Consider the following 144179-nt stretch of genomic DNA (forward strand, 5'->3'; position numbering starts at 1 on the left):
GAGACACTAGTAATAATAATTGATATTGCGAGTGAAGTCACAGAAAAAACTAGTATCGATGTACTGTGAACAATGACGAATCATATATTTTTCCAAGAGCCTACACATAGGTATAGGTATTTTTACCTATACATAGGTACAGATAGATTACTGAAACACAAATATTATTTAAGTAATCCGTGTCACATACAGCCTTCAATAGACTTAGGATAGACAATGAAGTCGGTTATCGTTTTTAGGTAAGTGTATTCAGTTGGAAAGTATATATACCAAAGTTATTATACATACCATCAAAATAAACATACAACTAGATGTAACTTGCGGTAGTGATTTAAATAATTTTAGTGATTTAATTAATTTTAAACTTAAAAAACGTCGGCACAGAAAAGAGAAATAAATTACTTCTCTGTTCCTCTTACTTATCTCTCTCCGTCTCTTCTAAATCCAGAGATATCAACAATAGAGGGTTTTCATACAAAAGCTATATTTTTGACTCTCAGTACAAGGATATTTTCATCCTCTTTGAAGTTTGTACCTGATCTTGACCTACGAAAAACCGGCAAAACTCGGTAAAGTACCAGGTCAGTCAGCCAGATTCAGATAATATAGAGGCATATTCAGATTAATTTTTGAAATCGGTTCAGTAATTTTTGGGTTTATTAGTTACAACAGTAGACAAATATTAAAATAAAAAAAACTATAAGTTATTTTCTATTCCAGTTTAGCAGTGGTGAGCTGCTGCGCGCTGCCGTCAAAGCAAGATAGAAAGTTTCCAGATGACTTTATTTTCGGAACCGCCACCGCGTCCTACCAAATAGAGGGAGGATGGAATGCAGATGGTAATTTCATTTTTCTTTTCCCCTTCACTTTTTTCTTAATATTTATGAACCTTTATATAGCTAATTAGGTACGTAGGTATATTAGGCGCATTAAAGGTTACCAGTGTTAGGTGCCTATCTAGTATATTTTTAATGAATGATAATGGAATGGTGCTCACGACTGCGCTAATGGTTTACACTGGCTGGGCAACAATGGAGGATGATAAGATGAATATGAGGTCAGGTCTGTTAGTCCATCGTGACAAATTAATCAGGAATTTCCCCTTCTCTCCAAGGTACTAGGACCTTTATGAGTTACGTAGATATTGTATATTCAAATTGATATACAAAGAAATATAGTCATATTACGAAATTCGTTTTATTTCAGGCAAAGGCGAAAATATTTGGGACTATATGACTCATAACACTCCCGAAGTAATAAAAGACCAATCCAATGGAGACATCGCAGCTGACAGCTATACCAACTATAAGCGAGATGTCGAAATGATGAGAGAACTGGGTTTGGACGCTTACCGTTTCTCTTTATCTTGGTCTAGAATCTTACCTAATGGCTTCTCAAACCAGATTAGTGAAGCTGGTATTGCCTTCTATAATAACTACATCAATGAAATGCTGAAATATAATATTACGCCCATGATTACACTATATCATTGGGATTTGCCGCAAAGGCTCTCAGAGTTGGGTGGATTTACGAATCCACTATTTACAGATTGGTTCGAGGACTATGCCCGTGTTGCATATGAAGAGTTCGGTGACAGAGTTAAACATTGGATTACATTCAATGAACCGAGGGAAATTTGCTATGAAGGCTATGGTAGTACTACAAAAGCACCTCGAGCGAACGTCACTGATATTGCAACTTACATCTGTGCTAAGAATCTAGTTATTGCTCATGCAAAAGCATATTATGCGTATGTTAACGATTTCAAAGATAGTCAAGGTGGTGAATGTGGTATTACTATCAGTGTCAATTGGTTTGGTCCACTAACAGATTCAGAGGAAGATGAAGCGGCTGCCGAAATTAAACGCCAAGCCGAAGTTAGTACGGTATCTCACAAGTTTCTTATGACTTTTTAAGTAAATTTCTTAATAGTTAATTTTAAACTTTCGTGTTTAATATACATTATTTAAATTATTAACCGGGTCTTAACACGAATAATTTTATGACAAATAAAGGTATTTACCTCTCTCGACGTTTCGACTAGGTTGCACTAGCCGTGGTCACGAGCTGACTGGAGTAACAGCGATGTCAATGTAGATAGGTGACAGCAGTTTTTTCTTCATCTACCGTCACTACCTTTATTTTATTATATTTTATACCGTAATACCTTTATTTGCCATAAAATTATTCGTGTTTAGACCCGGTTAATAATTTAAATAATGTAAATTTCTTAATATATATCATACATTGATATATACAATTTTATTTTCAGTGGGGTCTGTATGCAGAACCAATATATTCACAACAAGGTGGTTTTCCCAAAGAATTTTCCGAATTAGTAGCCAAAAAAAGTGACGAACAGGGATACCCACGTTCGCGAATGCCGGAATTTACAGAAGAAGAAAAGTCGTATGTCAATGGTGCTTATGATTTTTTTGGTGTAAATCACTACACTTCCTATTTAATTTCGGCAACCGAATATTTGGATGACTCTACTGCGCCATCGTTGTACAGTGACGCTGGCGTCGGGTCATACACTCCGCCTGAGTGGCCTCTTTCAGCGTCTTCTTGGCTAAGGGTCAGTGTCATTAAATTCTAGCAAAAATAAATTTATTTGAGGACAACGTTCTAATTTATTTTTCTTTCTGCTTTCATGAATAGGTGCTAATAATTTCTTAAAGTATGATAGCGTAGCGGTTTGTATTGATTGCCGCATGCATTCTTATGTACTATAACTACCATAGGATAATTTTTAGTAGCTATGACGTGGTCGAGTGGATTGAGTAATCAATAGTAGGCGGCGTGGTAGTTTCTTGGTCATTCTTCTTGTGATAAGACAGCTTTCCGAATGAGCGGTATATTAACAGAAAACTATGACTAATCAAACGTGCCTAAATTAAGTTTGTTTGAATAAATGATTTTCTATTAGAATGTTCACAGTCGAAAAAAAATGTTTCTTTCAACTGATGTCAGTATATCTCTTTCAGCTGGCTCCTAATAGTATTTATAATGCACTTACACATTTAAAAGAGAAATATGGTGACATCAAATTTTATATAACTGAGAATGGATGGTCGGAAACCAGTGGTGGTGATGATTACAACAGAATTAAATATCAGAGGGCTGCATTGGAAAGTGTCTTGGATAGTATAGATGCTGGCGTTAATCTTAGAGGGTACATGTTTTGGAGTTTGATGGATAACTTTGAATGGATGGAGGGTTACACGTAAGTTAAGAAATATTTTCAATACGAACTAATTTATATCTTTCTGTATATTTATCGAATCTAATGTTACAGAGGGAGGATTGTATATGCTTATTTTACGTTGATAGAGTGCTTTGGTTTTTTATGAAATTGTGCACTGGTTTACGCAGGCACCAGGTAGGGATGATACTGTAGAATAAGAATGAAGTCAGATCAATTAACCCCTCGCGACGAATTCACCAAGAACGAATCATCCTTCATAATGGTTTCCAGAAGGAACTGCGTGGAGGTCACCCTAGCATGATACATTGCTAGCAATGGGGTCACTGGTCCACGTTACTAACAATTCAAACCCACTTAGAGTGATTTGTTTTTAAAATAAATACTATTGCTTCATCAAAATGTACATTTGACGAAACGTAGTATATAAATACATTTTTTACATGTTACTCATTTCTTACAGAGAACGATTTGGTCTCTATTCCGTTGATTTCGAAGACCCAGCCCGCACCCGAACACCGAACAAATCGGCCTTTGTTTACAAGCAAATAATAAAAACACGTGTCATTGATCATGATTATGAACCAGATTCAACAACGATGACCATTGACCAAGGTAGATAAATCATTGATTCTCCTCTGAGTCAACTGAATTAAATAAAATAACTGTAAGCAATGCAAATATTATTATGTATTGTAGGTACCTACATATTATAATTATTAAACGAAATTATAATTGTTTTTATTTATATATGTACCTAACTTACCTACTGTTAAAGACAACAACACATTTATGTGTTAAATCTCACTCAAAGGAGAATATGAGGGGTCATTAGTGAACCTTACTAATATTATAAACGCGAAAGTTTCGGAGTATGCATAGATAGATGGATGTTTATTACTCTTTCACGCAATAATTACTGAATGGATATTAATGAAAGTTTAAATTTACGAACATTATTACTAACTTATACCTCAGAATAACACACATGCTACAAATTTTATGCGAATTAAACCGCGTGCATAGCTAATAATGCAAATATCACTGTTATATTGGTTGTACTGATCTATGTACCTAATTACAACTGTAAAATCGTCCGTACATATCTAAGTAATTTCAAAAGAGAAATGTTAATAATAGCGATACTTTTTAATTGGTAAATTATATGCTTTTATACGGAGGTACGCTTTTTCTCGAGGGAAAGAATGTTATTACATGTAAGAGTAGACAAAGGTGATCAAAACATCAGAAGAAACACATCCACGCCGATTATGCGATATTATAGAAAACGATGTGAATACATCGATAATATTGCACTAAAACATCGATTAATATCGAGATCCTTATTGATTTGAGGTAGTCTTAATAGTATTAGACATTTATTTAGTCTGTGGAAGTTGAGAATATAATTACCTAAGTAGTCTGTGACATTAACAATGTGTAGTTCAGTTATAGCTGAATGTATGAAGAACTAATTACTAAACGAAGTGGTTACTCGTTACTACGGTATCGTTCGTTACTAAGATTTTTATTACAACAAGAATTAAAATTTTGAATGTATCAACGTATTGTTACGTCACTATTTAGTTTAAATACATTGAATCTCTATACCACAGAGTACAAATTTATATCGACTAGATCGGTCGGTACTGAAAAATGTATACTGACTAATTCAATAAATTAATATATATAAGGCACAAGTACCACATATTCCGGTCATCTTAATTTGATGCTAGGTTTTAATATAAATACATAATTACAATGTTTTTTTCTTGTAAGTTTATATATAAATAGAGTACATGCATATAATTATATACACTGTACACCCGCAAGAAATTATAGTAGGTACTCCATTAAACACAGGCCAACAACAGACATCGTATAATAAAATTATACGATGTCTGTTGTTGGCCTGTGTATATATATTATTATTCACATAAATTTTTTGTAAAGAAAAATGTACTAAGAGAATCAAATAAATGTGTGTAATGTAACGTTAATAAAAACGGTAAGTAACTAGAAGAATTCCGAAGTACCTAAGTTATAGTTACTTTGTGCTCGGTACGTTTCATTTCATTTGTAACAGAAAGAACAGTTGATTTAATAATTTCTTCCGTTTAGTTTGTGTTGATTATTATAAATGTAGAAATAGCCTTTGCTGAATATTATATCAATATTTATTAAAAATTGTATTTCTACTCTGCAGTTGTAATGATTTTAAGTATTATTTTGTCTACATATTTGTTAGTAACTACATCAGAATCAAATAAAGAATTTGCTTTAATACAACCACATCAAGAAGCAATAGATGGTAAGTGCACATCATTTAATTTTTTAAGTAACTGTCTATTAAATAATTTACTGTTATGGTAGTACATAATAAGTCATATATTTTTATTTCAGAATTAATTCTATGTCGTAATTGTGGTAACGATGTCACAGCCGCTAATTTCATAATTAATAAAATCAGCCCTGAATCTGATTACACTTTCAATGACACTTTATTCAATAGGCCTGAGGTTATGGTTCAGATGATATTTAGTGATTTTTTCATCCATTTCCCTATAGTAACAACTGACCAGTCAACTTGTATGCCTGTAGGAGAGGTAATAATATAAATTAAATAATTGTCTATTGGGTAGAGTTTGTATAAAAATTATAAGTATTATGTACATTTACAGTGGAATGACATTGACTCTTGGTTTCCTGACTATATTTGGAAGCCATGTGTGTGCCCTGAGTGTGGTGCATATTTAGGCCGGGTGTTTAAACACACCAATCCTAGTAACGTAAATACATCAGATCCATTTTATGGTCTCATATTGGAGAGCCTGATTGGTGAAACTTGTAAATACAATTTTATATAATAGGGTTTTGGCAAACTTTTTGTTGTTTTATGTATTTGATAACTATCTTATTTGATTAGGTTTATTAGCATTTACTATTGTAAAGTTAAGTGTCTTTGTATGTTTTGGCCAATGTGTTTGTTGTGTTTATTTCCATCATGTGATGTTACATTTAGTCTAAATTCCTTGTTAGGAATATCCTGTGGTACATTACATTCGTTCTATATTTATAGTTGCAGTAATCATGCACTGTTGTACCTTGTTCTTTTAGCTAACCAAAGCAAAACACTATTATTTAGTTTGTGGTGTTGCTACTTATTAATAAACTGGAAAATAACTCTCCCGATGTCAATGACAAAGTAATATTTTTATATATGTTACACATACTAATATAATCAGTTTATTTATCAATCCCTTTATTGATTACATGAATTATGATTAGTTAAGATAAATATTTAAAAAACTACATATACCTATGTGCTGTAATACATTTATCTTAACTATTAAGCATTTTAGATATAAAAATAAGTTAATTACTTGTATAGAGTAATTTATTAACTCTATTTGATCTTAACAACTGTTTTTTTAAACACTACATATATTACAAAATAAAAATAATCTGTTTTTGTATTCTTGGTTCCTTCTCTACTATAGTAGTATATAACTAAATAGCACCATATACAGAAATTTAATATTGTCATGTCTATTTTTGTAAAAATACTGTTGCTGCTTCTTTTGTTTTGTTTGTGTTTTGGGAACTTATGACATATTGGCTGGTAATTCTAAATTCAGTAACAAGCATCACTAGTCTGATGTTGAATAATTTGTGATCATTTTGTTCATTTATGTGTATATATTATGTCAAAGTCCTTGAATTCTAATAAATACAATTTCTATCTAATATTGACATGCAACTGTTTTCTTAGTTACAGATTCTATAATTGAATATCCAACTATTTTGGTTAACTAATAATGGCTGCAACTGACAGCCTTACTGATGAGGATAAGGAGTTTTTAGCTAAATGTGAAGAAGAACTGAAAGACAGATATACAGATAAAGATGAAGAGTTCATGAAGGTGTTTAATGCAGATGCCCCTAAGCCTCCAATTATACCATCATGGTGGGTACCACAGGGTGGTGGTAGAAGACATGATAGACGTAATAATAGACGTGATCATCACTATGATAGGTATAGCCCCAGAGACGACAGGAGAGGACACCACCCATACAGGGATAACCACAGTCGGAGGCCTTATCATGACAACAATTATGGTGGCAGAGGTTATGGACACTGGAATTAATAACTCATAACATGAATATTGTATTTGGTTATTATGGATGTGTTGTTATAAAAAAATAAAATCATCTATTTTTCAAAAGAATATATTCTCAATTATTATGGCTTGATTCACATTTTAACAACTTAGATTACACAATAAATCACCAATAAAATAATGTGGCTACAGTAATCGTAAGGTGAAAATCATAACACAATAAATAAATATTAAATTTTTTCACTGCTACTCAACAAGTCTAATGATTATAAATTTGTAACAATAATTATGCCGATATAATTTTTATTTAAACCTAAGATTCATAACTATTATGTTTCTTATGTGTGCAAACAATTAACAATGTCAAAATAGAATTTATGGATACACACACGCGCATAATCAGATTTTTCTAATAGTCAATAGGATACCTTTATTTATAATGGTGACAATTAATATTGTTTAATTTTCGATGCTTGTACTTTCTACCATCAACACAACCTTGAACGCGTGGCTTTTCACAAAAATATATCTCTTTACTAATCTCACATAGCAATAAATTGTTATATACACGAAAACAAGCCCTTGCCCGCATAGGAGCAACAGAAGCGCGATGTGCGACGAGCCTGCTCCCACATCTGACAAATAAATAATTTTATAGGACCAGATAAATCTGAGTAACATCATGCTAAGTGACACGATTCTAAGCACAATGACGATTACATTCATCAAGCTCTCTAAGATAACTATTTAAAATATCTTCACTATTTAATTAATTTTACATACCGGCTACTAATTTTCTGTACTGAAGCATATCATAAAAATAATGTTATACAATTTACGGAATACAAATCACTCATTAGTGTTGCTATTCAGGCGTAACATGTAATGAACATTCACTGCAGACTAAAACGTATGACATTAACTAAATCTACACATGAAATGAGAATGCTTCAATATTATAATAAAATGCAACCATTAATCAAATCACAGTGAAAGTGTACATAATAACCAGAATTATGCTCACTAACTTAATATTATGACTCAACACAAACAATCGATACATATACATAGCTACATAACAACATAACAATCATTTACACAAATAAAAAAACTACTAATTCATGATCATTCCTAATTTATACTTTTATTCTATCTCAGTCCAGGTCGGCCATAACAAGCCTGAGACGACCACCGGACTAGCCTCATTTCATTTCACACAAATCAATAGATATTTCGATGCGTAACACTGGAGAAATAAAAAAAAATTGCATCTAAATACAATGATGAATACTTCGTTAGTTATAAACTTCTACATAACATTATACAATGATTTTTTGATTGTTACAAATATCTTTTAATCCTTAACACCGATGCACAATATTATTTGTATGAATTGACACGTAATCATTATCGAATTGCTCGCGTACGACACGAGCGGTGCGGCGGCGTTATCCAAGCCCACCGCGTACAGTCAGTTTCGTAGAGACCAGAGCGTCGTTGACGATCAAAATTTTCCATAGACACATTCAATTTCATATAAGGATATATCCTTTGATTAGTTTGATTTACAGAGCAGAGTACATTTGATAACTTTTGTTTCCTACACATTAATGTCCGTCGCGCGATTAATATCTTTATGAAGCCGACTGTACCGTAGCGCGACAGTGCAGCAAGACGATCTACTCATCTACCATAGAGTTCCTCATAATGAGCTCTTTCTATTCCATCACTTTCAACTTAATACAAACGACAATTGACTAGGATTAATGCACTTGCTCATCGAGGTGGCGCGAGCGGCGACAGTGCGCGCTTCGCCGGCACTCCATCCGAACGCCTCTAAATTCGGGGAGGGTGAAAACATTGGTCGGGTTCAGTACATTTGACTAGAAATGCGCGTAGACGTTTCGATATCGTCCTCATTGCGGCCGATCGTCACGACGCGCCCTTACGTTTCAAGTCATAATGCGAGTACAAAATCGTTTTCAGACTCATCAGTACTAAAGTCGAATGATTGACTTGTAAAAGTGTCAAATCTTCGTCGCTAATTTCATAAGATAATCTAAAGCTTAATTTGATTTGAAAGTAGAAACGTGGAGCGCTTCAGCCCCTGCGGGCGGTGGCGGCGTCGCGCGAGACGGCGAGGAGGCGTGGTGGACGCTCGCCGCTCAGATGAAGGTCCAGCACTCCATGATCTTGACTATGAAGTCCTCGCGAGTGGTGAGCGGATCGTTGCCGTACGTGGTGCAGCGCTGTGTGCGCCCCAAGTACAAGTCGCCGTCTAGCCACAGGCCGAATTTGCCGCTGTAACATCATTTGAAAATTAATATCTTACTAATTTTACTTAAATTAATAAACGCGGAAGTTTATGAGCGTGAATTACTCAATGGATTTTAATGAAACTTTACAACAATATATAGCAGATTTAACACATAGGGCTATGAATTACACGCGAGTGAAAACGCGGGCACTTCTAGTTAATTTTATATACCTTCACGACGGTATATAGTCGGTCAATATCAACTAACAACATCCTTGAGAACACAACATTTCTTACTAATATTATAGAAGCGAAATATTGTGATTATGGATGGATGGATGGATGGATGTTTGTTACTCTTTCACACTAAAACTACGGAACTATACCTACATCAGAATAATAACATAGGCATAATTTAAAAATATATGTAAACTGGGCGAAATATAATGATAAATATCAAGTAAAGTGTCCAGTAGTGTGACGTAGTCGAAGTTACGCGGGTTAGCTAGTTAGTCACATAAGTATATTTACATCCAAATGGTACCGCAAGGGCAAGCCTACTGTCGTCTCTCGGATTACCTTTAGGATCTTAGTTGGCGCAGTAATACGCTAACTGACGCTATATGCCATTAATTTGGTCTTTCATTCAATACCATTAAAACTAACCATGTTATATGTAGTCAAGTAAAAATAACTTTATACTCACTCGCCAGCGCCAATAGATATGTTGTCTGTGCTTCCTCGAATAAAGTACATGTTGTCACCAGTCCAACCCCAATATTTGAATTTCGTTTTAACTGGCGTGGGTTGATCTGAAAAAGAGTTTATTTTTTATTTCTGACGACCTCGGTGGTCCAGCGGTCTAGTACACCGCTTTACGACCGATGGTCGCGGGTTCGATTCCTCGCACGGCACAAACATTTGTATTCATGAGTATGATTGTTTGTATCGGTCTGGGTGTTTTCTATATATAATATGTATGTATTTACAAAAAAAAATATCTATGTATTTGTATCAGTTATCTAGTACCCATAACACAAGCTTTAGCTAGCTTAACTTGGGTCTAGATGGCGCTGTGTGAATTGTCCTGAGATTATTATTATATATTATTATTATTATTATTTTTACGGATGATAATGGAATCTTGCCAGCGTAAACCGCCAGCACAGGCACCCGCCGGGGCACCAGTGGAGCGTAATAAAAATTAGCATGAAAGTCAGGCCAGTTACCTCATATTGTACACCACCAAGGTATATATATGTATTAAATATATTATATATTATATATATGTATTAAAAAAAAAACATAACAGACGATTGCTTTAAACTCGCCCCAATACGGATATGTTAATATCTCTACTAATTAAAGCTTGATAAAACAATCTCTGTCACAGCAATCTGCAAATCTCGCTCTATCGTTTATTTCTTCACCGACCCATGCAACAATAACATATCCTATTGCAAATTTTGTCAAACGTTGTTGGTTGTTTACGTCTCGCTTTGGGTGTGAGTAACAAACACCTAATATCGGTAAAGAACATTAGGCTTACATCAATTAATCTTTTATTAACACTTACCCCCTTTTTCTTCTGTGTGTTCTTCATCTTTGACTTCGGAGTCCTTGTCCTTATTTGGCTCTATCGTAGGCTGTGAGTGCCGTCGAGTCTCCTCTAGAACTCGCTGGAATGAGAACAACAATGATTCTCCGGTGCCGTAGAAATGTTCGGACGGGTGTAGAGCGCACGATGTCAAAGCTCCAAACACCTGAAAGAACAAAGACAATAAATAAACCACAAATATATCACATGGTAAAACCTTCATAAAGCTAACTAAAGCTCTGTCTTATAGCACAATCCAAATTGAATCTTCCAGCTAGAACAGATTAACCAAAGAAATAATGTAAATTTTTTAATAAATTTAAAAATTGCCTGTAATTTTATTCGCAATTTTGCATTTTTGCGCACCTTCGGCCGCTTTGACCTCTCGTAGGATAGACGTAATCTGACATAAAAGGGACGTTTATAGCAATATGTTTGTTCCTAGTCTAGTATAAAATATAACTTCAGTTTCCTGTTAAGATAGGCATTATTAACTATCCTAATTGTGCCTGAAGATAGAAATAGGATGTCACTTGGAACATGTAACATGCTTGGTTTCGTTGCGGTATTTGAAAAATTCAAGTGACGTAATATCTGATAATATTACGATGACCTTACCTGGCCTTGCCAAGCACACACTAAAAAACACTACAAGTAAATAAAAACTTACATTGTTGTCTGTGTCCTGTATGACGAGTAGAACCGGGGTGTCTACCCGTTGCATTTTCCGGTACATAGACGCGAGCGAGAATCCATGCTGGCTGGTACTAAAGGCCAGCGACCACATGTAGCCTTGAGCACGCGCAGGTAACACGGTGCATATCTTCTCTCTGAAATTAATAGTATGAAAAGTAAAGTTTTGTGTCGTATACCACTTAGATGTTGTTCTCATTAAGTAAACCCCGGTTTACTTGCTATTTCTAAGTCTGGGAGCTTTTGTAGTTACTAGGCAGATAACTGCTGTTAAAGTAAACAAATGTTCTTAGAACATTCTAATGATTTAATTACGGACTATCTGTGTATCAAATACATTTCGCCATTTAAGCGTAATTGAATAACAAACATCTAAACATTTGTATGGCGAAAGATGTAACTGTAGCCGACTACTTTACATTGTTGTTTCAGGGAATTTGCTCATTGTTTTTACATTCTATATGTAATTACATAAGTCTATCTCACAACGACCATCAGTGAACGCTGTTGTGACTATATAACGTGTAAGCATGTTGATCACATTAAACATACTTGATGAAAATTCACAAATTTTATGCAGAGTTTGATAATCTATTGAAATCTAAATACTTAGTCATATTAGAAGTGTGTTTAAAGAAGTATTAATTTGTATTAATACTGTACCTGTGTTCCATTGTGAATATTTCGGATGTGCCAATGAGGTCGGGTGGGGAGAACTCCATATCAACGGAGGCGCCCGATGAGTACAACGCCCGGCGAAGCTCATCGCTCATTGACAATACCTACACGCACAAAACAACCACATCAGTATAGTATCTTTTTGACCTGCGTTCAAACACAACCATTCCGCCCAAACTCGGATTGATAGGTTACCTACTGTTTAAAACTGGCTATACAAAATTCTGTACGGGTGCGATATTCTATAAATTCTCCGTGTAGGCATCTTTGGTTTTTCAATTTACATGCAACCGGCATAAATCATGCAAAAACAGTTGTACATCTGTATTGAACAGTCATTTATATGCGACGGATATAGGGTAGAGCAGGAATATGCAATACCATGCTCGGAATATTATAATTTAATGAATTTGTGAACGAACATGGTGAGGAATAAATTAAAATCGATGATAACGTGATGGAAATGATGTTATGATAGATATGAAACAATCAGGATGCACTAAATGCTATGATAGCCAGGGATGCCAACCGTTCGAGGATCTTCGTACAAATATGATATTTTCACTTATGTCAATAGGTCATAGAGAGTCAAATTGAGCTAATTACGCGAGATTGTATTTTTTTTGTGCTAGTTTATGGTTGGCAAGCCTGATGATAACATTCCTGAACACTACAGTTCACATTCAACATTCAGGGTGATCGTTGCGTGCGTGTGCGCATAACTCTAAACACTAAAGATGAAAATTTAGGGTGAGTTAGGTATTTTGCATATTACAAATACGGATATTCAGTGCTTACTATTTCTCTCCATCCGTCAATGAAATAACTTCCTAATTAAAGTATGATTAAAGATAATTACAATAATGTATTACTACAATCATAATTTCGAATAGCATTCACTCAATAATTTATCAAAGTTGGTATGTACATTCATCTTGACATTTGCATTGTCTTTTAAGTCAAAAACAACGTTCAAATAATTCATTAAAACGTTATTTTAACAGAGGTTACAATGGCCGAATACCTACTGGCAGGTATGGATTCACAGGTAATCAACAACTTTACAACAATACCTAGCCTTCTAAAATAGGTAGCATTGATAGCATATTCATTTCTCGCTAGGTAATGTATACATCGTATATAACTATCTAAAGAACAATATTTATAAAAACACAATCTAATAAATAAATATCTGTACCTTCCTATGTAAGTAAGTAGTAGAATATATATTCAATATTAGTAGACTAATTAATAATGACCTAGCGTTCTTAATTAATACCTAAAAAAGTTCTAGCTAATTTTCAGTCAGTTGCTAGTAAGAGGAAGTTCTCAGTCGACACATTTTTTTACATACTTTAGCAAAGATATCACGTAACGTGATCTTTGCTAAAACTAAACAGATATAGTAACACAGTAGATATAGATATACGAATTATATTAATATGTAATTAGTATTATTAATTTATTGGTGTTTACTCGCGTTTCGATCCTATATGTAATATTTTACATGAGCGATAATCGGTTTCTTAGTTTTGTGTAAGGAGTATGAATATAAGGTTCAGACTTCTCTCGTTGCACACGTCCTTAGTACGGATTAAAACACAGGCAAATAATGACTTTTTATAAATACAAAATATACCTACATAGAAAATACCCAGATCAATTTCAACGATCATATATCTTGAATACAATTGTTTATACCGTAGAATCGAATTTGAAACTATCGGAAGCGAAGTGGACTGCTTAACCACTAAACCATAGAGATCGTCAATATTGCATGAGCTACGACGATAACGATATGGATAACGTGGCCTAATGTAGATAGTGCCTGTTGATTTTGCAATACAATAAGTAAGTACCTACACACATTTAATCGATCGGTGTAGGAAGTGTTAAAGGTATGGTTAATCAAGTACTACGTCCCTAGTATGATGAGGTTGGCAATTATTACATTAGAATAACTTAATATTACAATACTTTAACATAGTTATATTTTATACTACCACCACGACAAGAACTAGATTTCAAAACTTGGCTCATACTCTTTTATACTGAATATTGATTATCTTTTAAGATATTTTTTATTAAGGTCTATAACTAACATAAAAAAATTACAGGAATCTTTGCTAAAATCAAACATATATTATGTACAAGATTACACAATGCAGTGTCTAATATAAGATTCAAGATTTCGATAAAATGCAAGTACTTTTTTGTCAAACACTAAAATATTGTTTGAGATTAACTAGGTCAAAATTTACTAATGTATTAATTGTAAGAAAAATTTAACACAAGTCAATATTATAAAGGATCTTGACCTCACACGTCATCTTATTAGTTATATCTGTGCCTTCTAATATGTTTAGTTAAAATACTTATACATAAAAATTTATTATGTTAACGTCTACCTGCATGGCAGCATTAAGTCTAAGAGGAAGGTCAAATATAATCACTGCTACTACCAGTTTATTATAATTTAGCTTTGTATAGACATTTTGAAACGCTATTGTCTTAATTTAATCCGAAAAATATTTTTGACACTAATGAAATAACAACAACCAATGTACATTCAGCTTTAAACTCAATATTAGGAGATCAACAAATATTCAACTAAATAAATATGATATGAACCAGTGACGACTTCATACAAAATCATCAGCAGTTGTGTTGTGCAATTTATTGTTAGTTTGAAAATAATTACCCATTTAATTTCAATTATTTATAAATTATTATTAGTTGAATTATTTAATTTATTTATTACTCATATTTCATTAACTTTAGCATACCTACTGATATTGTGATGGCGAAACAGATATAGCCAATATTTATTCCACTCAATCAATATATCATCTAGAAGAATATTTTGATGCATAAAGACCCCACTTTAATGCATTGCTATTGTGGTATAGTGATGCAAATCAGCACGTTCAGTAAAAGATTGTGCGAGTGTACGTTTTGACGTAACGCAGTACCTCATATATATAGTTTATGTAATTAGTGTTAGAGTATTCAAGATGTAACAGTTAAATATACAAGTTACAGTTGTGTGTGTGTTTACTCTTTGTCATCACATGGCGAGTGACAAAGAAGCTGCATAAATGGATCAAGATCAGACTATACTCTGAAGATCTTCGGGCAGCAAAGAGGTATAAGTTATTTATCCTCAATATATTGTACGGTGGAAATTAATGTTCCTAGGCCATCGGTGTCCAATATCCTCAAATTGAGGTTCACCGCATACCTGTGCCTAAAATTTGAAGCATCCATAGATGGAAGTATGAAGATTGAATAAAAGGGTGCTAGCGGTCTACAAATGTTGTAGTGATTATCAAACGTGATTAGTGTCATTTCTGAAGACAATATTTGGTGCAGTGAAAATATAATTAAGGACAACCATTTTGAACGACTTCTGTGACACTTACACAATGAAAGAATTTTATATTAGTCTGTATATTTTAAAAATGGCCGCATTTGATTTAAAAACAGCTTTATTACTATTACCTATAGTGAATCGGGATGAGAAAATTATAAAAAGCCTTTTAGACGGCATTGAATTTTACAAAACCATCCTCAGGCCTGATGACCACCCCTTACTAATAAATTTTATATTAAAGACGAGACTTTCTAGTTGTGCCAAATTAAAATTAAAATCAAACTACGATAATATTAATAATTTAACGGAGGATATAAGAAAAATTTTATTACCAAGTAAATCGTATACAATTTTAACGCAACTACAAAAATGTAGACAGGGTAACAGAACAATTTTAGAGTTTGGGGATGAAATTGAAAGGTTGTTTGTTGAATTAACAATTGCCCAAGCGGGGGGTTTGAACACCGCGTATGATATTCTATTGCCCATAAATGAAAATATTGCAATTAGGCAATTTGCATACGGGCTAAACGATAGTAGGTTGACAATGTATATAATATTAGAAATATATATTTACAAGAAGCTGTCAGATCAGCAATAGAAGAGGAGGAATTCATTTAAGAACTTCCAAACGTGTTTAATAAATAAAATAAATTATGACGCACGAGAATTTATAGAACAAATCAATGTCAAGTGAAGCGTAATAATACTAAGGCGCGTAGTCAGCAAAATACAAAAATGCATAGTAAGAAGGTCGCGCAGTTTGTTATATATATGAATTTCAAAGCGTCAGCTGATAGTATAGCGATAGAAAGACATCGTTAGATTTTGGTCTTGGAAATAAGAATACCGAAATTTTAGCTTTTAACACAAATAATGTAGTTAAATTTAATTGTTTTAATAATGATATAATTTTGATAGCAGACTCAGGAGCGTCAATGTCAGTTTTAAAGTATGATTGGTTAAAAAATTTGCCTTCAATTAAGATCCATAAAGATAACGCTATAATAAAAGTAATCTAGAGGCAATGGGATTTGTAAATCAGAAACTGCAATTTGACAAAAGTTTTATGTATTTAAAGAATACATTTCCCATGGTATATTAGGAGAAGATTTTTTAATACAATTTAAAGGTATTATAAATTTTGAATTGGGCTGTTTAAGTGTAAAGCCCCACGGATCACTTGATAGGGTCCGAATACCTTTTCAAAAAAGAGAAAATGGTATAAAATATGTTAATTTTCCTAATAAAAGGAAAACTGATTATATTGTTGAAAATGGAACAACGGACCAATTATCGAAAATAATTGTAACGTCCGATAAGTTAAAAAAATTAAACTCATGCTGTTCAAGCGTTATTACGCAAGGTCCAATTAAGAAAGTTAATAAATGTTCTCATGTTTATAGATGGCAGAAATTTACAAAATCACAGTTTCGTGTGAAATTAAATATTTGTAATAAGGAGACATTAGGAAAAGTGTTAGGTATAAAATATGATACAATGTAATCTGGAATAATATATTTAATCAAACATCTCTATTAACAAAGGTGGGCGTAGATAAATCATTAAGAGAACTTGTGATATGCAAGGATCATAATATTATCGAAGTTATAATTATTAAAACTATGTACAATAAGTCTCAAGTGAATAAGTTCTGTCGGTATATACAGAAGTTGAAGTTTTTACGATATTAATTGTAAAATGTATAGATAAGTATAGTAAGTCAATAATATTTCATTGTCACATTGGCCAATAATGTAAAGCATAAAATTTCTTAAAATTGTTATAGAGTAAAAGGCCTAATTTTAATTTTTGGTTACTACTTGATATTGTGATGATGACAAATATGTATTAACAATACAATGTAATTATAAAAGTTTGTATTTTTTTTGTACTCAGGTATGATATATATTTATTCCTTAGTGCTGTTTTTTTTTGTCTTTTTGTATGTTTAAATAATAAAATTGTCCTTGTAATGTTAAATATATCATACTTTTCAGGGGAGGTGTGGAAGAATCAGCACGTTATTTTGATGCGTTTTGTATAACGAACGTAGGTCACGCAGTACCTCATATATATAGTTTATGTAATTAGTGTAAGCTAGAGTATTCAAGATGTAACAGTTAAATATACAAGTTACACCCTACTGTGTGTGTTTACTCTCACCACCGCTCCTGTCATCACACTATAAAACAACCGTAGTTAAACGTAGGTAACTCCTAGACCTTGCAGAAACACAGCGGTCATTCACCTCTCTATTTATAGAGGGTCCAATTCCTCCTATAGCCAGTTTATTTGTATAGCTATATTACCAAGGAACATATTGCAGCAACAAATACGTAACAATCATAAATCATTTCAAATCAATCAATCAATTGATTGAAACAATACAATTAATCAATTATTTAATCAGAGGTCGACCTTATCTGGAAGAGATCCCTCAGCGGGATAAGTCCGCCATTTATATTGTTACTTTTTCATGTATTTCTTACAATATATTTATTTATATCTATATACATATAATAAAAATCTATCTGATTGCTATCTATCTGTACATGAAAGATATATGTAATAACCCTTTTTTGTGTTGATTTACTAAAACCGGTGTACAAATAAAAAAAAGTAAGGAATTTTGTTGTTTTGTATACCACGTGCAGGAAGTCGCGGCTCAGCTAGCTTCAATAAAGATTTTACAACAACAAATTTCAATTTACCATTTTTGAAGCTATTAATCTATTTTTAATAATTTTCGTTACTATATTTATGTCTCTGTGTAAAATACATACTCATTTAGATTGTGTAGAGAAACTAGGAAATATGCATTTACATGACCCAAATATTGACTGGGGCTGGGCTGGGCTTGTTTTAAAATAACTACAGGAACGCTGCATATTGCATTTGGCGCAGACTGAAGCATGATTTATTTATCTATATACAGTAAAAGAAGAGTTCTCGTTTCGGTATAATGCGAGAATTTAATATAGCTAACTAAGAGGACTCTACACTGAGCAAGTTTTATCTTAAAAAAAGATGTAGGAGGCCTTCACCCACAGAGCGATCGTTATCACCAAATAATTAATTGAATAATGCTAAGAAATAGTTTATTAAGAAGAAAAATACTAACCACGTTTTCATCTTTAAGTAAATGTTGATAGTTACGGAAATAAAAATGCTTTATTATTATCATAACTCCGAATATTCTACAGTGAACAAGCTTTATCTTTAGACGGAGTTAGGCCATGAACGAGTATTTGTTGTCATACTGAGCTTAGGTTAGATTAGAACAGAAGCAGTGCTTTTGTTCTATACGCTTATATGCTCCATAGCTACCTATGAATACCCACGAATACCGTGCCTCAATTTATACGGAAACCAAGCAATTACTATAAAACTACTTAAGTATAATAGAGTGGTGCTACAAAATACATTTATTACCGACCTAATATCCTACGCCCGCCTGCATTACATATAGGATCATCTGTAATGATTTTTTATTATACATTTTATGTAAAAACTTCGAATTAAGATTGGGTAATCAGTTAGCTACAGTACCTAATTCAGGGTCAAATATTAACACGTAGTTGGTCAAACATTAATACATATCTTCTTTTATATTTATACATATTATACTATAATTCTGTGATTTGGTAGCTTCACTTTTGTATGTCCACTAAAATTTTAATTGAATGAATAAAAATATTATTATTATATTATTCTAAGTTAGAATAAACAAAACATTTCTAGAACAAGAATAATTTTAAAAATTATACCTAAAAATCAGTATAAAAGATATTATTTTTGTAGCAAATATTTAATATATGGTTTCAATATTCGTAGTCAATTAATGTAGTTTCAACTCAAACACTCCGTATATCCAGTCGTTAATCATCCATGACGTGCGTGTACAGCGTATAAAATGTTTCATTGAAAAAGCTGACGTTTTCGTTCGGTATTCCGCACAGAAAGAATGTGACATGTTGCACGTACCTACTATATATTAGGTATAAACGCATATAGCAGAGATAAACGGGTTGTCAATTAAATTTTATCGAACTATGTGACCGAAAGCTGACCGCATTATAGTTAACGGCAATCGTGCACGCAGTCTCACCTTATCGTTCTCGAAAGTTGAAGACCTTTCGGTCTCCGTTGGACCGAGCCGTACCATCTCTATCCATTTCACAGTCTGCATTTATCCAATTGAGAAAATGCACATAAATAAAGACCAAAATATCACAGTAGCTAGACACAATGCAGCACAAAAAACAACATCCACATCACAATTGCCAGCGCTTAATTTAGAAATCACCCACGCGATTACAAGGTTTCGTAACCAAACACTGAATGCCCGCGTCGTACGTGTCCGTTTATAAACAAGAAACGTATGTTTTCGGTGCCGAGTACCAGTTCAATTTAATGAGTATATTTTAATTGCCGTAACACAATTTTTTGTAGCAGTAATAACTAATATCGATGTATTATTTTCACGTTTCCAAATAGACACACAAGTTCGGTATGAGCGAGCACGACGGAACACCGTCGCTTGGAAACTAGATGCGAAAAGAAAGGCGCGACAGGCGGACTCTACTGTCGACCCCGCCATGCTGACAGCATGAGAACTGCATAGCTGTGTATAATTGCATGCATAGTTACACTAGTATGGCCGGTTATCTATCCAAATTAAACGGAATTTACCATCTACACTAGCTTATAACTTCTGTTTGTGGACAACATGCAAAATTTACTTTTGTCCCTAATATACATTTAATTGCAGTATATTAACACAACTATTTATTACTTGATTTTGACCTTAGATTTTATACAAACGATACCTGTTAATACTACATTTGTGTTTATTTCTAAATAAGCTTAAACAGCACTTTTCGTTATGTCTATCTGATATTACGTCACCTATTTCTTATTCATATATTTATAATAATATAACCTCCATGATAGCCTACAGAGAGTCATATAGCGTGAACAAATTTTGATACAACACTCGTTAATTATATTGGGTTTAGTATTATAAATGCAAAAATATATTTGTTTGTTACACTTTCACACCGTAACCGCTTAACCATCATCTGAAAGTTTAACCTAAACATAAGTTCTAGAATAGAAAAGACCAGGCTTCTAATCAAGCTGATTGAACACAGGATGCTGGTGGCATAAACTAATATTATAATAGTTGAAGGAAACTTCTAAGTAATATTATTGTATATAGTTATATACTTCTTAAGTTTCAGACTGAATCTGGCGGATGTTTATTATTAAGGATAATATTTAAACAAATGTTTCTTTTTGTATCACTGATTGTTTATTTGTAGCGAATATACTTGACCCGTTTTAAAAATTATTTCTTTTGATAGCAACATTATCAGCGAATAATATGGGCTGAAACATAGTATGCAATGGCCGATCATTGAGAGCGACCTAGGCCTACTTATTACTTATTGACAATGTATACCTAAGTACACAAGCTTTTACTATCTGGTGCCTAACCATAATTATATTAATGAAGTGAATAAAAAAATCAATTATATGTACTATTTAATCTAGTTAAGATTACATTAACATTGACTTATTTAATTCACAGACTCAATTAATTTATATTGAATGTATTAAAAATAAAAAGATATTTTTATTTAAATATATATACTTCAGAGGCATTATTATTAGTCCTACTAGTAATAAAAAAAATAACCATAAATTGTATTACAAGGGCCTCAATAGAATTAAAGGTAGAGTTTTAAAGTGGTAACGTTTGACAGATATTATTGTCCAAGAGAAAAAAATAAATATTGCAGAGTAGTTTAAAAGCCTTCGGTTGTATTACGTTAACATCCATTCTACAAATCTTTGTGATTTAATAGATAAATATTTATTATGTACATAATACGAATTAATTGTAAATTTATTTACCTGTTTAAATTGTTAACACTATAGGCTTACACTGTAACTTCTTTCCAAATTTAGACATCTATTCAAATAATACTTTTTAATGCGACTTTACGAATATATAACGAATATAAAATTGCGTACAATAGTTTGTAGAGTCCGAGTTAAGGATGGAGACTATGGCGTGAGTATGCATTCATCTTGCAATACCGCTATTTAAAGATATAAATCATCATTCATGAGTGGCCATGTCGTCGTAAGCATCAGCATCATGTCCACAATCAAGCGATTAACATCCAGACGAGCTGATTAAGGAGGAGAGGCATAAAGTTTAATTGAAACGCTTTATTCGCGCCAACGTGACATGCAAATTAATTTGGCCGCAGATAATACTGCGCCAGAGTCTTGTCTTACAATAAGTACGTTTAGTAGTGATTAATGGTGTTTATATGTCACTATAAATGCATTTAATATATCTAAATGTAGTAGAAACTATAAAAAAATAGAGCTAGATCTTAAATAATAAGTCTGCTTTTTAATGCAACTTGGTTGTCTTGCGCTGACCAATATGTATTAGGAATTTAGGACTGTATATGAATATCACTCGATTTCATGGGTGTTTTCCATCAACGAACGTCGTTCACTATTGTATACCATATTTAAACTATATAATAAAATCGACAATAAAATGACGACATTTTGAGTCAATTACGAAACCAAACCCTTGGAGTGGAAATGAGAAGGATGTTTCCTCTCCATATCTTATATATTTAATTTATTAATAGAACAGCTATGATATATGAATCAATTCAACATTAAATAAAAGGCATTACGTCACACCAATTTCATGATATTTCGACATCTCCCATGTCTCTAGGGTGTAGTCACATATGTGATACAATTTTACACCTAAAAATTACTAAATTAAAACTCAGCTAGAACTTGGAATAGATACTTTGAAATGGTACTTCACGAAATTTTGGAGCCCTCGTTTGTCACTCACTGTTACATTTTCTCGGCTACCTATAGAGGTAGGATAGCCTTAATGTGCGATGTAATTTATAGATGAAAAAAATACTCGTAGGCAATTTACGTAATCAACTATCAACTAAGTAAATACTTAAACTTATAGTATTTCTTCTCGTAATCCATAGAGAAAATTATCAAGTTTTACTATTACCTATTGCTGATCATTTTCATCTTATATATAAAATTCTCGTGTCACAGTTTTCGTTCCCATACTCCTAAATTGACCGATTATATATATATATATATATAATAGTCCAACCCTACATTTTTTATTTTTTAGACATAATTTTTAGTATCTATTTTTTTATGATACAACATACAAAAATACATATAATCCTAAATTTTCACCCTTCTATCATCAACCCCTATTTTTTTATAGCGTTATTAATTTATATGGCAAAACAACGTTTGCCGGGACAGCTAGTATTGTTATAATATAACCTCTCACATACTATATATATAATCTATGATTATATAAATCGTTTTTATTAACAGGCCATTCTGGTGTAGGTACAGAGCCAACGAAGCATGCATAGTGTACGGAGGCTACAATGCACATAAACGAATTGAGCGGATACATCCAATAATGGCATAATTTTAATGTCATATTAATGTCTATCAGTAATTTGTCAAATTAATGTGCTATCCACGACTAAATACGTAGGTACTGTTAGTAAAACGACCAACACTTAGTTATATAATTCTACATTTTCTCATTGTGTATTCCTCTCTTTAAAACAATATTTATTCTTAAATTTATTATTCTAATTTAAATGTTACAAAACCACTAATAATCTTCAAATTTATTTGCAAGAAAATAATTTGGGTATACTATACAGATTCTGATTCAGGATAGTACAGTCTAAAGTCCACCTAATTTTTATAATAAATTAGATACCGTTGGATATCTTCAATATCATTTACTATTATTTAACTATAAATATGTTAATTGTTAATTATATGTTGATAGGTATAAACATAGATGTGAGTTGTATTATGTGTCGTCTTTCTAACTAACAACAGCGCGCCCGGAAGTGTCCCCAACACAATCACTGTCCAATAATTGGATAACACTCTGCGATCCCATTAAGAATACAAAATCAGGACCCAGTTCTATTCAAATTCATTGGATGGAAACTAAATTATAAGTGTAACAATGTTGACTTATTTATCTAGTTCGGTATTTAGGAGTACCTAATATAGACAAGGGACTTTACTAAATCTTATTAATATTATAAACGCGAAAGTTTGTCAGTATGGATGTCTCAGAATAACACATATTATGTATAACAACACATATGTATTTTATATTAAAATTTAGCGCGGGTGAAACTGCGGGCACTGCTAGTATGAATATAATATAATATAATAAATGGATTTTCGCAAAATAATCTAATTCGGTAAAATATTTTTTTTTCTAATATATTTGTATCATGAATTTTATTGCGTACTAAATTTATGCGTCGAAACAATTGTCGCGAAAAGTCCATGAAATTTCCGTAAATAACTATAAAATGGAGATAATTGCAATAGGTAAAAATATGCTGATATCGTCGCCTACTATACAAACAGCACTCAACATATCAGTCTTACGAATGATCGTTGGTTTAAAAATAGAAAAAAATATATAACACACAACGCTAAATATTCTCAAACTGAGCAGAATTTGTGCTGTACGGTACGGTACTAAACATTAAAAAGAAATACTTAAATATATATTTTTATAACCAAAATAATAAGATCGTGTTTTTATTAATTGGTTTAGCATCCGTGTCAGAAATTTCTTCTCAATGAATAAAATAGATTTCATAAACATTTTCAGCCTATTATTATCTACAATAACTATAACTGTCAGTAATTTATTTACAATTATGGTACACGTGATCAATTTGACTGTAATCGGAACAAATCGCCGCTGAAATACATAATCTACGCGACCGACTGTAACTAAATACAAGTCCCTGAATATTCTTTTGTGGCAGTAGATTTATTTGCTTGTAATATCTGTGAAGACGAGTGTCGACTTAATTTTTCTTGTTTTTTTGTTTATGGTGAAGTCAACCTTACCGCCTATTTGCATAGATCTTGCGCAATGTGCCTCAATAATATTATCTAAAGTTATAAACATGAAATATAATTTCGTTTCGTTTGTAATGGATAAATAAAAATATTTAAAAAATTCCACATTTACTGGTAAAAATGTAGCTTTAAAGCTTTAAATGTATCGTGGGCAGGGTTATACGTGATACGGGTTCTTACTGAGCTGAGCCCGCGTCATAACACCGCATAACATTTTTGCTTATAAACTGAGTAAACTGCACCCAAATCGATTAAGCTGTTTCTAATATTAGCACGCAGAGACATACAGATAAAAATTCTAGAAATATTTTTCTTAATGTTCCATTAGTATGATAAAGAGTTCTAATAATAGTTTTTCTCGAATATCTTCCATAGACAGACACCAAGCATTAAATTATTATATTTATAGATTAACTCATTAACAATCGTTAGTGGAAAATTATATTAATATCCTAACCATTAAAAAATTCCGTACAATGTATTAATTACAAAATATGCGTTAGATACATATGTTAATTTAGAACGATGTATTACAATTACAATACATCCAAAATTGAGAACTAGAAATAATATTAGCAGTAAGTTAATTAACAACTTAGACTTCGAACTTCTGATGTTGAAGAACAATATAAGTAGTATGGGTTTAAGGTCATTTGTTTTTAATAATAAAAATAAGATAACACATATCTAACTAACAATACCTTTCAAGTATAATGTGAAACTCCTTTATCATAATTTACACATTGGGTGTGAAAAGCTGCATCTTATAGTTTGAATCCTAGATATTCTGGCAATCATTGTTTTGTATTCTCTTATGTTGATTAAGATCCGAAATAATAGTTTTTCTCATATATCGTACATGACATGTATATATAATTATAGATACATTTTTGTTCTATGTATGTAGATATTAAGGTGTAAAATATACAACCCACGATGCCTTTATAATATGGAATATTATAAAATGGATAATAAAAATATATATTTCATTTTTAATACACATTACACATTAGAAAAGGTATATGGCGTACTTATTAACTCCCTGCCATTTCTACAACATAACTCTAACTAATGAAATAAGGTAACAACAGTAATGGTGTGATGTAAACAATTTTACAAACCGAAAGTAAAATATAACTTGTTTCGAAAAGAGTAATACTGAAATTCGTTTCGGTTAATAATATTCCAAATTTTGCTTTGCATTCAAAATATACCACAAGGTGTATTTCAATAATTTAAATTAAAATAAATAAATTTTTATACGCGCAAAGTTATACAATTTTTAATATACACTAAGCTTTAGCATATACTCCAATAATATCAAATTGAAAATAAATTATTAATATGAACTTTAACACTGTTACATAAGATAGGTAGTTAGAAATATGTCAACATGAGATAATTACGCGGTAAGCAGAGATCGTGAAGCACCGGCATTTAGGGGGCGGTGCTCGCTACTCACCATTGTTCAGTCGTTCGCCACTGTCATCTATTCTATTGTCACATCATCTCACCATTCACACAGTTTGTTGTTGACATTCAATAACACATTGTCAAGATCTCTATAGATATTACTTTTATTACGCAATTTAATATTGTTAATTTAGATGTAATACTTTCATATAATTACATGTATTATATTATAGTTAGGTACTTCTATAAAAATACGCTTCTTCGCATAACCAGACTAAGTTTATACATTACATTCAATTGTCACATGAAAATAATATATACAGTAATACTCCAACTTACGCCATACCACCTTACGCTAATTCGGAGATACGTTAGTCCTTCTTCAGTACCGAGCGCCTGTCGCCGCGGATCTCCGAGGTGCTTTTATTGATAAAACTCTTAATATGTCGTCCAAAGGAACGAAAAATAAACGAGAATTAGACCGCAACGCGAATTCGACTAATACTTAATACTGGGTCCTACCTATGACGTACCCACTCAGACAGAGCATTACTATTTATATATTATAGATGTTTCACCACATATAATATTAGGGGAGCATTTACTCTAAAACATGTATAATATAAAATATAATATTGATATTAAGGTGACGTAAACTAGACTGTTCATTAAATTAATTAATTCACATCCGTTGGTGTACATTATTATATATATAAAAACTAATTGGTAAAGAGTAAAAATAATTTCCTGAAGCGGACACTACCTGGCATACACATTCTCACTAATAGACAATCTACGTAAACGATATAAGAACGTCAACTATACATATTCACATAAAACGTTTAGCACTCGCTAACATTAACAACTCTAAGAGTGCTAACGGCTTGCAGTGCCAAGAACATCTAACCTAGCTTATTATTAAACAACCGCATACATAATCTAGGAGAGTGCATCTTGCAATTCACTAAAGGTGCATAATCGCTCGCTCTCATGGTTTCAATACAACAGAATATGACACGGCCCCACTTAACAATAATTTCAGTCTCATATCAAATTGTCTTTAGGAAAATGATACTGTTGTTAATAAAGGCACGGGGTATTCCATACAAATTTGAGGAGTAAACAACAAACGAAGTAGTTAAGGCGCCTTGCAGACACTAATTGTTTCAATTACATACAAGACAAGACAAATGAGTGTTGTTCGTGACCAACATTATCTATTTCAATTATATTATATACTGTGTATTGTCATTAATTTGTATAGATTAAAAATTATTTTTACGATCAATTATTTATTTAATCAATTTTATTTTACTATTACAGACTGTTTTAATTTACCTTTGACAAATACGTGCTCAGTATTATAAAAGTTATTTACTATTTAATATATAATTTTTCTGCAAATTACATATTTTTATACTCAATTTTAAATGACTTTTATCTTAACGTATATATTTGTTATCATCACTACTGAATGTACAGTTAAAAGTAAAATGAAAATATTAATAGTGGTCCGTTGGTCATATTCTGGTGCGTATCTGCGCGCGTGTTCGGTAGGTACCTCGGGGCGCGGCTCTTCGCCGAGAGAGTCACCCAACGCCTCAGCCTGGCTCTTCATTATCGAGTAAAATTTCACGTACGGCGCCTTCAGCAGCTATGCGCAAGTGTGTTTACTCATATTAGTACAGACAACAACAAAAATAGATCATTAATATAATAACTCGTAGTAGTGCTTCAAATTGTAATCTATTTTCGTTGCTTATCTTACTAAAATAAACATGAAAAATGTTTTAAATTATAAAACCATATCTAAGATTAAGATCGTTTTGTTGATGTCAATTATGTAAATTATTTGTATATTGGAAAGCATGTTCTAGATACATAAGGATACATAGACATGTAATAGTTTCGGAATAAAATAAAATGTGAACGAGCATGTTTTGTTGTTTCCGGCAATCGAGTAAAGATTATGAGAAATTAAAATATAATTTTGATTTGTTTGATTGACTTTATCTGCGCTGTTTACGAATAATTCCAAGTAATTGCTACCAACGAATGTAGCGTTGGAACATAATGTAGTTAAGATTATTAGTAAACTAACGTGTGGATAATCCTTGATTGCTACGACTTTTATAGTCGTATTAAAGTATTCAATATTATTATTGAAACGCATCTATTAAGGGCCCCTCTATACTAAGAAATGCAATGTCAGGCAGGTAATGAATTAACTCATAATAACGTCTTTGTTGTGTGCCCTGGTCAATTTTTGTATTTTATTGTTCTAATAAATTAAATTTATACAATTACTAAATATATTAAGTATTCGAGCTACAGTGATATTGCGGCCAGCTTCGACCATTCGATTTGTTTGAAAGATGCAATTGCTTATCGTTTTAATATTTTTCAGCTGTCTATTTGCGGTATTTCTGTCATACCTGCAATATCTGATAACTATTAATAACGAATATACACAAAACTTGACAGACGGTCGCGTGCGACCTTGCAAATCTTAGTTAGTAGGCTCTTAACAAATTTATCTTCTATCTTCATTAGGTATGCTAATATATGTTATACTTTGTATGATATCATTCACAACGGCATCACTATTGATAACAAAATAAGTAAAATCGAATACACAAAACAAACCAAAACCAAATGCCCCAAACACCCTATATATGGTGATGGATAATCATTCTGTTTGTATCGCCTCCGTGCTAATGCAGTGACGTAAATGTTGAACAAATGTAAATATATTTGTATAATATGGTGCGACCAAAAACAGCTCGACGGATCATTATCAGAAACATCTATGTCAAATGTGTACTGTAATGTCAGATGTGAGATGCATTGTAATCGATAAAGTGTTGAAGCGTTGTTAGTAACGAAACGAACGTGTTAGAAAGTCATGTAAGTAATAATAAAAAAAAAAATAACTAACTACAGCAGAACTTACCTCCCAAGATTCTCTGGTAATGTCCGAAACATCGCCGGAACTGCCCGTTCTCTCGCCCTGCGACAAAAAACGAAGGCATTTTTATATTATTAATTAACATCGCCCGATAGGTCATAAATTTAGACAGCGGCTTCTTATCTTGATTCGAGATAATAGAGGATGCGATGAGTACAACGGTGACATTGAGTGTGATTTTATGTACATGTTCTATGTGTTCATGGTTAGTGGTTTATATATTATTATATATTAAAGTAATACTTTAAAGTATAGTCTACCCGCTACATATGCTTATATTAATCACATAAACAGCCTGTCCTTGGTCATGTGAAATACAGGATATAAGCTAATTAGCTCAATCGTCAATATATGAGGTTACAACAACTAGAAATAGTAAGGTGTTTTGCGTGCGACAAATTTTAAAAGCTAGAAAACCCACACATTTTTCTAATTCTGAAAAGATTTAAATTTAGTACAATAATAGCAAGAAAAATATGCCTATTCATTCGGAGATAATGAACATTTTTTTAAATAATTAATTTATAGTAGATATAATAAAACTTTCTCGGCGTTTAGATAACTGCTTCTTTCAGGCGCGATTAGCGCGGTAAAATGCGCGCGCGCAATAGTAGTACGCTTTTGACAGACAGAACTAAGATAAGTATATAATGTACAAAATAAGTTTACTAAATAAAGTAGGTATTAGAATGGGTGACACACCTTGTGTCCGGGTTTAGGGTCGTCATCTTCCCATTCGGTGTCGCTGTCGATGAGCTCGTAGCCCTGCGCGGTCACGTCGCCCAATGGCCCGTACCGGTCTGGTACCCAGTGGGTCAGGAACTTGAATAGATCGTCCACCCTGAGTAAATACGAATATAAAACAAAATTAGGTAAAGAAATATAAAATAAACTTATACATATTTAAAACAGAAAATTCACTACAGCAATTTTATTCAAAGTGCACAAAAGACAAATGATGAAAATACATAGATTTTTCTTCTTTTTCTTTCCGCGACCATATATTACATAGAAAACACCCAAACCGATACAAAACATATACAAATGTTTACACCGAGCGAGGTCGGAAGTAAAGCGGTATGCTAAACCGCTAGACCACCGAGACCATAAGAAGATTGCAAACATAAAGTTTATAGCATAAAATCAAATAAATTAGAGTTATTACCTGTTTCTAGGTATTCCGAACCAGTACTCCGGCTTCATGCGCTTGCGGCCGTAGGACATGAGCGGCGTGGTGCGCGGCAGCGGCCGGCCGGCGGGCTTGCCCATGCGCAGCCGCAAGTACAGCGGCGGGTCGTCGCTAGCACGCGCCGGACGCGGGATCAACTCTGTACACACGCACCGTGGTGAACCATACAAAATCACATCAGGAAAATAATATACAACCGGGCATATCATACAATGTCGTCTTGTCCAAAGCTAAACAGAACATGTGTTATGGGACAAGTTTTAGAAATACTTAAATAGATATTATACAGAGAAAACACCCAGATCAACACAAACAATTATGCTCAAGAACACAAATATTTGTATCTTCTGCAACGCGGCCGGGCACTTTATTCGATAATATCTATAGATTAGTTAGTATAATACTTAGATCCAAACGATCGTCCCCTCTCCGTTCGATCTACCGTCAATTCAAATTGGGATCAAAATTACAACGGCCGAGCCCAGATTCGAACACCTAGTGGTGCCTCCAACTAAAATCGTATCCTTCAGGAGTTGGCCTTCAGTAGTCCACTCCATAAGTCGTTCCGCACTCACCGTCCGGTAACGGCCCGTAAAGGCTAGCTACGGCCAACAACATTAGAGTAGTAAAAAAAATACTGACTGTCAAAAGAGACGAAGAGATCAGGCATATCGTCGACGGAGACCATGCTGCGGTAGTCGAGACGGGGCTGTGCCGAGGTGGGCGCCGACTTAGTCTGCGACCGCCCGAATCCACCCAATGAGCTGCGCCTGCGCACATTTGCATTCTTTATTATCATCGAAACAATTAGGGTAACAACAAAAAAATAATCACCTGGACTTTTCAATACAGATTTTGATACAGTCTACTTCAAGACTCTGAATCTTTGAATGAAATTATACATTATTATTATAATTTAATTTACACATGTTAGTTATTAAATAACTTTATAAGACAAATTATTATGTTGCTCTATCTGCAAAAACTACAATAGATGCCAAAAATGAAATACATGTCGTAAATATGTAGATCGTACCTATCACTACTTTATTCGATTTGTTAGTAGATTGTTATTCATAAATTAAATTGTTATTATTAACAAAACCACAACATGATAGTAATTACTAGACATATTAAACAAAGTATTCTGATATATTGTTTAAAAATTGAAATAAAATTAATAACGACTGTTTTTACACACTGCACCTGTGAAAAAAAGTATTTTTTACAATAAAGATAAACCTGCTAAAATTTCTTTCATTTACAATAAGATAGATATAAAACTTTGTCACACTCAGGTTCAGGTTCTATATATAAATAAATATTTTAATCCAATGCAATGAAATCACTCCAAACAGTAGCGAAATCTCTGCTCTTAAAATATATAAGTATTTTTATCATTTCCTTCATTGAGTTCAAGAAGACTAAATGCGACAGAGTTCCAATCGCTTCTGGTAATAGTCTAGTAGTAACATAATTATAATTCCTTAAATATAACACACAAGGCAATTTTAAGAAGACATATAGACATATCGAAGCTAAACATGCTGAAATATTTTTAAACATAAATGACATATTAAAATGTAAGGTGCCAATAAGACAAAACGCTCGTGTTTGATGATTGCGATGAATTTGGAAGGTATGAACAACATTCATTTCAATGTTTACCTATTTTTACCTATGATGATAATTCTATGCGGGTAAATTAACTAAATTTAAATAGGACATCTATAAATGTACATAAAGTAGAGCATTCTAAACTGGAATTATTGGTAATAATTTTATAACTCCTGTTGCAAATCATTCTACGTAGATATATTGCCGTGGATATGGTATCATGTTAATTCAGGATAAATATTACCATATTTTATTCATAAATGCTCTACATTATATGCATACAATAAGACTTCCTAACACATATACACCATGCCAATAAACACTTATAATTATTTATAAAGTAAGCGAATGAACTTTAACATTATTACGTGGATATTCTAAGTCGTCAAAGGAAATTTACGACCTCTTACACAAGACAATAAGATAACAAATATAGATATGTTGGTGAATAAAATATGCCTAATAATAGAAGAGTGAAAGAGAAGTCTACATTAAATAAACCGCGACGACATTTTGTATTATAAACATATGAATAAACCTTTATACTTTGGTAACACCTACCTAGAACCTGCATATGAACGCATTATTTGCGGATTGATCGCAAACTGCTATAATATTTGTAGTCTCTTTTGTAACATCACACATAGCTGATATTAGTTTTATGACGTTGTTAATAAGTAAAGAAAAACTATAAATCTATTTCCATGTTTAGTCAATGTATGAACCAATACACATTCTAAATTATTCTAAATAATTTAGAATTGTGTGTTTGTTGCAAGATTATACACAAATACTTATATTTACAAGTCCGCATTTACGTTCTGCTGTGAAGTTGGATTGTCTTAGCATGATAATTAAAATCAAGATCTATTAAATTATTATTATTAAAAAATATTAATCTATTAAACTAAAAATAAAAGCAGTTACACCTGACATTGTACACTTTAAATTATTTATACAATAATGGAACTCAGCATCAAAGCATTAAGGTTTACAATTGACAGACAAGTCGTCACAGCGAGCGGTCCCGTATGCAACACAACGAAGTGGGCACATCGACAGAGGCTTCATGGCACGTACCCCGACGACGAGAGCACATCCTGTGGCGTCTCCTCCGATGGTGTTTTACTCAGGAACAGGCCCGTACCGAACTCGACTAAATTCATTGGCGAGCTTTACGCACCAACGAACGTAAATTCGGTACGTGCAGTTAGCATCCATGGTAGCAAAGAAAAAATTTACGATTGCAACATTAAACTTTTTGAGGGATCTTGTGTACAAATGGGTAGTTATTGTTGGCAAGTAATTTAATTTGGATCGTGTGAGTTTCTTTCTTGGACAGTGAGAGCAGCGCAGATTGAGTTTATAACATGGGAAAGTGCTTCCAAACTAGTGTCAAGCGCAGTTGTCGGTCAACGTTCGACGTTTCAAATATGACCAGCATAATGTTCATATATGTTTATAACATATAAATATAACATACTTGGCACGGATAATGAGACGCGGAATGCTGACGGATATATTTTGCACCCTACATGGTTGACACTCTGGTAAGTGATATATGAGCATAATAATATAAATGATGATGTGTAAGGTGGTTTGAGATGTAATGGACGCTCCATTACATCTCAAACCACCTTAAACAGGCTATCATTAAATATGTACACGTATGTTTGGATACAACTGTATTCTGGTAAACCTATTAATTATTACATTAATATAAGACAATTTGAAATATTTAAACATTGTTCAAGTGTCTTTATAGATGCCTTAATAATTTCTATTTAGCCATTGAGATCATGTGTGTATAAAATAATTACATAATAATGATTTACATTATAAACCTATCATGTATAAGAATGAAACTAGTAGCATTTCAGGCACTGCACCTGTTGAGTTTTAATATGACAATGTCAATATTGACTACATTATAAAAGTAAACCAAATATTGATTTAAAAAAGTTGTTAATGAGTGATTATGTAAAATATATGATAAACATTATAGTATGTGGAATACAAGGTATTATATCTATTTAGCATGTTACATAGTTTCATTTTCTTTTGTTTCACAGTTTATCTATTTAGTATAATTATACATTTCTCACCATAAATACATCTAATCTTGATCTTTTTAAATACAAGATTGATAACGATTAGCGTATTTTACATGTGTGCGTGGAGCAAATGTCATGTGAAATGAAACACAAGTGTGAGACTCAAAAAAACTATTCAATGCTTTGTTTTATGTGTTTAGATAATTAAGCAAAATATGCCTTTAATTGCATCATATAATTATTTTGATGAATATTTCGTGATAATGAATTTAACCAATTCATATAACAATTGAAGTCTTCCTAGGAATTTATAACAAGTTATTTGTAGTACGGTATATTTCACACTGCGATTCTAATTAATAGTAAATAGTTTGTAAATCACATAATTACCTGTTGAAAACCTTGGAGAATACGCTTGTTGAGTTATGGCTGTCTGCGGAACTGGGTAGTGACTCTGTCTGCGAGCCCTGTGGACCCGCCGTACCTTCGCCAGTCAGCCCCTCCACCCATGACAACGGGTACGACAACCGCTTCAGCATCTATCACAAACATAAAATATTATATTACTAGCTGACAAGCGCAACTTTGTCTGCATTCTACTTGATTCTACTTGACATTTAACATTATATTACGCATCATTTACATAATACCTTTTTTAATTATAGGCTACGTGTTATTTTGATGCATAGCTAGTTTTTATTGTAAAGTATCATTAAAATCCACTCAGTAGTTTTTACTTAAAAGTAAAAGAGTAACAAACACCTATACATCCATACTCGCAAACTTCCGCGCTTATAATATTAGAACGGTATTACATGTATAAAACATTTTGAAAATAATTAAAGAGTTCATCCCAAATATCTGTATTATATTTTACAGAGCCGCTTACTTTTTATAATTAATATTTTCCCTTACCGTATCAATTATCATAAAAACAACGGCATATACCTCGTTCAACTTGCAATACGGTGAAGCATGTAAATTTGTGCCTACACCTGTGATATTTATGTTAACACTCGTCGTTTTACGTCTCCTCATAAGCAATGTAAGTAATGTAATGTAAGCATTTAAGTTCAGTGTAAAGTCAGTCCACGATACAACACCGCTTTGCTAATAAACCATGTAGTACAGTCTCAAAACGCACTCATCTAGTTCCATTACTACTCTACTACCACTACCTGTATACTCACTACTTAGATACAGACAACAAATAAATTGAGTAGCGACACTTCATCACTGTAGTGTTAGTTCCATAAAACACATTGTACCTTATTTTTCTTATCGGGCTTGGAGGCGTCATCCTTTTGTTGTTGCTGCTGCTGCTGCTGCTGCTGCTGTTGTTGTTGTTGATGATGTTGTTGGCCGCCATCGAGTGAGAAGGAGACGGCAGCCGGTTTGCGCGGGGCCCGCTCGGCCTCGCCCAGCGGCGGCGCCGACAGCGGCGGCTCCCCGCGCGACACCACCACCGGCGGCACCCACTCCGCAGACAGCACGATGTCCGCGTCACTGTACACCTGCACACCACACACCATTACCACATACATTACAGATTATCATCATCAGTGCCGTGACCACACAGACTATTTATATTATATTTTTATATTAAATTTAATATCTTTCACATGTATGTTAGTGTGTAGGGTATTTATAATATGGGCCATTAGAAGCCTGAATTGAATATATAATAATAAATACTCAGATAGAGAACAATCCTCATATTGATTCAGTGATTATAACAACATTTTAAGTCTGTCACTGAAATGAAATTACCTATTTGATATTACAATAATCTGATAAATTACGGTCCGATATAAACTAAAATATTAACTAAAATATGTCAATTGATCATGAAATTTAGTTTATTATGATTCATAAAATATTAGATTAGTAAATTATAACATAACATTTATTATTAGGGACAAAATAAACAAAATACAAGAAAAACAAGTGTCAGTAAACACTTGTTTCTTTTTCGAAGAATCGAATACAATTTCGTATTCAACAATATTCTTAATAATTTAGATTTTATTTAATTAAAAAGGAATTCCTATTAAATAGAAAATTAAAAGTAATAAATAAAAATCTAGCAATTTCACACACCATTAAATTGCAACAACTTATCGTAAAAGAAATAATAAAACGTAACGATAACACATTTCGTATTTCGTCACACTACGCCACCTTAAGATATATGAACAAATATGAAACACAATAAACCGTCATAATCCTGAAATAAGAATACTTGTAACGATAACAAGACAATTGTAAAGAAAACGAACAAATAAAAACTCCACATAAGAATAAAGAAAAAAAAACATTTACACAAATGTAGATCCCACAAGAGAGAATTGAATCAGGAACACAAAACATCTAGATAAATTACAAATGAATCGTATTCGTAGACAGTATTACGCTACTTATGAGACATCCGTAGAACCTTCTCATTTGTACCGTAGCATCAATGTATATATAAGTTGATTCATTGTAATTTTATAAAGGAAAGAATACCAAACGCCAGATTAGAAATTATCCACATTAGAATACCGTGGATAACGAGAGCTCCCATAACCTCGCTCTCACCTCGTCGCGGGAGGAGCTCGATAACATTTCAATATCATGATGCTCCAAGGCAAAACGACTAAGAAACTTTGTCTCGTATGTGACGTCACAGTCCCAGTTGTCGTACATAGAGACATCCGCGTCCGGCTCCATACTCTCGTATATCGTTTCAATATCATGATGGTAATCATCATGCTCTATGTCTGTGTGATAGTCCTAGAAAACCATTCATTTATTTAACCTTAAAGTAGAATGCACACCGTTTCTTTACAACTTGATATGCACGTGGCTTCAGTCCGTTGAAATTTATAACCTATTCTGAACTATAAGGTAAAGTTTTTCCGTGAAAGAGTAACAAACATCCATCCATACATTCATTACACTCACAAACTTCCACGTTTATAATATTATTAAGATATTAAAATAATATAAATTCAATTCGACGATTCCTTTGGAGAATCTAGGGATGCAGTTATACAAATTACAGACTTCTATAATGAAATCACTGTATTCCTGTATGATGCTTGACTAGAGCAAAATAATTAGTGTAGAAATAACATAGTATTTTCACTTTCGACGAACTAACTCATGACCACCAAAGCGCTATCGCTCAACCTTAATACTATTTAAAAGTCGAGCATACCTTCTTAGTGTTGATCGGCGTGACGTGCAGGAGCGGCTCGCGTATGTCGATCCCGGAGTCGTGGTACGAGAGTTTGACGAGGTGCTGCGCGTCATGCCGTCCCAAGCGTTCACCCCCCTCCTCAGCCCCGGATCCCTCCCCCGTCTCCACGCTGTCACCTCCTTCTGCGCCCTCGGCAGCATCATCTTTATGATCGGTGCTCGAAGACACCTGTAATATCATGCACACGTGTACAGTTAACTATAAAAAGAGAACATCATAGAAAATGGCGCAAGTACGGAACCAGTAAACCTATTTGTAAACTGAAGAACAGTGGTAACGTGGGTTTTTAGTCATGTATGAAGTAATATAGTTCTGAATTTGGTTCCCTCATTATATTATATTGGTTAGACTTAAAACCTAAATAATTAATACGGTACGCGTTGTACGGCACTTAATTAATACGGTAATACTTCTTCTTCTGCTTAGCTAAACAGTTAAAATAACAGGTTCATTTTTAATGGCAGTATCGAAACTTTTTTCATTCAATGTCTATTAATATAACATTTATAATAAATTAATGAGTAAGGCATATTCTTTTTCTAATATTAGGAATGTTTACATTAGTTTCACTTTTAAGCTAAATATTACTATATAATATTATAACGATAATACATATGTATACTATATATAAGATTAAAAATAATAACTCGCAGCGAGATAAATAAATGCCACAGTGTTACATTGCCAACTCCTACCTCGCTTCCTTGATCAATCGACATTCTATCTTTGCTTGGTATTGCCCAGTGGTGGTCCAGCAAAGACCTCCGCCTTTCTTCTATTGTTTGTTGCTGAAAACACAAAAGCGTTTACTTGCACTTAAAGCGGGGAAATAAAAATATAAAGCACAAAACAAAATTTTATGCAAAAGCGAATTGCAATTATGAAGCCAATAAATATAGACTATGCAAACATTGACAGGGACACTCGTTGACTCTACTATACTATGATCTATTTATAATTATTATACTAATCAATCTTTCTAAATTTCTATTAAGTGATCATTCGTTCGTGTGCTATTTATATATTGATAATTTATGTAAATGTATATTGACTACAAATTACAAAAAACAATTTAAATAATTCTATATCATAGACAATGGGCGGCAGTCATTATTTGATATCGCATAGATCAACCGCAAACATTCTTCAATACAATATTGCTATTCATTTTAATTTTAAATAATGCATCATATACGCAATTAAAATATGTACCAATTACTGTCATGTAATTAAAAAATTCAGTAAGTAAATATTTTGAAATTACGAAACCCACATGGTTTCGTAAACGTAAACAGGTTTTGAGGTAAACAGTAATGAGCAAAACCTTGTACATAGACCTTTAATGTCATAGATGACTGTAATCTCTCCTTTTAAATAGTAGTTGAATGGAAATTCTAGGAGAGCACAAATGGTATGCTTCATAGTAAACATTAGTAATAAAAAAATCGAGACGTCCACATTTATAATTACTAAATACATTACTATTAACTATAGAGTATTTCATTATAACCTTCTCTTTTGAGCGTGAGGACGAATCGTAAATTCTTCTACAAGATTTTTTTATACTGCAAAGAGTACGTCAAAAAAGTCGATATTTGAATCTTTATTATAATCCATACATATAAAGGAAATGTAGCTTAACTTTGCCTGTATATGGAAGATATATGCGAAAATTTATTATTGGGGGAATATATCCTTTTTTTTCAGAATACAAGGATTTATGGTTTATTTTTATCCTATTTGTCAGTGCGTTTGTGCGTTTGTGCGGGCTATCTAAAATCGCTTAACTGATTTGGGTGGCATATTTTTAATATGGTATGCTTCACATAAAATTTAGTGCATGTTTTATTCCAATCTGTCTACAAACAAAAAAGTTATAAGGACTAAAACGCTGCCTCAGCTATTCATGAAAAAATTTGTTACATGTTCTAAATGAGTGTTGCTCTATAAACTAATATGGTACTATTTTTTGTGTCTAAAGTGTACAGGGGTGAAACCAGATATAGTACCTGCAAAGCGGTGGGTGTGACTAGTTCCCTCTCGAAGGCTTTCGGGAAGGCGGCCCCACCACGTTCATCTCCGGAGCCTGGCCTATCTTCACCGCTGCACAACTCTTCGCCATCACCACCCTCAGCGCTCGCAGCCTGCAGCTCGGGGAATGTTTCATCCTGAAAATATTAGACGTATCATATGTACATATACCTCCAGTTGCTACTGACGTGCTAGACTCGAGTCTTCCGACTTGTTAGTAATGTGGACTAATAATGTCATTGCTAGCAATGTACCATGTCAGGTTGACCTCTACCTGAAAACCATCGTAATAAATTTATGGTGAATTTACTATGATGGGATAACTGACCTGACCTCATGCTCATCTTATCATCCTCAGGTGGTGCCCTGCTCCATAAAAAAAACTCTAGCTTATCCGATAAATGTTTTTTAACATGGGCGATGTCGCAAGATATACATAGTCATTAATAATTCTCAATGTAATTGTATTAATTATTAATATAACGCAAAGAAAACAATTTACTTGAATGTATTACAAAAACTATTTTTATATTGCAATAGAGTTCATAACAAAGCATATCGTATACAACTATTGTTTTAACATATGTTAGGAACGCAATTACATTTATCATAACCCTAATGATATCGATTTCAAATTGTGCATGAACTACATATTTCTGCGCAATAACAAAAAAAAAGTACATATTAAATTATATTTGATAACATTAAACAAAACAGTTGTATTTGTACACAGTCGCCTATAATTCTGTTTATTCTGTAAAGGGTGTGACATGTGGCACTAATATGTACTAAGTGATAACCTTGACACTAAGGAATGGGAATTTATGATATGTACCACAGATGACACAAAGTAGGTTTACAGTGTTGTTTAAGTTTGTAGGCGACCGTCCGTTCAATCGAAATGCAAGTTACTACTTTTCATCAACTCTTTAGTAACTCTAATCATTTAAAAGCTTATACATTTATTAAACATAAATACTCACTTTGACTAGAAGCGAATCCTTTCCTGGCGAATGCTCAGACTTATTCATATAGTAGATCTCTGCTTGCTCTGCCCTGTAATAAGAAATAATCTAATGTGACACACAGAAATATATATTACACAAAATTATTAAACAATAAAGATTAGAACTAATTGAATGATAGTTCTGTGCAAATTAGTTTGCCATGAGAGATTTAATCAGTTAGAAGAATTTTTTAATTACTTTTTTACTGAATGTTGTTTTTTCATCAACTCTTTAGACATACTTTGATTTTTATCATTTCCAGATATAAAGCTTAACGGACAACGTTTCCATTAAAACATAAAACTGTTATAACAATTGACTGAAGACGAAATATATTTCTTGTCATGATTCGACATGCTCAGACATATTATTTTTATTAATATAGTATTTATTATTCTGTTTGCTCTGCCCTGTAATAAGAATATAATCTAATGTGACACACATTGTTTATTTGAATATATATTACACAAAATTATTAAACAATAAAGATTAGAACTAATTGAATGATAGTTCTGTGCAAATTAGTTTTGTTTCGCATGAGAGATTTAATCAGTTAGAAGAATTTTTTAATTACTTTTTACTGGATTCATGAATGTTGTTTTTGCTGTTGAACTGTTGCTATACTACGTAGAGGACATATTTGATTTTTATTCATTCATCCAGATATAGAATGCTTAACGGACAACGTTTCCATTAAGAATCACTTAAAACTGTTATAACAATAGCCTGAGTACCGACGAAATATATTTCTTGTCATGATTCATTGACACATTGCTTCCGTTTTGGCGACATATTATTTTTATTAATATAAAGTAATTTATTATTGGCTTGTTGTGACGAGTCTGCGTTCCGAATGAGTGGTAGAATAAAAAAAATATATGTCAAATTTTAAGTAACCACTTGGTTACATTGTTTATTTGAATAACGATTATTTATATTCCAATTAGTTTCCAAACAAAGCCTACTAGCGGAATAGACAATTTAAAACATATTTCCTAATAGTCTTGCCCGTTACACAAAAGCCGTATAACTTAATGCATTGTGTTGATGCTTATTAAACCTATTAATTTTGTGCGATGATTGTATGTCTAGGTATCACATTAGATTGGGTACGCATGTGCGCAATGTCATAGAATATGGCTGCGTTAACCACGTACTCCATGGGCGCAATGACACCATAAGACTCCGGACCGTGCTCCATCACCAGCACGTCCGACACGTTCGGGTCGAACATCACCGCGTTATAAATACAATATTTATTTTACAACATTCGCCATTTATAGCACCACGTCCCTGTAACCGAATCAATAATACATATATTTATTTATTATTAAGAATAGGACAGTTTCAAAAGAGTTACGTGATTCATAATGTTAGTAACAATAACAAACTGATTTTCTAAATGTCTTGAAAGAGTTGTGACAGACGTTTTATGGCAATTGCGTAATAACTAAAATACCAGAGTCTGTTATAAATCTGCCAGAAAAAAGATTTAAATGTCGTAAAACACAAATATACACCTATTAAATTGAAGAATTCGTTAACGATAATAATGTTTTTGTAGAAAAATTTTAAATACATAGCACTGACAATATTATCTGATTACACTAATAATATACGATTTCTATGTTGATTGTCGCATGCCTCTTACTTGTTACACTGTAATTATTTATATAAAAAAAAAACATCTATTGAAAAGACACACACAAGTTTCTTGCTCATTCTTCTTGTGATGAATCTGCATTCCGAATGAGTGGTAGAATCAAAATATGACTATTCAAAAGTGCTTGTAATGAGTTTATTTGAATAAAGATTAACTATTTCTATTATTTCTATTTCTATCATTCCCCACTGGTGCCCCTCTAGAGTAAACCGTTAGCGCAGGCGGGTGTACCATTCCATGATCACAAAAAGAAACCCCATATATACCCATGCCCTTCATTCTTTTATTTTTGTTCTACACACATAGGAAAAAACAATAATAAGAGCGAGATTATCTCTTTAAAGGGATTTTTTCCGTTTTGGCTTCGCCTGAATGCAATATAAATCTTTGAATTTCTCGGCTCGTTCTATACTATAACAAGCTATTGCTGAAAAATGCATTAAAATCCGTTAAATATATTAATATAATTTAAAAAATATAAGCGACCAGATGGATGCGATTTTATTTTTTACTATGTAAAAGATTATATTATCAGCTAATAACAAAGTATGCACAACTATTAAAAAATGAGATAGCTACAATAATTATACCCAGCGAAGGAAGAGCGCGTCAGTATATATCGTCCGACATGCATATTATTTTCAATTAGATTTCCCTATGATGATTATTCTATTATACTCTAGATATAATGGACAATCATTTTATAACTCACACGCACGCCTTTGTATTCGTAAATAGTCAATGCATTATATCATATTCAACTAATAATAATACATCGGCGCGACTGTTACCCAGATGTGATCTTTAAGAGCAATTCTCAATTATTGACGTCTTGTCAACATTTGAAATATCCACATTTTGTTTAATATATTCAGATCTAACGTTATATCTATACCTGCGTTTCTTGGATTAATAAGAATTTACATACAAATACTTTTTGGTGTCGGCCACTTTCGGGAACTCACGACTTTGCGATTTATGTCGAGATCGTAAGCCAAAAAAATCAATATTTAAAATGGATTAGATATTGTTTCGTCTAACTACGATTTATAATTGGTACCGAATATGAAATTAAATTTAATCTGGAAATTTTTAATTTCATATATTAAGTGAAACCCAAAATGACCGGTATACCTCCATATCTATAAAATTAACAAATAAGAAGCGGTAACATTTAGTTACATTGTTATTTGGCGCAACTGTTCCACCTGTGTTCATACAAAATATTATTCATCACTGTTTATTATTGCTAGCCTCCCAGTTTCATTGTTAAATTGAAATAAGTACTAACATCGCTGTCTCACTCTGTGAAAATTGCGTTAAGCGTTAATTGCGTTAACTATCAGCTTAGTAAGTATTTTGCTATACTATTAATATACCATGAAAGAATAAAAATAGAAACTAAAATTAAATTATCAAACTTTGCACTTTTTTAGCTTGTTATCACTAGATTGATAATTCATTATGTATATATAAGAAACAATGTAATTGTTATATATGTGTAAAAATAATAGCAAAATATAGTTCTATTGTGTTTTATATACAGAAACTGATGAATAAAACTGCATTTGGTACAGTGTCAAACGTTAAACGTAAATAAATGTCATCAAGCGATAATACATATATTTAATTAAGAAGTTTCGTTTTGAGAGACGACATAAGTACGAAATGAATCAGTATAAGGTATAGGGGAAAAATATTTATACAAAGAAACTTGATGTATATAAGGAACTAAAATGTAAATGAAGTAATGTTTTTGATTTGATTTCACTCACCTGTCCATCCGTGATATGTCTGACATTGATTTTGAGGAATCTCTGTGGTGCGCTACTGCTGGTCGGGGCCTCTGGCGACACCGGCCGCAAGCTATCCAGGATCTCTGTAAAGAAATGGAGCCATAAATATCCATAATATATATAATATGATAAAGTGATATGAGAGCCTTTATTATTGCACAAAAGTTTTAGAATTTGTCTTTCAGTCTGTCACTATGCTTGTACACGCAGAACGCAATAGATAATGCTTAAAATTGAATGCCATCAGAGTAATTTAAAATATAGGCTCCATTTTAACGCAGGAAAATATGTTATTCTTTGCGAAACAGAGGCTTGTCATTAGTAATATACAAATAAGAACATTTGTTTAAACATATTTGGATGTTCTGAATTAAATACGACTTAAAGGATGTTATTGAAATTCTTAACACTGAGTTACTTAAAATACTTTGTACTCTTGCCTAAATCTCGCAGCCATTAACACAGTTTAAAGCTAATCCCAGAAATGCAAAAAAACCTCATTTCAAATGTAATGGAAAAATTCTTACATCGCTGTTTCGGTATGCAAATTGGTAAACATCAAAGAACCTTTTGATGTTTAAGAATTTGCATACAGAAACATCTACTGCGGGTAAGGTTCATTATATATAGGATGGAAACCCTTGGCACTCGTTATTTGCCTGTCTACCCATTAAATATTGTCTGAATTATAGACCGTTTATTACTTCTATTATATAATTTTATAAAAAGCAGAAATTGTAATCATTTATTATTTGAGACAAATAAAGATGATTATTGTTATTAATTATCCTCGTATGAAGAAGTACATATATATATTTGATGATACCCAATGAGTAATATTATTTCAAATGTTACAACTGAAGTTGTAATAACCAAATGTCTATTTTCAATTGCTAGTACTAATAAAAAATGTGAATATTCATAGATGTCACCTTGACATCTCACCATACTTCGACGCTATCTCATTATGTGACAAACTCATTTACTGAATGCATAAAACGACAGACAAATTTTTGTATTAAAGAGTGTAATAATAGGTAATTGTTAACATTGTTCGTAAATTTCAGACCACAAAAAGGAGGCATTCTCAATGTCAGTGTCACATATATAATAAATTCTATACATATACTGATATTCTTTTTCAATCTATAATTTTACCCGTTGCCTTAGTTATTTATATGTAATAGATATTATGAGTATGTTCTATTTTAAGGTTACATTTAAGCAAATATTGCTTTCCCCACCTTTTTCTTGAGCTGGCTCGCTAGGCGGACCCTGTGTTGATTCTGAGGTGTTATCACCGCTCTCGGACGGCCCATCAGAGTCCTTGTCTCCATCTGGAAAAATCGAGCAAGTTCGATGCAGTCATTACAGCTCATCATTGTTTACGTAGCAGTGGCGACGCGATTTCACTTATGTCGCAACAACAAAACAAATAGGAGGTCACGAAAATCATAACGCACCATGATACCAGCGTTTCAGGAATTCAAAACTGAACATTCTTGAGTTGAAATACCGCAACGTACATTATATCGGTACATGCACTTATCGCGCGCGATAAATCGTCACATTATCACGACATGGACTGTTTCGCCGGCTGTGGCGTACTACGAATTGATTTCAGTGCGGTGTAATTAATTAAACGATATAGGCCGGGAGTGTTGTTTGTTGGTGATAATTTGAAACAGACAGCTGTGATATCGCGTGGTGTCTGCACGCCGGCGCAGCTGACTCTGTCCCCCGCCGCTCGCGACTGTCGTGTCGCAACACTGTTTGAAGTTGTTTGCGGTGTAAATAGGAGAAAAATTCGTTCCATGTCTACGTCACGCGAGAATGAATAACACAATGGCAGATTGTGCAGTTGTTTTATCAAATGGACAATGCCGAATCGTGTGCGTGTAATTCAGGTTGATAACAGCGCGGTATTGTTATGTTTACACTTTTCCTCTTAGCCATTTTGCTACTATTGTGACATTAGTTGTGTTACCAACAACAAATAAATTATGTTGTACTTCCAATGTTGTAAGTGCCAAGACAGAAGCATCTATAAATACTTACAAACTATTAATGTAAACAACGCATGAAATCCGTAACTACAACTGAAATCTTTTAGCAATTGAATTAGGCAAGACTTTAGTTTTCTGTATGATGAATGAACGTCGCAAATAAACATATAGTCTCAGCGATCATCATATTTAGATACTATTTAGAAATGAAGGTTCAAACGCTCCGGACAAGTATTTATGCTGACCACTTTGAAAAAAGTCACATAGTGCTTGAGCGTATAAATAATAACTTTGCATACTTTTTACACAGTCTCTATTTCATTGGCAGAGGAATAGAGAAGACCGAAACAACACACGATTCTCGGACTTTCAGTGTCAGTGTCAACAACAAGAACATTAATTGTCTTGTTTACCAATGGCTCTCATTCCTGATTGTATATAAAGAACCATGATGTCATTGTACATACAGTATCGTGCATTTGCATTGCACGTTGATTGTTTCGATTCGGTATGAAAATTCAGGAAAATATAGTGCCAATTATTCGATAATAGTTCATTACTGGGAGGCAATTAGTATTCTAGCCTATCAGTAAATCATTGGAAACCGAAGGCCGAGCTATATAACTATAGTTTCTCGTTCGATTGATTGGTTACGGTTGAAATTTAACAGTACAGTCTTGTAACGACATCTAATTGAGCATGAAGAGGTTTTTATGCCGTAAAATTCTACAAATCAATGTAACAAAGCCGATAGGATGTACTTGGTATAAGTGTATTTCCTTCTGCAATACCCTACAATAAATAGAAATATACAAATAAGTAAGTAAATTCTAAGCTGTTCCACAACTCGATTAGGTCTCCAACAAGGTTATTGGCCTAACGCGATCCACTGTGTACTACTTAAATTTTATTGTATAAACACCCACCTCTTCATACTCTTGAAAATAAGTAACTTTTCGTTGGTTGACTCGTCGTGATCCAACCAAATTAATAGGAGCAATGCCGATAGACTAGGGCCCTTACCAATTCCATTCAAAAGTACAAAACGCAATACCATGTGTTGCGGTCATCGCGGTGTCGGTAGGTGACAATGCCTCTGATTACCCCATCTACGATACTAGTCGTGACAGTATATTATAATTAAATTCAATTGTCAAAGCGTTTGTGGCACGGATTCCCACCAACATGCTGGCCACCTTCATGAAGCAGGACTACTGGCCGAAGGATGTGGTGTATCGTCACTACTTTTATATTTACATAATTATTACACATTATATATATAAGTATATAAGGTATTTTCAATATGGACCATTAGGAGCCTGAAGTAAATAAATAAAATGCTATATTTCATGCGTCTCACCTTTTTTTTTGTCAGGTACGAGAAGTGTCTGCCCGGGAAATATGAACTGTGTGGCGAGCCTGTTCAGCTTGGTCAGCTCCGACGGTGTGGTGTCGAACCGAGCCGCTAACGAAGTTAATGTGTCACGGTCCCGTACCTGAACATACGTTAAAAACATATATCATTACATAGTATGAAATAAAGTTGCTGGCGCTGTCCGTTCCTATGTATGCTTAAATCTTTAAAACTACGCAACGGATTTTGCAGCGGTTTTTTTTTATAAATAGAGTGATTTAGAGGAAGGTTTATATATACATATAATACATGTACACCCGTGTGAAGCCGGGGGAGTAGCTAGTTTATCATAAATATATGCATCCGACGACCGACCTGGTCGTCGGTTAAAGCAGCTGTAACTGCCTGGTAGTTCCGATTGTACTTCCAAACCATCAAAGTAAATTTCATCTAAATCGGATCAGTATTTAGGACCTGATAGGTGACAATACATGTGTAATAATGTCATTACACAAAATTCGTTTTATTATTAAACATTATTATAATATATAATAAGTAATATAATTATTTTTAAAAATAGGAGAAATGTTTTCAAAGTTATTTTGCAGAATTATTTTCACATTTCATAATCATTCTACAATTAGCGTCAAAATTAATTTTAATTGCACTTGTGTACAACAATTATTTTATTCGCTTTTACTGCTTATATAGTATAATAGATAGATAAGACTGAGGTACATACGTAGACGTTTTTTACAGTAAGCTAAAAATAAAAAAATTACACTCACAGTGTAAGTAATGGTCTTGATGGGTGGCGGTGGCGGCAGCCTCTTCGCATGCTCGTCCTCGTCTGAAATAATATTCACACACTTTAGTTATTATAATGCGAATATGTTGGGACTTTTTTAAAGAACACATCATAAAGTCATAATGTAATAATTATACTACGAAATATAATAATAATAGTATTGCTAATAATCTTACTGTAGAGTGTAATGCGTTATTTTGATGTTATAAATTTGATTTGATTGGGCATTAGCATTAAAGTGTATTAACACTTTAATGTTAATACACTTTAATGCTAATGTCCGGAATCGTTTAATATTATCTGACTACCATAAGATTCTAGCGTCGTAGTTAAGTTACATATGACAATGTTTACTCATAGGTAGGGTATACCAAGTCAAAAGCCAGGCGCCAGCCACTCATGAGTTTCATCTACTTCCAAAAAACAAAGTAGAAATCTGAATATTATATAAATAACCTTTTCATATTAAATTGATCACATTACCACAAAGTGTATATGAAGGTTTTAATAATAATAATAATTTATCCAGCATCATAATACAGAGTTAAAATATACAAAACTTTTAACAATTAAAAAATATTTTTTTTACTTTCCACTTTACTTCTTTGTGAAATTTGTTCCATTTCATTAATACCATCACTCGCTTCGACTTCGTATACCCTATACGACTCAACCTGTTTATTTTTACGGGCGTATTCAAATTATTCTAACCAAACACGTACTACTACATACGAAAAAACTTGACATGTGACGGCGACTTATTTATATTATAACATTACGTATGTAGTGGAATTTTACTGTTCTAATTGTAAAAAAACAGAAGTACATTAATGCAATATCTACATTTTTTCTTCAATGCAGTATATGTCGGCCTGATGTCAGTCCAGACAACATGAAAATAAATATTCATCGTTGCAATATACTGATTGAACAAAGGAAATTATTGTTTCTTATTATCTCATGAAGTATCAAACAATAACTATGATAAGAACAAATTGATTTTGTTTACTATTATCGTTCTGTACATTAGGTACCGGATAATATATTCACAAATAAATTTGCTCACATATAATTTTGCTAACGACATAGTAACAGGCGCAAGTCACCTGTGTCGGCAATATATTTCACCAAACAATAATCAACTTCGAGAAAAATATTAACATTTAATAATGTCTTATAAGATTAGTACACAAAGACTTGATGTTGTTGCGAGGGTTTTAGGAAATGGGCTGGAAAATACTCTTCACTGAACGTTTTGTTCCTAACACAACAATTAGGCGGCTTGTCAGTTAACTTTATTATAACCCTAGTGGATAAGGAATAAGTTTACATATATAGTGTACATATAGATTTATATATGTACTAGCTGTGTCCGCGGTTTCACCCGTGTGACAATTATAGCCAGTATGTTATTCTGATGTATTAATTTTGTGATAAATTTATTTTCTTTTGGTATTTCAATTATTATCTAGTTTTACGCAAAAACTACTGAACGGATTTTGATGAAACTTTATCGTAATATAGCTTATATTACGATAAAGTTTTTGCGTGAAAGAGTAACAAACATCCTTCCATATTCACGAACTTTCGCGTTTATAATATTAATAAGATGTAGAGTTTTTAACGATGTTTGTGGTGGACTATAGTTCCACTATTTTCTATGAAAATTATCAGGTCCCTATTAGTAGAGTCTCTACAAAATAATAATAATAATAATAATAAACTAGATATTAATTGAAATACCAAAAGAAAATAAATTTATCACAAAATTAATATAAAAACAAGCTTAGCTCTTAGACAAGTCACAAGTTTATAATATGTAATTACACGTTTAGTTTTAGATTTAGAATACGCAGCGGGATTGGTTCTACATAAACATTGTATGTAAACAAAAACTATCATAACAGTATAATATTTTTAGACAAAATAACATTTGTTTTTTATCTTTAATTGTAATGATTTATTATTATGATAGTTTAATAATTGTAAACAAGTTATCGGTAAGTTTATTATTACACTACAATATTATCACGGTACAAATGTTAAAGTACCTATCTACCTAATAAAACAAATATATACTTATGTATTTATTTATAATCAGTTAACATCATCATAGTTCCGTACATATTGCTATTATTCTAATTAATACTGTTGACTAGAGATGAATATTTGTTCCTTATTGACACTTACGTGCCTACTTTGTTACGTAGTAGATGTGCCTGAGACGTGCGTGGTGTCGGAATAATAGGTAAAGTTTTCTATGGTACAGTTAACTTTTTTGTTTGTTAACTGTGAAAGACTTGAGATACTACGGTTTCATAGAGAACATCAATATCTTCAAAAAAGTCCGGAACACCGTATGTTTTACTATTACAGTTATGCCACAATAATTACTTTTTATGTTAAAATATGCAGTGGTAACAAATAATTAGAAATTTTTAAAATTTTTGAAATTTTTAATAAATACCTATGTGTAGTCAATTTGACCGCTAGTGTATGATAAGTAGAGGTAATAGTAACATTAACAGCCTACATACTCGTACATATAGTTTATAATAAATGAAGGCCAACCATCTAATATTGGCCTTAATAAAACTCTAAAATAATATTTGCCAACATTTGCTGAGCAAATATCAAGAGTGTCTGCGTGTGAAATTATATTTAAATTACATAGAATAACAACCAATCATTTTATTGTAGGCAAGGTCCTAGCAGTGCCCAATAAGCCATAATGGGGCCTTTATAAATTCTCTTGATTCTATTCTTGTCTTTCATTTTTTTTCAAACTATTCCATTGTTGTTGGCCTCAGCTGGACTTTACAACTTTATGGGGCCAGTACAGATGGCTTTATCGTGGAAGGACTTATCAGAGTAGCTGAAGGCTAACTCTCGCCTGAAGGATAAACCTCTTCTTCGCTCGGGCCATCGTATTTCGATATCCCTTTTCAATAGAAATAATTAGGTTGATTCTGGTCTGAATTGTAGTTAGTCATTGTTGTGGCCCTAGATTTGGTACTCTTACTAGGCTAATCCAGTACCATCAGTAGAGCCAGTGGGCTCTCAGGTATATAAATCATCGTTAGTTACTGCGAGTGATTGCGACAGACAATTTAAATAAACAGACTTTTATGAGTTTACCGGATTAATTATAGCTTACATTAGCCAGTTATGTATCTTCTATATATAACTGACTTGTTTATTTGTCCAAGTGACGTTAGTGCCAAGCAGTAATTTGCGGTCATAGGAGTAAATCTTAGTTTAACAGGTGGAAAGAAAATATAACCAAACAAATAAATCAATATGCTTGTTATTTGAATGTAAATTGACTTTTGTTAGACACATTGCACATTGAAAAATAAACAGAAATTGAAAATCATTCATCGATCATTTGCGTCATTAATTGATTTTTTTCGAGACCAGGGTAACCGTTTTGGGTTTGATACAAATTAGTTTATGGTTTAGTCTATCTATAATATATTCCAAATATTTTTTATTCTCAATGGCAAATTGCATGAAAATTAATTGAGGCAATTAATCAATCAATCAACCACCAAAATTTTTAAGAGTAGTTTATTACAAATATGCATATAATAAAAATGAATATACGAGAAAATTTCTATGGAGAAACTTTATTAACGTTATAGACCCCAAAACAATGAATATTCTAATTTGGGTGTAGTTTTCACTAATGCATGGCAAGTTTCACTCAAAGTTAGTTCAGTTCCGTACAGTTATTTTTTCAAGAGATTTGCAAACAAAAATATTATAAAACATTGTTATTCTCAATAGCACGGATAGGCATGAAGTCGCAGGTTCTATTATTATAGTTGTTTACTCATTACAGTATGGAATGAATAAAATTTTGTACTAAAATAAGGTATCTGCAGGCGGATTACTGAATAATGAAGCTGTCAATAAAAGGTATTTGCATAGTCATGAAAGTGAGTTTAATTAAATTTGCCATGCGTAAAATTTTATTCCCCGCGTTACGTTAAGTAAACCTTGAGCTCTAATTTTTAATTCTAATATAATAAAGCAAACGAATAGTCACTAAGGTAAGTTTAAGGGTAATCGTAATATTTTTCTTATATTTCTTTATAACAATTTTCTACGAGCAGAGTTAAAGGCACAACTTTAGGGAAACAGTAGTAAAAATTGCTATAGCTTTCTCTACATAGATACAAGCATTGTAATATTTACATTCGATTGTTACGTTAAAGACATTTAAATGAATCTTCTGGAGATTATAGTCGTAAGCATATTTATTTAGTCCAAACCCCTCAAACAAAAAATATATATTTTAGACAGCTGCTCTGTTCGAATAATTTTTTATATATTATGCCCGTTACTAAATATGTAAATAGGTATATTTTTTTGTGTTAGGCCTTAAAGTAATCATTTATTATTAACATTTTACTACAAAGTGTTGATAATAAAAGTAATTTATAAATAAAAGAAGAGTCCCTAAAGACCCAATCAGGTTTCTTACAATTAGGACTAGCAATAGGCGATTAAGATTACTTTAACGCCTTCATCAGGCTTATCTATATATCTTATATATTCTATCTGAACATTTCGAAAATGCAAGATTTTGACATGAAGCAACACCAACACATGATGTTGTATTGATACAATATCGATTTTGATTCAGCAACCGTACCCATTCGTAAAAACTTGGTATAGAATTGAATACAATCACATATTCGTTGATGCTGAAAATATTAGTGTGTGTTATGCCTTAATGCATACAAAACTACCTAAGAAATGTTTGTTTTCATCCGTAACGAGTTATGAATGTATAACCAACCGGTTTGGTAATGTTCTTAGGCGATGATATATATAATTTTACCTCTGTGTACAGCGTCGAACCTGCCCTCGACCTTGGAGCGCAACGCCTCCAGGTCAAACGGCGCACCGAACCCATGGTCCACCGAGCGACTTTTCGACCTGTAAATACGTAAAAAATAATTTAGCATATCATAACCACCGATATTACATTTATAATCTATGACAAGGAGAATTATTTATATACTACTTAACTACTAAATTTTCGTTTCTTATTTACTTTAATAATTTAAATTAAGCATATCCCTGAACAGTATTTCGAACATTCGATAATAAAAAACATCACGCTAAGTGTGAAGTCACGCTGAGGTCAGTGGTCTAGTAATGTACAACAGGATTCTAAAAAACAGCGTTCTAAATAAGTCGTGGGTCTGTCTGTTGTCGGTTATGTTACAAATTGATGCGAAGATAGAAATAGCACGAGCCTTGCCGATCTACGGCCGCACATCACACTAACACATTCGTTGAATATTAATGGGCTTCTACTATAATAAATTAAAAAAATGAGACCACTTATTGATGTGTCCTAGAATATTTCGCTCTGCGCAAACATTAATGACTGTCTACGACTATAAGCGCTATGACAGATGATTGCTGACTATTGGGTTTACACTTCGACGATCTACGTTTGACCCTAAGTGCAGAGGAAAATATTTGACGCACAATTTTATTGTTATGGTTTTATTTCAATAATTATTGTCTAATTAGTAATTTCAATAAAAAATGTCATGATCACACTAATTATACAATAGTTAGTGTGATCATGACATTTTTCTGTAATATTCTGAATTCCTTTATTTTATGTAATAATTTCAAATTATATTTCAAACTACGGAGACAATAAGATGAGGAATTGATGCACTAATTACTCGTATAAATGATAGGATAGAGAGTGCAACACAAATGCTACGTTTTGAAATTTTAAGGCACCACCCCTTAAATCAAACACATATTGACTATGTTACTAAAAGGACATAGTTATAGATAATATGCTTCATACAAAGTAAAAGAACTAATACAATTTGTAAAACACACGTGTCTATGTATATTATGTATATATACCTACATAATACGACTGCTGTATATATTGCTGGAAGCAATCTTTTCAAGGCAAGTTTAGGATAATGGATTTGATTGACAGAGATTGTTTAGACAGGACTGTAAGTATATTATACTGTTGCCTGATTTACATTTTGAATGTTTTAAAATATTTATACGTGCGTTTGTCTATGTAGATCAAGAGTGGTGATAATAATCAGCAGGGGTGTATCTGGCCTCATGGTGGATTACATAAGTGGGTCAATGCTTATCAGAACGCCTCAATGATAAAATACTATGAACAGTATTCTGGAGATAATAAATATTTACATACATAGATATTATTTAATATGCATGTTTGACCCAGGTAGACTGTATAAAGTCGTTATCACATATTTCTGCCACACAAGTAGCTTGCCAAATTAGAGTACGGAAGCATTGCAATGTACCTTGGTATAAAAATATTATGTGATATCTATAGCCCCGTTCATGTGTATACCCTGTACCAGTTACCATTTACCATCAGGTGAGCCATCAGCTTGTTTGCTATTCCAATTACAATAAAATTTAAAACAAAACTCTGACAACAAAATATAAACCCGATATTATAAGTAAATAGGTACCAAAAATAACGCGACCACAGAATCTGTCATAATAATAACATAATTAGTTAATGAAATAAAAATAACTAACATGTGAACTAACAGTGTGCTAAATATACTAAGCAAACGACATTTCAATACTACATTATGCATGTGCAAGATCAAATAATATGGCGGAAATAAACATGTGCCTACAAAGTATTTTGCGAGAGAACTTTTTTACCTTGTGGTCAATGTCATTACATTTCCATGGGTCGTTCTGTGTCAATCTTTAAAGTTGTCTTACAATATAATGTCTTGACGAGTTTTGTAAATATTCTCGCTTTCCACCAGGAGTGTCGCCATTTTGTTCAATAAATTTCGATATCGTAAAAGGTCTAATTTACTATAATTAAAACAAATTACATTTATTTACCTTTTGAATGATTGGTCTATGCTTTCTGCACTCCTGGACAGCTGCTGTGATGCGCGTCTAGACCTGCATGCAACAGAGATCACGCGCTAGATACAGGCAACATGCAAAACAGCTGCAGGCACTATATTCAGACAACTCAAAATAGAGGTAAACTCATTTTAATTTTCATAATAAAATTATCAAAAATTGTCTGAATATAACATTTACACATTTCTAATCTTCTTGTTTAACAAATAGTAATTTATTTTAAAATTCATTAGTTTAGAAATATGTAAGAGTGCATTGGCAACTAAATTTTGATACTAAAACAAAAAAGAAATTTTATAAACATAATATAAAAAAAATGCCACATCGATTCATGCGATGGGTAATCTATTTCATGCAATGCGTAAATAATGAAGGACACGACAAAAACATTATTATTAAATTAACTTAAAAAGGAAAGTTGTTTGGAGTGTTGGCTTTTAAAACTTAAATTGTTTTTTTATCCTCATAAATAGATACAGTACGGTAACAGTAGCAGTGACGCTTGCGACCTTTAACTTTGAGTTATTAAATGTAAAATTTAATCTTACTAAGAGGTTGTTTTTGTTCATCGGCTCCATTAATTAATTTAAATGTGACAATATTTCAAAATGTATTTTGGGATATAATTTCTAAAATTTTATCAGATTAGTAAATTAGTTTTTAGCTTTTTTATTTTGTTTTACTTAACATATTTTTTCTAGTGAAGAATGTTTAATATTATAACGAAAATAAATATACTTGCGGAGTATGAAGAATTACATTATGTAGAGAATCCATTATTGAATAATAGTTAATTTTAGATGAACATATGTATATCAATTGTATTAACAATTAGGTATCACCATTTTCATATATTTGCTCGTTTGATTTAATTTGCATAGTATGCTTTAGGATGTTTATTTATGCATAATATGTTTATCTGTGCATGTAAATATATGTTAATTTACATGCATTACGAAGGAGTAACTAATGACATAATTACAAGTAATTTTAAATAAATGTATTTAAATTATTATGATTAAACATTTTATTAAAAATATTTTACATATTTGGTTGTATAAAGTATTATTAAACATCAAGCGCTATGCCGAGAATATGAACGCAGCGCAGTGAAACTTCTAGCTAAGTTAAAACGAATCTATTTCTAAATTAGAATGAGGGTATTCCTAGTTACCGATGTCGTTCGAATAATCGGTAAGCTGGTGAATGGGCGCAAAGCTTGAAAAATTGACAACCGATAGTCATAAAATCGGAGTGGCGGCAGCGTGCTACTCAGTCCAGATTTATGGACAAATACATATTATTTCGAACTATTCTAATGCTGATGGCCGTTATTTAGTTACAGCTTCACCGGACAAAAATGGGGGCGAGTACAGTTAGCACTCCAAACCCGCGGAAGGACTTATAAAGGAGGATCTGATAGCAAACTGTTGCCTGACGGATACGACTAATCCGAGAGCACCGCTAGGGGTTCGAACCATAGCTTAGGTCGCCATGATTTCCATCCCCGTTTGAAACAAGGTATTCATAGGAAGAAAATTTCTTTATAGTTCGACTACGAATCGGGTAAATGAGGAGTTAATAAAGGTATACGATGTAGTGCACTGTCTTCCTTTATGATTAAATTATCTATAGTAGTCCTACAACAACATCTGGACAATGTAAAAGAAAATTATTGTTCTTGAAACGATTATGATAATGAGTAATGACATATCAAATTATTTTTATAAACAAAAGTAGGTATTATCGATTAGATAAATGATCGTATCTACTTTCTATAACTCGTATTCCGGTTTCTTTTGTGGAACAAAACGTACTTGTATGTAAATTCACTATGAAGCAGGCGTTTGTGTGTTACATGATATCATCGCTAAATAGATTATCTTTAAGATCTATAAGGTATGCTCCCGTATTCATTTGTCATATTTAGTTATTACTAACGAGTTAGGTACTGAAACTATATCACAGCTATATAATTGTATTTTGAAGAGTATGTAGGTCACACCGATGAGTTTTAATTAAAGAACCGTGTAATTCTCAACCTTCCGAGTTCTACGACAAACATTTCAAATTACGTAAATTATGATTATTAATTTAAAGAAGCCGGACAAGTTCACCGTTTTAAGTTACATAAAGTGGAGAGTTCCCCGAGCGGGACTCGGGGCGTAGTCGGGTAACTCAGCCATTTACAAACGAGCTGCAAGGTTTTCTCCTTACTATACGTATACACGTGTAAGTGTAGGGGTGTCTTGCTCTGGCGGTCGCTTTTCACTAGCTGTAGTCGCCCAGAAACGTGGGGGGATGGCGGTTGGCCTTGACACTGGGCGGCTAGGCGGGCTGGATGCCCGTCGCAGGGCGAGCAGACACTCTCGTATCTTTTACCGAGATTACATCAGTCTAGAGTCTACTACGTATATATTTTGTACGATAACAATATACATAAAGTATTAATTAGGTTCATTGTGTACATTTTTAAATAATGTGTCATTTATCACATTCTTTTTTATAGAAAAATTAATTGTCTTTAATATTCAATATTTGGTATAAGGTACTTGTAATACATTGTACATAAGAACAATCTAAGGCTAAATGTAATGTTCATCATAATTTTTTGTATGAAAGATTACGATATTAATTTTTTTTGTAATAATACTAAAAATTAGTATTCAACAACACTACGAAATTAAAATCTAAGATGTCACCAATAGAAAGCTAGACAAGTATATACTATATTTTAAGCGTATATTAATAATTCTAATACCAGTTGTATTCCACAATAATGCCTATGTTAATTATAAAAGTATAAAATAATAAATTAAATATTCATTTTATGTATGTTTATTTTGGAAATTTCACACAATTCCATATAGCTGTTGAAGCTAAAGAATTTTGAAACATATATCCTTTACAAGTTTTAAAATTTGTTATATTCATAGGATTATAAAACTTTCTGTAATTCATCCTTATGATATCAGAAAACTAAGCCTATATCTGACACATAGCCCGATAGATAGCTATATTAATGGTCGTGATTCATTAGTTTATACAAAATAATACATTTTCCTTATATTTTTATGTCAAACTTGTGTTAGAGATTAGCGATCGGTGTGATAACATTACTAGGTCGAACATACTTTAGATGACCAATATGCGTAATCAGTGTAGTAGTCATAATTGTTATTTACTTATCAAACTTTATAAATTTTACATATAAACAATATTTAGTAATCGTCGCGGGCTTGTCACTACACCCAAGAGGTCGAAAGGTCAATTATATTATAAAATACTTTGTGTCAATTCATGGGAAACAGCGATATCAAACCATAGGTTATTCAAATATATCAAATATAATATAGCGAAATGTGGACACGTATTGCGTTCACCACAACATCGACATTTGACAATATCTCTGATCACATTATTGGGGATAATAGGCATTATAGTCACGTATATTTGCTTGTGTTTAAATAAAATTAACCGAGTTATCGAGTTCGACTCGAACTAGTCAATTTATCTTTATGAATGACGATATTCAAGACTAGTAGTGTAATCAACATTGAATACATAAATGTATGTTTACATCATTCAGCTCTCAGCTGTGACAGATGATGAATTGTAAACTTCGCACTGCACGTAAGTATCTAATAAAATTGTAACTCAACCTTAATGATTATTTGTTACCATATAAATGCCATGCACATGATTCAATTCCGCATTCTGAAATACATCCAAGGCGAAACATATTGGCGGATATAATTTAAATAGAAATTAAACTTGATCCATTAAATGCACGTGATTAGATATCAAAAGCAAATAAATGCACTGTGCTTATGAATCATTATACCCCAGAAATAAATATAATCACATTAATAATTAATTAATAATAAATTATGTTGCACATATAGGTATTTATTTGTAATATAATCTTCTATATAAACATAAAATTACTGTAAACATTAGATCCGGTTCTAATAGGATATACCTAATCTAGTTTTTACTGAGCAGTGTAAAACATTTATCAGATTCTAATCTCTAATTTAAACTCGATATACGACTATATATAAGTTGCTGCAGTACTATTTATAACAAAGATAAAATAATATTAGACTGGTATTTTAAATGTTATGTTAGAATGAATCCTACAATTATATGTATAGGTGACATTTAAGGCAACGAAACAATTTAGTTGTTTTACGAATTACTTCTACTTTTAGATGCTACGATAGAATTGAACCTACTATTAACTAACATACTCTTGACCACTCTGCCATTTAAAATATATGAAACCGAGTCTGTGCTCATCACTCAATCTTAATAACTCGTTATGTTTTTAAAAGGGGAATTTTTATCCGACTTCTAAATAGAAAGAGTATGTATTGGATCACTGTTCTTTTTTTTATATATTTTAGTTAAGTTGTATCTTATTTGATGTTTGTTTTTTATGTATGCTCATCTCACATCTTCGTCAGTTATAGACCAACTTTCAAAATTCTTTTATGTTAATGTTAGCTGTTAACATTTCATAAAGCACTAAGAGATGTAAGCAATCTATTTTCTCTGTACTTTGTAAGTTTAATCAGAGACATATCATTTTGATCAGTTAGAGCATTCAATTTCCTATTTGTAAAGTCATGACCATTGCAGATCCGATCTACCAGCATTTAATAATAATGACCTCACTTTCTGACGTCCTGCCCTTTTAAGACGTGGGCGTTATCAATGTCATAGTAAATTGACATTAAGTCTTCCGCCAGCAATCCTAATTTGATATAGGTATCCTACTCATGAGAATTATATCTATGATCTAACAAACAGTGATTAATTAATACGACCTATCGACATTTTTTGTACAATGCAAATAAAAAATGATCACACATGATCTCAAATCATACTTTTTTATTTAGATATAATATAATTATAATAAAGCGTTTTTATTAATATAAAAATATAATAGCATTGAAATTTATTTACAACATTTTATTTCTTTGTATATACAGCTAATCGTCATCATCATTTCAATTTCAACATAACTTTATCAAAACATTATTTACAACAACGCCCGTAATCTGCTTTATTTCCATTGCTCTTAAACGGAAGAAACAATTGACATATTGTCATTACAGATTCTATGTATGAAATTTATAGTAATTAGGAAAACAGTACAAACTTTGTAAGGGCATTGTTATCATTACTGAACCATATTAAACTTCTTATGAAAGGAGTTTCAATATCCGTTATGTCACTTTTATGTATGTTTGTTAGGATGTATCTTCTTTATACTGAACTGATTTTGATGTTTTGCAATCAATATTATATGGTCAAAATTCTATTTTTTTATTTAGATAACACAATTGTTAGTAAATTCTATACAATTGTTGAATTTGTGTTGATCGTATCTTATGATATAAAAAAATTAAATAACAGTTAATAGCAAAATATATATTGTGGACAAGTTTATTTTTGGATAGTATAGTATATATAGATAGTATACTATACTTAGTATACATTATACATAGGTTTTAGAAATAAATATATATATATATATATAGAATATCAACAATAACAAAAACTAATATAAAAATCTAAAAATGCGGTCAAGTGCAAGTGTTACATGAGTTGTTGAGCAATTACTCGTAGTGCTTCTAGTCATCAGTCACTTTAATTGTGTTTATATCTTGTTATTTTAACAAAATTTATATTATACTTGGTAAATAATTATTTACCAAGTTACGCAATTTATGTTATTCCATAACATAATAATTATGTTATTATTTACTATACTTTTACCAACACCGGATAACCTTGAAATTATTTTTAATTCACAAGAATAATTATACATGAACCCAAATAAATAATATTTTTAACATTACGTGGCAAGTCGTTAATTGTAGAGCGAATGCAGCGTCTATTTGCGAGACGATTAAATGTAACAAAATAAAGTATTACATTAAATATTATAGTTGAATTATATCGAAAATAAATTCTCATAGATGTTCTTACTCATTTATGAGCGTTTATTTTCGATATAATACATGACTCTTTCATCATTATCTTAAATAAAATATATATATATGTATATAGGCAGCTTCTAAATTAGACATTTAAGTTTTATTGTTTACACAACACAGAAAGGTAAAACAAAATGCCAAAATGTCAAGAAGCTCAAATAGTAGGAATTAGGACAAATTTGTATATATGACTACTGGAAGTCCAATATTTTATAAGTAACTTCAAAAGGTCACAGTGCTCAAATATTGGAAACTAGGTTTTACACGCGACTTCATTGTTCATCAACTTCTTTTCAAGAACCCTCCCTCCGTTCTTATCTATCTAAAATATGACGTGTATGCCAAACAAGACGATGGGTTGAACCATAATGGTCGCAGGAGGCAATATAGAAACAAATAAGCAATCCCACTATCATGGGGGTAGGAAATTATTAGTAATGAGAGCTTGTGGCCCCTTTGATAGTAATGTTATCAGGTCGAACTCCATACGGTACCCCCTATAATTACTGGTGAATACGCTAAAGTGGCCTGACAGACGTTAGGACAGGTAGGCACTGGAATTATGTGCCTACCTGTGCTAACGTCTGTCAGCCCACATATCATTATCATACATAATAATTTAATAACCTTACTGCGCATCAAAATTGCAATTATTTACCTTTTAAAGGGGCATTAATTTAAGCTGTTACAACGGCGGATTATAATAGATATATAATTATTATAGGAGAGAGGAAGTACCTATAAACGGGCAGTTAATCAGTCGCGAGGTCGTTGGACTATTGCTGCAGTTGTGAAACAGTGAAGTAACTACGTACTTACTCGTACTACGAGCGCACGCGCACGTACGTCGAGATAAACCATTTTACTATTGTGCTATGCTAGTATCTTCTAACTACGGTTTTGCTGTCCTACTAATTAGCCATACTGACATTATAAGTTGGAAAGTGAGTATGTGTCCGTCTGTTTACTACTGAACGGCTGAAAGGATTTTAATACTATTTAATATTATTTTTTTCCAAATGTATCTGCGCTATTATGTATATGTATATTATTATTTTATTAGATTTATATATATTACTTTTTTTATAATAAATTAAATTTATTTCCCTTACATTTATAGATTATCAGATTTTCATTGTAATGTCAAGTTCATCAAGATTTAATTGTGAAACTATATTAAATAAATTAAAATTAATAAGTATAATTATGTAGATCATTTCATTCAGATTTAAAATGCCAAACCATTAACTGTTAACTTAAACACTTGCTTTGCGTTTTTTTTAATAATTATAAACACTCTTTTCACCTTTTTCACGCCATGTGTTTATAATTTTATATCTATCTAATCTTGTTTAAATATATTAATAATGAGAAGTTAACATAGACATTTTTTTATTCAATGGCGTCACACTCAATTGGAGGTGTGGTTGTACATTCGTACAAGAATTATTTATACTGTTTACGTGTCTGTGCCAAAACAACTTAAAAACTGGTATTAGGAAACGACGCGTTGTATTCTATTTTAGGAATCATATATATATATATATATAGTAGAGGCATGTAGAGAAATAAAAAACAGATATGGTTATAAAATTAGATAAATAATTCAATGTATGTTATTTTCAACTGACTTAAAAAAGGAAGTTCTCAATTCAACTGCATATCTTTAATGTGCGTTACCTCAGATCTTTCTTCTACGGGAACTGAATTTGATCATTATTGTATTATTTCACACTTCATAATAACTTATAGTTTTTTTGATATTAGTGACTTTCCAACATATGTTTATGAAAACAATTTCGTTCACATTTTATCTTTTAATAAAAATAGAATATTAGAACTAAAGAAAACGAAAAAAAAAATTACTTGCACAAATAGATACTAGTAAATGGAAAGCTTTGCACAAGTTGGCATTCCAGTTAAATATAAAAACAATTAAGGCCGATGAATATTTGTCTTGCATGTCATTTGAAAAAGGAATAAACTGTTTTATATCGCAAATACTGTCGGCGCACAACACTAGCGATCGGCTTGCTGTAGGTCCAATCCGGTTAAGGTTGGCTCGCCTGTACCCTTTTCGACGTCCACTACGTATGACGTGCGCATAAAATTTACTTGTAACTTTTTAAAATATAATAATTAAAATTGGAGTCAGATTATTATTCATATCCACCACGGAACAAATACCATTGTATTTCTAAGTATGTCTATATGCCAGTATGCAGTATGCTACTAGGTCCTCCTTGACTTTTAAAATCATATTTTTTTATAAAAAAAAATACTTTTCCAGTAACGAGGGCAGTTCATATGTACTTACTATGTTAAGTCTCCATATATTCTTTTTGCTTTTTAACAACCACGCGATGCAAGAATTTCGTATTAAGAACAGTTCAGTAACATACGTACATTGCTAAACGTGAAATAAAGTAATAATTACATTATTAGCGAATAACTGTAATTGTAGAGCGTCGTAATACGGCACAACCTCGGTATCAGTGACTTTAAGCCCAGGGTTGCCAACCTTAAAATAAGTATTTTAAGGTTGGTTATCGTTGTACTAAGAAATAAAAATTCCAACAAAATATCGTACATTTGTTCAATTTGGCTCTCTAATCTAGTACATCATGGTATTTTGATGAATTTTCGTAAGTCAAAGACTCGTACAAACCTGTATGGGGTTGAAAAAATGTCCTGTTACCGAAGGATAAAAATCTTATATTTGTATGAGGATCGTGTTACGATTGGCATCCCTGTTTAAGCGGCAACGCAATGCGTCATGGATCCGCACACCACTGAGTAATACAAACTTAACAAATTACGAAACACACACGAGGTGACCGTCTAATTATTATAATAGCACCTTTAAAATACAGCAATTAACATGTTTATCAAGTTATTTAATAGCAGAGGAAAGAATGATTAAATATCTCGTTTCGCCAATCTAATTACCCTTGTTGTGAATAAAATCATTGGAGTTTAAATGAAGCAAAATGATCATAATTACACTTACTTAAAAATATTTTAAAATCATCTATTAAGACAATATTCAGATGGATGTTATGCTCTAGAATCTTGTAATGACCTTCTGAATTCTGAATAAGGATGTCATCATACATCCTGATAAACTATTTATAAAAACCAAATTCAATTAGGTTTTACCGAAATAGACTTTGTAAAAAGTCTGCGTACCTTTGCATACATTTATTTGCTTTCTAAGCACAGCGTACAAAGCAAGTTGACGGTTGAAGTTGAAACACATTTCAATGAAAGGGGCAGATAAATTAAAGGATAACAGGCTTCTTAATCCTCCGGAATAGGAACGCGTGAGCTGTATCACCAGTATCACATGATAACGTGATGTCGCGCTGCTGTTCACGTACACTATTGACGGTTACCACTTACCGTCAACTCACATTGTTTGCCATTTAAAACTTCTTAAATAAATATACTTATAACAAAGGTTTCTACGACCATGCTGTTTAGAAAGCTAGAGTTTCATTATCAAACCAGTGAAATAGTCAAATTTCATCACCATTACATTGATTTCATTTCACGTATGTCATAAAGTGCTTGAAAAACAGATTACATACTTCAAACCGAAAAGATATAATACTGAAACAGTTAAATAAAAAAATATTGACAGTGCATACAATAAATTGAAATAGGAGTGCACTGTCGCCTCTAGTGTTATGTGCTAGTTGACCCTAATGACTACAACGGCCTTGTCATACGACAAATAAACATAGGAATATACAAATGTAATTCGACACACCTTGCTGTGATCTCAGTGTACAAAATGTACTTAATGCATTTATGCGTCACATATCACTATCTGTATCGAATCGTAACATAAGAACGGGAAATAATTACATTGAATAGTAGCGAGCGACTAGTTTGCTTACTTAAGTTTATAATGTCGAATAATATAAAATAAATAAATAATCTCAGGACAATTCACAAAGTGCCATCTAGATCCGAGTTGAGCTAAGTAAAGCTAAAGGTATCTGAATCAAATACATATATTTTTTCGTAAATATATACATATTATACATAGAAAACACCCAGCCCGATACAATTAATTATTACCTATATATTTACTTAATGCTAGATTTTTCTACGAAGAATATCATTTCATATATCTTTCCCAACGATACTACAAAATTACTAATATATTAATTAATATCATACACGTAACCTGATAAGATTTCGGATAACAGTAATATTATCTGTCATATTAGTGATGGATATCGTGTGACAAAGCATACTATGACCTTTATGTCTCTCTCTGATTTTAATATTAATTACAGGGTACATAGTAAATTGCAGTCATTCAATCCACTTGCAGTGAGTAAGGTGAGATCCTGATCATATAGTTGAACAATATACATAAGACATAGCCTTTTGAAATAACGTATCATTCAAATCAATCAATCATCATCACCAATCTGCAAATTTTGCCATTCACTTTGAATAAGGGCGTGCACAATAAATCTATACAGGTTGCTGTGTTATAGGTCTTAGCACCTGACAATAGCCCAAACCCCCCCAATAAAAAAAAGTACCATTCAAATGGTATTTTCAAATAGGTGACTAGTTTCGCGGTTTATGTACACGAACAAACAACGTATCGTATCTTTGTAATATTAGTACAGGACCCCATCAATTCATTCGTATTACAGTCGAAGACACAGAAACCCTATCTATTCTTAGCTAACATTTCCATCAACGAGTATTTGTTTGGTCTTGGAAATGTCAAACCGTCATCAGGGAATGATGTAGGCCAGTCCGAGCGGGCTGCTTGTCACTAAACACAAAATATATTACGTTATTTCATTGCCACCGGATATAACTCGTATGTTTTCTTAACATTTACAGAGATATGAATTGAACCGACCAGATAAATCAGTCTAAAATTGATAGTCACCGGAACCTTCGTATGATTTATCTGATTGTTACCAGGATAGATCTATTTGCTATTTATCTATGTCTATCATGTCTTACCAATTTATCTTTAAATCCTTGAGTAGTCATAGAAAAATAATGTAGTGTATTACTAATAAAAAACAAATAAATATTATTTAGATTAATTAATAAAAATATATTAGTGTTAAAGACTAATTGATCTTCAAGTCCAGCTTAAAAAGCTCCACGGAGATTGTCCAAAGTAGATCTCTAGGATGTTTAACAAAAACGATTCTTATTTTAGACAATCTATTAATATGACTTGACTCCATACATTTGATTGAGTTGATAATGAAATGATAATTTACAATCATCTGATTGAAATTTATTTAGTTACATACGCACATAATAAAAATATTACTCTGAAATGAAAACCACTATATATGAAAATAATATGGTATATATGTATCACTATTATTCGGGAACAACAACGTCAACGTTATACGAAAACAAACCAATGTTAAAACTTTTGTCTGTTTCTGCGAAATAATGTAGGTATCGATTTGGGTGAGGCTTTCACTAATGTACTATGGTTAGCATCGCTTAAAAATTTGTGATAGACATATTCCATCCGTTTAATAATATATACGCATGTGAATTCGCAAACTCATCTACTGTGTTAATACACAGTATTATTATATATTGCCTTGACTTTACAGGATTAGGTAACCCTAATCCTGTGAAGTAATGGCAATATCTTATCATCACATGACGTTCTCCATACATCTGCGTGGGGATATCCTGCATGTAAGTACAATGTTGTGAGGTGCGCACTTGTCCATCAACTAGATGAAGCGTTCTCTAATTGCGGAGTCTACAATTAGTTGAGTGTCGTCTGCAAACGAGCGCAATTGGCGCAATGGGGAGGAAGTAGTCATATTTACATCCTCGACAACCCACACTACATACATAAAATTGTAACTAAATGCTTCATATATTTATCTAGTCTGAATTATAATAAAACGCACGTCACCGGGGTAATCTTTGAAAAAAGTTATCTGCGTGTATAGCCCAGTCAAGTTGCATCACGAGGACGAACATACACCAACTTTTATCTAAATAAAAAACAGATGCGCGAAATAGCAGTTACAAACAAAATGTATTACAAACGTAAAGACAGCGGTTGTAGGCAATGAGAGAAACGAATAAGTTACAACATAATAAATAACAAGAATGTATCTACAATATGAATCCCATAAGTCGTAAATAGCGCTTGAATGCGACCGTCCTTGTGAAAATCAACATTGCCACCGCTCTGCGCCTACACATCTGGGTCACCCTTTTCCGCGGTCCATTCGGAAGTGACTATACAAAGCATTGATATGTCCATCTAACAGATCGTAACAGCGATTTATGTCCTAGTGCCTAGAAAAGATAAATGTACAGTATGCACGCCTGATGTGAATTAATAAACATAACGCATCTGTGGGAAATTATTGCATACAAAACGCAAATGGTAGTCGTATATTGTCTACATAAATATTTACTGTTATGACGGATTTTCCTATTAAAAAGTTAATCATGTACGGAATATTATTCATAAACTTTACATTAATCGTTATAGACTTTAGACAAATTTTTCGAACGTCAAATAGTGTTTCCTAACTTTAGTAACACAAAATTGTTCAGTGCAGTCCGTTTATGAATAAACCAGTACTTTCACTAGTAGTAGTCGTAGTTCATTTCGTCTGCTTTTTAAGGGTATTTATCTGTATTCATAGTGGAATCTATTTTCATGTCTAATTTCGTTAAGATCCAAAGACACATTAAATAATTTTGTGCCTCTGAGTTACTAACATACTTAAAAACAAATGTTGCTAGCACAGACGCTCGTCTGTGCTAGCTAGCTAACTGTGAACAATACTTGTGCCAAGTTTCATGCAATTCCACATGGAGGACATGGATGAATTGCACACTCTGAACACATACAACAGAATTTTAGTACAACTACTATAAATAAACCATTTTGCATATAATTTCATTTAAAATACTATTCATATCAACATGGGATACATTGTTGATTATATTATTATTTAACATAGACTAAGCTTTTAGTGGAAGATCCTAGAGGTGTATTTTTATAAATTACAATAAGTAATTTATATATTTTTAATGGATGATAAGAAAATGGTACATCCGCCTATGCTAACGGTTTACGCTGGAGGGTCACCAGTGGATGATGAGCATGATGTCAGGTTAGTGAGATGGTAAATTCACCACGAATGAACCATCATTATAATTTCCAAGGAGAACCACATGGAGGTTATTAGTCTACATTTCATTCTTACCATACATTATGCTAGACAAATATCGCCGCCCGCATGAATTATTATGTCAATATATCTAGTAAGTACATTACTATCATTCATAGAAAACGTAACATATACCATCCATCCATTCATTATATACGACTATACTAGAAAACGCGTTTATAATATAATGTATACTTTTTAGTTTAGTAATACACCTAAATAAATTTCTGTTATAATGCTAACTCAGAACTGTTAAATACTTTTCTTTAGTGAAATCTACGAAATCACTAAAATTATGATCCCCATCATCCAAGCTCTGGCGACACTGGCAATTCATATGATGAAATTAGTTGCATGGCACAGGTGTTAGTAAAATGCCTCGGCGTGCAAAAATAATGCATATACTAAATCACGCTGCCTTAACATGCCAAAGTAATAATTAAAATATTATTATATTAGTTATGAAACTAGTGTCATGATATAGAATAAACTGAAATATGAATATAAGTAAAACTTGAGCAAATGTTTGTTTGAATCATTCTCAAGCTTAATACGACAACCTCTTGCCGTGAATAGAACTTTAGGGGAACGTTCTAATTTTGGTCGTCTTAGTATAATGCAATCTACCGGGTCCCACAAGACGCACCTATGTATTTAGGTACGGATATTGTTAGTATTGATCTCTGTGAGAACATTCTAATACCTACTGTATTCCCATTATCTAAGGTTGCTATTGTTACGAAGTGTTGTCTGGTGACCCTGTATTATACAATAGGTAACACGGGTGTGGGTTTTCAGACCCACCTATCATCGAGCACAATGGAGGCTTCGACGTAGATGGTACTTAAAGTGGATTTATAATCGCGATCTCGCCCCAAACGAGACTTTTTAGACATTTAATTTTTTAGATGAAAATAGCCTTCATTCATATAAAAAAAAAGTATTAAAATTAGTGCTGTGGAAAGTTCACCAATTTTATTTTTAACTGAATTGGCATGTCAATAAGATGTAGGTCCACCTGATGGTTAGTGGTAACCTTCGCCTATATAGGTACATGAACAGCACCATGGACATCACATTATCTTATGGCACTCGTAATAACACTACGATAGATAAAATTATTAAAAATAAATTAATTTGGAGGGCCCGCGTACTGCGCGTAGGCGTAATATAATAGATGGATCTAGCAAAGACTTATGAAATATAAAATAAATTACTACGATGTAGCGCTGAACTGAACATCTCACATACACCATTTCCAACCCAATGTACTCAACTACGACTTTAGTTTATAGATCGTAGTTATATGATGACATCAGAACGAAAAGATAAAATATAATAATTATACCATTATACATAACATTATTAGGGAGAAAGAGGATTGTTAAAAGAAAGTATTGGGGACTAATGTGTAATTACTAGTAATATATCACCAGAGAATATAGGCTGGAAAACATCATTGTTAATTACAGATTAATTCTCTACGATAGGCTAACTACCTGACTTTATATTCAGTGAATTATGAATAAATAGAAAGCATGTATCCGCTAGATCAAATGCGCTACTTCATAATCATCCATTCGATAAAAAATATATAACTATTCATTACTTATAATTAATAGTGAAGTTAATGCTGCTAATTAAATAATAAAGAATTATTAGACAAACTATAACCTTATTAGTGGGCCAGACAAAACAAACCCTTACGAGACAGACCGATTGTTAGTAAACATGATGAAATATGAAACTTAAAGGAGAGAATGGGACTCCTGGAGCAATGCCAGCCACAGACATTAAATCATATTATAGTTCGCCAAGGGCAACACTATTTGGAAATTTACAAAACTGTATCAAAACATTTGCGTAAGAATTGCAATTCAATGAGAATAAGGTTACAATCCAGTTAATTAATAAAGAAATAATAATATTTTATAAGTATATCTCTTCCTTAATATAATTCTATATAAACTGAAAAATTACAATTTGGAAATATAATATAAATTTTAATTTAAAGTCTAGTCAATTTTTTTTTTAATTAATGCAATATTGTATTAAGATTCAACAAATATACTAAAAAATAATAACTGATTTCTTTGTATGTATATATACGTGAATAACATGATAATAATATAAACAGTGTGGGAGTATTGGCTAAGCTCCAGGATTTGGGATAAAACTGTTAATAAGATAAATATCAACATGTTTGCTTTATTGATCGTCTTAAACGATAATAAATATGAATTAAAATAATATATTACATACCCATATTTCCCATGTTTTCGTTTTTATAACAGAAAAAGTTTACACGGCTTGGTGTGTATACAGAGAATATTTATATTATTGGTTAAAACATTATATAAATAATATAAATTTTATGTGTCTGATCAATACAATTTGCTTCTATAATATATACAAACAGTAAAAATCATAAATCAGCAATAAATATATTATATATAGAAATCTGGAAATTAGAATTGGACGTCTAAAAATTTTAAAGTAAGTACATATATAATTAAAACATTATAATGATAAGGATAAGGTTTTCTTAGCAATGCATATTAAGGGGGTCTTCCTATGTGACGGCCTGTTTTTTAGGGATATTTTAGGATTTTTTTTCTACGACCAGTAAATATTTAGAGCTTCAAGTTTTTTATCATTTATTAACACATATTTGGACAGTATAAATATAAAATTTCAGCTAAAAATATTCAGTCAAACTAGAGTTACAGCGCTCTGAACACCCCCGCCTCGAAAAAAAGAGCTCCCACTTCCTCCACGATTCCGGCTGATCGGCTTATCTGAAAAAAAAAAAAAACGGCGTTTTAATTTGTAGGCTTAAAAGCACGGAATGACCTATAATCAAATGAATATAAAAAAAATTGGATTTTTGATAGACATTTGAAATAAAAGTTGCAAATTAGGCGTTTTTTTTTTGTTTTTTGCTATAAAAAAATCGAAGTTTTGAAAATTTTCGATTGATAATAGTTCATTCCATGCGTTTACATATATTGAGTGTGCCCTGTAAATTTCAAGTAATTCGGTCCAGCCGTTTCTGAGATACAATGGAGGAAAGTTTGAAAAACACAGTTTTGAGAAAAACGCGTTTAAAGTTTCAAGTCCGTTAAAAACTATTAAAATATCAACTTACTCTCAATCGGCGATGCCTGGTCCATGGAGTATTCCTTCCTCTTCCTCGTGAAACTCTTTTAAAGCAGATTGTTCAGCTCTTGAGTCAATCCTGGCTTGTTTAACGACATCACTTACGCGCCGCTCAGAGCGTAAGATTCGCTTTTCATCCCGTTTCTCAACATACGCTTGGGCTTCACGACCAACAGGGCATCCCATAATCGACATAACTTTTAAAATACCTTGAAAACCTTCATTAAAGATAATAACTGCTAAGTAGCTAGCAATTTCAACAACTTTGGGACCAGAATGAAGATGTTTAGGAGCGAAAGTCCAAATCAAAGAATTCAAAGATTCGTTATTGTTTTGTGTCTCTGCTCCTAAACAACGAATTAATAATTCGTCTTTCGATAAATCTTCGAAAACCGGTTTGATAGCTTCTTGGACTTGCGGAATTAGAGGTGGTTTATCGTGATGAAATTGGTCCAGTTCATTATTAGCTTCAGCCTTACGCCATTTACACCAACTGTCTTCGCCTTCTGGACAAAATTGATGCTGAGGGTTTTCATCAGAAGAACATTTGTGATAGTACGTTGCCCAAACTTCCTTTCTCATATCTTCAAGCGAATCTGGATGGCGTCGAATTGCTAATCCGTAGAATTTTGTAATTTCTTGGATAACTTTATCAGTAAGTTTACCTGCTCCTTTTCTGTTTAAGTCTGTAGAAACGTGTCTAAACTTGTATAAACAAATATATTAATAAAAGGGAGGCCAGGTATAAAGCCGACGGTACACAATAGGCCCGGTCTCTAACTGCCAACTCACCGCTCCGAACCGCTCTTTCTTTTACCTGCTGTATCTTTAAAACGACTTCGAATTTTCTAAAATCGCTTTACTACCGTATTCTAGACATGTTAAGGGAGCAATTTATGAAAAAAAAAATCGATTTTTTCAACCCTCGTCTCTCATCACATAGGAAGACCCCCTTAAATACGTTTTACGTTTAATTGTTTCAATGGTAACTGAACGTCAAAAATTATCCTTTTGACATATACCTTTCTCCATTGGATAATGAGAAGAAAGGTTTTTGAGAACAAGAGCTAGTGCAGGACGATATGTCAATGACGGGATGAGGTTCGGAAATTAGTCTTGTAGGCAAGTAATCACTGAAATGACTATGGTGATAATATTGGAAAGGGTTAATCTTAATCTAGTATTATATTAATCATAACAAAGGCACAAAAAACCGATTGTCAAATTAGTTTCTATAGCTTATAGGCGCCACGTTTATTTTATGATGTCGCCATGTAGCCCACTTTATGAATGCGTCACAAAACACTATAGGTATATATGTATGTGATAATCCTTTCCTACTTTATAAGACATAAAGAAAATGGCTATGGATAATGTGTATGTTTTTCAATACAGGGTAATTAACTGGAAACCTACAGCTATATAATTGAATAGAAAAATCATTCAATTAATTTAGATTGCGCTTAATATTTTCACACACATGCATGTCTAATAAAATATAAAACAATTGAAAACTATTCATTTCTTCATTCTGGAGATGTAGATTGTTCCCAATGTTCCACTAGATTTTATTTTAACCGTCGAATAGTAAAGTCTGGGCAGATTGCGAATTTATCGTGGCTTTTATTACTAGAATCCTCTTGCGAATATTGCAAGTGTTGGCATGTTTATGGAGTTGACTGATTCCAATGTCACACTGTCACGAAGTATTGAAATATACATATCCTGCACCAGTTACATTATCTTACTTTTATGTATGTAGCAAGTACATGTAGAGTGCTCTAAGTAGGTAGATATACGACTGAATTGTCTATTTCTAATACGACTGACGGAAAATAAGTAGTCACAGAATATACGATGACTCCTATGGTTCATGTGTTGTCCTTGTCATTTACAGACCTACCTTAAACGGTTATTCAGTTCAACTATATTATATGTTGCGCTGTTTACGTACATATGTAATAGTGAATATTGAATAGCTTCACAGACCTCTAGAGGCGCGGTTACCATTAACCATAACATAACGCGTCAGCTTAATTGCCATTCCATTTACACAAAAAAGCCTGACTATCTTCTTGTACATATAAATGGTGGTCTTGATGGTCTAGCGGTTTAGCACACCGCCTTACTTCGGATGGTCGCGGGTTTAATTCCTCGCACGGTACAAATATTTGTATTCAAGAGCACGATAGTTTGTATCGGTCTGGGTGTTTTCTATGTATAATATGTCTATGTATTTATTTTAAAAAATCTATGTCCTCTAGTACCTATATAACACAAGCTCTAGCTAGCTTAACTCGGGTCTAGATGGCGCTGTGGGAATTGTCCTGAGATGATGAATATTTTTATTTATTCTTATATAAATTGCTCGATTGCATCAGTCAATTCTATATGAGTAATATACATGTCGCTCACGTAGTACTAGTGGGAAATCCGATACACACACGATAATATACGGTCGTACTAGGCTTTTTACAAGGTCTTCGTCTTAGGCCATAGTGATTTCATTAAACATTTTATTTTTAATTAATCTGCGAGTCGGCGGTAGGTACGCCTCTTGTCAAGTTGCATTCCATTCATCCATTACACAAAAAGTATGTTCAATGATATGTGAAAAGTGAAGTTGTGACACATGTTTCAACATAACGGCAACTGTCCATTACCAGATGGCGTCCACTTCATCTGGGATCATGGTAGTCAACATACATATGTAATTACTACCTGACCCCGCAAGCGATAGAAAATTAAAATTGTACAAATATATAATACCAAAAACATTGTAAATCCACATTATCACATTAGTTTTATAATTAATTTGGTGTAAAGGTAACAAGATTTTGATTACAGCAAAAAGATACTTCGAAATCAGCTTACTTTTAACTAATGAAGACATCGCATAACATAGACACAAAAAATATACAAAGAACATTCCTCCTTGATAATAACTTAAAACGAGAATCATCAAAATAAAATTCGATTGACAACTGATGAAAACAATTAGTTTCATAACCTATCCGCAACAAATCATCAAAGCGGATGATAGATTAAATATTGATAATTTATGATCCTTCAATTACCTTTAATAACAAGACTTAATAACATAAATATTTAGCCATTTCCAGTCCTAGTAAAATGGAAGGTGAACGTACGATTACGGAAACAGACAGAGGTCGCACTGTGTATGACGAAATAGTTTTACACTATGACGTGGCAGAATGTCGTCCATGTCCCGGTATTTAAATATAACATGTCGCAGCTTTCCGCATCAACCAACACGATAGTCTATAATGTATACCGCCTACCTTATTATTACTTTGTTTACAATTACAACCTCTCTTTATAAGAGTCTCTTTATTCTTGCTAATCATAATGTTTGCGGAAGTAACTACATAGTATTCAATGCAAATACAAATTATAGTAATTATTGGTTCTTTTTCTTCATGTGAATTAAATTCAATGAAGTAAAAAATAGAAACTGTGAGTAGTCGTCCGGGTTCTGTGCGTAATTCAAGAAAACCATTTAAATTAACATTACTATTATAAAAGGTGCTAAGGTAAAGTATTTCTTAAAACAAACTAGCAATTATCTTTTTTTATCTGGCTAAATTGAGTAAATAATCATTTTTTATAAGCTAGTTAGGTCGCAACTAGTATTAACAAAGTGATCAAAAATATCAAATAAATAATGATTACAAATATAATTGAAACAGTAAACGCATTGTATTTTCAATTAGATTTTGAAATTTTTGAAGGTAAATTAGCAAAAGTGTAATAATTACTTCATCCAGCTATAAAGAGAGAGAGCAAGTGTCAAGGTGAAAATAATTTTACACATTATACACTGATAAATAAGCTATACACGCCTTTATGGCGATGATCTAAAGAAATCGTGAACAAAATATAAGTAAGTGCTAATGAAAATGTTAAATTTATAAAACTTGAATAGATTACTCAACTGCAACTAACTCGTTTAAGTGAATAAGCAAATAACTTCTTTTAAATCTCTCTTATAAACGTCCTTACAGATATACATATTTTATAGCTAGCTGACCCACGTAACTTCGTCTTTTTTATGTTTTGCTCCATCGATATTAGAAAAACATCCATTTATCATTAATACTGATATCGACCTATGAATATATCGATGTACAGTAAATATCGAATAAGAAATATTTTGGATAAGAAAATATAAGGCTTTTGTTTTTTCGCCCACTAAAACTAGACTTGTTTTTTTAGAACGTAAGTATTGTTACGCCGTTCCAATATTCCGGTCTTGTTTTTAGACCGATACGACTGATAACTTGCCATGGATATGCAAATGTTATCGTAGATGTAACATCAATGAACATCGATATATTCCACTAGTTCACCAAGGTTTTTCAACTTCCATTAATATAGATAATCCCTATATCAGGATAGTTAATTTATGTCAGGATAGGTAATTTATTTTACAGATTATCAACTTTCATTTATGTTCTGTGGACACGGTCATGGAAATATAGACATGACGTGACGAGTAGTTACGTGTATGTTTATTGCAAAAGCGGTAAGTTTTATGGTGTGTACATAGTATTATGTACATTTATCAAGTAACAAATACGGGATCTCAGCGTGGTTTAATACCGCTACTGGTATCTTTGAAGTTAGCACACTAATTATGCGGCAATGTCAATGCAAGTTTCGGCTCGAGATATTGAACAATTTCATGCTCAGAAATTGTTTGGGCGCTTTCGGGTTGCGAACTATTTAGCTATTATATCTTTGGTGGAATTTAGTATTTTGGCAACGTAATGCTCTTTCTCTTCTGACATTGAATTTAATAACTACTAAATTAAGATAATTTTAATTACGCTATTGTTGGAATCATATGAGAATACATCACTTTTCATGTTTGTATACTCTTTAATAATCAAATGTATGTTATATAATCAATTGTAATTGTAACTTCATAGTATAATCCTATTGATAGAATTAGCAGCAGTATAGTTAAAAAAGTTTGTGTTAATCAGATTGAAAATTTCCATTACGTATATAATATTTATTAATAAACGTTTTTGGGACAATTTGCATAATACTTTATGTCTTAGTTTTAACATTGAGATGGAGTTAGTGGTGTTAAAGACTTTGTTATAAATAATATTTGCATTGATTTTAATCACATAGTAGGCGGCGTTTCGATAAGAGTCGTGCTCACGTAAATATGATAGCGACGCTAGATTTATCAAGATGACAAAAATCGTAATATATTTGTCGCTTGCCTAGTTAGCCTCTATAAATTATTAACATTATCTGTACATGGAATTTTTATGAAGTTAATGTAATATTTTGTCACGCCACAGCTAAAGATTTATACAGTCTAGGAATAAAATTGACACAAAGGCGGTACTACTTCGACAAAAAGAAATAGAAGATAATGACTTAAATATTTAGAAATCCAGGTGTAACAACGAAATCAGTGAACTCGAAACAGGGCGAGCACAATAGATGTTCGAAGGTCGCAGTGCCACCGCTTCTTAACACCTAACAATAGCCCAATTACTTCAATAAAAAAAAAACAACGAAATCTGATATTTTAAGGAAAATTTCCTCTCTGAATAAACGATTGCATTATACAATACAGTCATCCCGTCCCAGATTCGGTTTTATTACAAATCTTTAAATCTTTATGTTATACATACAAATCAATCAATCAATATAAATACAAATCTTTAAATTACTATGCTTTTCTATTTTATATATTGTATATATATACAAGTTTTCTTTAATCACTCTATCTATTGCTGAAAACTGCATTAAAAACCGTTGCGTAATTCAATTAAAGTTCTAAGCCGTAGAGACAGCCGCAGAGACTTTGTTTTATACTACGTTATACAGTATAAAAATCGCAATTGATAATTTGATAAGTTTCTCCGCTCTTATATCTTTTGATAACAGATTTTTATTAAAATTTTACCAGGAGTAAGTTTTTACGAGCACATCGAAGTAATAAAAGTTGTGCCGCCATTTCATGTTTATAAACTCTGTATTATTTAAAGACTTTCCAGTACTTGTAAGCCAACAACTGTTTCATTCAGTAACTGTTCTTAGTTACTGTTATATTCGTTGTATTCGATATAATATAATATTATATACTAATTTTGAATGAAGAATGAATAGATGCGCCATAGATACATCAAACACTGACTCATGACAAGTAACAATACAATGTTATAGTTTTATAACTGTACTTAACCCTGAAGACTGTGTGCCCAGTTCACAAACAGTAACAGTCAATCATAGAACTATAGGTCAAGGTAAACAGGTCTTATGGTGTACCATATTCGTACTTCCATTCTAATTCCCTACAAAGAATGTGAGGTGGACAACATTATTCTTGCATTGCAATCATTACAATTTAAAATGACAATTGTGTTACATAGTTTGAATTTATTAATAAGTAAACAATGAATAAAATAAACATTAGTCAAATAAAATTTACACATAATAGAAAAATACAACAAAATATGGAGATTGAAAACGAGCAGATGTACATCTACATACCTGTGTTTTAGCATATTATCTGGAACAAATACATTCCACCAGGACAATCGCTTTTGACGAACGTACGCTGGGGGAGTATCGCTCTCTTCATCTGTATCGTTACCACCTGATTTTCGTCGTTTCTTACGTTCGAGCTGAAGCCGAGCGGCCCAAGAACGTCGCCGTCCCTTATCATTACGACCGTACAAATCACCTTCTACCGGGACGGCAAGTGACGCCCGACGTGGTAACTCCGGCGGTGGTTCATCGAATTCCGTCAACTTTCTGTATCTTTCAGCAAATGTGGCATCTGATGCTCTTCGGCCATTTGAAGTGGACCGCGGCGGTTGGCTCACGTCTACTAGCTCAGTGAATATCTCGTCATCGTCAGTATCGGGGAAAGCTTCTTCACTGAACCGGCGCGGCGTTTCGTCAGCTGCCTCTTGCAGGCTAGCTAGCGGCAGGCTGGGGCGGTGGGCTCGGAGGCCGCGCGGCAGACGACCGGGCCGGCCCTGCAGCCGCGCCAGGGCCAACGGTACCGGCGATTCCGTCAAGGTCGGCTCACTACCACTCATCATTGTAATTTCACTGTACCAATATACTTTCACTATACTCACTATGCTGAACAAACAACACTATCACGGCTCCACCATTGTAGCATATTGTTCGCAAATTTCATGAACATCAAAAATACTATCAGAGTATTTAAATTGTTCTGCAGTTTCGTTCACTAAATAACAAAAAATATATAAGTATATACGTGTTTTAAACCATTCCACAAAACTTACAATTATACTATTATGTATGTGGCATTATCAGTAAGTTGATAAGTACAAATGAACAGATGAAACGTATAATTTCTTTGTAAAGTACATACATTACAAACTCATTTAGGGTTTAAATTAACTCCAGAAATGTTATAACAGCAACAAAACTACGCCTGTATTAATAAAGAGGATTAATCATTTTGGACTGTTAACATTATTACAGTGTAAATAAAAATCTTTACTAAGAGACAATAAAATTTATTTAAGGATAAAAAACTGGTATTATCTCAATTGACTTAATCTGGCATATCTTCCGCAAAGAGCTTACGGCCGCGCAGTATATGGCGCTTTCATTCACAGTGAACGATAAATGTGTTCACATTAACTACAATGCGCCACACAATTTGGTTAATCGTAACCAATCAACATAAAATATCGAAATGAACACTACGTTACGGCTATGTCATACGGCGGGTCTTAATAATTTTCATGCCTTTTATCGACTAATTGCTTTACTAAGTGAAGATATTGTAATAATTATTTTATATCTTGGAATCGGGAGTGAAAGATATACCTATACTCAAATTAAAAAAAAAGTGAATTTTAAAAACCATGAACAAATATCGAGAGATGTAATTTTCGTGAAAAATCAAGCGTATCTGTAGGTGAAATTTTAAAAGTATGTACAAAAGTGTAATAATAAATATATAATAATAAATAAATAGGATATGGTTTGTACTAAAAAGTTGCTAAAATTAAAGAAATGTTTATATTTCAAATACCATAATAATATTCTATGTACATAACTAGTGAGCAATATAAAGCAAAATTCAAATTATTATCTGTAACTAAACACAATTTCTGTTTAAATTACGTAGGTATTTCGCTTGTACTTGCAGTTCCATACAATCAAGTCGCTATAAGAAATCATTGCAGTAACAAGTGACGGCGCTACGCCATATAAGCAGGTGACTGCAGCTTTCGTAACAGCCTGACTGTAGTCTTATGCAGTTAACGAACGAACTAGTTGGAAACAGTGCTCCACCGACGAACTACACAAATTAATTCTAAGATCTTTTTTTTTGTAAAATACTAATAAAAGAAGTCTAGCTAAAAAAACAAGAATACATTTTTTATGTGACCCAAAATAGCAAACTCACGATCCGCCTGATTTCTTTTTCTGACTACAGTAAGTAGTAATCAACAGTATCACGGATATCACGTCCATGATCCATGATGTAGCTGCATGTGTATCCTGTAATTTCATTACCTTTTCTCATCCTTTAACGGACACAAAACTTACAAATTAGTCTGCTTGCGGTTGATATAAGTGAGACAGAATCCTCACGCAGACAACTTTTTGCAAAGTCTACGTGGGTTAACCATACTTCCGGCTAAGATACAATACACCATATTTACTACCTAAAACACCAAGAACACATATGGGTCTAGAGGTTGACTACTATCTCTGGCTCTAGTCCACCAAAAGAACTAGTTAGTAAGAGATATGCGAACTAAATGGAGCGCTGCAAGCCGCAAACTAATTATGCGCAAGACTACCTGTCTGACGTGACATCGCACCGGGCGGTCAGCCGAGAGTACGACGCTGCGCTTTACGGCCAAAGTTACCTACGAATTGCATAAAAAAGCCAAACCACTTCATATTATTTCCACAGTTACTTTTAGTACCAATTATATTCATTTTGTTACACAAAGGTTGCGAGAGCATCTTCAAAGATTTAATGGGCTTGAATCTCGTGCCAATTTTCGACATCATTATCTTCGTGTATGAAGCTAAAATAAAATGTGAATCTCTCATAACAATGTTTCTGAGCCTAGTAAAATGTATTTTAACAACAAATTTCATAAACCCTTTCATTTATTATTATTGTTGGAATTTCTTTGTAAATAATGTTATTATCGAATTCATCAAGCACGTGAACTATAAGAATACTTTTAACTAAAACATTTTTTTCATCACAACGGTACCAGCCAAGCCAGATAATGGCTCTAACTATTGCCTCCACGTGAGCATGAAGTGCTAAATGTTATGAAAATACCGGTTTGAGTAAATGAGTTCAGGTGACCTGAATACGTCAATCAAATGAGAGCTGTCCGCCCAAATGTCACTGTTGAGATTAACCTAACATCGGTGGATCCGACGACCGACATAGCTCCTATCTCCATCTCTAATTAGTAGGTACCTGATCATATGTAATATAATAACCTGTTAGATTTATATATAGAATATTATGTAAGTACATTTATAAAAAGATTCAATGAGGAACACAAATACAATAGATATATTCACCGCTATGTGTTGTATCTAATTCAACACAAAATGTATTTAGTCAATAAAAAAGACGCTTATATAAATTGCCTAAACTGAACTAAAGAACTTAACATTTTATGTTTTGCTTATAATGGATGAACTCAAAATCTATTGAAAGCTACATTTATTAGCATGTAACAGAACGGTATTATTTTTTATTAGAGAACGTCAGTATAATTGCTCCATTGCTCCGGGGTCACTAGTATTTATATATTTACACAACTTGCTAAATCATTAAGTAATTTGACACGTGACACCTATCATATTTACGTGAATATTAAATATGTATAATTGAAGTAATTATTTTAATAATAATTGGTAACGTTAGTAATTATATATATAATATTACGTATGTAATACATATAATGGTAATAAAAAAATATTATAATTCTATATATATTTTTTTCAATTATTATTTTACGGTTTCAAAGATCTCGTTTATCAGGCGTCCCTGCTTAGTATAAATAGTACATTATACTATGCACCTAAACCTTTACTCTGTTAATAGATGAAAATTGCATTAAAATCCGTTCGGTAATTTTCGAGATTATCTCGGACATACGCGACGCGACGGTATTTTGTTTTTTAAGAAGTATAGATATTACACTAGTCATTAAGTCACTGGCGCCATCAACGCTTAGTTTGCATGCATAAGTACGAAGTGGGAGTTATCAATGACTACAAAAAATCATTCAGACTCATTTTACGGACCATTTATCAGATCATAGTAAATTGTCACTCATCTATATTTTTGAATTTTCAATATAGTAATAGTGACTATATTAGACCATCATAAAATATGACGTAGGTATGCGTTGTTTGAAGACAAGATAAAAGAACCAATAGCGAAGTATGTAATAAAACATCAATCATCAATAAGTATCGATTCTACTATTTGTTAGGAAATATCGTTTAGACAATGCCTTTGATGTTTAACAATGTTTACATTCAGTTCGAAGTATATGGTACGAGTACGTACGCTGGAATAATGTTTCTTTAATTAACACTATTTTATTACAAACATACATCGCAAAAATATTTTATGAGACAATTTATTTATATTCTAAATGACTATCCGGTAACGGAACCTGCGATATACAATCAACAATTAAGGCGGGAAACGACCTGCCACGTTGCATTCGAAAAATGTAGACACACCAAGTGTTGCGTTTAGTACCTATAGTGTCGACGGTTGACAATGACTTTGGCTACACTCTGGAGTAACAGTCATAACGGAAAGTTAGTTTATATAACGCACAATCAATTTGCAAACTACCTCATTTAGAGGCGAAACACGTCGCAATATGGGTATGGATCCAATAACGGTTGGAATTTATTCATTAATAGGGAAAGTCATAACGCTTCAGCCGTGGTCAGGTTTCCAGACTGAATATACGTAGTCTCACACATACTAATGGTAGTGGAATTATACAAAATAATATAAATCCATTAAATAATGAAATGCATATTCATTGAAACACCCAGAGCAATACAAACAAAAGTTTGTGCCTTGCGGTGAGGTGGCATCCATCGGATACTTCCGCCTTACTAGGCGGTGTGCTAAAATGTTTTTCAAGTTATTGTAATGTTCTCAAAGTATACATGTATAAATGTAAGGGGATATGTCTTCGACCACAATTAAGATTTACAACCGAATCATAACCCAAAAGAAGCGAATTTTGGAGTCTGCCTCGACTGAAACTAAAACTTTCTTTTGAGATCCCTTATGTAGTTTATAAGTAATAAGTATTAGTTACATCACATGTTAAACAACCTTGAGTTAAATCCCAAAACTGTTAATTTACGATATATTTTCACTGCGCAGAAATATTATTAAATCGGAATCAAGTCCCCAACTGTGTTTGTTCGTCTGTACAGGATAATCTCAACAACTACTGAACGAATTTATATGCGGTATTCATATATCAATAGAATGATTTCTGAGGAAAGTTTAGATATACATATAATTTGTTAAGAATTTGTGTACATTAACTGAAATAGTCTATTAGAATATTTCAGGTAGTATGCTAGTAAGTATTAGTTAAATTAACTTAACGTACTTTACAAGGTAACATGTGGTCAGAGTACATCACGTCATAAAAATCTATAATCTTATATTATACACTAAGTTAATAATCTGTTACATAGTATCAGACGTTATAGCACTTGTTTTAAAATCACTATACGGTTTTATGGTAGAATAACGTAAAAGATGATAAAGCACGCACCGACGTTCATAGTATATGTGTTGGCACCTCTACTCAGTTTACATTTCATAGTTACAGCACGTCCCAAACATACTGAGCTCAATTTTACAGTAGGTATAACGCAAACAAACTAGGTTTTCACTCGCTTCAATAGCTGTATGTGTATTCTACAGACATATCTATGTATTTCTATCTAACAACAATGCTTAGAATTAAGGATGTTACGGAGGTGTTCCGGAACTTGAGAGGATGCCGGATGTAATAAATTTGATTTCTCAAAGAAGAGTACAGAGATTTATATTAAGGTCAACCTAATGAAATAATAGATATTAGAAACGTAACTCGGTAGTCTCTGAAATAATATTACATGTAACCTGAGATTCAAAATAACCGGAGCGAAAAATCGAGCAGTAAAATAAAAACAATTAGATGCCCCAATCCAAAACTACAAATTATATGCCGACATAAGTCGCAAGAGAGTTCATTCTATCACGAATGGGTACAAAAACCTTAATACAAATATAGCATACCATAATGATAGGCCTCTATCTATAGGCTACCGCCTATAGATAGTAAGAACTTTCCAATAGGCGGACCGTGTACCATTTCCGGTAGCATAAAAAATAACTAACCGATATACAATTGCATTGTAGACCAAAAATAACAGTACATTCAATGTTCACAATATTTACCAATGTCAGTTTTTTCTATATAAATTTTGTCACTATTTTTATTATTTATGACAATTTCCTATCATCTATTTCTGCACACAAGGCCTCTTTCTGTGTTCACTTCTGTTTCACACTTACTCGTTTATATTATATTTTCTCACACATCTTTTATACAATCTATCCATCCTGTCTTATATGAATCATCTTTTTCTGGACTACGGACGTCCGAAATACAAACTTATGATTGAAAAATATTTATGATTAGAACTAACTAGAAATTTTTAAGAATCGAAGATCTAAAAAAGTTCTAGTCAATTCTAATTATAAATATTTTTCTTGAAATAATATTAAAACTTCTAGCCCAATTACAAGGTAATAGAAAATAGTTTGCTACCCTTAAAGCCTAGCAAGATTTATTAGTAAAGTTTATTAATTTATTGCTATAACTCCAAGAAGGCTAATGTGATAAGAATCTAATTTTTAATGCGAACTATTCTACCATCTTGATAACCAGCACTGATAAATATTATTTCAAGATATGGTCCAATAATAACAGAAAGTAGATTCACTTCGACATCTAGGAGTCCTGTCACTTTATATGTATATAAAAGTACTAACTATTCTATATAGTACTGTTACTAAATTTATTTTATGATTCATTGGTTATTAATTACTATAATAAATTTTATAGCTTTATTATTTACTAGCGATATAACCCAAATGTGTATTTCGGAAGCCTTATTAGTAATCTCATTAATATAATGCGGAAGTAAGAATTAAACGTGTACATTATCTAAATGAGTTTATTAAAATATTCTTAGCACTTAAAATTCTTTTGGAATGGTGTATTCACACTTCTATACATTTAAACTTTTAATTAGGATAGTCATCTTTGTAATACTGAATATTCATGACATGAATACTTACGTACATATTAAACATTAAATGAACTGAATAAAAACTCCATTTAGAAATTTTAAATTGAAAGTTCATAATAGAAAACATTCAAAGTTTTGCTCAAAACTTTGGGTTATTCCTATCCTTAGATATTGGCTTACCAACACGGCTAAAGGTAATAAAATAAATAATATTTTTATGGAAAATACTATTTTGGTTAGGATTGAATCTAACAATAATAGATACCAAACGAGTCTTAAGTAGACGGATATGTGAAAATTACCTTATCACGATCACCCGAACAAATAAACTGTTTAGAAGGATGTCACTAACATTGTACAAAATATAAAATAAATTATAGACAACGCTGTAATACATATATAACCAATATAGTACTACACCAAACCACTTTAGTCGTGTATTATTTTATAGCATTAATGCGTAGTATAAAATATAATTGAAATATATTTGTATAAAAATGCGATAAACGACGTGATATATAAATTCTTTCTCAATATAATTATCTTTATACTACATTCTAAAACGCCATAAAAACGACAATAATCTGACAATAGAAGAATAGTCCTTGATTTGAAATTGTAAATGTATTAAAAAAGAAAAAAATACGTATTAATTTCTAGTACACGTTTTATCTTGTAAGGAAAAAAATGTTCTCATTGAATTCTATTAATGGGACCGCCTGTCATGAGACAACTAGCGGTCATTTGTTTACATTATAGGAGGGAATACAGCATCAAAAGCAAAGGGAGATACAATAACAATGGCGGATGGAAGCACACACAGCGCATAGTTAATGAGCAACGAACACACGCGACTCGAGTACCAATTAATCGACTGCTACAAATATTGTGGTCAATTAATCGGAAGATGTTATCATGGTAGGTAATACATTAGCTAGGAACAATGACAATAATTATGTACACGAACTAGAAGCCGAGATTAATGCGGATCAAGTCAGATTAAATATCGTATACATTTCTAAAACGTGAGAATAGGAATAGTATAAACAAAGTGCTTCAGCTGCGGATATAATAAATCTGTTTTGATTAAAAATTTTGGATATAAGGAAATACTAAGTACGCAATATATTTAAATGTTATCTTTCTATTTACATATACAATGAAGATAAAAAAAAGTAATGCGAAAAATTCAGAATACCTACGTTGTTTTGCAGCTGTATATTTTTTCTAACAACTCTTTAATCATTTCTTGCTTCAAACGCCGCAGATGGTCACACTAATTGTTTTCAAGTTATACACAGATAAGAAACAATTCCCAAAAAGATATTATAATAATAACTACAATTTAATACTTTCAATAATAATTATATTTTGAAAATACTTTAAACAATAATAAACTTATATGTATACTTGTACATATATAACAAATAAGTATCATTACAGGTCTGGAGTAGATATTGAAATATCACAAATTCAAAGGGCTTTATTTAAATTACAAGGATCCTTTGACCAACAGCAAGTTCTATTATCACCTGTTTATTAACACATTCAATGTTTTAATTTACGAATATATTAAGTTCGGTAAATACAAGATTCAAATACTTTAAATTTTGTTTTCTAACTATAGAACTGGTAACATACGTTCTATATTAAAAATTAATAAAAATAATTTTAAAAATAGGAAATTAATTCTGTTACAAAGGCTAAAATCTAAATTACGATAGCTACAAGTACTATAAAACAAGGTCATGATTGTTTATAGACACCTAACGTAAGATGAACGGCTTTTCCAAAGATGAAAGAATAATCTAGTTCAACGCTGTATAACACAAAAAATATGTATCCTTGAGTATGAATGTACATATTTATAAAAAAAGAAACCTAACAATTGTTAATTGCCCGTTGTACAAGCTGTGTTTCTTTAGATACCGGAATTATAAATATGAACTGTGTTATATGTGTTAGGCATATTTCTTTATTTATATTTATTGCATTAACTTACAGTTACTTACTTTACGTACTTAAGTACCTAGTGATACTCGCATATCTTTATTATAATAATAATCATCCGTAGAATAATATGACAATGGAACATTTAACCCCATATATAATAGCCGACCTCATAATGATGGAGTAGAAGCATAATAACGTATGACTATTTGTTTATAAATTTATACTCGTCGAGATTCATAAACAATAGACTTTCTTATAACAGCCAAACAGTTATTTCAGTTTCTTAAGAAATGTTACAAGATAATAATATCTCTAATACGTAAAATGACCCAAAACACAGTACGTTATTACTACTTACATAAATCTAAAATAACACAAAAGTAACATTTTCTATTTATACGATCTCAAATATGTATGTCCTACAGCCAAAATTTCTAATAAAAACTTCCGCTGTATCAAATCGCAAAAAAACATATAAATTAATAATCCAAAAATATATTAATTAATTAATATATATATAAATAAAATATTTGGAAACAATTATAAAAAAACCTAGTACTCCCACAACTAGAGAATAATACACAATTTAAGGAATTCGTGTTTATAATATATTATTTATGTCATTTAAGATATTTTAATGAACATAACTACATACCTAATCTTAATTATTACAAGATAAAGCACATATTGTGACATGTAAAACTCAGAAAAATTATATTTTTATTTTGCACCATTTGAATATCACAAATCATAATCAATTACAGTCAATGAAGAATAATTGTCATATTTTCAACGTTACTTCAATTAACGTCCAGTATTTATAACAAACATACTAAATTTTATCAGCTCGTTAAACTAACAGATATCCTTTTACGAATAGTCGCCAGTAAATATCAACTTAAAAAAAACATTTAAATTGGTCTGACCTAAAATTTCATAATATACGCAATCTTAAAGCTTAGTTAGTACTAGTTTCTGTGTAACTTCATTGCATGCAGTATTTCCAAAGTTAAGTTGGTGCCGTTTTATATTCCCACGCTTATGACGTGACTGACGTTTTAATATCAACCCTTTCACATCTGCCTTTAGTAGCTATTGTATTTGTAACAAGAAAAAATAACATTAGGATTTATAAAACAAACAATAACACTTTTTACTCATATTTTTAATTTAATTTCTGTAATAGTAAAATGTAATGTTGTATAATAAAACTGAAAAAAATTAAATAGTTAAAAATTGGAGTGACCGCCATACAATAAGACTTCGACATGTTTACAATTCGCGAATGAACGAGTGTTGACAACGCTGAAAGGGGGAACCGACTGTGTCATGGTTTAATTGCCATTAATAACACCACATTGTAGTTTTTAGAATAATCTTTATGGTTTGTATGTTGACACAGCTAACGAGATGTTATAGAAACAGTTCCGCTACTTTACGAAACATAATATTGTATTATGTCCACACTTCAACAAGATATTATCTCTTTAACATCTTTATATATGAATGTATGTTTTTATTATGTTTAATATAGTAAATATTTATTTCCACAGTAATACAATAATAGATAAATAAATAGTTGTAAAACATTAAAAATTGTGGTACTGTATTGAAGCATCATTTATGCAGAATACCTTTTTATTTTTTTATTACTGAGGGATGTATAATTATACATGTGCCTTTATTTTCTTATACAACTATTAATTTAATGAAGGAAGAAATATAAAATTCACTTCAAAATGAATCAACTAAGCACGAACAATAAATAGAAAAAAGAGTAGCACTATTCCTGTGCATCTACCACCTACTTTATCTTCCGGTGAAGCTGTAAAGGCCAACTGCAGCCGATAGCATTAGAGTAGTCCGAAAAAACAATCAACTTATAAGCACTTAGAAATAGTACCCAACTTCTTCCAGACTATTTTATTTATTATTCTTATTTTAAGCGATTAATGCGCTTGAAGTATCTTAAAAACGTGTTTATGTGTGTCAGATATAAGCTTAAAAAGATGCATACATGACTCATCATTATGAAGGAATTCATCTAAATGCAGAAATTCTTTAAGATGTTATTTGGACATATTCCCAAACTACAGTACCCACAACTAAATATATCATTAATCAGAACTTTTGCACGCGTGCAACCTAATTCTTGGTTATACCAGCGGCTTCATACCTTACTAATAATAATTATTAACGAAATAAGAACTGTGTTAATACGTAAAATAATACATTACGAATGGTTAAAAAGATCCATTGCTAAAAAGAGTAACTCATTTTATAGCTAGAAGCTTACGCTGGCCGGGAAATCATATTTTTTTTTAGTTTCGATACACATATTAACTGAATACATATATGGCCTACACCACTCCGGAATCATTTACATTTGAAACAGGAAAATAATTTTAAAAATTAGACAAGTAGTTTTTGAGGCTATAGACAAACACACAAACAATTAAATTTTATAATATTATATAATATAAAATACATTTAAATACACAAATTATATTTTCCTTATAAAATCTCAAGTCAGAGACTTACATGCAAAATAAATATGGTTATATGTACCTATTCTATATCAATGCCAATATAGACAGTTGGTATTTAAACCAAAACCAGGTTTCTGTGCATAACGTCCTTTGTTATAGTAATTCAGGTTTAAAACAAACAAAATGACGAGTTTCCCGTTAAGAGGTCAGTAACTCAGTCAAGGTACACAAAGCTTTTGTCACCGATGACAAGCTCAACACAATAAAAACGTACAAAATAATTATGCATGATACGTGAATATTATATTTACATTGACCGTGAAAGACATTAAGAAAATATCACGACTAATGAGAGCATTGAACAATAAATATCTAACCTAATTTGCACTTACTGTAAACTGGTTTAGATACCATTATATTTCCTTCTAAAAAGCATTCTGCTAATACGTCACCTCATATTATTTTATTAGTAAGTTACACATAATTAAAAGTGTATAAGTTCTACATCAATTAATAGAATTAATTTTATAAGTACATAAGATTAAAATGTGAATATAAAAAACTAAACTAATTATTTAAGGTCAATCCAAAAGATTAATTTAAGGCCATTCATTAAATATAAATGACTGGAATTATTGTAAATAAATAAATATCATAACTTATGGCAATAGCAACATACCCATGGAATTAAGTAAATGTTAGGCAGCTGCTATTTTTAATCTTAATTTTGATTTTTGGAATTCCTACATAAAGATTATAATATATGAAGAAAAGAATACAGAATAGATAGAATAGATAGAACTTAAAGTATATTATCATTGGTGCGAGATACTATGTATATATGGAATTAAGTAGACGTTACAATTGCTATTTTTGCTCCTATCTTAGTTTTAACAGAATCTAACTGACTAGATTTAAATTTTGATTTTTTTAATAAATAAAATAATATATCGAGAAAAGATTGAAGAATTGATAACAAACTTAAATTATATAACTTATAGTAATGTAACAAATTTCTAGTACCGCAGTGAGATACTCCAGCACTAAAAATTGGCAAATATAAGATTTCCAACATCCTGGCCAGTAGACGAGACAGATATAGAGTTCATATTATTTGAGGTACTTCCATCGTCTATTTCTACGTGTCTGTGGTTAGCACCTTGCACACATTTTATTGAGTCGGCTTCCATGCGGTGCATACCACAATACTCAAGTTACGTCCATTGCTAGAAAAATGTAGGTCGTGTCCGATTTCAAAGCGCAATGGTACTTACACAACACGAACTGTGCCTGCTATTCCGTTAATCAACAGAATGCGAATTTTACTATAAAATACTTGTCGGTATATTATGTTGCAAATATCATGTGAAACGTTATAATGAGAAATCTCACGTTGATAAACATAAGCAAAAATCTATTAAAAACAAGCTTTTTATGAGCAGTTATAAGAATCTCTCTCAGATACGATTATAAGAATGATACAATGATTTGTTACACAGAATTTAAGAATTTAATTTGGTGCAATTTTTATTTTCACGTTAACTGGAGTGAAAATTCTGTTACGCCTTTCCAATATTCAGACTTCATCTAATTCCATAAACGGAAATTAGTTCCAGCTTTACATTTGAGATGCTATCCATTTAGTTCAGTTATTATTAATCTATGCTAATAAATATTATAATAGTATAAAACTAATGTCGTTTGTTTACAGACTCTGGAAACTGTCAATATTGAAAACTGACGGTCAGTATTTTTTTGGTTTATTTTATTAATTAAAGCTCCAAATGGGTATGCTATTCGTGAATAATATGAATGTACACCGATATCCAGTCATGACATTTTTTCTTTTATATTAATTAATAATAATAATAACCTCGAACAATTCACATAGGACATCTAGTCCCATTAAGCAGAGCTTGTGTTATGGGTAGACAATTAAGGCATATATGTATATGTATATATATATATATATATATGTATATATTTGTAAATAAGTACATTAGACCACCGGGGCCGTCAATTAAGCAGTATATTTCCTACAGAAATTGGAAGTTAGTTAGAGTACGGGATATAAGTTTCAGAACGACGAAAGCCGCTAGGTTTCCAACTAATGTAACAATAAAAGCTTTATAAAAATCCAAGCACGCACGATTTAAGACATCTCGAACTAGTAAGTAGTAACGATAGAAATTCTACACATTTAGAGTCCCGAAAATTCAAGGTTTAATTTGTTTTTATTCTAAGTGGTATATTTAACAATTTTGATAAATATCTGTTCACCAATATAGTTAATAATAATACTTAGGAACAAGTGCGCTCGATAAGATAATTTTTCAATCCCACAGTGATTGAAATTGAAATATCTACAATGAGATCTACTACTTGCTTACTCACGATCATATCAACAGGAGATTGAGATGGATGTATAAGAATTTGTATCCGAAATTTGGCACGGGATGTAGATTAAAGGATGGATTAAATTATCTGTAAGTACCCATGAGAAATTATTACATGGATTCTAAATATATCATTGACTGTTGTTGTCTGTATATCCGTTGTTTAGCTTATTTATTTAATAAAATTATATTACTGTTTCACTAAAAGTTAAAACCCTCAATTTAATTTACACCGTCTTACTTCCGATGGTCGCGGGTTCGATTCCTCGCACTGTACAAACATTTGTATTCCTGTGTATGATTGTTTAAATCGGTCTGTGTTATGTAAATTATGTATGTATATATATATATATATATATATATATGTATGTATAACATCTAAAATAAAAAAAAATCATCAAATTCGAAACTATTTACGAATTTGTCGGACATTTATAGGAACAATATCAGTATTTAGACAACTTTTAATTAAAGATGTAATAACTGGCAATTATAAAATATATAAACTGACAATCCAAATTGTAAACAAGCAAAATTTTCCTTGAGTAGAAGGCAAGAAACCTAAACATACGTAACTAGTGATACCTAAATCATACATTTTCATGTGTCATAATCGATCAAGCTATAAAGTTTTTATATGCTTTTTTGATGGAACATGTAGAGGGCAATCATTATTACCGTTATAAATTGGATTTATTATCAGATTTCTGAGTGTAAATACGATGACGTTTTATTACGGATGTGAGAAATTAGATGCTGTTTAAGATCACGAGATTGTGGCTCCTGCTTTTCATCCCCACACTAAAAAAATATTAAAACAGTTAACTTTTTTATAATGGTTTGGTAAATGTATAAATTTCTAACGACACGCCCCGCCAACGCACTGATGCATTTGATACAAATATCTCAAATTTATTTGAAAATAACAAACCGCCACGACTGTTATTCTAGATGGAGTAATCCTTTGAAAATAAAATACCAATAAATGGCTTACTATTGGTTTTTCTAATTATTCTAAAGCTGTTGACCGCAACTGGGATTTACAACTTCACGGAACGAAGTTGTACTTGGTGATTTATTTTATTAGAAACAGTTAATATTTCCAAATAAAAAAATAATATTTCCTCTATGTAATATTAGTTCAGATTCGTAAAAAAAGCTTTAATGTAATAGAAGGTAGATCAGAGTTAGAGAAATGGTATGTGGGGTCATGGCCGCACGCTCGATTTCACTTTGTCTGTGCAACACGGTGTGCAGTTTTATAGACCAACTTAAATCCAACTTCGCAGTATATTTGGTGAAATTAGTTGCATATATAATCTGTCGTGGTGGTACATTAATTTAAATTAAACAAATAAAAAATCCATGCCAATTTCGTATTAGAACGAATCACTTGGCATTGTTGTGTATACATTTTTATTGTTACAATGACGGTAGCTCTCAGAAATATCACAGTAAACTACGTCAAAAATTGTATTAAAGAATACCTAATTTTCCTAACCCAAAAGATCACGATAAGAAAATTATATTTAAAAAAATAAGTATAAATACGCAGCTCAAAACATTTGATAATGCCACCGTATATTTCGGGAATGTTTTAAAACGTCACAATCACACAAATCACGTTACTCTTACGGGTTGTGGCCGAGCACCGACCTCCTTTCCCTGTTGCACTGGCGCAACGAACAAACAGAATAACTCTAGACGAAGATGTCGACGCACGAAATCGTAGCGTAACCTGCGCGCGCGACTTTCACTGCGATTGAGCGCGTGCTCATATGCGTGGCGTGCAAAGCGCACGGCGATTCGAATGCTACTGATGAGGGCAGACAAGTAGCCGCTGGTGGGGGCTGGGCTATCGTCATCTGATAATGATAACCTTCTGAAAAGCACCCCGGCTGGTGTTATCATCGACTAAACGCACTACTACCATGGAATAAAGAAAATAAACCAATACGTTAATGTCCTCAATCCGTCATAACAGATGTGCAAGATTAATCTGTGTGTCATATGAATGATAATGTGTGCACTGTTTCTTTTTTATTTTTTAATAAATTTAATGCACTTTCCGCATTATTATAAAAAATATATATTATAATACCCTTCTACACTTCTCCAGATAAACTTTAACTGTGGTTTTCATATTCCTCCTTCTTTGTAAAAAATTTAAAAAGAGTATAGTTTTTGTTTCTCGTATTACTATTATGATATATATTATTAATAACAATAAGATTAAATTGAAATTTATAATATATTTATTCATGTAGGTCCATTACAGACACTTATGACAAGTTTAATCATTTACGGTCAATATATATGATAGTGTGAGTATTCCCTTAGATAAAAAAAATCCCGTAATATATATTACACTATTACTAAGGGAATACTCTATGGCTAATACAACTAGGAAGGAACTTAAGTCTAATCTTACATGACAAAGACAATAAACAAAACAACATAAAATTGTAACAGGCCATACTTCATCATTATCTTTCATATATTGCTCCTTTAGAATTCAATTATAATTCATTTCATTGCACTTCCGGTATCTATTTTATTACAATCGTAAATTATACTTTGAAAATGTATACGTAAACTTAATTATAATCGTGTCAACATTCAACATGCAATCTCACAACCTACACATACGTACAAGCTGCGGTTATTGTATTCAAATTACATCTGGGTACCTACATACTCCTATTACTATTGATTATGTGAGCCGACACAATCGGTGCAGTACCGCTCGTAAAAGATTTCAATACTATTTTGTTTTATGTAATTGGTATAGCTAACAAGCTGACGGACCACCTGATAAGCGGTACCTAACCGTGGTATATAGGGGATTGTTAGTAATGCGGATTTATGATCTTATTACTAGCAATAAATGGTCAGGTTGATCTCCATACGGTTCCCCCTGGATATCATCGTGATAAATTCTTGGTGAAATTGTCATGATGGGCAAAGTGACCTAACCTCATGCTCATCTTATCATCCTCCACTGGTGCCCCGCCAGCGTAAACCGTTAGCATACGAGTGCACCATTCCATTATCATCATTAAAAAAAACCGTCGTCTATATACATGAAAAGGACTACGAACATCACGTTATCATGTGACGCCCTTAATGTCACTCATGCGTCTCATTCCTGGACTAAGATGCCATACATCTAAGTAGACATCCGTAAATTCGTCCCTGGTTAACGGGCGTGTGGAATTGTATAAAAAGAGTTTGAAGGAGTTGCAAAAGCCGAAATTTTAACAATTAAACTGTAACCATCTGTGACAGGGACGAGGTAAAATTTACTACAATTGATGTGACATAAATTACAGATTGCTCCTTAGTCCTTATCCTATAAATTCACTACAAAACAAGCTACTGCTTGACGGTTATTGCATGCCGCAATAATGCGACAATTTTGCTAGCACTTTATTGATTTAATGGTCATTATTGTTCTAGAAATAGAAAGCATCATTGTGTCATGTCACTAGGTCAGTATTTCTTAAACAACACGTATATCATTTGAATTACTCTGGAAAAGAGGTCAGCGATTGCAATTATCAGTAGCAATTTTATTTCCTATTTTGTTATTCCAGTAGCAAGTAGATCGCAAAAAAAGAAACAGATATCGATAAAAACTAACGCGTACACATAATAAGATATCAGACTGAGGAAAATCAATACACAAAAGTAGTACACGAAAATTGATAGATTGTCAGTAGATAGATATAAGACAATGGTACAAAATCTTTCTAATATTTTTACAAACGCGGTTATTAATTGCACAGGCCAGTTGGTATGTGCCTAACCTATGTCAATGACCCCTATGTACAATGTGTAACATACATGAAGTATGTAGAACAGTTTCTTTAGATCGTATTACGCAAACTACCAAGTCGATTCATATTAATGAGGTCGTTAAGTTTGTCTTGATCCGGAATGAGACCTAGACTCTATGGCATTCCACAATGAGCAACCTACATAACAATAACATAGATATTATTATATAGACTGGGTGATTGGGTTGTAACATTTTAACGCCCAATTACCCAACGTCTGCCCTTTCACACGATCTTGACATATTATTCTTATGTAATGGCTCTATACATCACTTATTAATTTATTTCGGGAGATTATCTCGTCAATAACTTGCAAGTAAAAATTCCTGTCAATTCTCATTTAAAAGTAAAATCCAAATATGATATACGGATGTACCTACTAATTATTTATTTTTGACATACAAATAACTAAGGCTAAAATCTATTCAAGGATTAAATTATAAAGCCTAATATTAATAATAATAACAACAATGGACAACACACACAGCGCCGTCTAGTCTCAAGCTAAACAGAACTTGTATTATAAGTACTAAACGATGAATAGAAATATTTAAATGTACTTTTTAATTACAAAATACAGAAAAGTTCTTTCTTTTCTGTATTTTGTATTTAAAAAGAAGAAAACTACAAGTTCAAACAATCATACTCACCAATACAAAAGTATGCATCGTGCAAGGAATCGAATCCGCGACCATCGGAAATAAAGCTGTGTGCTAGCCGCTATACCACCGAGGCCGTAAAATTATAAATAGATGACATTATCAACCTTTTTGAAATGAGAACTAGTGCACAAAAAACCCTAACACGAAAGTGTTGCGTTGATTCGTCCAATGAAACGTTGAAGTCGTGATAGTCTGCAGGTAACGGTTGGCTGATACAAGACGAAGTAGAATGTTTGTAACGGTACACCGAATGTAACAAAACATTGACTAATGAGGCCATGGGTAAAAGAATAGCATTATCACTTGTAGGTTTCGCGGACTCTCGCATTAGACTCGGAATACGCCGGTTCATATGACATTGCCCTAGGTCTCGTTCTCGTGACGTATATGACAATCTTTGTTTTTTGACGATGTAGATGATAGCATTAAAAGAACAACAGAAAAATGACACAGAACCCTAAAACAAGCTCGAAAAATAAACAATATGTCGTATGGGAATAATAAAAACATTATACAAAGGTCATAGCTTCCCATTATACTTAAGATCAATAAAGCACTACCAAAGTTCACTCCCTTCGCGATTAAATTGATTGTAATTGGGGTAATTCAACTAAAAATCGAACTTATCTGATGTACCAACGAGTGCGCGACGTAAATTAGGGCTGCTGTAATTATGTAAAATGTTCCGGCGAGGTAAAGCTCATAATAAAACATGTGAATTTTAATCATGAACTTGGACATTTCCGCGAAAAATGATTTTAAATTTTATCTACACGATGACAAATACACGAATAAATATTATCAACAATCAAAAGTGAAATTTCATTAGCAATATGTATACACAAATAATATTTGTCATTAGTAATAATGTATATAATATTTTTTTACTACGAGTTGCTTTTGCCTGGGTACTTAATAACATCAATATTTCAATACATTGTATTCAGGCAAATAACGTAAAATATAAGGTTCATGTTTCACAAAATAATGTAGATACAATAATTCTATGTTCATATAGGTATAATAATATAGCTATACCAATAATATATCTTTATGTTATTAAAAGTTTGTATGTTTGTTTATTCGGGCTCGGACTCCGGTTCTGCTGAACGAACGTTAAAAATTCTTTCACTGTTAGGAACGTATGTATCTTATCCCCGAATGCTATAAGCTATATACAGTCATGATACGATCAATAAGAGCGGAGCAGCAAAGCAGAAAAATGTGGCAAAAAATATTCATTTTGAGTGCTTCCGCTGTATGCTCTGCGTAAAGGGTTAAAGATACTCACAAAATATGTATAACGTATTTTATAAAATAAAACCAATTTATTCTAATAAGGACATGTTGATAGAAATTAGATTTTTTTTTTATATATAAAAATACAGTAGTTAAATGGCACATCACATAATGTCTGTTGGAAATCAGAAATGATTGTCTGTATTCTGCACATATGTAACCATTATGTAAAACCACAAACCACATTTATTCAATAAATTACATTTCGAAATGGGTTTAGTTTTAGCGAAGTTATCGCATATCGATATCAAGAGTACTCCGCAAGAAAACAGTAGCAGTAAAGTTTTTAATGCTATTGTCAGCATAAAAATTACAACAAACATTAATTTATCTTTATAATATTAGTACAGAGATTTGTATATAACATAATCACATGATTCGTCCATACTTCGCTGAGCTACTAGTTCAGTAATAGTAACAAATAACAATGTAACTTGATGCGCACCAAAAATAGCAAATAGGTACCTAGTAGAGAAATATTTTGTAAGAATGTGCTTTACAAAAAAACAATGATGTAAGTGAAATAGCAAACAAGCTGACTTTATTTGGACTACTCTAACGCTGTTGGCCGCAGTGGGCCTTTACGGACGATAGGCGAGTGCAGATGACATTCCAAACCCGCAGAAGGTCTCATGGAACGGCTGATGGATATGACTTTAGTCTAAGCTCACCGCTAGGGGTTTGAAACTCAGCTCAGATTGTTTTATTCCGATCGTCGTTTGACTACTAACTACGTCTACATGTAGAGCACCATAGACACGAGAGGCACTCATGTGCTAGTATTCATAAAGACTAAGATGCCTTCGTATGCTGTGATTAAACTATCTAGTAGCAAATCAAGTTGCTTGACGACTGAAATGTACGTACATGAGAAAGAGGTACAGATTTTGTACAAAGTCTACCTAAATAAATGTGCTTTCACGAGGAATATCTTATGTCTCAAATAAAGTAAACAAAGACACAAGTAAAAGCTAATGTAAAATAAATAAAAAAATCGTAGGCGACTTGTCTTAATACCGAGGATAAAAAGGTAAATCTGTATACATAGGCCTTTACCCATTATTAATTATGTTAAAATATATTTGGGAAAAAAATAGTAAACCTATAACTACAAGAGGAAGTGGCAACTACATCATTTAAAAAAAGGGGTGACACTGCTCTGTAATGGTTCAAGTAATCATCAAAAGTCACGATGAGTTAAACGTGACTTGGAATAGGTACCTGTTATCCCATTCAGTCACCATATCCCGGTCACGTGGATGTAATCGAAGTGCATTTATATAGAATGCAATAATATTCACGCGCAAAGATGCGGAATTCGGTGTTTATCTACTACTAGGAACCGGAATTAAATACAATAATGTTGACACAAACACTAATAATTTTTTTAATTGAGAATAATCAAATATAAAAAAATGCTAATTATAGGCTAATGCTATATCTATTTTATGCTTTTGAATTCTCAGTAAAGTTTATTTAAAGTGCATCATAGAATTTATAATATTTTATTTCCTATACTAATTTCATTTCGAAGAATTCAAGATAAAGAAATCTACATAAAATAATTCTTATTATATTTCAGATAAGTTGTACAAATAAGTTGAAAGTTTACTAAATTGTCAGATTTGTCCTAACGACAGCGTTTCGTCAAATCTTAACGATGAATTTGGCTAAACGCCAAAAAGTTAATCACCTACAGCTGTCGCTTACTTTTAATAGCTTCAACTTAAAGTAATGTGTTCCATTTAAAATGCGCCAAAAATTGGGTGCAAAAACATACTCATAAATCATTATGAATGATGCAATGAATCGAGGCGAAGATTGCATTCTGCATTCCATTTGACCCTGACAGAGCTTTTAATGTAAATCGATAATGTATGGCGCAAATACATTTGAGTTGGGTCGACGATAAATTAAAAGCTACTCGTACAATGTTACTTCTCAATAAAACTTTGTTTAACCAAATTTGCTGTTTTCATAGGCTAATTAATACAAATAAGCAAATGTTATCCTCTTATAGTCCCAGATTTATTCATTATTTGAATAACTCTATTATGGTAGTCTTGAAATAATAGTAGAGAGAGAGAGAGTAGTAGAGACCTAAATTTCAATCCAATAAAGGAAAATAAAGTAATCTCGAAAGTAGCAATCGAAAATACATCCTAAAATAAACGTAATAAAGTTATAATAGTAAGTTTTTTCGAACACGGGTATGATACTGGATTGGATAGATTTTTGGCCCTCTAAAACATTCTAGTCAAACTGAAATGACTCACTATAATGTAAAGTAAACCGCCAATCTAGTTACTAAACTACATTTTCCACTAAATTTAGTGTAATTCAGTGATTACTTTAGTTTAATTGTAACCGTATTTTATGAACTTAATAATAATGTAAAATATTTTTGCATTGATTTTGTAAAAACTCTATGGCAAGGCAATTTCCAAAATAAAGGTTAAATGTAAGTAAATATTTACTAATAAAGTAACAATCCAGCAAATTCTTATTTTATATAGTCATTGTTGAGACATGATTTAATGTTTATTTTTTGTTTAAGGAAAATCTACAATACAACACCTATCTAGATGATAAAGTACAGCTTCCGGGAAAACGACAGTGAAATTATATCAGTTTACAAATTTCTCTCGGTTTTCTTGCGGCTTGCCTCATTGTATAGCGATAATTTATATGTGATACATCGAGAGGAATTTGTGAATAGGTGGTAAGGATGGTGCGTAAACAATACGTCACCCAGGACGGATATCTCAATTTGCAATTTGCTATCATTTTGCTAGACACTACAGATGCAATTTTGCAATTGAAACCGTATACTTGTAGTTTGACATACGTGTTAACAAATATAATACATATATACATAATAGAAATTCATGAAGACAATATATACTTCATATATTGTTACATATTATATGCACGTATTAATGAGATTCTTGCGCGGGAAATGCCTACAATAAAGTGTAAAAAAATTTCTTTCATCCCGCGCAGTAACTACGTTTATGAAATAGGTTTTGTACATTTGTGTTGATTATGGATTTAAATTATAGAAGAAAAACTCCGTAGGCTAAAGATTTTATCTGAACAACAAAAAATATATAATTAGCAATATTTATATATTTTTTGTTGTGTGTTGTATTTTTTTAAATCCCAATTTATAGCTACAGTTTATTTACATCGCCAGACTACCTGTATTGATGAAATGAAACGATTAGAAGCAAGGTATCTATTTGACAGTGATAAACGCGTCGACCAGAGAATTTAATCCATCAGTGTCAAGTCTCTATAACAGAACCAAATATGACGTAGTACGAAGAGAAATGCGTACAGGAATATTGGAAACCGCGCGCAGTGACATTGTAAATAAAATTTCTCGCCTGAAATTCACTTACAGAGGCCGGAGATTTATGAAGAGTGTATGACTTTTATATTTTTATTCATTGTCGTGAATTGTGTCCCTTACCTATTTGCTGGGAATCTTGTATGAATACTCATGAAAATGCTATTATAAGTGAACGTACACTACGTAAGAGAAGCGACGGACCCAGGCTGGTGACTCCGGTGGTGGCGTAGCCGTGGACGGAGTCGACAGAGCTACGTAGCTGAAATATTAAGAAGCTCCTAACTCATTATGAAACACTACACGAAGTCTACTTACTACTAAGCGAGATACAAGTGATAACTTGTATCTGTCATTGGGTATATTATGGACGTGTATATATTGTAGTTACATATAAAGCAACATTAAAACATGATAAATTAGAATTTTTAGATTGTGTCAAAAAGTCGTTCTAAATCATAGACTTAAAAAGAAATAGTATAATTGAATGGATTCTTATTGCCTATTTTTCTTAGGTAAATTCAAAGAAACAACAGTGAGCTCTAGTAACTTTGCATAATATTTTATTTTAAACTAGTTAGGTCAATTGTTCGATTCGAAATAGTGGTCTAAACTAGTTAAAAATGTTGACCATTCTTAAAATATTAGAGGTACACACGAGTGACTAATTTCTCCAAAACATGTTTACATTTTCAGTTTGTTAAAAGATGAAACTTTTATGATTGATAATGGCTTTGTTATCACGATTAACGAGGTTGTACCAAGTCCGAGAACAATAGCAGCGCGGTTGTCCAAACAGTTTCTTTATCTTGACAGATTTACTCAGTTTACTATGTTTTAACTGTACCTAATTGTAAATAAGGCTTCCGAAAACCTGTTAAAATAATCTCTATCACTTCAACGTCACATCATCACAATATCATGTGAAAATCATCCATAAAAAGAGATAATCGAATAATAAAATAAAGTTGTCTGTTTATCATCGTATGTTTATACGGCTATAGAAACATTGATAGAATTGATATCTCTGTCGTAATATTGTTTCTTGTTATAGTTTGGCATTAGTTCTACTTGTGGTATGTGGCATATCCTCCATTTGGAAGAGAAACAAGACGAAAGTGTCAACAGGTTGTAAAAATAACTTTTTACGACTACGAGCTACGTACGTTTGTACGACTATGTTTTGTAAATGCATTTAGTATAAATTTACATTATTTTAGAAATAAAGTAAAATACACGCCCTTATATTCCACCATATGCCATCCACAACACCGGAGTTATTGTGACTGACAATAACTCCGGTTACAAAATTAACATTGACAATATACAACAATCCAAACGGTCCTCTCACAACTGCATAGGTCGTAATACAAATATTTTGAAACAAATACATAATACATCAAATTTTATAATGATATTCATCCATAGGTCAAGAGAAGAAGAACCATTTTATGGGAGTAGATTTCGCTCAAGTGTTGTGTTTTGTTTCTTTATACTTCTTGGATACTGGCATCAACTATGCCTCACTATTTCAGAAACCAAGCAGGTTGTTTTCAAAATGTGTTTCGGCTGACGGGCGAGACAGTAAAATCTCAAAGTACGAAGACATCGCATCTTAGAACTTGAGAATGGCAATGTATGAGTGGAACCCCGGGTGTCAAATGATAAGTTCGAGTATAATATCAATTACGGTCGAGTACTCACTCGATTTCTGTGCTCCAAACATTCTCTTCGTCCACGTCGTTTATCATATTCTCGGCTTCTTTACATTCTGCCTGAAAACACGAGCCGCTGATCGTCAAGCGCCACGGCGAACGAAAACATTAAAATAAGTATTGAATCAATCTACATATTCACAAGCGCAATATTAAAGTAATGAATAACGATTAATATATTGTAATGTAAATGTACACAGGACTACCTTGTGGTTTTTGGCTATCTTTATTTAAAATTATATTGGTTTAATAGTTATCTGACAAAACAACATGTCTTTAAAATATAAATGTCACTGTATAAAAATTTTGACGGAGAGGATCTATGATTTTAAAAGTATACACATAGCATAGTTGATATACACAAACAGTGCTAGACCTAAAACTTAATAAATTTTATTTCCACAAACATAGCAAATACTTCATTCATATAATAAACATTACTAGTCTTTTGATAGAATCAACCTTTCTTAGACAAATATAGCTTTAAATACAAAGACTACTATCTGACTATCTTAGACTAAAATACAAAGGTGTATTTGTTAACCTTCTGAATTTTATTAGAGCATAATATTACCACCCTATAATGACTAATTGACAGCCAAAGTACATGCTGTTACGGAAATTTTGTTCAAATCTAAGGTGGTTAGATTTGGACTTAGATTTAAATAATAAACAATGATAAAAGTGTACATACCATAACGGAGGAATGAATCTCATTTAAATCACAATTTCATTGTGGATATTATTCCAGAAACACAATTTACTTGCACTGAAAGTATAAAATGCTTCAGTCATTACTATACATTAATTTATCGGATCATGCGCTATTATCGAAAAAGACAGATATAATTTTTATCAGATAATAATTCAATGTTATATTTTGACAGTACTTATTATATTAATTTTGTGACGTTACTTGTTGTTATGCCATTATTTTAAACTATTGCGGGATAAACAAACACCTTATTCGATACAAGTATTATAAATTCAAAAGTGTCTGTCTGATTATCTGTTGCCTTTTCACAGCTAAACAGCAGAATGGATCTTAATAAAATTCAATATAAAGTGATATTCGTATTTATATTTCATACAATCTATCCTATGGGTTGTATCACGAAGAAGAACATTGACATATGTTTTTTATTTTTAAAAAAAAGCAGTTGAAGTCATCTAACAGTTAGTGTTGTATAAATATGTTGTTATTATTTCAGTATAAGTACCTAAAATGAAACTAAAGAAAAGATTTCGTTGCCGTTCCATCAAATGGAATAAATTATCCCCACTGATCACATCGCTAACAAAACTTTGCTATGGTGTGATGGATGGTCTTGAAAAACTTTATATGACCAAGTTTCTGGCAACTTGTAATAGTTATTATTTTTATAGAGAACTAGCTGAACCCTGCGATTCTACCCTTGCGTTGTCTCACTGATAGAATAGAATAGAATAGAATAGAATAGAAAATCATTTATTCAAATAAACTTACATTGAAGCACTTTTGAATAGTCATTACATTTTTTAATCTACCGCTCGTTCGGAAAGCTGTCTCATCACAAGAAGAACGAGCGAGATAATGTAGGCTATCAGTGATATAATATTAAAAATCGTACCAACATTTTATAGTGCTCTATAGAAGGAAAATTTAATTGTTTCTGATGAATATGACTGTAAATATTATATAATTGTAATCAAGTCGTCAAATATTAATGAACAATATTGTTAAAATATTATGAAAGAATATTTTGTTAAAAATATTTGTCAGTGAAAACTCGACTGTCGCTCTCAGACGTTGCTTCTACGGGATTTTAAAATTGCTTAACCCTTTGAAACAAAATATAATTAAAATTGATGTCTGATACAGATTTAAGCACAGTCTGGGGACATTTTATTCATGTTTGGGCCCTGAAGAGCTCAGACGGGACTCCATTAGCGAATCCGTCTAGCCCTCCATTGTGTTCATATTTACTGCATGTATATTTTTCCTAATAAATAAAGTAATTTTGATTTCAAAAGACTACTATAAAACATGATCTTTTATTTATTATTGTGTGAGAAGAATAAATGTTTTATTACTTTTTTTATTACCACGCTGTCATACGTGAAGCTCGAAGCTTTAGAAACCAAATCAAATGAAATCTTATTCCGAGATAACATAGTAACGGTAACCTAAATTCTTAACTTATAAAAGGAGACCAAAACACATTGAAAAGATTATAGTTACTGATGATGATCATATAAAAAAAGTTGAGTAAATAACACTGCCATATAGTTGAATTTGAGTATACTCTTGTAATCAACAGACAGCCACTTTACACATGAAAAGTAAGGAAACCACATTAAACCTAATTTTATTGAATTTTGAAGAGTCCTAAACAAAATCAGCTGACCACCTCCTAAGAATGGGATTTGTTATCTTTCTAAAACTAGAAGTTCAAGAGTGCACCTACAAAAGCCATAACCACATAATCCAATTGAGTATCTGACGCAAACATCCGATCAAGTAGCTACCTACTAGTATATACGAATGTTCTTACAAGTGCTGGAACGGGATGCAATCGCATAAATGGGTAACGATGTGATGCGCTGCAGTTAGGGTTGCCAACTGTCAAAGAACTCCGGGATAAAAGAAAAGGCAATTAGTTTTTAAAATCTCCCTGCACCAGATATGCAGCTAATATCTGCCGGAAATCTGCGTATCAGTCAGCCACGAATGACTTCATGATGTCGCTTATCAGAATACCTATATTTTACTATATCTAATCAAAAAATAAAAAACTTTATCCAGTAAAAAAATATAACGTTCAATGGAAACATTTGATTTATTTAATTATTTTTTAATTAATCTACTGAATTTCTAATCCACAGCAGTTGGCAAGCCTTGTTGCAGTGGGCGGATGTCTGCACAGCATCATCTCGAGTGCTCATGATGTATGGCGCCGGCGGCAATCATTCAATTGCTCACACTTCCAATTTATGTTGCAATTCATATATCAATTACAATACTCGAGCAAAGGGGAAATTATTCGGTTATAGGTACTTACGTAAATTACTGTTTGCATGATAAATCATATAGAATACTTTTAGATGCATCTCCAAACACATTTTACAGTAATAATTTAATTTTCTAAATAAGATATTACAATACACTAACGAATTTGTAATAATCAAACGAATATTTTGTGTATATTCAAGCATCGAACATACCGGAGTCAAAAGGAAATAGCAATATCAAATAATTTTAGTTAATAGTAATAATTACTTATTATTTACTTCAAAATGAGTGAAATCCGCCAGGTAACTATTTAAAAATTAAAAACAATAATTAAAATGTAATAAAGAAAACATTACGTAACATACCGGCTTACTAACTTTATTCCTTTAGAAAGGTGATGTATATATGCAAAAATAATTGTAATATTTTTATTAGGAAAAACATGCATAGGTTATAAAATGTGTATGTTTATTATAATACTGTATAAATAAAATACACATAACATTACGAATGCACCTAATTACGTTATTTCATTGCTAAATATAGATCGTAAACATTCAAAACAGCGTTCAAGAATGTAAAATGTAATTTTCAAATGTTTTGCACATTAACATAACAATAAACGACACGTGAAACAATTTTGTTTCAGTACATACATATATCCTAATTTATTGTGTATATGTTGTAATAAATAATACGTTAATATCTTAATAATATTATAAACGAGACAGTGAGTAAGTACGGATGTTTGTTACTTTTTTACGCAAAAACTACTGAACGGCTTTACTTTTTTTTATATGACCAAGCTACGATAGCACAGACGTACGAACAATATCTACACAAAAATCCCTAAATTAATAAAGAAATAAAAACACGGGAATAAACCATCTTTAAAACAAATTAATTGTTTAAAACAGATCACTGATTAAATTGGCAAAAACATTTTACCGTGTAATAGATAAAATCGTAGTAATTCAAAACCTATCGTCTTAGAAGTCAGTTGGAAAATCATCGCTCCAGGGAGTAGAGATACTCCCCAGAGGATTGTTAAGAACGGGAGCACACTGCGTTGAAAATAAACATAATAATATTGACTACATAGAAGTATATTATCTTATCAACTAGTCTTTACTTTGTAAACAAAAGGGATGAACAAACAAGATGATAGTACAAACAATGAGCTGGGGGCTCGTCTACTAATTATATGTCAGTGTCATCTGTTGACACATGACATGCACCGCACAGAGCTAATTAAATATTATTCTATGAGTGACCTTCAAACACACATTCTATTTGTAGTAATGTGTAACGGCAAGTAGAGACCGGTAGTAAGTAAACAAATACATTTACATCGCTCTTGTCATCCATTATGATAGACAGAAACAATAAAACGCTATACGCTCCGATTATAAGAGGCTTGTTTTGCCTACCTCACTAATACTACTGATGTGAAAGTTAGTAAATATGTTTGAATATGCAACTATACTGAGTAATACATGTCTATACGGAATTGAAAATTTGGTCGTATTGTACATATTGTACATAAAATGCATAAAAAACAATATTTTTTCTCTAATTCACACTTTTACTAATTACTAACTGGAAGTTTTAGATAGAAGAAAAAATATTAGTACAAGTGCGTCAGTTATTAGTATTACTAAGGTCCTTTTTGTACAAAATAGTATGCAAGACCTATCATGGTCTCACCAATTTCACACACTAAGCAACTTGCTTTGAAAAAGTGTTTTTTTATATGTGATTAACTCATAGTGAAATTGCAGGATACGAAATAACAACATCACTCCTTCATTATGGCACCACATGAATGGTTGTACGGGAGACATTTGATGATGTGATGTCCGTGGTGCTGTACATTTAGGTGACCATTACCATTTACAATCAGGTAGAGCAGCAGCCTGTTTTGCATTCAATTAAATAAAAAAAATTAAACTTGGTACTTTGCAGCGTCTATTTAGCCATTATGGTACTGGCCCTTATGGAGTTGAAATCAACTTGTTGAGAAATATTAAAGAAGAAGAAGAAGAGAAGAAAGAGAAATATTAAGAGTTGAAGTGTTAGATATGTAAAATTCTGGACGTATTTCAGTCTACAATATAATAGGTATATTACATATTCATGTAAAAAAATGTTTATTCTTTGTCACAGATTTACAATGAGCGCTCCAAATCAGTCAAGTAGATTATGCCAACGATAAATTGATGTCATCCGCGCGCGGTAACAATATAAGACGAGTAATGATAATAAAAGTTGTGGTTAAAGATCATCTTTGCTTATACTTATATAATTTATTTTATTATGGTATTGTATCTATGTAGATACAATATCATAATAAAATAAATTATTATAAAATCACAACTAACATAATGTTGTTTAGAAATGAATGTAGTTGATAAGTAAGCAATTATATTTACATGTTTTATACGCTATAGAGAGTTAAAATTATTGTTGTCCAAAGATCTCTCTCTCGTATTATCAAATACGACTAAGTCCACAATAGATAGCGTAAAATACGTGAATGTAGTCACATAGCAGGGCACAGCTAACCATCAGAAAAAAATTGTAACTATCACGCAACTACTTACTGTTCACGAAACGTACTGTTCCTACGGGTAACTCCAAAATAATTTTCTCATAATGTTTTATTAGGAATACTTGTACGAGTTTGTATTACATCGTACCTCGAACAGACCATCAGGTGTTTCTTTAATACAAATATGTATAAATAAAGATACTCTTACTGAAATTCCATAGAGGTCTCACACCTCGAATTACAGTATAGAGTATATTACATAAGGCAGGGATAGACATTAGTCACCCGATGGCCTTATAACGAACAAGATACTCGACTGGCTTTACATTTCATCAAGGACATTTCAATCCCAACGTAGCAGGGGTGCGCCCTTTGTCGTCGCTGGAATTGATTATATATTTATCTGTGTTTCTCTTCCACAAATAAGTGTATAGTTTAAAATATTTCAAATTTTAACTATTTGAAGTCATGATCACAGAGCGTCATGGAAGTTATATTGTTACAAATCAGAGTAGTAAATAAATTAGATCATGAATTACGTAGTAACTATTATTTAATCTATATCATGACGCTATCTCTACATATATCAGCAACACGAATTTTTATTATAGAATATTTTCACGAAACATTTTCCCCATTTGACCGATAACTTTGTCAAGAATACAAAATCAATCGGAAAGACGACGCGACGGTGGGTTAGGCCCTTCAACGTGGTATTATAATATACATATTTAGCGTCAGAATTTGACAATTGTACTAACTACGTCACTATATATTTATCCGCATATGACTGAATTATTTTTGTGAGGGTTTTTCAACAGTTACTGTTGAACAACCCTCACAAAAATAATTCAGCGCTAATACGCTGCAAGACGCGGAAAAAAATCGATGAAAGTCCGCAGTGCTAATAAGCTCTAATATTGAATATTATCACTAGTAGTGAGTGGGTAGAATACCAATTTTATACAGGCATTTGTCACAGAGGTAACATATGACAAAACAATGAGCTCACTAATCAGTACCCAACGTCCAATAAACCTGCATTGAGATGTAACACGTAAAGGGAAAATAGATACAACTGTAGCAGACATGTCCGTGTGAAATCAATTTGGACGCTCTATACTCGGAGACAAAGCATACGTCTCCAGCGTGGAAGGAACCGCGTGACAGACACCTCTCAGTGTACAATGCTGTGGCCTCGTACACTTGGGTACGGTCACGACTGCCAAGCATATATATTTGTACCTACATACATACTATAACATTCTGAATATGAGTCCGCTAAGTTAGCAGTGCGGAAGCCCGCTTGGAAAACTAGGTTACACTTATGGTAATAAATACTGACACAGTTAATAAAATACCTATTTGTACAAAAATGTGGGTCAGAATCACTTATAGAAATATATATTTTTTATTAAAATACGTTCATTTCGTCATCTTCGTTCGTAAATAAAAATATTGTTTCATTTTTTTGTTTTTATTTCCCTGATATTTATTACAAGACTATATTATATCTTTTTTTCTTCGACTGGCAACACCGACGACAATTGTCATTTTCAGCTGGCCGTAATAATAAATAAATTTTAATTGTTTATCATACAAATATTATAATTTCAATATTGTTATTAGTGATCTAATAGTGTAATTAGTGTCGATTGTTGTTTGTGTACAGTTTAGTGGTGTATTACTTGCAAAAATCGACATTACAAATAGTGTACCGGCCATCTGTCAAACTGTTCGTGAACAACTAAGTTTTATTCAAAATTATTTTGCAATTGTTTGTTGGATTTATTCCAAGAAACTCATAATCATTGCAAGTTTTACATAAAATATTCATATTAAGTTAAATTAATAATAATTATAGTGAAGTTCGGTTGTTGCATACGTCGAAGGAAAAAAAATACCCACTAATTTAATTGTAAGTCTTTTTATATTTTGTATTATTATAATTTAAAGGGAAAGAGCACAATTTATCTACATTTATTTCGTTATTCAGTTAAAACGTTTATTTAGATTATCAATTTATCAAATATAACTTGTTTATAATATACCTAGGAGAATTTATTCACAATTTTAACACTTAAACTGTATAGTAAGGTTCAGCTGCTGTTCTCGTTGTAATACTTAGCTTCTTTTAGAAATAGCTCACTTCACTCTCCCTAGTAACTATTTATATTCTTAATAATGTCACTATCTACCCGTTCCACAACTGCGCGGCAGACAGAGATGAAGCTTAAAGTGGCCCTACAAGAACTTCAGGCATCCAAAGATCTCAGTGACAAGTTGATCAGGGAGAGAGAAGAGAGTGAAGATGAAATTTTAAAAATTATAAATAAAAATACACAATTAAAATCTGAATTGTCAGAACTTTATAATAGTCATCAGGAAGTTATTGAGCAGCGGGATCAGCTTCAAGAACTATTAAGTAGCTTTCACCAATGTAGTGATACACATGAGCAAGCCTTGAGGCGTATCACTGAGTTGGAGCTTGAGTTAAAGCAGGCATATCTTAAAATTAATGATCTTGACACAAAATTTGAATCTCAACAAAGTAATGAGATTAGTAATTTATATGATGAGCTTATTAGTGTCGACTGTATGCCTCCTTCTACTTCAGTTCCATGCAGCCATCCAGTTGTGATTGACCTTACTAGTGACACATCACAGGGCAACTATAATAATAACATATGTATGTTGAGTCATAATAAATTAAAAAAATATTTAAAATTAAAAAAGTTTATAACTAAGACTCGGAGTATATTATATAAACGTTCCAAAAATGGTCAGTTGCTGAAAAAAACTAGTTTAAACAATTTAAAATTGCATGATTATATTAATAAGTATAATAATAAACTAGTGGAAAGCCAAAAGTTATATGACATGGATACAAGTTACCTAACTTCAAAAATAAAGAGTTTAGAATCATCGCTTCATGATTTAAATAACAAGTATACTATCTCACAAAAACAAATCCAGGAGCATATTTTAGCAATGGATGATTTGATTGATGTCAGTAAATACAATGCTGACCGTTTTGAGTCGTTAACTAAACATTGTACATGTGATCATTCAACTTTGCCAAATAATAATTCAGTTTCAACTGTGCAGATAAATGAAGTTCAGGGGATTTGTGTCAGTGACTATAATCCTAAAAGTAGCACAATGGTGTTTTCTGACAGAATAGGCTGTAATTTTGGGTCTATATTGAAGTATCATCTTAAGGGTGATGTATTAAATTACTGTATGCCAGGGGCATCATTTGCACAAATTATTAACAAAATTAAATCTACTAAAATGAATAAAATGACCACAGTTGTGTTATTTTTTGGTAATAGTATTAAATTAAGTAGACAGGATATAATTAAAGGTATTCAATATTTGTTACAATTGAATGTATATAAGATTGTATTGTGTGCTCTTCCTTATACAAGTAGCCATTATCATAAAAAAATTAACAATAAGGTACATTACCTTAATAATTTATTACATACATTGACATGTCGTCATAGTGACGTTTTTACATTTTTTGACACTAATAGTTTTATTAGTGATTTTTGTTTGACAAAAGATACAATGTAATCTTTCTAAATCTTCTAAGAATAAAATAGCCACTTTAGTGGCTTATAATATTGACTTCATGAACAGTTTACATGGTAAACTTCAATATAAAAATTGTGACATAACAAATGATTCTATTAATTTTTGTTTAAATAGTGATATAAGTAATTTGACTGCAGATTTAAACTGCTAACAAAGACAAAGGGAAAGCAATTAGAATTGGTAATTGTTCATCAGAACATACAAAGTTTTCCCGGCAGTGAATTAATTATACAATTATTTTTGGAAAAATACAATATTGACATTATCTGTTTCACTGAACACTGGCTTAAAGAAAGCAATATGATGTTCAGTTTAAATAATTATAATGTTGTCAGCTGCTTCAATAGAAAGTCAGTTAACAGAGGTGGGTCTATGATAATTGCAAGAAATAATATTAAAGTAAAGGAACGTGCTGACATTGTTAGACTTTCTATTGAGTGTTGTACAGAAATCTCATGTATAGAACTAGATAATTATATACTTATATGTGTTTATAGGCCTCCTAATAGTGATTATAATGTATTTGAAGAGGTGATGGAGGATATATTAAAAAAAGTATTTAATAGCAGTAAAAAAATCATTGTGTGTGGTGATTTTAACGTTGATATTCTTTGTGATACACCCACATGTACAAAAATTATTAGTTTATTTCAGTCTTTTAATTTGAGTAATGTCTTTCAGGAACCCACTCGTGTAACCGCTACGACTGCTACTTGTCTTGACAATGTTTTTTGTAACTGTGAGTATATTGAAAAATTAATAATAAATAAACTTCCTTCGGATCACTGTGGTCAAGTTGTTAAGTTTAGTAATCAGACTAAAAAAAATACCAATAATAAAAGATCAAAAAGACAAATAAATGCTTACAATATTAATAAATACAAAAGCACGGTAAAATATAAATTAGACTTAGAGTTACAATCTGTCAGTCTTAATAATCCTGATATTCTTTACACCAAGTTAATTAGTCTTTTGTCAAAAGAATACCAGAATATTTTCAAGAAAAGAGAATATTGTGTTAAATCTAAATTTACAGAATGGGCAACAGTAGGAATACTTAAAAGTAGAAACATTTTATTTGATTTATATGATCAAAAAAAATATAGATTTGATGACAAATTTACGACTTATGTTAGAAATTACTCTAAAATTTTCAAACAAGTTTGTATTGCAGCTAAATCTAATTTTATAAATAAACAAATTAATCAGTCCTCTGACAAAATTAAGACCATCTGGGGAATTATAAACAAAGAAACTGGACGGTCTGAAAAAGCCTACAATCAATTCTCATTAAATTATGACAATAAGTTAATAACAGCAACAAAAGATATAGTTCATATTTTTCAAGATTTTTTTGCTAATATTCCGATTGATATTACATCTTCTCTAGACTCATCTCCAATTCGAGCAAAAACATTACTGGAGGCTAATGTCAGCCCTTGCTCTTTAACATTTAAATTTTCACATGTCAGCCCTTTTCATGTCATAAAAATATTCAAACAGTTAAATTTAAAAAATACGGAAGATCTCTGGGACATGTCAGTTAAAGTAGTTAGTTCATTCATAGATATTGTTGCTCCTTATCTAGCTACTATTTTCAATAAATGTGTTGATAATGGCGTGTTTCCTCAATTAATGAAATTTAGCAAATTAATTCCACTCTTTAAATCTGGAGATAGATTTGAGCTAGGCAACTATAGACCAATTTCTATTTTGCCAGTTCTAAGTAAAGTATTTGAAAAGATTATGTTTAACCAAATGTTAAAATACTTCAGGGATAACGGACTGCTTCACAGTCAGCAATATGGTTTCACTGCCGGCAAGTCTACTACTGATGCAGGTGTAGCGCTTATTACACATATATTCGAATCATGGGAAAACTCACAGGATGCTCTCGGCGTTTTTTGTGACTTGTCGAAGGCGTTTGATTGCGTAGATCATGAAACACTTTTGTACAAGCTCAAATATTATGGTATTAGAGATAATGACCTAAGTCTAATGAAAACTTATCTAGAGGATAGGGTGCAAACTGTAGATATTGATGGTGTAAAGTCTAAGGGAACTAATATAAAAATGGGCGTTCCTCAAGGTTCAATATTAGGCCCACTTCTCTTTTTAATTTATATAAATGACCTTCCCTACATGGTAGAGAAAGTTGCAGATATAGTGTTATTTGCGGATGATACTTCGTTAGTGTTTAAAATTGGTCGCCAATGTAATCAATTAGACGATATAAATTATGCTATCTCTGCTATACTAAATTGGTTCACATGTAATAATCTATTATTGAACTCCAACAAAACTAAGTGCATTAAATTCACGCTGCCTAATGTAAAACAAGTAAATACGCAGCTATTGCTTAATGATGAAATAGTAAATTTTGTTAATGATACAGTTTTTTTAGGAATAACAGTGGACTCGAAGTTACAATGGGGGCCCCATATTTCAAAATTAGCCAGTAGACTTAGTTCTGCTGCTTATGCAATTAGAAGGATAAGGCAATTAACAGACGTGGCGACGGCAAAACTTGTATATTTTAGTTATTTCCATAGCATTATGTCATATGGCATACTGCTATGGGGTAAAGCTGCCGATATAAATACTATATTTATTTTACAAAAGAGAGCCATACGTTCTATTTATGGTATGGGTTCTAGAGAGTCATTACGTCAATGCTTTAAACAATCAAATATCCTCACCGTTGCCTCACAGTACATTTATGAAAATATTATGTATACAAGAAAAAACTTAGATAGTTTCAAGAAACTTAAAGACTGTACAAGTAGAAACTTACGCAATAAAAATAAGCTAATTTTACCTAAATGCCGTCTACACAAAGTTAGTAATTCATTTTATGGTAATTGCGTAAGATTCTATAATAAACTGCCAGAGTCTACGCTAAATCTTACAGAGAGGCAATTCAAATCTTATATTAAACAAATGTTATGTAAAAAAGCCTATTATAAGATAGATGAATTTATAGATGATAGCAATATATAGCAAGAATAAGTTTATTTGCGGACAACGTTATAATTTTAATTTTCATACTGCTTTCTTGATATATGATAGCGTAGCGGCTTTTGTATTGATTGCCGCATGCATCCTTATGTAAAGTGCGAATACTGTAACTACCATATAGTAATTTTTGTAGCTATGACGTGGTCGTGTGGAATGAGTAGTCATGCTCACTAAAATGTCCAGACATGTGGCGGCGTGGTGGGCCGGGTCAATGGGCTCCCTAAAATATGGTCGAGCGCAGTGATGGCTGGCTCATCCGTCATACTCGTGAACGAGTGCTGCTTGTAGGGACTGGTCTGCTCTTATCACTACGACTGATTAAATCTTATTGCATGATTATATTTGACCCAAAAAATTAGTGCTTGTTGGTAGTTTGTATTCACACGTTTCGACTTGTAAATGTAAACTTACAAGGATTATTTAAAAGAGCAACACACAAGTTTCTTGCTCGTTCTTCTTGTGATGAGACAGCTTTCCGAACGAGTGGTAGATAAAAAACAAATTGTTATGACTATTCAAAAGTGCTTAAATTAAGTTTATTTGAATAAATGATTTTCTATTCTATTCTATTCTATGCCGAGTATTTGGACATCATTAAAATTCCCAAAAAAAACTGTCAATTAGTAACATGTCCAAGTTCCATATTGGGTTGGTGCGAATGTTACATAAATACACTTCATATACACTAAATTCTGTATAGAGTAAATAAAATGTAGAATCACGTAAAAACACCGATTAAAAAACAAATGAGCTATTCACACCTAATTTTCCTGAGATATTTTTTCATGCTTAATGACTTATCTCGAATTTTTAGTCAGGAATGAATCTATCATTTATAAATAGTATGTGGCATTTTTACCCACTAAAAAGCAGACGGTAATTCCGAACCGATATTGCCGGAGTCATAGGGACGCGTTATAATTCTACCGCAACTGCAAAAACATTAACCCAGCCTGTAAGTGTTGTAGGGAAGGTTCGACCTCCTCTCGGTTACGACGACTACTTCGACTTACGGTTTAACCCAGTTTTTTCAATTATGATAACACGGAGTTATCTTATTAATATTATAAACGCGAAAGTTTGAGGGTATGGATGGATGTGTGTTACTCTTTCACACAAAAATTATTGAACGGATTTTGATGAAACTTTACAGTAATATAGCTAATCATCAGACATAGGCTATAAATTTCACGCGGGTGAAACCGCGGGCACAGCTAGTACATCATAAAGATCTTAAATTGGGATCAAAACAGGAATCATAACTTCAAAACTATATCGTTTACTATAATATCTTTTAACAATATTACAGGAAATATTCTTTATAATGTATATATATTCTATATAACACTAGCTGTCCCGGCAAACGTTGTTTTAAATGCCTTAAAATAAAATAAAAAAATTTGGGGTGGACTACCCCTAACATTTAGGGGGATGAAAAATAGATGTTGGCCGATTCTCAGACCTACTCAATACGCTCACAAAATTTCATGAGAATCGGTCAAGCCGTTTCGGAGGAGTATGGGAACGAAAACTGTGACACGAGAAGATATATAAGTTAAACTTAGCTGGTAACTAAGTTTCATGTAAGTATAATCTAAGTGCTACTTTGTCGCTGTGTTTAATAACGTCGACCAACACAGGGGCTTTTTAATTAAATTACGTTAGAGGGGGCGCTGTAAACAAGCGAGATTTAGTTTGAAAGACCACCTCCATAACTCCGCACGGCACCGGCCGAGGCTGCTCGAGTGATGATAAGAGCGACTACACAGAGGAACGTATACATACGTACATAGCCGAGATAGGCAATGTTGTGCAACACAAATATTTGCACGCTTTGCCTATGGACATCATAGATATACTCGTTGTAGACGTGATCTGCGCCATCTAGTAAACACAACGTATCACACAGTCGTGGAAAATTTCCTCAATGTTTGCTACCCATTTGAAACAGGATTTTCTCAATCCATGCCCCATAGTAAGATCATAAACGACAAAGTGTATCTTTCTCTTTGTCTGGTAGCAAACACTCCTCCACGTTTGAACGATTGAATTGATTAATGAAATTTCATGAGATACATAAATAGACTTTAAAAGGAGGACGGATATTGGTTATCTTTTATATCAAAAGTGGAAAAGTGTTTTTAGTTTACTGTTCAACACAGTATAATGAATACATAAAATAAAATTGTAGATGTTTCTATAAGAAATTTGCAATGCAAATTCCAAGTGGAGACAAATTAGATTCTAGACAGATTCCAGGCGACGAGACATGCGACCGACTGACCTAAATGCAATCCCGATAGAACGACGCTAATATATACTAATTTGACAGTTGAAATGACGAATATTACGGAACTCTGGTTATACCGAATTGCATTCAGTACTAAGATTGATTTATTTGTGTGAAATTCGTTACCGCAACACGTAACTATCGTAATAGGTTACTGATATATTAGGTATTTTTTATGTTTTGATAATTACTAAAAGTGTGGAGTAAAAATATAAAGTGCGAGTTGGTACACTAAGAGTGCGAACAATAAATTGAAATAGATTTTATCTTTTACTTTCTTTAGTGTATTAATTATTTTAAAATGAGGTAATATATACTCACGCAACTATAGATATTTTAACATATTGTATGATTTAGATTTCAATTGTTGTGCCTTCCTGTCCGTTATTTTATATGTTTTAGCTCCTTTATAAAGTTTCTATGTTGATAACATTTTATTAAACGAACACAGTGGTAAATCATATATAACAAAAAATTGTATATAAATAACATAGCTATTGCGTAATTAACTAACAATTGATTAATTATAATTTATAATCTATCTAATACACATATTCAAAAAAATTGTAACGTATATATACACTCATCAATACTATCATTTGCATTCCAATACAATGAATTTACAAAACGCTTTTTTTTTCTTTTTATAATAAAAAACATATCCAATATTTTTTTAATTACATGTAAATTTATACTATCGCATTGTACAGTAGTTTTATAAAACAACCTAATAATTGTAAATAGCTAACACGCCCATGTGTTTTCATCACGGCCTACGTGACTCTAAAGACGAACACCAATGACTGGAAGAACCAACTCCACTGCCGCCCGACGCCAACTGATTATAAATAACATATTTAGGTTTCCGAGATATTACAAGTTCTGTATATTTTAGTGGAACCGAGAAAAATAGCAATCCTAATAATATTATAAATACGAAAGTTTGTAATTATGGATATATAATATATTGCTATTTTAACTACATAGCTAGCAATGGTGACAAAATAAATATGGAAGCATGACGGAAGTTAGTTTGTTTTTTTTTTCAGTTTCAATATATGTTAAAAAAGGTTCTGCTATAGGTATAACACACAGTGTAATGTCATGTTATATACAATATATTTGTTTTCTCAACGGCCTCGGTGGTCTCCTTAGTCGCGGGTTCGATTTATCGCATGCAGAAAACATGTATATTCATGAGTATGATTGAATATTTGCCTGATAATATGGACTGTAACTTGTCATATATGTAGAAAAGTGCTATATAACAGAACAAGCAGGCGTGGCGCATTACACCCGATTTCACCGAATGTGTGTGAGAGAAGATCTTTCAAAGAGCAATAAAATTTTACTACCAATCACAAGTACCAGTACGCTATGCCGTGTACGCTTCAAACGAACGGAAAACACATTAGGCTTGTAGCGGATATCCGGTCCACAGGGTTTATGGTTAGAATCTATGTGGACAAGTAGCACTCTGGCGCGAAATCTGCGAGACAGATTCACAAATCATCCGAAGGCACATCGTCAAATTCAAGCAAATTTGACAATGTAATCATATAAAATTTATAAGTTTTGTACCATCATTTATCAAGTAAGGAATGTTTCCGTCGTGAACTAGAGTAGGTACCTAAGGGCTATCTATAAAGAAAGTCGTCCTGATTTATGTATTTAACTCCTAGTAAAATCTAAATGTTATTTTAAAAATTAAAATTTGGTGTTTTAATGGCACCCACAATGGCCCACTTGGAATTCTCTCAATACACTACGAATCCAGGTGAGCTGCTGCAGTCCAAGTTCTACACTTGATGAAATGGGGTGTCAATTCAAAGAGGCTTGCGAAAGCGTAGCACTCTCCCAGACTACGCACCTACTTTCCTGCCCTTTGTGCCATAAAAGGAAGACCTAAAAATGCGACTTAATACCCCACAGTCGTCGGAAGTTTCTGGGGATTTCTGGGGAATATATATTTTAGTTGCCACTGAATTGAAAGGATAAAAGAAATGTGACATCAAAAAAGCGAAAATCTAGTGAGATTTCATAATTTTTACACCAAGTCTCAACATGGGGTTATATAATGTCGTACTTTGTTGAAAGTGTGACGTAATTTATAGATAGCCCTCTCCGAGATAGAAGACATAGAAATAATGAAAATATTGAATTATGTGTCCAGAACACAAATTTGGTACTCTCGTAATTTTCAAAACATGATATTTGGACAACTATTTAATATAAAAACCTAAAAAAACTAATAGATTAGACTAACAATATAGAATTTCATTGTACGTACTTACCTATGTAAACATATTATGATACAAATCCGCAATCTACAGCTGTATCTTGTTTATAATTAGTCCCAAAATTCTCCGTTCATTGGTGAATAAACAGTTTCGAATACCTATTAAATTAATCCCTTATCAATTGGTTATATTAGTCATTATACAAAACTAATACAACAATCAAATAATGATTATGATTATATTAAATTTGTAGACAAATTAATAAGATACACAAATATTGATAATTAATCTAAAAAGTATATGTGACAAACAAAGTAAAATGTAAGTCTACACACAAAATAAAACTCTAGACTATAGTCATTTTGAACTCTCCTAAATAAAAGAAAGTCTCAATAAAACACTTTTTTGCATTACTAATATAAGTACTCAAATATTAAGTTTTTATGCAATAAATACCTACTCAAACTTTTCAGCTGTTTTATATAACTAAAAGCTAAGTATCGCGTGAACTTTTCAAATAAACGAAGTAACGTACGAAGGTAAACTTTGTAGTTATTATTCGCCGACCAAATATAGGCTTGTTTGGTTTTACGAAACTCATAAAAATGATGAGGTGCTCGTGTTGACGTCACAATTATGGACACACGCGATATTATCATCAGGTGGAGTTGCGAGATGTTCTTATAAAATAAGGCTTACTTTGCAAAAAAAGGTCACTTTAAAAATTGCCCAAATTAATTTAAGCCATGCCCATTCATTAAGCGGTAATCTTAAGCAAGTGTCAAATTACCTTTGGTTGCAATTAAGATCCGGGAAGAAATAATATCTAGTAATTGAACACTCACTGCCAATGGAAGGGTCCGGTGATTCCCTCTCTAAGTCTGTCCTTAAGCGATCGTTGGCGCGAAGGTCCTGGGCCAGGGGGCAGCATGCCCGCGCCGGCCGGCAAGCTGGCCGGCGGCAGGCGCGCCGGCGAAGACATTCCAGCGAGGTAGCAGACAACTACCAGCGTCGCGCGCACAACAACATCACCACTGCACCACCATACACCACTACAAACGCGGGCTGCAACATATCAGAAACGACCAAAGCCACGTAAATAAAACATAAAGCGAAGCATGATATTCAGGCAAAATAAAACATTGCAAATTAAATCGTAAAAAGGGATTTCGCTTGTAAATTGATAGAGAGCTGGGAGGGTGGTAGCGATATTGTAATAAGGCTTTCATATGAAGTACTTTCTGCCAACATTGATTCTAATAATTATTATTTTTAAATAATGTAACTTTTATGCGACGTTGCATATTGAGCATATTAAGAAAATAATAATAAATGCCATGAACATTTTGAACTACTGGGATATACTATTATAAGTCGGATTTAGATTTACTAGAATTATTGAACCTGGTAAATTTAGGTGCAATAATAATTCAAGAACAAATAGACCCCTTGTATGTTTACACTAAACTGACTGGATTCGCTTTCTTGATCTAAATCCAACTTTATAAAAAACTAGACAAGGAACATCTGGAGGAGTAAGCGTGAACAATACAAACTTTCAAAATTTGACCGTACCGAGATTCGAACCCGGAATGTCGTACAAAGTAATAACAATTAAAATGTAATTTTAAAATACTGCAACATTAAAGCATTACAACTATATAAGCAAGTGTCACATAATAATGTCGCGTAAATCTACTTTTACAAGACAAAAAAATCAAATTCCGTCAACATTTGTCCACAGCGCCTACACGCACGTAACGGCAACGAACATAATTTCATCAGGCGCTTGCCAGTCAAGGGAAATCGTGTTAGTCATATTTCTGAAACATTTTCACACCTTATTCACTTATTATCGATTTCTATTTGCCAATTTGTTTTGAATAATATTATCTAAGTATTCTGTCATAATATTACGAAATCATATTTACTGTATACTAACATTTTTTTTTTAAATATTGTTCTCAAATTTCTTAAAGTCACTGTTACAATATATGTAATTCGTTATACTATAACAGATAGATAGATAGTGAATAGTAGGTTATATATTAGATATTATCAATAATCAGTAAACCTAAATTTAGTCTAGTATCATTATTATAACATACTATAAAACAAAGTCGCCACCGCTGTCTGCTCGCTTATATCTTTTAAATTACGCAACGTAATTTAATGCAGTTTTCTGAAATAGATAGAATGATTCAAAAGAAAGATTTATATGTATAATAAAGACGTGTTATAGAATAGAAGATGCCAAGAAATTCAGAGTTGCAATGTATTCGTGCGATGCCAGGACAGGTCGGTAGTCATACCATAAACGCTTTATATTTTTACTACAATTCTAAAATGGCAGCTAAAATATGAACATCATAATTAATATTTTCAAATTAATTCATACAACATCAACTAAAAACAAACTCAAATAATCCTATGATATAAAGATAATTAATTATAACAAAACGTATTATTAAATAACTTATTAAATATGTATAATAAAGCAGGATATATTGTTATTTTCCATAATGAGATTTGTTAAGAAATAGCGCATACAGAATAGGTAATTATTTCCTAAAGCGGAACGTGGTTCGGAATACATTAGAGTAGGTACGTGTGAAAAATAAAATATGCACCTGTCTCGTCAGGCGCGGTCCAACATCATACAGGAATACATAATGCGACATATACTTTATACAGGAGCTATCTGACAAAGTCCTGTACCTTTTTCAGCTGAAAGACCAGGCGTTGAGGATGATAGGATGAGCATGTGAGGTCAGTTAGCCAATCGTGGCAAATTCACCAGGAATCCACCACGTCATCGATCTAATAGACCCGGCTAGCAATAGGGTAACTAATCATCATCATTATCATTATTTTACATAGTATAAAACAAAGTCGCTGTCGCTGTCTGTCTGTCTGCTATGTATGCTTAAATCTTTAAAACTACGCAACGGATTTTAAAGCATTTTTTTTAAATATATAGAGTGATTCAAGAGGAAGATTTATATGTATAATACATGTACACCCGTGCAAAGCCGGGGTGGGTAGCTAGTTACCATCATAACAATCTAATCCTACGAACGTGACGTACATATCTACAAAATAAATATTAATTATACATAATACACAGCACTCCATTTTACAAAAAAAAATATTTAAATATTTAATCTAGATAGAGTTGTGTCAATTGTATAGGGTTATTATTCTTATCATATCTATGTTGAAATTTTGCATGTACCTACATATGTGCACGTGATAATGACTAATTTTTTTTATATAATGTAAGTAATTCATCACATTACAATTTTCTTACAACTATGTTATATATATATATATATATATATATATATTGTATATTTGAAGAACAGAATTTGGACAGATAGTTTATGTACTTATTATATATAAAATCCGTATGAGTACTCGCAAATAAACATAAAAGATGACCTAACTGACCGCCTTAATCTGGTATTATCACACAAAATTTTACTATCGAATATATCAAACGAGTTATATATAATTGCAGAAGGGCAAGACTGGTCAAGGCAATAAAGTAATTATCTTTATTATATATTAATTTGTATTAATTTTTATTACTTATTTATTTATAAGTTAATGCGATAGCTCTTAACAACGTAGGAATAAGTTTGACAGAAAATACGTCGTTTAGATTCTAACGAAATTGTTCTTTCGAGTTCTATATCTTCGTTTGTGCAGGATAATGGGCACAAAGGACAGGAAGTGGGTGGACCGTAGTCTAAAGAACTAAAGCGGAGCTATAATCTTGCTGGAAACGTATATATACAAGTCCCTTTGCTAGTATCAAATCATAAATATTTCCATTACAATTCATAACATGAAGAAACAGAGCACGAATCTCCGCGTCGGCGGTCCCAAGGCAATGCAATTGTCAGGGAACGTTCTTTTTTAACTCTCTAAAATACGTTTACTAGAATGCATTTATCTAGCGATCTCCTCTTATTTCGCATTATATATATAATTTATTTTCCAGCGGTAAAACATACCTTATATTTTAAGTAATATCTCTAGGAATAAATATGTGAAATCTATATTCAATAATATACAGTAGGCTTTTGCGTAATCTGTACGCACATACAAATACTTACGACTACGACTACTACTACGACTTACAGACACGCCATAATTGTATAAGCTATCGTTTTAGCTTCTGTTACTCTAATCAATAACTCTCAAATTAGTTTTATTATTAATGTCTATAATGTACAGATATCGATCCGTTATTATATTACGAATACATTTAATTATACTTAACAATAAAGAGAAAAGAAATAATATTTAATTATTTTTTGTCTCAATACTCCGGGCTTAAGGGCATATGCCTATACAGCCTTGTATCTAATAAGGCTCTGGGAAAGGACAATACGAGACAGTACAAGTATGAAGATGTTTACAGTCGTAATGTCCGCTGAGGGCTCCCTTATCTGTCGCAACTTCTACGAATCGCGTGCACCAAACCCTCCGCCGGCGATATACCCAGTACTATCAGTACCAGTTCCGACACATATTACAATTTACAGTATACCTATATAGAAATACTTTCATAATACATACCACATACATTTCAAAGTCACGTGTCACATACTAATGTAACTGATACGCTGCGTTAACGACACACTGGCCTAAACAATCGAGTTGATCTGAAATCAACTTATCGATAAAACACGTATTTCGTAACATTTATAATTTACGTATCAAGAGATTTATCATTAAATCCAAATGACGTTTTCTGATCGAATACACTGTCCACTTTTCTTTGACAGTATTATCTGGAATCAACAACCTGTGTATGTAGGATTTGTAACTGCGCAAAATTACAATTTTCGTAACAAATGTGATTGCGCAGAATTCATATTAATATTACAAACTATAAAGTGTGTCTATCGGTCTTTTTGTTAGCGTTTCACGACTAATCGTCGGGACTCACGAAATCATGAGAACTGACATACATACACCTAGACATGTTTCTTATAAATAAAAAAAAGCCGACAAAGTCGGGTGAAACGACTAGCGAGTAACAAATTATTTGACCCAACGATATGTTTAATTTCGCCTAACACCCAATACTAATAATATATGTTTTAATACGTCAATCATCTAAATTACATATGATATAAGAGAAAATACACGTATTACCATCGTTCTGAATAAAATGTTTATTAAAAACTATAACGATATCCAAGAGGAAAATTACTAAGTTTAATGCATGTACACTATTAGGTTTTGCACTGAAAAGATAAGTAATATATATATTTACATTATAATTATAATGGTGCGATTGCTACAAGACACTTCAACTGTAGAAAATCCTCATATAAAAGTCTCTTTAGTCCCAGCTAAAGTAGGAAACATAAAAATCAGGAAGGTAATTTGACATTAGCTAATGCTTTAAGCTGTGATTCCAAAATGTTCGTGGTAGTAGAAGCCTTCTAAAGAAGCGTTGCGTGATTTTGGTTTCGATTTGAAGTCATAAATCAAGATAACTTCATCAACCTCGAATTTTCGCGATCCCCTTGCTAGGCCCCTCGTTCATACCAAATTGTACCTTGACCTAATTTATGTCTATATAGTAATCAATAAGAATCACGGGGATTTGTTGTTTCGAAAGGGTCATATAAGAGTGGATCATTACCGAACACTTCCGTGTTAAGTATGCTCTCATTATATTGAGCTTTATATTTTATTGACATGTATTTCAGTAGTGACTACCGTCGGGTAGTAAATATAGTGAATAAACACAACCACAGTTTATTACAGGTAAGCAAGAAGTTTGTTTGTAATACTTTATTGCACAATAAAATTATAAATAAAAGGACACAATTAACTTAATAAATGCGTATAGGTAATGGTGGACTTATCCCAAAAGAGGGATTTCTTTCAGTCAATCCTAGAGTGACTGAGTGGAGTGGTGGAAAGTTAGTCGAAGTGTTAAAGTTAGTCGAAAATATTATTATCACATTTTAATAGGATCTAGTTACAATATAGTTCAAAACGAAGTGAGATCCGAGCGACTTCATGTTCTCATAAAATGGCGAAATGAAGTCAACTCAAAGGTGGGACAAAGAACTCTCCACAGACATTAGTTGAGTTGCCATATCATTGAACTAAGTTACTGTAATCTGTTGATATATTCCTCAATTGAAAATTAATCAATGTTTCTCTTGGTATTCATTATTTAATCTCGAAATAAGATTCCTAAGCATCTGTGGCAGTGGCGTGGTGACTCAACTAAAACACTTTATTCTATTAATCAGTCAAGTGGCTCGCTATTTAAAAACAATATGTCATAAAGCCTATTTTCTACGTCTTCTGTTTAGACTCTACTAGATACAGACTATGAAGTAACTCTGTATTGCGAACTTTCTTAGAATCATATAGAAATTAAGTACCTAACTTATAAAATTACTTGGATTAATAAATCGGTATAACTAACACACTAAGACAAATAAGTTGCTTGATAGAATGCAAGGAAGATTTAAAGTACATACATGTTTCATACTGAAGGAAGACTAGGTACTTTCGTAAACTTAAACGGACAGCACATTCAGTGTGAATATACAAGCGGCAGGACGATAGCGAGAAACGAAAGCAGAGCTATCGATCGGCCCTAACCTCCACCCGTCCCGCCGCGACACCCCTGCGCTCCGACCGCCAACCCCGCGCACCTTACGTAAGTCCAGCTGATCGCACCCACCCTGTAACCTTGGCGACGAGCCCAATGCACGCTCACCTACACTACTAGATTTTGAAGTGTTCTACAGGTTCCACTATCAAGTTCAATATAAACATTATCTTTTGTAACCACTTTATGAATTACACTAAAACATCTGTTATTTTTATTAGTAAATGAATAATTTACGTAATATTTTTTTACTTAGATAGGCAATCAGGCACCGCAGAAGGAATTTTCATTCATTCATTCAAGTCATTAATTTCACCCTCTTCTTTACTATTTCTCTTGCAAGGTCATATTACCCTGCTTGCTGCAGCGACTTGGGTTTAATTAAGTCTTCATTTTCTTGTCCTCAGGTGTAATATACTTTGTTTCCTTAATTGGCACTTAAGATATACTAGTAATGAAAAATGAAGAAAGGAGTAGTGAATCTATAAGGAATTGTAGATGTCATATCAGAATATATCCAGTGTGTGTGAATATATCTTTCGAGAATTCTAGAATATATAACTTAAACATACCTATATGTAGTCGGAGACACAATCATTTCAAAAAACACTTATTTCCATCTCAGTTTCATTCTCATGTCATCGCACATGACATTCTCAAGTATACTATTAAACCTCAATTTAGCAAAATAGTAAATACAACAGAAACAAGGCTACAGAATGGTCGAATAAAATAAGGACTAAAAAGAGTAAAAAATCAAAAACAGTGTGTGGTGGCCTACATTCGACCAGGACAATATCCGCTTCACCGCATGTTCTCATATACTCATCAATACTGACACGTTGATTTCCTACACATAAGTGGCTGTCCTACTAGGTGTCAATATCGGACATCTTGTTCATAGTCAAGCTATATATTATATTTCCACATAAATAAATAGATAAATGGTAGATATTTATAATTTTCTTTTATAAAAGCATAAGGAGGCGAAACTTTTTCTTTGTTTCCTTTTATGTCAACATTTTATGTATAAATAACTGTATAAATAAAAATTTGGATGAAGTTTTCATACAATATGTTGTTAAATGTTGGTCAACCTATAGACATAAGAAAGGCGAGAAAATATGAATTTGTGTGAAGAGCAATTTTCGGAAATATTGCAACTATTCAAAAAGTTCTTTTGCAATTTAAAACGTGCATTATTCCATATTGGCATAGTTATCATACATATTATATTAATATTGATTACAAGATATTTCAAAGTCGGAACGAATCAATATATCTACCGATAAATCGATATAACATATAAACGAATTCAAATATACAAATTAATCGTACTCACATTTTGAATCTCAAGGAATCCCACTAGACAGTATAAAATTTTGTAGGTTAACATGCCGACATTCCCGTTTGTACTTAAATTATATTCTTTGTATCTTTTAAAAATTATATAATGCACGTAATATATACAGAACTACAAGAGTGTGATCACAATACAGATTATACATTTTCATAAACGTTTCCTTCACCTTAGCTTTTCATTTTAAACCAAAAACGAAGGAAGGAAACACTATGGCGTCAGCATACTATAGAAAAAAGTCTAAAAAAGGACATTGATAACTTCTTTATGTTTTTAAATATTTAATTTAATCCTACAAAGACTTTTATTAGGAGTTAGAGATTGTAAAGTCCTCTGCGTTGGTACTTCAATCCCACCACCCAGCTTGCATTAGAGGTTGTTTCGATAGTAGAGTGGTGAAATTACAGGATAGGAGGTATGACATCTATTAAGAGGATTACCTGAAAAATGGCAACGTATGTGTGGTATTACGAATGCCACATAATAAAATTACATCCTTGCAGCTGTTGATATATTTATGGCACGGTTACGGATTACCAACAGGTGAACCGTCAGCTTATATGCCATTCCAATCATACAAACAAATGACATCATTCCAATCATCCATTTTACAATCGTTATTTGTCACAATAACCAGTTAACTGTAAAATAGAAATCCGATTGAAAAGCTACCAGTTTATGATTTACTAAATGCATGAGATCCTGGTCTGTCGGCCGGTCTCTATTTGTTATTGTCTTCATATGTCATGCTAATTATCATGAATGCGGGTTCCAATTTTTAGAAGTAATCTTATGTAGTTGTAATTTTAATAATAAGAGCATAATCATAGGGACAGGTCTGGAATCAATAAACTTCAGTAATGTGGTTACAATAAAAAAAAAATCTATTCGATCGATCGCTTGTCTTCCCAAAAAGGTTACTTTATAAAGTATAAGTGAAAGAAATATGTATCATAAAAATATCAAATAAGTGTGTGTTTTTTTTATACTACTATGATGGCAAACAAGCATACGGCCCATCTGATGGTAAATGGTTACCGTAGCCTATGGAATTATGTTTATTGAATTGAATGAATATAAATTGTATTATATTAATTTCTATAAGATAGATTATAATAAATAAATACATTCTATGAAAGTAATTGTTTAAAGTTTTGCTAATTAAAGTAATGCTATATTTTATAGATGGGAATAAAAAATATAACAGATGTAAGAAATATCTACCAGCTAAAATGCATCTTAAATTATGAACAGTCCTATCTAGTTTCATATGACAACAACAGTGTAATTTGTCTTACAAAAAATCTGATAATGAACTTGACAATTTAAACAAAAGTTGGTGTGTTCCGCTGTTGACTAAATAAAAAGCTTTTTCCAAAGTTTCCTTTGCACAGTTGTATCCGGTAGGTCTTGTACAGCTAACTATAGAGCAAGAGAAATACGCAACCAGCGAAGCGGAAGCGCCCGGGAACTCAGGAAAATGAACAAAAGAAAAAAGCTACGCTCTGATGCTGTTCTGTCGAGGTTAGGACGCTGTTGAAACGACAATTTCTGAGAGAAGATATTTATTATAATTGTATACTATATGTGTATTTTATGGACTTTAATTGCAAATAAAACTGTAGATATACAAATATATAATTATATATTATTATAGGCATTAACACCAAGGAGGTGATTGTTAGTATATGATGGGGTCTTAATTTTCCATTGCCACCAATTGTCAACCTCTAATTGCTCCTTTCCTCCTCTCTAAACCACCGAAGTTAATTTCTGGTGAGTTCGCCACGATTGGGCTAACTGACCTGACAAACTTCATTCCACTATCACCGTTTAAAAAAACCACTGACAACTAAAAGCAATTAATGGAGATTTTTTTTAAAACGCGATCTGTAGCACCATTTTGTATAAGCACCACAGAGATTTTCGAACACAAAAGAGAATGACAATTCCTTATTTAAATTTCTCGTCTCTTATTTACGTTCGTTATAAAACAGAAATAAATAATATACCTGCATTATTACACTCGGTATCAACCATATATTTGATATTGTAATTTGAATAGGTGGGGTGGCTACAGCACCCCGCGAGCGCTGGCTAAGTACTTACATTGGTAATTTGTTAGAACGATTGTCGCGATTAACAAGGAGGGCGCTAGTGGTAGGTGACTGCGACATCAATAATAGATAAAAAGTATAACTTCGATTGATTAAATGTTTATTAATGGTGAATGCCCGGATGGGTACGGCTCGTTAAATATTTGACCGGTCCCGCTCGATACGAACGGAGCGACCTTGCGACCGCACCGCGCCTGCTCGCCACCTAATGGCGCCTACATACAGCTCGGCGTGACTCGCGATCAGCTGTTACCGTCCCGCGAGGCACTAATGTCAACAAATAGTTGGGAACTCAGTTATCAAGTTGGAGACAATTTTTTACGTAATTGGAGTGGCAAACAAACAAGCTGACGTCCCGTAATTGGTATAAAATTCGTCTAAATACATACATAAACAACACTACGGCCATCCAGAGGACTTATCACATCGCTTATCCTGTAATTACTCTGCCTAATCTGCACCCTACAACCGACAACAGCATACGAAGCAAGCTGCTTTGCGACTCAAATACATGATGACTCGGATAAGACTTTTTACAGTCGTACCCTGAAAATTCTTAGTAAATTCGTGTCCAATAAGAATACTCTAGTAGAGGTCGTGGGTAATATTACTAGATATTTCGTACGGACTTCACTGTGATACTAGGTCGCATAATAGAAAACTTCATACTAAATTGAATGATACCATTTACAAACTCTATTAGGTACAAAATACTTCGAAATTAATAAGATCTTCTTATTCAGAAATATAAACAAAGGAATTGTGTAAGGCGCTGTAGGACAAAATTATCTAAAGCAACTGTAGTTTGCAAATAATATTACGGCTAAAGACTTGTTCGAAGAATATGAATTGAAACAAAAATTCGATTATGGATTCAATACAATAGCCTTAATACAACAGTTATTGTTATATTTTAATTAATATACGTAATTAAGACAGCCACTAACATATAATGATCTTATTGAAACACGACAAAATGTATTTGTATGTGAAGTTCGAAACAGCCTAACGTTGTCCTAAACACAAACATAATTCTAATGATCTCTAAACATAAAAACAATATCTACGCAATAATGAGCATCGTTTAATTTTCTCAAAATTATAACGTCAATGAACTCTATGTTTACTTATTGACAGATGAAACTACAACAAAATCTACTGACCCTAGGTAATTAAACATAAATGGTTTTGTGTCAGACTTTCTTATCATGAATAATGAATGATGGAGTGCAGATAAGCATCTATGTGATGTGGTTCATGCATCGATGCAACGAACCGAAGAGGGCGTACGAAATTCGTATGGTGAAGCGCAGACGGGTGGTAATACGGCATAACGCGCACACGATCTGCTCCGTAGGCTGGAAGCGTGGTACTGGGTCCGGAGGAGCGCGGGCGGAGGCAGCGAGGCAACGGGCGGAGCACGACACGACACTGCCGCCCAACATGGGGCGACACCCTCCCACGCCTCCTCTACATAATCACAATTCCACTGTCACCTATACTATTGATATGTATCGGAAAGCCGTATAACACAAATTAATCGTGTTCAGTAATAATCACTGTACAATACACGTATAGATACGATGACATTGTGTGGGTATATGCCTGTATCTATTGTATTTATTGTCCTAATATGGTATTACGAGTCTGAAATTACCAGCAGTGATACCCGAACAGCGGCTTTCAGGATTATAATACAAAGGGGTATTGGAAGTTCAGGTTAGTTTCAACTTTTACGAGCACTCATAAAAATAGTACATATTGAAAACCTTTTAAAAGATACATTTTTTGTTATAAGAAGCAATACAATATAAATAATAACATCGAGCTATTTCAGTTTAAAATTTTCCAATAAATTCTAATAGAGAGATATATTCAACATTTACCGATTTATTATTATTAATTTGGTTTTCAACTGTTTGTTAGTGATGCAAATAAATATTTAATAGTACCCACCAACCAAGTGGGTGGCCTTTAGATAGACGACGGCCAAAGAAGTTATGGTGCAATGATCTAAACCGATATAAGGCCTAGTACGAAGTTGGGCAGGTGAGAAAAGCGGGAAATGCGAAATGGGGCCCCTTTGTCCAGCAGTAGGACAACATAGGTAAATAATAATAATAAATAATCTATTTTTTTAATAATCTATTAGTAACGATTATGTTCAAATTAATTTTAGGTAATCACGCTTCTTCACATGATAAGACTGTTAACTGGATATTAATTATTTCCCATAATTGTAAACCCCAAAACTGAATGGAGGAGAACGCTAATCGCAGTTTCTTTATAAGTATTTGAGAAAAGTGTAGTACTTATTTTTCGTAATAATTTCGTTTAATTTTTGTTACAAAGTAAATGGTCAGGTATAATTCGTATCGCCAATGTGTTTCATTAGCGGATATTAATTCTAACCAACCTTCAAACTCCTATTCATTTCGACTAACAATAAATACTGTCTCCCCACCTAAAAATAATAGCAATAATGACATTTTTGTATATCGTCTGAAAGTTCCATGGACACCTTCAATTAAGTAACGAATTTTATACAATACCATATCATGTTTAATTTTTATTTCTAAACCTTAACTTGTAAACTAGTTTTATCCTGCAACACTCTCGATGTGACAGCCTATGTTACTCGTTAATAACATATTTACACGTAGGTACAATTACAAGAATATTAAACGTACATATTTACAAGTCCAGCAGTGGAGGTCTTCCGGGCTGCGATGATGATGATGATGATGATATTTACAAGTTACAATAGGTTAAAGTATTTTTATAAACACTCAAGTACTTTCTTAATTTATCCATATTTCCCGTTTCGTACGAGCATTTTACAAAAATTTCAAAAATTATAAATTTTAACACACACATAGACCCTTCGTATCCGACAGGCGGGAGTTGGCCTTCAGCCGTTCCGCAAGTCCTTTCGCGGGTTTGGAGTGCTATCTGCACTCGCCCCCTGTAAAGACCAGCTGCGGCCAACAGCATTAGAGTAGTCCGGAAAAAAAACATACACCTTTTGATAGTGATGCCCTCTATAAAACTATAGTACATCGATTTGATCTATCGTTGGTTAAAGACATGTTTTGTTCTATTTTTCATACGTTAAGTTACATTATTGAAGTTTTCATAATACTCTAGGTAATTAGGTATAATATAGGATTCTAATGGTAGAAGTATTTTTCAAAATAGTCCAATAGTTCCGCAGCCTATTTAATGCAACCAAACAAGTCTTTCCACTTTATAATATAAGTATAGATGTTTTCAAAGTTAAAAAATTCATACAAGGCCACGCGCGGACTGTTTCGCTCATGCAATAAATGTATTCAATGATACATTATGTATACAGAGAATACAATAAATGATGAAGTAGACACTGCGGTAATACGAAGGACACGTTTGGTTATAATAAGTTTAGATATATCAGTTAGATATTTGAATAATATATATAATTCTTCTGTGATTTCTTCTTGTTTGAGACCTATTTTTATTTTATTTTTTCAGCTGAACCGTTTTGAATTAGTTTTAGTATGAATATTCCGCTGGGTTTCTAAATGGTCTAATCAATTGGATTGATAATAGGTGGCGCTACTTTACTGTCTGCCGTGGTGGCGCTACTTTATAGTATTTTTATTATAATAATAGCCCTTGAAGAATCTACACAGCGCCAACAAGTTCAAATAAACACAGCTTGTGTTATAGGTACTAAATTAAGGATATAAAGACTAAAATACATTTTTGTAACACATACATAATATAGAAAACACCCAGAACACAACAAACAATCATACTCATGAATACAAATGTTTGCACCGTGCGAAGAATCACACCCGCGACCATCGGACTTGGAGCGGTGTGGTAAACCGCTAGGCCACGAAGATATTTTTAATATCATTTATGTAGTTTTTTCAATTTCTTCATTACGAATAATCCATTTTCCGCTTTATAATATATTTTTAATAATTACTACAAACTACGTCTAATCTACTTCGAATTGTCGTAATAGAAATATTAAGTAATGTATCAATTATTTGTAAATAATACGATAAAATATTTTATAGAAACCTATTTTAATAATCAGCCGAAACAAACTAAATAGCTAACTGGCTGTTTATTGTGATTTGGCACAAAATCAACACGAATTTGGCTTTATTCCGTTGTTGTTGTAAACATTATTTACAAACAGACCATTGTGCCTATTGGTATCTACTTAAATATACACTAACTTCTGAAATTCATAATTCAGAAGTTAGTTGTATAGAGGTTTTAAGTTTTCATATCGTAAATTAATAATAATATTCCTGGATATTTGGTCAATTCATATAGCACCATCTAATACTAAGATATGCAAAACTTGAATGGTAAAGCTTGTGGTGTGGACAACTGGTAGAAATACTTAAATATTTTTTTTTTAAATGTGTTTCCTACGCAATTTATGTATAAGTGATTGATTGTATTAACAAACAATCAAAATCCTGAATACAAATAAATTAGCATCAGGCAAGAAATTGAACCCTCTACCATTCGCAGTAAATCGGTATGCTAGACTGCTAGACCACCAAGGCCGCCGTTAAAACATCTGTTTCCAGTTACTCATTACCGGCAACCACGCCTTGTTTTTCTACATAAGACGCAATAAACGAAATGTGTATATAGAATTAGATTTAAAACACAAACGAATACATGTATCTCACGTGTAAAAATGTCAAAAACACGTACATAGTTACTGCTTTTTTTATGTTACATTAGCTACACCCGCGACTTTGTCCGTTATTTTAATTAAACTTTATTTTTCTAAAATAAATGTAGCTTAAGTTACCCCTTATACGTAATAAGGGGTAACTTAAGCTACCTGCCAAAAAAAGTCCCGTCAAAATCGGTCCAGCCATATCAGAGATTAGCCGGAACAGACAGACAGACAGACAAAAATTGTAAAAAATATTATTTTGGTGATGTACCGCATTTATATTCATATGCGTTTAGTAAAACAAGGTTACTTCAATATTACAAACAGACACTCCAATTTTATTTATATGTATAGACCAGATGGAAAATCGCAACTGTCGCCTATATAGGTACAGAATACGAACAGAACCACGTATATCACCTCACCATATACATGTAACACTCATGTGTTGCCCATTTCGAAAAATTAAAGTATGCTTCCATACCCTCTAACTTAACTATTTCACCCTTCAACACCAAGCTGCTTCCAGATGACTTTGTACAAAGTATACCTAGGTAAAAATATTCTCGACCGGCTCGGAGGTCTAGCTAGTCCAGCGGTTTAACAATCCGCTTTACTTCCGATGATCGCGGGTTCGATTCCTCGTATAGTGCAAATATTTGTATTCATGATTATAAATGTATCGATCTGGGTTATTTCTGTGTAAGATACATAATCAAAATATTGGACTCTGAGAAGAATCGAACCCGCATGTATGTTATGAAAAAAATCTTTTTTTTAATATTTGTATCAGTTGTCTAGTACCCATACAAGCTCTGCTTAGCACGGGATTAGATGGAGCTGGATAAATTGCCTAAGGTTATTATGATGCGATAATAATACGTATTAAAACTTTAGAAACAGAAGTGATTCATTTCGACGTTGAGTTTTCTTAATAAAACCGGTATCACAGGAATCAACATTCATATTACTTGTTGATAATGTTATCGTCAGTCATATGAATATGATATAGGAAAATCAACAAGATTAATTGTATAAATACCTACAAATACGTTTATTTTAGTAATGGCAATAGCAAGAACACAGGTGAATAAAGCAACACAATTCAAATACTGCAAACACTGAGTAAACCAAAATTATTTGAAGACCCGGTATTTGCGGATGATAAGGAAAGTTACACCCCCCTGCACTAATATTTACGCTGGTGCCGCTCCTGGTGGAGGATAATAGAATTAAGATGCAGTTCACTCGGCTCATATTCATCAGTTTTTAGCTTATTATGGCAAAGTATAAAATTTGCCAGAATTAATTACAATGGTTTCCAAGGTTGTCTGTGTGGATTGGACTGGACTGGACTGTAGCCTAACAGGATACATAACTAGCAATAGGTTCACTAGTTCCCATTACTTACAAGTCCTTTCACCCAGCCTACTGAGTCAATATAGTCATGCCACTTATATTTATAATTAAATATGGTATGTTACAATAATTTTATTCATTGTTAGGATACCTACCAGCTACAATAAATGCTGTGGCTAAAAAAACCATTAAGAACAGACATCAAGCATAAACCTCACAAAAAGTATAGTCTCATTGCCTCACCCTGTCATTTAGCAAAGTTATAAATTTTTATATTAATTATAATTTTACTAAATGTAAATACCTATATAAATTGTCAGAACATTTAAATAATGTGTAGTAAGTAAATAAAGTACATAATGTGTATTCTATTATTACTATTATAAACTTTTATTTCTACTTCATTTATACACTTATTTCTTATTTTTACTTGTTGCACAAATGTTGCACATTTTATTGATAAATAGATACCTTTATGTCAAGAATAATAACAGCAAATAGAGTGTAAACATTGATGCTGATAACTTCTGTAACGTGATAACCTTTCTCTTCTGATAATATTTTAAATCTGAATATAATAAACATATTTGTTACCAATGTTGTTGTCATGATACAAAAATATACAAATTACATATAAACAACTACAATAATACAAATGATAGAATAACATTTACTACATGTGCCACCTGGCAAATGGTGGAGATCCTATGATGTAGATCCTAAATGACCATAAAAAAATAAATAAAAAACAATGGTTTCTTTGTGAATTATACAATATCTTTGTCAAAAACTGAACAGATTTAATGAAGATATTGAGTAATTAATAATCCTTACTCCTAATTGTTGCATCATATTGTTGAATATGTAATGTTGTACATACATATGTATATTCAGGCGGAACACACATGGAAGTTAATAGTATGAGGATAAGATCGGATAAGTTAGCCCATTTAGGAAAACACACTAAAAATACAAGGATTGCCAAGGGAAACTATATAGATAAAAACCTAATAAGGTATGTTGCTAGCAAAGGGGACACAAATTCACTAGTTACTCAGTCAGTTTTATTCAATATTAAAATGTACTCGTAAAGAATAATAATCCTTTAAAAAGACAATATATATATTATTAATATGAAAGTATGCAATTCTGCTTAGTCTTCATTATTGAATTATTTTTGAATTTATACTATTGTATTATGTACTACATTAAATTCAGTGTACAGAATAACTAAATTACAAAATATTATTTTCTGTTGGAATTGTATTTGTGGTAGTGACCACCAGCTAGAAATACAATTCAGATACAATATAAATGTATATCACCATCAGAAATAAATATACCAAAGACTGCAATATATATTTTATTTTGTTTATTAATTATATTATTAGTATTGGCGACCAACTACAAACTTCCTTTGTATTTAGTTTCTCTTCACCAATTTTATTTTATATATGTATATCATGGTTTTAATAATTATTGTCTATCTAGGGTTCATAGCTGCAGATATAATATAATATATTGTATAAATGTATATTTCCATAATTTTGAGAGCCAAACACTCTTTCACAGTTTGCACAAAATAAAGAATCTTTAACAATGTTTAGTAATTTGTTCTTAATGTGATTTCTCTCATGACATAGAATTTAATATTGGTTAACTTTAAAAACAATGTGAGAAAAATCAGTTGTTAAAAAACAAAATAAATTCTAAAAATCTTAAACAAGTTTGAACAAAAATACAATCCATGTAATTTTGCCAAAGACAGCATGCCCTCTATGATCATGATATGGTTGTCCACACTTCTACTTGCAGAGAGAGGATTGTAAGTAATAGGATTTTTTGGTCCTTTTACCAGGACATGTAAACCAGTTAATTTAAAATTAACCTAAGATGATATCTGCTAATTTTTTTTACAGTGATTCTATAAATTCTGTTTAAGTGTTATTACATATTTAATACAGTAATTGATTTACACTTTTATACCGATTGTAACAGTACTCATATTTAAAATCGGCATCATATTATTATTTATTTATAACAGTTATTCAACACAGTATTTTAGTGCTAATAGAAATTATTTAAAATTAATGTATACCTATATATAATACGTTATACAAAATCAGCCAAAGAACTGATAAGCACAACACAGTAAAATTGCAGGCAAACAAAAAGAATTAAATTAATGAACTTATACTCACATGTTACTTTAGAATTTTGTTACTCGATGTCATCTATTAAATACTGTATTTATTTAAAAAATAATAATACACTACACCGCACAGAAAAGAAATAGAGAACCGGATAAAATTACACCGATATAGTCTTTACTTGCTATCTTGTTAGACAAATCGTCAAAAATAAATAAATTGAATACGAAATACACAATCAATAAACATCAACAGTTTTTTTTACTATATCGCGAATGGCAGGTATTTTTGCCTGAATGTGGATCTTTTCAGATTTATAGAAAAAATCTGTAATAAAGTAGATAAATAATTGTTTTAACACTTCACTATCCACTAAAATCCAATAAATTTTACAAGTAGGAGAAGAAAAGGCGATTTCCGTTTTTGATTACATTTATTTTTACTCGATATTCTTACCGAATGATAGGATAAAGTATTCGATGTTGTTAGAGTATGAATTCGAATTCCGATTTACATCGCACGACACAACTCGAATCGGATGAATCCGATCTGTCAACATACTTTGATTAGAGCTTTGAAACAGTACTACTAATGCCATCTAGTCTTTGTTTTGGTTGAATATTATGTTCTTTCCTTTTTTTCACAGTATGCAAAAAGAGGGATAATTGTTGTTTTATTTATTCATGTTTTTAATTTTTATAGTGTAATATTTATCCTATATATATTTTTTTTGTATCACAATGTTATCATAGCTACTCCTCCGAAATGATGTGACCGATTTATATGAAATTTGATATGCATATTCAGTACGTACGGGAATCAGCCAATATCTATTTTTCTTACCCCTAATGATAAGGTTGAGAAGGGTTGTTCACCTTAGGGGTGGACATTGTTTTTTATTATTTGGACAATATTTTAATTTTTTTACAATGTAGCATTAAAAAATACCCTAAATTTGCAACCTTCTATCACCAACCCTTATTTTATAATAGTGATTTTAATTTATAAGGCAAACAACGTTTGCGGGGTCAGCTAGTGTAGTAATAAAAGACTCATAGCATAGCACAAAGAGTCATAGCACAGTCCAAGCTACTGTATCTTATACGCATACATTTCTTATACATGTAACGTCAGAGGGAATATTTGAAATTCACATTGTAAGGCGGTAAAATATGGGGTGAATATCTGTCATTTTTATAAATGACAAATGTGAAACGTATTATTGAAATAAAAATACACCACCCTAATATATTTTTTAAATTTACCCTTTGGAGGTACCCAATACCTATAGAGAATGTCTGATTCCATGAAATTAGATTTAAGATTAGATATTACAGTAGATTATTTTAATGTAGTTCGCCCCTAAAAGAGTTATATAAAATAAGCAACGGAAATAGATAAAAAAATCACCCGTTTAATTCTACTAATTTTTGAAACCATCTCCACTTTCTAGTTTTTGTTGCCACCAATACTGCTCTATACTCATAGCTTTACCGATTTTAGAACATGTATGTGTGTATCAGGAAGATATATCTAATTGTTCCTAGCCTCGCCCCCCTGGACTACCAGCAAACTGACCTGACTTAATGATTGTATAAATCTTCCACTGATAGCCATATCGGTATGCACCGTTAGAGCAGGTGGGCGCACCATCTCATATGCAGACATTAAAAAAACTACTTAGGTTGGTACCCATCACGTAGTACAGTACTTACCTAATAGCTAAATGCGATGTGAATCTTTAATGTCTTCTAAGAGACAAGAATAGGTACCTATATTTGCTTTATTAATTAGGCAGAAAGCAATTTCTGCATGTCAAAATGACCGCGGCCTATATTAAGGTCAAACATACCTATTTCTTAAAAATGTCACAGTAGGATCGATTTGAAAGAAATCGTCCATAATTATGATGCTTACTCAACAGTACGCTACGTGCTCAAGCATCATTTATAAAATATTAAAAATATGTATACTATCAGCAACAGTACCTAAACTCTATTGCTAATAATATAGTGTGGTAATATGTTATAACTATAAATACTAGGTATCACAAATCTATAACATAGTACTTTTTTAAAGTGTGCAAGTGTGCAAGCAAGATGACTTCAAAAGTTTTCATTTGTCTCTGCGTTTTATTTGCTCTCAGCGTATGTATACTTTGATCACTTAACTTTTAAATTAAGTCGTTGTCTACACATTATCATTGTTAATTAATATTGGGTCATACCTTACATAGGTTTGCTAGTAAATAGAGTTCCTTAGGATTAATATATTTAGGGTAGGTAACAGCCTGGAGGGTGCCCACTGGCACCTATATACGAGTACAACTGTAACTTGCAACTTGAATTTAAAACAATATATGGTGTGGAAGTTTGTGTAGAGCGGTTTTTACACATTAGATGGTATTGCATCAGGAGTTATTTGTACTACTTGATTACATAAATTTTTACAAGTTTTTTTACAAAACCACTGTTTTAATTACGCAATGAACAATGCTTTTTTTTTTAACATAGGTATCAGTCGTAGTAAAAGAATTCTCATATGCTTTATTTTGTTTTGGAATACCATGCAGACAAGAAACTCCGATCTTATTCTTTTAAAAAATTGTAACTTGTATATGATTTCAAAAATAGAAATTCTTTTTTAAATTCAAATTTGAAAGAAATGAGTGACCACCAGTAAAGAAAAAAATTGTCTTTAATATTAGGTAAATAAAGTGTTATAAAATAATAGAAACATACTTAGAATGAAAGATCCATCTTTCATTTTTTCATTTTATTGTAATTTAAATTCAAACAGCTTTATTCCAATAAAGGTTACAATACAATATTTGTATCAATTTACAATAACAGAGTGCGACTGTCATAATTTATATTCTTTTATTTGTTCACAGTTTACCACTATATCTTGCCAGTACAATTACGGAAACCCGGCTATGTCAGGTGCCTTCGTACCACCGCCAACTCCTATAATCATAACTAGAGGAGGAGGTAGCGATCGTGATATGATGTACCCGCTTTTGTTACTACTTCTATTAGATGGTGGTATGTGATAGACACGGCAACTTTTTGATTAAATATGCCTCATTGACTGAGATGTGTTAAGATTATTTTCTTCCTTTAAAAATATTATTCCTACAGAATGTTTATTTAATTTAATTAAATGTGTTTTCTATTTCTTTTGTGGTAATGGTTATAATTAAAATAATAGACTTTACATATGCTACTAACAATTTTTATTTGAAACAATTAAATATACAATTTTGCAGTTAACTATAAACTGTAGGTAATAATTATTATTTTAATTTTGCAATTGTGAACGTAGAGCAAAATGCAGCTTAGTTTCACAATTGCAAAATGCAGCTTAGTTTCTATCCTCAACTCTTAAATAATTAATAAAAAACGGAAACCCATCTATTTCATTCCGAACAGTGTTCCAGCATATGACATTGAAAATTGATGTACGCGTTATGAAACTGTTATTGTCTCTCAACTAAAACAAAATGCTTTAAACAGAACAATACATACGTACGACATATTGAATGCAACAGTTGGCATCGAAAATACGCAGCCACTATTACCATATACCAGCAACTAACTAAATAGATACACTTTAATAATAAATTCAAATTGAAATTCAGAAAACATTTATTCGGTTAGGACATTTTAGCCGCTTATGAACGTCAAATTATTACATTACATTTAATTTTTTTTCCCTACCGTCCAGTTCGGTATATAGATTTCATTTGAGAAGAAATGGCAAGACACTCAATTGAATTGCTTTTTTTTAGACATGTACTGTCCGTATATGTATCTATCGGGTATTATAGCGAACAAAACAAAATATAAATAATCAAGGTTTTCAAGCGGTTAGTGAGACTACGACTTCTGCTGCGAATAGCAATAGTTAATTTATGTGTAGGTAGGTATAAATATATAAAAGATAAAACACCAATAATAAATTTCATCATAGTGAAACTGCAGCAATCAAAATGTATGTAGGTATTCATTACAAAATACCTATTGGATGTAATGATGCAACAGACAATTTTGACAATTGAGCGTCTATAATATATTATAACTAATAACATAAAATATTTTTTATTAAAAGTACCTACATAAATATAACATACTAGCGGCCCGTCTCGGCTTCGCACGGGTGGATATTTTTACATTTTTTTCTAATCTTCTAGCAAACCTCTATCTTTTCTTTTGGCTTTGTAAGTTTCTTTAACAATTACATCGACTGTTTTTAAGTCCTGAAACGATGCTGGGCCACATAGGTACATGATGAAGTAGTATCCTGAGATAAAAACATTCTGACTGGGAATATACTCTTCCCAATGCCGCATCTTTTTTTATGTCGGGGTGTCCAGCTACGTCTTGCCCACGTTTCCTTCTAGAAAATTTATAGTTAACATCGAGTAGAGTTGTGGCAAATCCGTCACTACTGCAAAGGTTATAAAATGCCGTGAGTGTCGTTTTTGGTGGATTTTCTACTGTTTTGTATGTTTTCCGCTGTCGGTAGGGTGTCTATCATGTACCTATAGGAAAATCTAACAACCTCCACACTGTTCAGATGTACTGATGTACAGGCCGATTAAATAATTTTCAACTTCGTCATGAGCATTTCAGACACTGAAAATTGCTTGATCTGATGAATGGAATATATGAAATATACACCTGAATGAATATACGCCTACGATTTGAAAAATTCAAAAGTATTCTGCAGATTTTGAATCAATATTGAATACAAAATAATTTATTTGGATAAGGATTAATAAATAAGGTGGAGGCACCATGAAAGGCCATGCTCCTTTGAAGCCCAACTATGAAAAACTACTAGTTATTGTCAGGTGATAACAAATTTCTTCCATTCATATTAAGTTTCATCAAACTTTACTTAAGTTTGATGACATAGACGCAGCGGCGAATCGCTCGAGTCGCTAACTCGAGCGATTCGCCGCTGCGTCTATGTATATTTTGTTCGTCGATTCATAGACTTCGGTCGTCGACGACAAAATTGTAATTCGCGGGCACAGCAAAAGGTAAGTTAAAGAAAATAACATTAGTACTACATTTTTTTTTACTGAAAATTATCATATAAGGATTGGTTATGGTACTAAATAAGAAAAAAAAAGAATTTTGCCTCGATTTCAGCTAAAATATCGGTAGGTTCCGTATAAGGCCAATTAAAATTTTGACGATTGGCCTTACTAGGGTGCAAAGGCCTTATAGGGAACATTTGCAAATCATAAAACTAAACAGTTTTTAGTTACAAATACAGTACGTATTTGTAATGTCTATTATTACATTTATTAAAAGAAAAGTTAGTTGAGATGATAAATGACAGTTTGGAATTTTTAGGAACATTTTGGCCTTACAATAAACGGACCCATAAGAAGGCCATTGTAGGCAAATATTTTTTTTACAATATCATTCTAAAACGCATTGGCAATTTATTTTTTATTAATATAATACGCATTTTTATAATTTTTAACTAATTTACATATATATATATATTCTTATATATACGACTCTTAGTTATACGACGGTGTTTAAAGTATGTTTATTGAGATTTTTAAAGAAAATTTGAATTGTTGAACTTTTAATTTTTCGTTTAAAAGAAAGATCTTTTCATATAGCAGATATTACAAAAAGCAGATATTTTGATTATTAGAACTCAAGTTTTAAGTTGAATGAGCGATTTATAATATTGGCCTTATATGAAGCCTGTTCCTTGCAAGGTCATTAGGAAGAGTTTAATAAAAGTTAAGAGTAATAAATAGTGATTCCATATGGAATAAAATGAAGTAGTATATATGTTAAACAATGAAACAAACTATTAATTAATAATTAGTTTCTTTTATTTATCCAGTAAATGAAGTAATAAAAAGTAATTATTCGTTAAGGTGGAATTCCATTACTATAACTTATTAAATTCGTAATATATATAATAAAAATTTGGTTATACATTTCATAATTCAATATCTAAGGGAGATTGACGTAAGTAAAGTTATATTTTGTTTGTAACGAAAACGAAAAAGCAAGAATCTCGTAACCGTTAATTTTGGTAAAATCGGTTGATTCTACTCTATGCTACACTAACAGTTCTCTAAATGGTCTGTGACTGAATTTATTTGTCAGTATATGTCATTTCAAATCTTTGGCAGTATTCGCTTAAAATCATTCACAATTTCACATTCACATTATACTACTTACTGCTTATTCTTCTGTCTGTGGTAATTCAGCTAAAAAATGGAACATATATATCCTTTTGTAAATGAAATTGTTATTTTGTTTTAATCACTCAAAAATATTATGTTTTTAAAAATAAGTTTTATAAATATCGGTGTTTCTAACAACGAAATTAACTTAAATTTGGTTAGCTATGAAACAGGTACTTTCACCGAAGTATTTCTTATCTCATTGATTAGATTATCTTCAAAATTGTTTTAGGCTTTCACTAATTATTGCATCTTGCCAGTGATGATTTAAAACGACTAGCGTTTGCGAAATGTCTAATTCGACTTGCTGTGAAGAAGAAGAGTCGTTTCCTCTCCACGAATGTGTGTTTATAGGAGATGTACGTAAGCTGTCATTACTGTTGAGGAACCACGATGTGACGCGTAAGGACAAACATGGAAACACAGCATTACACCTGGCCGTAATGCTGGGCCGTAAAGAA

At 32.2% G+C, this 144179-nt stretch overlaps 4 protein-coding genes across 8 annotated transcripts in view; 3 read left to right on the forward strand and 1 right to left on the reverse strand.

The window, feature by feature from the left end:
• Positions 1-216: 216 nt before the first annotated feature.
• On the forward strand, positions 217-3828 carry LOC131844459 (myrosinase 1-like). Its single transcript, XM_059193359.1, has 6 exons — positions 217-239; positions 721-839; positions 1207-1877; positions 2273-2578; positions 2988-3226; positions 3669-3828. The coding sequence occupies exons 1-6, from the start codon at positions 217-219 to the stop codon at positions 3826-3828; spliced, it is 1518 nt and encodes a 505-aa protein (XP_059049342.1).
• A 1464-nt stretch (positions 3829-5292) lies between these two features.
• Positions 5293-7434, forward strand: LOC131844509 (RNA guanine-N7 methyltransferase-activating subunit-like protein). 2 transcript variants are annotated; one of them, XM_059193418.1, is made up of 3 exons: positions 5293-5516; positions 5609-5811; positions 5887-6527. In XM_059193418.1, exons 1-3 carry the CDS (start codon positions 5417-5419, stop codon positions 6070-6072), a joined length of 489 nt encoding a protein of 162 aa, XP_059049401.1. In that variant the 5' UTR covers positions 5293-5416; the 3' UTR covers positions 6073-6527. The 2 variants fall into 2 exon arrangements, with proteins under 2 accessions (XP_059049401.1, XP_059049402.1); XM_059193419.1 differs by lacking the exons at positions 5609-5811; positions 5887-6527 and adding an exon at positions 6978-7434 and having other exon boundaries at positions 5427-5516.
• Positions 7435-8987: 1553 nt separating this feature from the next.
• LOC131844511 (TLD domain-containing protein 2) lies at positions 8988-93398 on the reverse strand. Of its 4 annotated transcripts, XM_059193423.1 has the most exons (26): positions 93236-93398; positions 77929-78637; positions 54981-55043; positions 52930-53027; positions 48061-48122; positions 47279-47414; positions 45157-45249; positions 43888-43995; positions 41893-41918; positions 41553-41696; positions 40430-40519; positions 39425-39583; positions 38111-38203; positions 37374-37583; positions 36752-36946; positions 35440-35685; positions 34562-34710; positions 31143-31270; positions 30477-30639; positions 30014-30152; positions 29297-29353; positions 12537-12655; positions 11851-12010; positions 11160-11346; positions 10290-10395; positions 8988-9627 (listed from the first exon to the last, which is right to left on the reverse strand). In XM_059193423.1, exons 2-26 carry the CDS (start codon positions 78483-78485, stop codon positions 9492-9494), a joined length of 3624 nt encoding a protein of 1207 aa, XP_059049406.1. In that variant the 5' UTR covers positions 78486-78637; positions 93236-93398; the 3' UTR covers positions 8988-9491. The 4 variants fall into 4 exon arrangements, with proteins under 4 accessions (XP_059049406.1, XP_059049405.1, XP_059049403.1 ...); XM_059193422.1 differs by lacking the exons at positions 29297-29353; positions 30014-30152; positions 30477-30639; ... (16 more) ...; positions 77929-78637; positions 93236-93398 and adding an exon at positions 21847-21868; XM_059193420.1 differs by lacking the exons at positions 29297-29353; positions 30014-30152; positions 30477-30639; ... (16 more) ...; positions 77929-78637; positions 93236-93398 and adding an exon at positions 20036-20488.
• Positions 93399-143692: 50294 nt separating this feature from the next.
• LOC131844207 (ankyrin repeat domain-containing protein 13C) overlaps positions 143693-144179 on the forward strand; it is a 2311-nt gene continuing 1824 nt past the window's right edge. Inside the window, exon 1 of the mRNA XM_059193028.1 lies at positions 143693-144179. This exon is cut by the window's right edge and continues 1824 nt beyond it. Within this exon, the coding sequence (XP_059049011.1) occupies positions 144009-144179 (171 nt within the window). The 5' untranslated portion in view covers positions 143693-144008.

The sequence above is a fragment of the Achroia grisella genome, unplaced genomic scaffold, assembly GCF_030625045.1.
Source record: "Achroia grisella isolate CSIRO2021 unplaced genomic scaffold, CSIRO_AGI_Agris_v1 utg402, whole genome shotgun sequence".
Taxonomy (NCBI): Eukaryota; Metazoa; Arthropoda; class Insecta; order Lepidoptera; family Pyralidae; genus Achroia; species Achroia grisella.

What these genes read in the sequence shown, in the direction of transcription:
- LOC131844509 (XM_059193418.1), top strand. Translation starts at nt 5,417, where the DNA reads ATGATTTTAAGTATTATTTTGTCTACATATTTGTTAGTAACTACATCA. An exon ending in ACATCAAGAAGCAATAGATG is followed by an intron (nt 5,517 to 5,608) that starts GTAAGTGCACAT and finishes TTTTTATTTCAG; the next exon opens with AATTAATTCTATGTCGTAAT. An exon ending in CTTGTATGCCTGTAGGAGAG is followed by an intron (nt 5,812 to 5,886) that starts GTAATAATATAA and finishes GTACATTTACAG; the next exon opens with TGGAATGACATTGACTCTTG.
- LOC131844511 (XM_059193423.1), bottom strand. Translation starts at nt 78,485, where the DNA reads ATGATGAGTGGTAGTGAGCCGACCTTGACGGAATCGCCGGTACCGTTG. An exon ending in GATAATATGCTAAAACACAG is followed by an intron (nt 55,044 to 77,928) that starts GTATGTAGATGT and finishes TGTTGCATGCAG; the next exon opens with GTCTAGACGCGCATCACAGC. An exon ending in CGAGCCAGCTCAAGAAAAAG is followed by an intron (nt 43,996 to 45,156) that starts GTGGGGAAAGCA and finishes ATTTCTTTACAG; the next exon opens with AGATCCTGGATAGCTTGCGG.
- LOC131844459 (XM_059193359.1), top strand. Translation starts at nt 217, where the DNA reads ATGAAGTCGGTTATCGTTTTTAG. An exon ending in AAGTCGGTTATCGTTTTTAG is followed by an intron (nt 240 to 720) that starts GTAAGTGTATTC and finishes TTTCTATTCCAG; the next exon opens with TTTAGCAGTGGTGAGCTGCT. An exon ending in GAATGGATGGAGGGTTACAC is followed by an intron (nt 3,227 to 3,668) that starts GTAAGTTAAGAA and finishes CATTTCTTACAG; the next exon opens with AGAACGATTTGGTCTCTATT.